Consider the following 144,179-nt stretch of genomic DNA (forward strand, 5'->3'; position numbering starts at 1 on the left):
TGAAGAGAAAATGAAAGTAGAGGGGGATATAAATATAGTGTAAAAAGGTGTATAGAGATTACTAAGGAATAGAGAGGTATGGCCCACAATAGTCCTAAAAAGAATTTGTGTCAACTATTTGTTATCCTTTTATGTTTTTTGATTGTCTCCCACATTCTTTGCTTAATCAATTCTGTTTGGCTGACAAGACAACCCCAACCGCACTTGGCTTCAAATTGAAAACAAACAAAACAAAACCAAAGAGAAAATATATATATACTCATGCCTTTGCAAGAATTGACCAAATAGAATATACTAACTTAGATTCTCTCCCTCTCTTTGTATTGCATTTGTTAAATAAAAATATGAATAATTCATATTTGAAATGTGGATTATATATGCATCATGTATCAATTCTTGTATAAAAAACCAATTTGTAGTGTATTAGAATCGAAGTTTCAGGTTGTGTATTAGAATGACTGGCGGTGTGGAATGATTCGAGAGTTTTAAAAGCCCAAACCTTGATGGAGCCAATTTGGATTTCATTAAGGAATTTTGAGAGGTTATTTTGGCTAATTTTATGAGGTACTTGCATGAGTTCAATTCAAATGGTAGGTTGATTAAAAAAATATTATCCACATAAACACTACTCCATTTTAACGTATTAGATTTTAGACCAATCTCATTCATTGGTAGGACGCGTGTATAAGTATTATCAAAGATGTTTGGAAATAGATATAGTAGTGTTATGAGTATGGTTATTGTAGAAACTCTGACAACTTACATCAAATTTTGTTAAATCTTAGATGATATATGTTGAATTTAAGTGTGTATGGCTAGTGCCACATCAATTATAAATGGGCAAAACTAATGTTGAATGCATAAGATATGTGACTCATATATATCTAATATCTAATGTCTTCCGTTTTTGTATGGAGACGTGGCATCTGCATCTCTTGTGGACCTGAAGTATTGGATCATTGTTATTCCCAACGCTCTTCGGTCTTCCTAATAGTATCTTCATTGAAAATTAGGTGGTGGATGAGGTGAAACACATGAAGAAATATAACTCATTTTGTTTAAGTTGATTTCAAGAAAGCTTATGATTGTTTTGAATAGAATTACCTAGATACAATGATGCTAAAAATTAAGATGATATGTGATGTTTGACAACAGGGTCAATTTTTTTTTTTTTTTATCTTTTTTGTTCTTGTAAACTGTTGAGGGCCTTAACTCATTGTTACAAGCCTCAATTGATTCACGATTTTTCAAAGGTTTTTCAGTCGGAGAAAAGTTGATTTCAGAGTGACTCATTTATAATTTGTAGATGATACGTTGGCGATATTTCCAAAATCATGGTCAAGTATTTATGATATTATATCCAATTTACTTCATTTTGAGGTAACATTAAGGGACACAAGATTAACATTCATAAGAGTTTGCTTGTTAGAGTAAATATGAATGTTTTGTGGTTAGAAGATCTGACAAGGATGCTCAAATACAAATTGGGACAACTTTCTTTATATAGGGTTTTGTTACAAGCCACCCTTTGGTAGTGTCTTTTAACAAGTCACACCTTAAGGTGTGATTTTCACTTTTTAATTATAACTTTGCTAAAAGACACCTTCATAAAAGTAAGTTGGTGTCTTTTCGCAAATGCTCATAGAGTAACTTGATAAAAGACACCTTCATAAAAGGTGTCTTCTATCATAACCCACATATATATATATATATATATATATATATATATATATATATATATATATATATGAGGTTTGCTAACTTACTCCCACCTAAAAACATGAAGGAGTAAGTTAGCAAGCCTACTCCCACTAGTCATTTACTAAATAATCAATTTCTCTCTTTTGAGTTAGTTTTAGATAAAGGATAATTTAGTCAATTTCATTTATTTTGGTTTTTTTTGAAGAATTTCATTTATTTTGTTAAAAGCAAAACATGTCACAAACTTCTTTTTTCCTTCTACCTATATTTCGACTGTACAGGGTGGCTTAATAAAACATTTTTTTTTAGGGAAATAAAACATTTATTTTGTGAAAGCCATTTAATCATTCACTAGAACTACAAAATTCCTTTTTATGCAGGAAAGAAAACCATTCATTTTTCCAACCAAAAAAACCATTCATTCATTTTTTTTTTCTTTTTCAGAAAACATAAAATATAAATTACAACTGAAAAATAAAAATTCACTAGAAACTACACAATTGATATTTTTTTTTTTAAGGAAGGAATTGATATTTTTCATACAGAACTTAAATATAGGACCCGTTTGTTACGGATTAAAATAAAAGTGATTTTGACATAAAATAATTTAGAGCCCGTTTGTTATAGCTTTTTTAAGAAAAAAATCACTTATTTTAAAAAAATAATCACTTTTAAGAGTATTGTATCCGTTTGTTACAGATTTTAAAAAAAATCAGAATCTAAAAATAATCTAAAAACAGCATCAAATGAGAAGCTGTTAGGAGCAGCTTAAAATAAAATAGATTTTTTTTAGAGGAGAGAGAAAATATAATTTAAAAGATTGAACTAATTTTGTAACAAAAAAAATCCTTTTTATATAGTTGTATCCAAACAAACTAGATTATTTGTTTAAAAAAAGTGATTTTTATTACGGTAAACAAACGCAAAATAGATTCTGATTTTTCATATAATCTCTAAAATATAATCTCTAAATTATTTTATATCAAAATCACTTTTATTTTAATCCGTAACAAACGGGCCCTTAGCGATTATATTTTAGAGATTTTGTGAAAAATCAAAATCTATTTTGTGTTTGTTTACCGTAACAAAAATCACTTTTTTAAAACAAATAATCTAGTTTGCTTGGATACAACTATATAAAATGATTTTTTTGTTATAAAATTAGGGCCCGTTTGTTACGGATTAAAATAAAAGTGATTTTGACATAAAATAATTTAGAGATTATATTTTAGAGATTGTGTGAAAAATCATAATCTATTTTGTGTTTGTTTACCGTAACAAAAATCACTTTTTTAAAACAAATAATCTAGTTTGTTTGGATACAACTATATAAAGGGATTTTTTGTTACAAAATTAGTTCAATCTTTTAAATCATATTTTCTCTCTCCTCTAAAAAAAATCTATTTTTTGAGAAGCTGCTCTTAACAGCTTCTCATTTGAAGCTGTTTTTAGATTTTTTTTAGATTCTGATTTTTTTTAAAAATCTGTAACAAACGGATGCAAAACTCTAAAAAATGATTATTTGTTTAAAAAAAAAGTGATTTTTTTCTTAAAAAAGCTATAACAAACGGGCTCTTAGTTCAATCTTTTAAATCATATTTTCTCTCTCCTCTAAAAAAAATCTATTTTTTGAGAAGCTGCTCCTAACAACTTCTCATTTGAAGCTGTTTTTAGATTTTTTTGAAAATCTGTAACAAACGGATGCAAAACTCTTAAAAGTGATTATTTGTTTAATAAAAGTGATTTTTTTCTTAAAAAAGCTATAACAAACGGGCTCTATATCTAGAAACATTATGTAAAAAAACGTTAAATATAAATTTCCCAATTAACTAAAAATACACAATTAAGATTTTTCAAATAAAACAAAATTGCCTTCAATAAAAAAAAACACATTGCTATGCAAACTGGGTGCGGTTATGATGCATAAGGAAATCCTTATGCACCCTGCATAAATCCAGAAATGGTTTTGGAGTACAACATACTATAATTTCATGCAGAGTGCTGGAAACCATTAAGTATATCTAATGGTTTTGTAGTACAACTCACAAAAACCATTTCTGGATTTATGCAGGGTGCATAAGGATTTTCCTTATGCACCATAACCGCAGCCATGCAAACTGGGTTGAAAATTATGGATAAAACAGTTTCAATTGTTTTGTAGATTTGTTGAAACGGCAAACATGTACGCAGTTTCCGAAACAAAACGGAGATGCCCTTTATAAGAAAATACAAATGTACCCTTACGTATAAAAAACATAATGAACTAGTGGAATTGGGTTTTTGGTAAATGGCAAGTGGGAGTAGGCTTGCTAACTTACTCCTTCATGTTTTTAGGTGGGAGTAAGTTAGCAGCCACCTATATATATATATATATATATATATATATATATATATATATATATATATATATATATATATATATATATATATATATAGGGGTTTGCTACAATAGACCCACTCATTTTCATGAAGGTCTATTTTAGCAACCAACACCTTTTCATTTGGACCAAAAGACCCATGTTTTTGTTTTTGGGGAAAATTAAAACTGAAGGGTACAAATGTAATTGTCATTTATTATTTACTTTTTCTTTTCTTTTTACGAGAAGATTAATGGTTCTCCTCGTTCTCTTTCTTCCTTCTCTTCACTGTTTTCTCTTCTTTACTTTTGTATTTGCCGCTCATCGCTTCCATTCACGTGAATACTATATGCTTAATGCTTGTATTGGCATAATGAGCATATTACTTGTATTGGCAGCACAAACATGTGATCTGTAAAAAAACAATGAAAAAACATGTATGATTTTCAAATTAGCTAACTTTATTAGATTAGAGTGTCAATACCAAATTTAATTATTCAATTTCTAAATTAAGATGGGTCCTCTGTTTGCATGGTAGTTTGGTAGATGATTATCTTAATGAGATTGATATATCATGATGAGGGTCAAAGAATAAACTCCACAAATAGGCAAAGCAATTATCTGACCCAAAAATGTTACATGAATAACTGCGAAAAAGATGTTGTGTGGCGGAGCTAAAAATCCCGTGGCGGAGCCGGCAGCGACTGAAGCTAACCTTGACGTGTTTTTGAGGTTAAAGAAAATCAAGTTTTTTAAAAGAAAGTGGTGAGGGAACAGAAATACCAATAGTGAAGAGAAGGAAGAAAGAGAATAAAGAGGACCATTAATGTTCTCGTAAAAAGAAAAGAAAAAGTAAATAATAAATGACAATTACATTTGTACCCTTCAGTTTTAATTTTCCCAAAAAACAAAAACATGGGTCTTTTGGTCCAAATGAAAAGGTGTTGGTTGCTAAAGTAGACCTTCATGAAAATGAGTGGGTCTATTGTAGCAAACCCCATATATATATATATATATATATATATATATATATATATATATATATATATATATATATATATATATATATATATCGGGCTGGTTCATGAACCAAACGAGTCGAACCATACTTAGTTTATGTTCAACTCATTTATTTAACGAGCATAATTTTAAACTCAAGTTCGACTCATTAGGTTCATGAACTAAGTTCAACGAATCAATTATCGAATCGAATCTCGAACTATTTTTGAGTTGGTTCGGTTCATTGTCAGCCTTAGGTGTGACTGATGACATAATGGTGGAAAGTTTATCAACACAAACTAACGTGGTATGAATGGAAGGAAAACAATGGGAGTGTAAACTTTGCTAAAGAATGGATAGAGTGTTGCGATGAAGATTAAGAATTGTGAGACGGAGTCAACGATGTTGGACCATGATGAGAGTCTGATCGATCAATGACATTAAGGTAAGGGCATTATACAAGTGAGTTGGACACCACATCTTAGCGAAAAATCTTAAGACATTCATTTATTATTTATAGACTTTCTCACTTATATGTGGCTCAACCTTCACTTTTTTAAGTAATGTGGAACTTTTAACGCACACTTGCTACACCAAAGAATCTCTCCCTTAAGTATGAGTCCATTCCATGTCCTTGATGTTGCTAATTCGATGAGAAAACACACCAATAACAAACTTGATGTGTGGAGCAAGTGGTAATCAAGCAACCAAAATCAAAGTGTATGGAACAATTATAAACACAAGCCAAAAGTAGAAAACAGCGAGAGGAAAGAAGAGAGAACACAAAAGAATTTGTTGACCCAGTTCGGTCCAAATTGACCTAGTCTGGGGGAGAGAACAACCCTCTGTTTCACTATATGATGAGTAACGTTACAAAAGAGATGTCAATGAGTTACAAGAATAAGTCTCCCGCCTAACTCTACACAAAGTCCCAATCTCTTCCTGTAACCAAGAGACTCAATCCTAATAGTGTTTCCTAAGGTGAATCAACCCTCAAACCCTACTGTTTGTTCCAAAGAGACAAACTCTACACAAACCCTAGTTTTGTTGTTGCCTTTCTAAACCCTTGTTTCACCCCCCTCTATCTCAAGGTTTACACTGATACAATGTCTATATTTATAGTAAAATAATCCTCAATAAAACTGGAACAAATCTAGACCCGAAAATACGTTTCTGTTTTATTTTCTGCTGTCAAAATCGGCCACCGAATGCTCCAAATTGGCCACCGATTTTTGCCGAACCAACAGACAAAAAACTAGAGTTGAAAATCGGCCAACGTGCTCTGAAAATCGGCCACCAATTTTTTGCTTCCAAAATTCCAATTTCTTCAATTTTGAGGCACTTTCACAACACTTGATCTAGCACCAGGAATAACTCACGCTCCCCAGCAAGTTGAACCATGCTCACATGTACCTTCAAACTAGTGTTCTTATGGATGGGAATAATCAAATGATTGTTCTGTTGTGTCAAGTGTTAGTTAAAGTTCAATAATTTATGGAAGAGTTGATGTTGAACAACATATACATGAAACAACTCATATACTTAGCTTTTTAAGGTTTCGGGATAAAGATGTGGTGTCTATCCTCACATTTATCTGAAACGATGTTTAGATAAATGTGTGTCAGAGGAGCAGTCAGCGTTTGTTGAGGGCCGCTCTATATTGGACAACGCGTTAATTGCTACCGAGATAATCCACTCAATGAAGAGGAAGACGAAGGGATGGAGAGGGGAATTGGCTCTCAAGATTGATATTAGCAAGGCTTATGATAGAGTGGATTGGGGGTTTCTTCGTGGTGTGCTTACGCGAATGGGGTTCAGTGAGAAATGGGTCCAATGGATGATGTTGTGTGTTAGTTCTGTTACTTATTCGGTGCTTATGAACTTTGACAGGGTGGGGCCTATTGTACCCGGCCGAGGGTTGCGCCTAGGTGACCCGTTATCACCATATTTATTCATATTGGTGGCTGAGGGCCTCTCGACTCTAATACATAAGGCTATTAATAGAGGTGATATCCATGGGGTACAAGTATGTCGCGGCGCACCAGTGGTGTCCCATCTGTTGTTTGCAGACGATTGTTTCTTGTTTTGCAGGGCCAATGTGGTGGAAGCACAACGTTTACTCACTATTCTTAAAACTTATGAGGTAGCATCTGGACAAGAAATTAACTTATCAAAGTCTGAGGTGTTTTTCAGTCGTAATATGAGTGAGGCTGCGCAGAAGAATTTTTCAAACATTATTGGTGTCCGACATGTGATGGGTACCGGAAAGTATTTGGGGTTACCTTCGATGATTGGTAGAGATAAGAGGTCTGTTTTTTCTTTTATCAAGGATCGTATTTGGAAATGAATAAATGCATGGAGGGGACACGCATTATCGAAGGCGGGAAAGGAAGTTATGATCAAATCTGTGTTACAATCTATTCCTTCATACATAATGAATATTTATCTTTTGCCGAATTCAATTATAGATGATATTGAAAAGATGATCAATGCGTTTTGGTGGGGAGGAAGGAGTAACAACCGAGGAATTAAATGGATGGCATGGGAACGTGTGGCATGCCCCAAAGAATTTGGTGGAATGGGGTTTCGGAATTTCAAAGCTTTTAATCTCGCTATGGTAGCTAAGCAAGGATGGAGCCTTCTGTCTAAACCTGAATCTCTGGTTGCTAGAGTCTTTAAATCGAGGTACTTTCCACGTTCCTCGTTTTTGGGTGCTAAACTCGGACACAACCCGAGCTTTGCTTGGCGGAGTATTTGGATCTCGCGTCACTTACTTTTATATGGATGCAGGTGGACAATTGGAAATGGGCAGCAGGTCAGCGTGATGAATGATCCATGGGTTCGAGGTGGTCATGGTAGCTGGATTCAATCCCCACAAAGTCAGGTTGTGCATAGTTTGCGTGTGTCTGATTTGATAGTTGACGAGGAACGAGTTTGGGATATTGATAAACTTGAATCTCTGTTTCCAGATGATATGGTGCAAGCTATTCTCGACACACCACTTTTTGCAGAAGTTCAGAATGATAAAATAGTGTGGATGATGGAACGTAACGGGAGGTATACTGTTAAGACTGGTTATAAACTTGCTATGATGGAGTTGTTACATACTGATCGGTTCCATGTTGAAGGAGAGTGGAATAGAATTTGGAATGTGAATTCCCCTCACAAAACACGTAATTTGTTATGGAGGATTTGCAGAGGGTGTGTTCCGACGCGTCTCCGACTGCAATCACGGCATGTATAATGTGAGGTGATATGTCCCTGGTGTGATACAGATGTTGAGGATGATTGGCATGCTTTTGTGGGTTGTACGATGGCGCGTGAAAGTTGGTATTGGGCAGGCCTTTCGACTGTGCCGCAACCGCGAGTTGGAACTGTGAGCAGTTTGGCCAATTTTGTTTTTGATATATGTCGTTCCGAAAGCTGAGACATTGCTGGTCGGGTGGCTTCACTTCTTTGGCAAATTTGGGCTGCACGTAATGATGTCATTTGGAATGCCGCTCATCATACTTCAACAAGCATTGGGAGGACGGCACTAGATGCATGGCAGCAATGGCAGGAGGTTCATAAACATCCCCCACAACCGGTTGTGCAACACAGACAGAATAGAGTGCAAGGTAACAGCTCAGTTTGGGAGAAACCACGCGAGACATGGTTGAAGTGCAATGTGGATGCTGCGTTCCATGACCGTAACCATATTACATCTTTTGCGTGTTGTGTTAGAGACTCCCGCGGGCAATTTATTCGGGCTCAAACAAAATGGCAGCGGGCAAATATGACAGTTTTGGAGGGGGAGGCAGTAGCCTTACTCGAGGCTCTTCACTTTGCTGATGCGAACAGATGGGACCGGGTTGTCTTCGAGTCCGACTCATCTTCTCTAGTGCAAGCTCTATCGTCTCCGTGCAAGGGTGATTCGGAATTCAATGCTATTGTTTCTAGTATTATTTATCAGTTATCTTTACATTCCAACTTCGAGGTGAAGTTTGTTAGGAGACAAGAACATGGTTGCTCATAGTTTAGCTAGGGCGGCCTGTTCTTGGGCTAGTCACCGTATTTTTTATTCTTATCCTTCTTGTATTGAACATTAGATGATTAATGATAATAGTTAACTTTGTTTCGGTCAAAAAAACAATTATCTAATTATACAAGCTAAACATAAAATAAATATTCATATTCTAATAAATCAACCAATGACCATAATAAATCTATCTACATCCTTCTAAATATTTACACATGACTGATTATCACAACTATCTTATGAAACTTAAGTTTTATGCTTAACATAACTACTCCAGTAAGGATTGCATGCCGTCAAAGTAAGGATTTGGATTGCATGCCGTCAAAGTCAAAACTGTATGCAATTCTTGGGTTGAGAGATGCATTTTTTTTGTCGCCCAATGGAGATCACATTGTCCAAATTTAAAGCTTATATTTTAGATTAAAAAAAAAACTGCTTTAAATTCAAAATCGTCCAGTTTCAATTGAACAACCATAAATATCTTGATTGCTTTACCGCAAATACAATCCGGATTTCTCCATTGACATGACCTTAGATCCATCTCCAATTTAGTGCCCACACTAGCTAATTATATTAGGATTAGGTAATTGTTATTCTCGTTTGTTTATCAATCTTAAAGAAGATACATACTAGTACAAGGTCATCTACTCATCATATTCATGAGTACACATAGTCATATACTATAGAGAAATGATATTTTGACAACCACTTTTTAACAACTTTTGGACAACTTTCTCTCTCATACTCACATGATGTTGTTATCCTCTCTCTTCCTTTTTCTCTCTCCATTGTTTTTGACCAATAAGAAGTGAGAAAAACAAGGTTGTCAACAAAGTTGTCATCAAATGGATGTCAAAATATCATTACTCTATCATATATACTTGATCTTAATAATGTAGTTTTTGATTTGGAAAAAGAAGAGAGTATAGTGGGCTAGTGGCTACTTGCTAGTCAACATCAATTAGGGGGACCAATGGTTGAGGTTAGACCATCTCCAATGGCCTATTGAATGGCAATTTTAAGCTATTGAAACCATTGGAGTATCCCTGTTGAAGATGAAGTGGAGGAGAGAGTAGATGAAAGCTTTCAACATGTTTAAACTGGTCCCGCAGTGCCACGCGTGAGTGTTTTAATTGCTGAAAACGAGCGAGTGCCTAACACAAGCAGACAGGGCGCGTCAGGCTTCATTGCATGCAGAGAGAGAAAAAAATTGTGGGGGAAGGAGGGACAAGTGGTGCATCAGGATTGGCTATTTCGAATTTTTATCTTCTTAATGCTTTGGACTCAATTATTTCGTTGCAAATAAATTTTTTATTTTTTATTTTTTTTACTAAAATTCGTGATTTTTTTTTCTCTACACATAGAGACTTGGATCATTTGATTTGGACATAGAAACAAAAATCAAGTTTTTCACTCTCTTATTCTTATTATTAGCTTTTCATTCTCTTGGATCATTTGATTTGGACATAGAAACAAAAACCAAGTTTTACAAAATTGTGTTTATCCAAAAAAACTAAAAAATAATTTTTTAATTGTATTATTTAAATTTAATTATAATCGATAATTATAATTTTATGTAATTATAAAAGCAAAAAGTTAAATAAGAATAAGGAATAAATAAAAAGTTGTGGGGTAGGGTGTTGAATGAAAAACCATTGGAGAGGTTAAAAGTTGAATGAGTGTTGAATTAAGAGAGAGAAGATGATGTGGAGTATTAAAAATTGAAAAAGTGGGTGTTGAAGGGTGTTGAAGGTTATAAACCATTGTACATGTTATGTTTAGGCTTTAACAAGGGTGACAGTTGAGAATGCATGGGGTATCCAATCCACCACCACCAGTACCACTCGTGTGTGCCAAAAAATATCCTGTTAGGCTTTCAAAGAATTTTGTTTTTCTTATGTACTATGTTTCAAAGAGATTTTTATATTTCCTTTTGAAAGGAATTTATCACAAATATTATTTACTCAACATCGTACGATAAATGAATATTGAACCAAATTTTAAAAATTAAGAATTCTCAAGTTTAGAATGTTATTAAAAATTCTCCATGCAAAAAGACACATCTTCAAAGCCACCTTCTTATTCCAAATAATCTCACAATACATAGAATCATAAGAATTATGATATGGTACTAATTAAAATCTTGGTCCCCATAAACTTAACTCACTTGGTAGGAGAAGATGAATATTATATGCAGGGGTCGGAGTTCGAACTCCGAACACCCCACTTATTCACCTTTAAACTATCACCGCTAGACTATTTGACCCAAAAAAAAAAATCTTGTATGGGAATCACACTCATTTGTCCGATACATAATACACTGTCACGCACAAAAGAGTTATCGAACAAGGAAATACACACAAAAACTAGCTCGAATTTCCACTTAAAAAAGATTTCCCCTCTAAGACCCCTTCCATTAACTTCACACTATCCCTCAAAAAAAAAAATTTAACCTCGCACTAATTCTTGAATGTATCAACAATAAACATATTTGGGTTAATTATGTTTCTAGTCCCTATAAAATAGCGACCTTGTAAGTTTAGTCCCTACTTAATTTTAATAGCATTTTTAGTCCCTAATTTTGTTTTTCTGCACTGAGTATTAGTCCCTACTCAATTCAAATTTGTTTAATTTATGCTTAAACTTTTAAATTTTTGAACAATTTTTTGCAGACATGTTTAGAACATTACTAAAAGTTCGTCCGCAAAAAATTATCGCAAAATTTGATTTCTACATCTAGATTTTATTACTTTTTATCTTTAACTTTTGTCGTTTTAAAAAATTCATATTTAATTCATTTCATGTCAGAAAATTCTAAATTTTAGTAAACGAACCTTTCATAGTGTTCTAATCTTGTCTCAAAAAAATCGTTCAAAAATTTAAGAGTTTAAGGATAATTAATCAAACTTTGTTTTAGCAGGGACTAAAATTATAAGTAAATTTTTTTTTATAGGGACTAAAAATGCTATTAAAATTAAGTAGGGACTAAACTTACAAGGTCGCTATTTTATAGGGACTAGAAACATAATTAACCCAACATATTTTTATCCATAGCCAAATTAAATAATCTATTGAATCTCTACCCCATCAGCACACCCTAATCCACATCCCCGCGAAAAAGAAGTATCTCTGCCATCTTCAACCGCCACAACAAAATTATCATCACACTAGTTAACTTGACATAACCCTCCACCTTCAAGAACTAATTAATTATCCTTCTACCATGATGAATCTCTAACAATCCCATCCCTCGACTCCTTGAAAATGGAACCATATTTCTTCAACAACACCTTAAATCAAAAAAATCTGATCCAATTTCAACCTCGAACATCGTTTACCTAATAGAGCAATATCAAAGGCGCACAAATCATACAAACCCAACCTACCATTCTCTCTCGTCATAAGATTCATACAAGGATTCAATTTACAAATTCTACATGATGGTGTCTTGAAGGAAAAAAGAAAATCGAGTAATCGACAACCCATATAATCTTATGCAAGTCCTATCAATTGTCAGATTCCAAAACAACAATCTTGTAGGATTACCGACAGTTGGCAAATATATATAATATAGGGGTTTGCTACAATAGACCCACCTCTTTTTGTGAAGGTCCATTTTAGCATCATGCACCTTTTCATTTGGACCAAAAACCCATTTTTTTCTTATTGAAACAATAAAAACTAAAGGATACAATTGTAATTTAGGTCTTGTGATTAATTGTGGGGGTGTCATGTCTTTCTCTCTCCCATTGATTATCTTTTTCTCTCTCCCTTTGATTGCTGCCGTGTTCCTTTCTTCAACAAAATAACTCCAATTCCTCCATTTTTAGTTGACGAAAATCAAGTTTAAATCCACTCTTATGACTTTTGTTCTTGTAATATGCTTAAGTGAGAAGATTGATAGATTAGAGAAGGAAATGCTGGCCGAAGAGTCTTATTGTAATTATGGCAAAGAACAAATTCAAGCACAAATGGATAAACATATGTAAATGGTAGATTTTTTCAATTGATATATAAGAACAAATTGACAGTTTATTATTATTGATTTAAAACTGTTTGTGGGTTAATTTGATTTTTCAATTTTCACTCTAGATTTGGGACAAACATGTGTAAAGGGTACATTTTTTAAGAATGAAGATATTGTTTTAACTTTTAAGTGTTGACCTCGTTGATGTTGCATAAAAGGAGCTTTAGTTACCTGGAATTGTTGATAGAAATTGTTGAAGAAAAGAACATGGAAGAAGAATGGAAAAGGGAACATAGAGAGAGAGAATCAATGAGAAAGAGAGAATACGTAGAAGAAAAAGACACATAAAATAAGAAACATTAATCACAAGACCTAAATTACAATTTTATCATTTTAGTTTTTATTGTTTCAAAAAGCAAAATAATGGGTTTTTGGTCCAAATGAAAAGGTGCATGATGCTAAAATAGACCTTCACAAAAAGAGGTGGGTCTATTGTAGCAAACCCCTATATATATATATGTATATATATATATAAATGTGTGTGTGTGTGTTTTCTCTCAAAAATATATATCTATATGTATGTGTGTTTATATGATATGTAATTTATTACAAGCTGCTTCTAATAATTATGTACTTTTTCATAAGAATTATTAGAAATTTGATGAAAAATTAACGAACATTATAATAATAGAGAGAGGAAAAAAAGAAGCTAATAGCTTATGCAAAGCTTTTAAACAAACATGTGCACTATAATGTAGAAGCTAATAGTCCCACATCGGGGAGTTTTCAAAATATCAGAGAGTGGAGTATATATATATATATATAGACACACACACAAGAGAAGTGCGTCTCAGTTATAATGTAAAAGCTATACATGTAGTACATGGATTGTGCTACAGTAGTAATGTACGCTTCATACAGTAGTAATGTACGCTTCATAGTTTTACTAAAGTTATACTTTGTTTTTTTTTTTAAATATGTCAAAGACATATTTTTGACAATAAAAAGTTTGTGAAATATACAATTCAAGTAAACGAGTTGAACCTAACGAGCCAAACCGAACTGTTCGTGAACTTTAAACGAGCCGAACTCGAGCTAAAAAAAAGGTTCGTTTTGAACTCGAGTCGAGTTTCGAGCTGAACCAATTCTTATCGAGTCGAGTCGAGCTCAGACAGGTTCGACTCGACTCGACTCATTTTCAGCCCTAGTCACACCTCCTTGCCCCACCCATGTCAATATCGAGTTAGGATCCTCTCCATTTAGTACTATATTCATTTCTCTCATTTTGAGAGATACAGAAACAAAGAATTTAAAAAAAACATAAATAATTAATAGTGGTGGGACCCACTTAATGATAGAACTCACTATCAACTTTTTGCACTTACCTCACTAAAAATGACATTCTCCATTTATTTTAAACAAATGGAGAGGATCCTTACTTGGCAATACCACTTTTTGAGATGCTAGGAGGCATCCCGAAAACAAAACAAAACGCAAAAAAAAAAAAAAAAAAAAAACTAGGTTTTGAAATTTGGGTCTAACTCATACTTACAAAATCGGATTGTAATATGAGGAGTGTCTTTTCTTTAAAAGATGGTCTGGACATTTATTAGATGATATCAGAGCCTCCTCTAAGTTCTATTAGGTCATCTGCTATTAAATTTCCGCTATCGAGTCACACATCATTTATATCCACACACCAAGCCCAAAAATGATATGCGTGAGCGAATGAGTTAAAAGTCTCACATCGAATAAAATATAGTCTAAACATGTGTTTATAAGAGGGGTCAATCATCACTTCACAAGCCAATTTTACATGATTACCTTATACCCAACAACGATTTCTAAGACTCTTGTTTGTTACTATTTTTTTTTACCATCTTTGTAAAAGGTGATAATGTGAATGCTTGCACTTATTATAGATTATAGAAAAGGAAAAGTAGCAGCCTGCTGCCAATGCCGGGATTCGTTTTCCTTTTACCTTTTAATAAACACTACGTGCTTTATTTTTGTCAAAAAGATATACGTGCTTTCTTTTTTATTAGTTGTTAATTAAGAGTGATAATCAATGAAACAGTTACTTCTCTAAAAAAATGAAATAGTTACTAGTTAATTGAGCAGAAAAATCTAAGGTCACTTTCAGTAGCTATAGATATATATATTTGATAAGAAGTGTTTGCACTTAGGTTCCCACTACCAAAGTTAGCACAATGTGCGGGTTGTTGGCTTCTGAAATGAACCTCCTTACTTTTAAGAGACATGATGCCTCCCCTAAAATGCAACCATCATCATTCTTAAATTTAAAAGAAAAAAAAGCATACTGTTCTAAACATCTCACACTTTTTGATCCTCTTTCCAAAAAATTAAAAGTATTTTGCTTACTTACCTTTATGACACTGGAATTAAAAAAATATTTTGGATTAAAATTACCATTACCATTTTTAATAATAAAAAAAATATTTTGATAAATTGAATATAGTACTTCTAACACATATTTTGATATTTGGTTCTTTACAATGTGCTGACAACTATCAATGTTTTAAAGTTAGCAAAGCCAAAAATACACCATTTAGGTTAGGTGAGAAGGTTTTAGAATGGACACGGTCACAACATGACGAGGACAAAAATAAGCTAACATGGAGGAAAACAAGAAAAATTTCAAGTTAAGACTTTAAAAATATTTTTAGAGAATCTTTCATGTAGATCAAGAAGCTAGGCATATTTTTAAGACCAATGTGCTGGCAGAAAGAAAAAACACATACCATATAGCAGACTGCATTTACACGTAGTATAGCAAAAAAGGTACAAATTGCTTCATATTTGATGGTGAATAATCAAAACCTTACATTAATGGCACATGTGATAAAAAAATAAGGGCTGATGGTTAAGAGGAATTCATATGGGCGATGTGATCAAAACCTATTCATATATAAACGTACTATATAATGTCTAACTTATTTGCGTATGTATTAGCTCGTATTAAACCGTGCGGAGCACACGTCGATGGTCTAGTTTTAATTAATTGATGTAAGTCTAATATGGGCTTAGATAATTGGTCTTATGACCTAGTTTTAGGGATTTGAGATCCTTCTTTAAATACTATCGTAAGACTTTGTTTTAAAGTCCAGAGTTTAACTTAGTTGATAGAATATTGTATAATATATGTAAAGGATCGGGTCCAAATCATCGGACACCCACTTATTCACCTTAAAAGAGAAATTTCTAATGATTAGGCTATTTAACAAAAAAAAAAATTCTAACCATTAAACCTACTTAAAAAAAACTCTCATTTTACAAGTTGAATGATTAGAATTATCTATGTATGAAAATGGTGAGTGGTAATGTCTCCTCTTGATTCTTGAATTGGAACCCTAATTGAATTTTATTAATAACTTTCTTACCATTGTAGCGATTCTACTTTGACTTATCAATCAGCTATGGTTGTGGTCTCTTTTACATCTTCTCAACCTATTTCATTTATTTATTTTCTTCTCTCCCATTTCTTTCATCACTTTTTGATTCAAGGATCACTTGATGAGATCCTTCGTTATGTATGGAAGCAACTAAATCCATATCACAACACATCAGTTTTGGGAACACCCAGTTATACACATCATCTTAAAAAGAATCATTAACAAACCTCAAACAAACATTTTTTTTTAGTATTATTATTGGTATTTTATCTTTATTCAAAAGAAAATTAGTTGTGTAATATCACCATTAATTTTAAGCATCGTTATTAATTTTTTTGACTCAATTAAGCATCGTTATTGGTATGTTATCATTCTGTCAAAATAATTGCATGTTATCATAATGAATTTTTAAGCATAATTTTTAAGGTGTTCTCGTGATAATGAAATTTTAATCATCGTTAGTACTTTCGCTTAAGTTTTTTAAGCAACAAAACGATTTTTTTTTAGGAGAAAAGCTTGTCGAAGATTGTCATATCATAAATAACATTGACATTTGAATTTAAATTAACCATAGAATCAATGGAAATTGAATACATAAACATGGTTGTGAAGCTCACATCATCTACATTAGGCATATTTTGTTGAGGCTCAATATGTTTAGGTTTATACGAAGAACAACCACAAACTCTATAGATGCAGTTGATTTTTCATTAAATGGAAGAGTCTTTCATTCGCAATATTTGCAAAAGAGCCAAAGATCTCGTAATTCAGTTTCTCTTTGATTGTATCCGATAATAATTGAAGGATAATTTTGAAAAAAGAGTGTAAAGTGTCGACAAATTTAATACAAAAATATTTTTTTTAAATTATTGTATTTAATTTTATCAAAATAGTCTTATGTATAAGAACGAAGCTACAACTCAACAATTCCGTCAAAAAAAAAAAAAAGCTACAACTCAACAAATATAAGGATATGAATTCACTGTGAGATAGTTTATAAATAATTTTATTAACGTTGTATGAACTTTGATGTTTGCTTCAACCACAATATAGTCTCGAAAACTAACTCACTTAAACTTTTTTACATATAAAAATGTACAAGAATTTGCTTTGGGTAGAGATTTTCTCATGAGTTTGCCTAAGTAATTCATGTGCACTCCCTAAAAAAAATTATTTTGAAGGACAAAAATAATAATAATTCATGTGCATACTAATTAAATCCTATAATAAAGACCAAAAACTATGCCCAGGATGTTGTGTTAATTGCATTTTCCACGAGTTTTCCATCTTTTGGGTTGCATAAGTACACTGTGGATGCTGACATCTATATGTTTATTGTGCACGAGAGAATCTTCAAAAGATCCACCCACACACACACACACCACACCAACATCTAGGACGATTCCTCTCCCACTGTTCAAGCTTGTTACCTCTGAATTTTGGTCTCCTCTAGAACACATTTTGCTTTTCAGGAAACAAACACTCACTCTCCTGTTTGTTGCTACGGTTGGTTGACTATTACAGTATTACTAGTACTGTCATTTTGAATTGTATCACCTTTGGACAATTATGAAAAGAAGATAACTTTGTCTATGTTTGTTTCTTGGATCAATATGTAAGAGAAGGAGGAAAACTTTTAGAAAATAAAATGAAGCATGAAGGGAAGATAAGTGAGAATTAGGAAAATTGTAACACCCACGACACGACGTGGCTTTCGATATCCCGCCAGTTGGATACGAAAGGTTTCCGCCAGTTGGAACGGGCACTATCCGTAAGGATGACCCCACGTTAATAAAAGGAACCGAATCACATCAGAATGAGAGGGATCCGGAGGCCGTGTAGGTATGGGACTACATGGTTGAAGGAAGGCTTATAAGAATTGTTAGGTACTACCCATATCAACAAGATGCATCTTCTTTTCGGTAGCCCATTCCATAAGAACTCCACCGTTAAGCGTGCTTGGCTTGGAGTAGTACTAGCATGCGAGTGAGGACAAAGCATGCTGAAAAGACTCGTGTTTGTTTGTGGGGTTAGTCGGCAATCCTGAAAGCAGTCTGGGATGTTACAAAAATGAATATATATTTTTGTTTTTATAGAATTTTTGTTTAATTTTTAAGTTGATATAAGAGATATACAATATGTCACAGATTTGATTCACTATAACCTATTATACTAAAATTAGTGTCACTTAATCCTAGTTCAACTAACTGAAATATTAAAATTGTTAAGTTGAATGTTGTGACTGAAGTTTGAACCTCAACTTATTCACTTATATTATATGTGTACATTCTAGAATCACAATTGTTATTAGGTCCTGATGGTATTGGTTTGGGATGTGGGAGTGTGTTCCTCCTCGAGGTCTCATGTTCGATTCCCTCCAACGACAAGCTTCTTCAAAAAAAAAAGTCTACTAACAAAAAATTAGTAGTCAGGTAGGGCGGGAACAAAAATTAGTGTCAGGTAGGACAGGAATAAGAATCTTGAGTTGTTAGTGTTTTTAAAATGTAATATACATAGGCAACATTAAATGCCAAATAAATGAATCAATTTTTTCTAAAAATAAGAGAGTTAGTCTTAATCATAAGGTAACTTTTAATACTTTTAATTTTTATTCAATTATATTAAGGTGTACAATCTTAATTAATTTACACTACAAGACTTATAACAAATAAAATTTTACATCAAATTTCTTTCATATGGATGTCCTTAAATTCATCACTTACATTCATAAAATTTCTTCCATTCCAGAACCCCGAACGTGAGAATAAAAACATCTCCTTCATTCAAATTTCTTCTTTATTCTTCCCTATTGATCAATTCTTGTTTCTTTTTCATTCTTCTTCCCATTTTGATTGTTTAATTTTGTCGTTCCAAACTGCCGCAGTTTCCAATTATAGTGAGAATTGTCGTTGTTTCTTGAACCGCGTCAGGTATCGTGACTTATTTTTTTATTTAAGTAGCCAACCTAATAAAATCTGCTAACATGCATAGACCTGCCTCACTATCAGCCAAAGCCTTTAAGTCCAAACAAAAGAACAAAAACCTCAAGACATAACCATTTCAGCAGCAACCGAAAAAAATGCTAGCAAACTCCCACAACATCACAATGGTAACACCTGCTAGCAGTCCTCAAAGTACAACAGATGACTTACTCAATTGTTATAATAACTACCTCACAACCAAGAAAAATCAAATCAAAAATAAAAATCAATTCACCATACCTGACGTGGTTCTGGAAATAACGGCAATTTTCACGATATTTGGAATCAAACGAACGACGACGATTCTCACGAAAATTAAAAAATGCGGCAGTTTGGAACGACAAAATTGAACAATCAAAATGGGAAGAAGAAATTTTATGAATGTAACTGATAAATTTAAGGACATTCAGATGAAAGAAATTTGATGTGAAATTTTAATTGTTCTAAGTCAGTCCTGTAGTGTAAATTAATTAAGATTGAACACCTAAATATAATAAAGGACCCCTAAGCCATTAGGGGTCTTTTATCTTATTTATTTGTAACACTTTGGTCCTTTATCTTTATTTTTTTCCGTTTAGGTCCTTTATCTCTCTTAAAAGCACTTATACATCTTTTTTTTCATTTTTATTAAAAAATACATAATTTTATTTTTAAAAATATATTTTTATTAAAAATGAAAAAAAATTCAGAAATATGATGAAGATGTTCATCATCTTCATCTTCTTCCTTTGAATCTTCATCATCTTTTTTAAATAAAAAAAAAATTATACTAAAATATATCTTCAAATATCGTGAATTAATGTTATATTCACCTCAAATCTTCTTTTAAACACAAAAATCAAAACCTTAGTTTCACAAATGTTGCAAGGCGGATGGTGGAGGCTTAGTCACTGACGGAAGAGTTAGGCTTTACGAAAGTTAAGATTGTTCTAGAAACAACAAAATTGATGTGCAAAAGTAGTAGTAGTAGTAGTAGTACTAATAATAATAATAATAATAATAATAATAATAATAATAATAATAATAATAATAATAATAATAATAATAATAATAATAATAATAATAATAATAATAATAATAATATACGGTGTAACAATTTATATAACTAAATCTTTTTTTTTATGAAACTAAATCTCTTTTTCTATAGGGTTTTGATTTTTGTGTTTAAAAGGAGATTTGAGGGAACATAACATTAATTCATGATATTTGGAGATATATTTGTGTAGAATTTTTTTGATTCAATGAAGATGATGAAGATTGAAAGGAAGAAGATGAAGATGATGAACATCTTCATCATATTTCTTAATTTTTTTCATTTTTAATAAAAATATATTTTAAAAAATAAAATTATGTATTTTTTTTAATAAAATTATGTATTTTTTTAATAAAAAATGAGAAAAAGGATATATATGTGCTTTTATGAGAGATAAAAGACCTAAACGGAAAAAATAAAGATAAATGACCAAAGTGTTACAAACAAATAAGATAAAGGACCTCTAATGTAATCTTGTCTATAATTAAATAAAAATTAAAAGTATTAAAAGTTACCTTATGATTAAAATTGATTTTTTTTAGAAAAAATTGACTCATTTATTTGACATTTAGTGTTGCTAATATATATTACATTTTGATTGATTGATATCATGAGGGGGTAAATACCCACTAAACAAGAGAGGGTAATCCAGAAAAAACCGTACATCAAATATTTATATTTGGACCTCATGTGAATAGTATAATTGAGCCAAAGACCGAGATATATTGAGTTAGAACAAATTATGATTTGTTTTCTATGAAAGAACAAAATCAAATTATGATTTGTTTTCTATGAAAGAACAAAATATGATTTTAATCTATTTTAGAATAAATTTAATTGATTAATAATCTTTTTTGTCCAATCTATTTTAATAATTTAAAACAAGAAAGAATGATGAAATTTGAAATTGGAAACAAAAATTGAAGAAAAGAAAGAGAGGTGGACGGACACCAATGACGTTTAATATTAAGGAAATTACTAATATGTGCTTTTAGAGCACATGTTAAGAAATCAAGGTGTCTTAAGAAATTTGTTTTGAAAATGGTATAATCATTTCTTTAAAAGTTTTAAAAAATAAATGTTTTTTGTCAACACAAAATATATTCAATTTTTTTCTCTCAAAATATATTCAGTTATTTCTATTCCTTAACATGTGTTTTTTTGGTAAAGTATAATCTTGAACGTGTGCAATAAGGATACTTGTTTAACACAATCAAGGGCAACTTCTTATATCAATTAATTAATAAATATTTGTTGGGCTTGTAAAAAAAATCAATAAATTATCTATCTGAATTCTTTTTTTAAACAAACCAAAATGAGATATATCACCAGTAGTGATTCATCTCGCACAAGACGTGCAAAAGAGAATCACCAAAAATAAAATACAATGTTAAATCACTGGTGCATCAACAACGAACACCGTAATAATAAAGAAAAAGCGCAAAAACAAGAAGATTACATCCTAACATCCATACAAGACAAATGGTGTAGCCACCGGTCATGATAACTGAAGACAAAAGTGAGCAAATTAGCCTTAAGCCACTGAAAAGATAGCAGTTTAACCTGGTCTGCTATGTTGTTAGGTACTGCAACCTTCTGATGAAAAAGACGGTTATTCTGTTCCTTTCAAATAACCCAGACACAAGCCAGCCATATTATCTAGAGGAATGAGTGTGAAGAAAGAGGTAACCCAGCCAAGTGCCCGAAATGAAGAAAATGGTCACGACTCTCGGCGGAAGCAACAAAAGATAAACCAAGCCCCTGCAAAACCAGGAACTACACACCGCCAAAGGTGTCGCAGCAAAAGAGAAGGTGGTATGCGGTCTCCAAAGACCCACAACCCCCCACACACGTATTATCGTCGATGCGGAGGATCTGTCGACGAATGAGATTGTCTTTGGTTGCAAGTCGATTGCAAAAAAGTCTCCAAGCAAACATAGATTCCTTTAAAATGAACTTAATTAATTAATCTCTTTGAACTCTTTTTTTTTTTTTTATAGCAATCTCTTTGAACTGTGTGTGTTTGGATGGGGGAATGTTTTGAGGGAATGTAATGTTATGAGGGAATTCAAATACTTTGAGGTGAATTCCATTGTTTGGATGAGAGAATGTAATGTAATGTTGAGGAAATGTAATGTTATGAGGGAATTCAAATACTTTGAGGTAAATTGCCTAGAATTTTAAATTCTTTAAAATTTTCAAATTACCTCATCCAAACACATTTTAATAGCTGCATCCAGTCAATTGATACGAATTATTAGTACGTAATAATAATGTTATATGAAAACAATAATATCCACTGACCCGAGTGACCTCAAATCGCATGCATATGTCGTTGGTTAAAGAAGTTTGCATGACACGATGAGAAACATCTATGATTAAGATATTGAAAAAGAGGGGATTCAAAGGAATCAAATCAAATAGTATCAGTTGAATTCGTCCAAGGGGCACTATTTCTCTCCATGCCCAAACATGATGTTATGTTGAAATACTTGATTTTTGATAACATAAAAGCCAACCTTGTGTGGTTTTAATTAACTGTTACATTCATTGCTTAGTTAGCAAAATTAATCAACATGTACCCTTAATTTCGGTCATATTAGTTGCTAATGTTTAGTTATGTTGGGGACTTTTATACGAATGAATCTTATCAACATTTGGCAATATGCAAATGCTTTGTACACTTCAAATTTCTAATTAGGTGTCGATTTTATAGATACGTGTTGAACATTGGATGGCATACCCCCTTGCCTCTTCAAAGCTCTAATTAGGTTTCAACCCAACGACTAATTCCACCCAATTCAATATGTAAGAAAATGGATTTGTTTCACTAAATAAAAATGTGACATAGTGACATGATTTAGAGACCAAAAATGTCAAACAGCCGCTTGTGCATTCTATGGTGCATAAATGAGACAAATCTTACATCATGGTCAATTCTATGGTGCACAAATGAGATAAGTCTTGCATCATGCACAAACTAGTTTTTACTATTGAATCAATTTTATGGTGCATAAATGAGACAAGTCTTGCAATCATTTTGCTTGTATATGTCTGACAAGAGAAACATGTATAACTAAGTTGTTATGTTACATATTTATAGCCAAATAAAAAAATTTAAGACCTTGTTTCAGTCCAAAATTTTGAGGCTTAAAGCGCTACCTTGGATTGCTCGACCCAAGGGCTGGACCTATTACCTATATATGATTCTTCACTTATATCCCTCAAAAAAAAAAAATGATTCTTCACTTATATATTGTTCTATATCCAATTTTTTCATCCAAGGTGGAACAATTCTAACTCACACTCTATATATGAGACTAAAAGTCATAAAGATGCTAATCGTAATTTTATGTTTTGGAATTACGAAGGCTAAGATAAGAGATCAAATTCTAATGCTACATATTTGTATTTTGAATTTTTGAGTTGAGTGTACGAGTCTTAAAAACACATTAATATCACATGACTACCAATCTCAACTTGGATGGTGAGAGACACATAGAGGGAGTTTGTAACCAACAAACTAGAGAAGTTTCCATAATTTGGCAAGATCCCTTCCACTACTGGTCCTATATATGGAGCTTGCTTGGCACGTTTTTGTGATATATTGCTGCAAGATAAAACACCACTATGGATTCTTCATTTATTTTTTGTTTGGAACTTTTGGCACATAAGGGTTCCACCAGCACTAGGATAGACACCACTCCAAACTATCGTGCAAATCACATACAAAAGTTAGGGTTAGCTGTAGCCATGTTTTGTTTTGGTGAATTTACTACCCCATATTCCAAAATTTTAGGGAATATGTTGATTCAATTTTTTTTAGAGCTTAATTAGTATACATTGTTAGTGTAAAGTCATTTTTCAGATATATTCAATGATGTGTGTCCTCTTCACTTATCAAACATGTTAGACAAGTAATATTTAATTAATCTTGTAAGGTTAAATATTACTTGTCTAATAAACTCTTTTAAAACTCCATAATTCTCTCTTATTTAACTTATGTCAACTTTTTGAAAGTTCAAAAAAATTGTTATTACAAATACAAAATTTCTATTTTTTGTTTTCTTAACTAAATCCTTATATCATTTCTTAGCATGACTCTAAAACTTAATATGCGCCGATCGCTAATACTCAAAATTTAGCTTCATTTAGTCGTAATCTAAAGAAGTAAACGACATTAATTAGTGAGTTTTGACTCTAATTGTTTCCTCCAACTATACCTTTTTGACCATACTATATATTCCATTATGATTACCTCTGTAGGAATTTAAGTCATCGTCTAGGATTTCAATCTTTACAAATTAAAACTCCTTTTTCAGAGTCTCCTTCTTTCTCTGTCTGTACTATGTATTGCTTTATTTACCTTTAATAATTAAAAACCCAGAAAGCTATTATCATTGTTCCAACGTTGTACTACTTTGCATCATCATCTATTATTCTATTTTGAATCAGGCTGATATAATTGATATGTATTATTATCTATTATTATTTTTGAAATAATCCCTAAATCCTAGAATGGGAAAATGAGAAACGGTGACAAGTAGAATAAAGAGCAAAAGTAATCTTAATGCTTGAAATCACAGTAAATATGATGAAATCATAGTGAATCGACATGATTTTGTAGAAGATACACCCATTTTATTGTAAAATTTATAATGATGTAACGTGATTATGTCAAACTCATGGGGTAAATTTTAACATTCTTAAAAATTATGGCCGGATCTAAAACAACTCTTAAAAATCGGTGGCTTGATGTGAATATAAAATGTAGGTGATCTAATAACCAAAAACTAATAGAGTAGGTGGCTCAATGGATTTTGGAGGAGATTATGATACTATCGTAAAAATTATGGACTATTAACACAATCCCTCGCGTCCAACACTATTAAACCTAATAAAGAATTTAGTGCATAGATATAAATGGCGGGTGACCGAATAGTGAAAACATAATAAAGAAGATCGTCCAACGGATTTTGGAGGATGCTCTGATTTCATCTTGAACATTGTGGTTGAATCTAACATAATATCGTAAAACCGTTTTATGATGTGAAGATTACCCCACTTATAAATACATGTTCATGTCATCTTTTATAATATGGAAGACTCATAACAAATATGCAATTAGTGGTGGAAGATTACGAGAAGAAGATGATGTATTGGCATCTCCGGAGTGGGGAAAAGTTGAGGCAAAATCTAACAAAGCTAACAAAGAAGATTCTATGTTGTGGATTATTTTGGATCATCAATTACATATTAGAAGACCCATGATGGTGTGAGCATTTGTGCTTCACAAGAGCTATCGCTATCTTTTGACCCCAAAAAATATACCAAGAGCTATTATCACTATCTCATCTACTTACTATATATAAAATATAAGTCCCTAGGATTTTACCATTTTGCCCCTAGGAGGGGCATTTTTGTAATTTCCTATTGATGGGGTGTGGTTAGTGCCACCTCATCATTTTTAGGGTGCATTTCCCATTTTGCCCCTCACCATTTTTTTTAATTATTTTATAATTTTTATATTTTTAATAACTTTTATGATTTTTATATTTTTAATAACTTTTAACTATTTTCCAATTTTTATTTTTTTTAACTATTTTTCAATTTTTTCACCCAAATTCAGTTGCTTCTACATTGCCGTTGTGGGAGATTGAGGTATCGTTTGACCCGACTTTTTTCCAACTTCTCTACCTTTTTAAGGAGAAGTTAGGTCAAACACACTATCAATTATTTTAATTTCAATATTTTTTAATCATCACAACCTCACAAATATTTTTATTCACACTGTCATTTAATGATACCAAATACTTTTATTTCCTTTCTTCAACCTTGCAAATATTTACACACACATTAACGTTTAGAGTAATATTTTATGTCCGTCTGTATGTGTTTTTGTTACCCTGATGCATATAATTTTTTTTACTGTTGCTTGGTTGAGTGCTACCTCACCGATTTTTTTGAACTATTTTCAAATTTTTATATTTTTAAAAACTTTAACTATTTTCCAATTTTTTTATTTTTAACTATTTTTCAATTTTTTCTCCCAAATTCAGTTGCTTCTACACTACCATTGTGGGAGATTAAGATACCGTTTGACCCGTTTTTTTTTATACTTCTCTACATTTTTAAGGAGAAATTAGGTCAAACACAATATCAATTAAGTACTTACTAGAAATGAAACTTTTTTAATGCATAAAATTGAATGGAATGAGCTTTGGCCAAAAGTTGATGAATGCTACTTTAAAAAACTACTTCTCGACAATATATTTACAAGCACTTCTTTTCAACTCACGCTGGGAACCTTTTCTTTTATTTTTTAATATTATATTTCAATATGTTTTCTTTTCATTTAACTTTATTTTATTTTATTTTTTTGAACCGTTCCATTTAATTTTATTATCTTTTTTTCAAAAGAATTTTATTATCTTTTTATCACTTATATATTTAATTACAATATTGCTTAATCATCACAACCTCACAAATATTTGTATTCACGCTGTCATTTAATGATACCAAATATTTTTATTTCCTTTCTTCAACCTCGCGAATATATACACACACACATTAACGTTTAAAGTAATATTTTATGTCTGTCTGTCTGTTTTTTGTTACGCTAATGCATATAATTTTTTTTAGTATTGCTTGGTTGAGTGCTACCTCACCGATTTTTTTTTTAACTATTTTCCAATTTTCATATTTTTAAAAATTTTGAGTATTTTCCAATTTTTTTATTTTTAACTATTTTCTAATTTTTTTCCTCCCAAATTCAGTTGCTTCTACACTGCGGTTGTGAGTATTTTCTAATTTTTAACTATCTTTATATATATATATATATATATATATATATATATATATATATTGCACCTTTATATCGTAACAAACTATGCATATCTTTTTCTTATTCAAAAAAACTAAACATTGCTAAATAGAAAATGTATTATTTTCTATTTTGTCAGCATCAGATGATAGGATTTTGTATAAGTTTGATAATCACCCGAAAGATGTCTTTCCTTATGTAGTGGGAATATAGTTGATGTAACACTATGGGAAAAATACTCCGTAGCTTTATCATTTACCATCTATTTACCTTGAGTTCTTTGCTTCCATTTTGTAGTCAATGGCAACCCAAATATATGTAACAATTGGTCAAGTTCGAGGCTGCTCATCAACCTACATCATCCGGTTGTTGAGAAGTTTAAGACTTAGTAAGTTTGCATTATGATTTCACAATACAGTGTTAGAGTAACTTATTATTTCACAATCCGATTTGATTATTTTTTGACCATGTTTCTTGAATTTTTGTCGTGACCTTAACACTTCTCAAGCTCAGAGTCAAAGCTTCAGTTAAAACTTAAGTCAGAGTTCGACTTCTTCTCAACGTACTTCATACAACGATTTTTCCAAACTGTCTCAGGTTAGGCCAATTGCTGAATTTATAAACTTAGTCAATGTCTGCTTTTTTATGCACAAACATGCTTTGAGTTTTTTTACGCACAAATTAAAAATACATATTGCATTATTCTTTATTTCATGTGCTTAATTTGTGTTAGGAAACATACTGCATCACTATTTGGAAAACAACTAAATTCAATCATAACCAGTTTGGATTGTATTATGAGAGTTGCACCAAATGTTTGAAGACATCAATGTACATATAATTGGATATGCATAGTTTCAACAATGTTAGTTGGTCAACGGGGTACATATAATGTACATGCATACATTTATTTGGACTTTATAGGAAGATAATATGAAGATAAATTAGAAGTCACGCTACATTTTCTTTAGCTTAAAATCAGTTATGCTACCTTTATTTTATAAATTATATGTAACTATATTCACATACATCTTATCCATGTAAATATGCATTAGACTAATATTGCAGTTATTTTCCTGTTTAACATTTTCCAAACGAGGTGTTAAGAACAATTCTGAAAGGAAAGCGCAAAACAATCACTCTCATTGATGACCAGACACAGAGACAGTATAACTGTCACCTCATTATCGCCGATAGAGCAAGCTATAAAAATTACTTGGGTAGGCAGTGGTTCAATTTCTGCGGATAACGAGTGACTGAAGAAGTTGGTAAGCTCATCTTTGATCTCGAAAAGTCACAGAAGAACTTGCAAATTCGAGTTGCTCCAAAGTAGATCTTTGTTGTTGAACTATTTGAACTTCTACTATTTTGACGTATCGCTTTGGACTGTAGTCGTAAACTATCTTGACTTTGGGATGTCATTTGTTCTTTTCATTTTGTCTAGTGTAAATATTGGCAAAAATCCATTTTTGGTTAGTCTGTGAAACTTGCAATCTCTTTTATAAACATAACTATTATGTAACGTTAATATGTACATTGTTGGTTCCTTCATTGGTTCCAATTAGTATCATGTTAATTGTAAAGTTTTTTTCCTAATCTCTTGAACAAAATAAAACATGCTCTTTTCCTACAGTAAATCTTTATATTGCTTTGGTAAATGCTTTAGAAATGTACATATATATAACTTCTAATTAACACTGCAATTTGTTTTATACCTAGCACTTCTCAAATGAGATATCAATGACATTTCTAAATGGAACACGGAAAACAATCACACTCATCGACAAACAAGCTCAAAAAGGTATACGTGTCGCTTGATAACGGCAAAGAGAGCAAGTTACAAAAAATACTTAGGCGGCCAATGGTTCAAATTTTGCCGAGAACATATGTTAGAGGTAGGTGATAAGTTAATTTTTGATCTAGAGAAGCCACCTAAAAATATGCACGTTCAAGTCGTTTCCAAATAAAGATTTGGTGTTCATGATCCGCACTTTCAACAGATCACCTTAACTCTAATCCTTGACTAGATTATCTTCACTCACCGATGCTACTTCTTTGCTTGATTTCATTTGATGTAAATATGAGTATCAATCATTTTTTGGTAACTCTATAACAACAACAATTTTTTTTATAATTTTGGATAATATGTAAATTCACACATCATTGGTTCCTTTATTGGTTCCAATTGTTTTCATCCTAAATATTATGTCAATTCCTAATCTCATAAACTGATTATATGATCTCTTAATCAGCCCATACATATTTTATGATGAATCACAATGTTCTGTCGTTTTAACATCTCTTCTTTCGAAGATTTTTTTTTATCGAATACGTTATTGAACCCGCACGGGTTTGTAACTAGTTTGCATTCAAAAATTCAATTCACGTGTCTTGAAAAACTTACAAAACTAATCCTATGATGCATGCATACAATACATAAACTTATTATTATGTGAAAGTTCTCCACATTTTACCATTTTAGAAATGAGCCTACATGATTTCCTCCAATAATTAAAAGGTATGAGAAATTTGTGACATGGGTTTCGTTTAATTTAAAAAAGAAATGGACGGGACCAATGATAGCATCAACTGTTGGATAGGGGATTCTCTAGTTTAGACTTTGTTTGGTAAAGAGTGATGGACTTATTAGCTAACTAATAGGGAATGATCTTATATTATATCGGATAACAAATAAACTAGTTGATACCGGATAATTAAGGAGTTGAATTTGTAATGTTTGATGAATTTATCAGTAGGATTAAAAGTTAAATATGAAATTATATGAAAATTAGTTTTTAATGTTTTTATCAATTAATAAGGACAAAATTATGAGAAAATAAATTTTCAAACCCTATTAGAAGTTGATTATCGAAAAAGATTATAAGTTAGTAAAAAATGTTATAAATTCTTGGGAGAAAAATTGTTACCAAACAAATGTATTTTAATCACATGAGTTTATAAGATCATTCACTGTAAGCTCAAACATTGCCATTTCCAAACAAAACCTTAAAATATTCAAGAGTGCCACCTAAGAAGAAAAGGAGAGAATAGACAATAATTTCATTTATTATTTCTGTGAGGGAATACATGGCATAGAAGCGCTTATTAAAAAACAAAATTACTCTCGTCTTAAAGCTCTCACTTGAGATAATTTTCCAAGCTGAGAGATGGCTTTCTACTCAGCCCCCACTCATGGTATTTTCTGGTTTTGGGTTACTATTCTGGTCTTCTTGTAATAGAGTAGAAATTTTAATTTTGGAAGATTGAATTGATCAAATATAATTCAACATACTTAGTAGAAATTTTAATTTTGGAAGATGAAATTGATCAAATATAATTTAATGAAAAACTAATAAATAGGTTAGTTATGATAAATGTTGTTTATGAAGGGAATTGAATGTTCCTTTTCGCACCCCTCCTTGGCAATTGCATAGTGGGACTGATGGCCAACCGGCTGGGCTAGTGCATGATATTCTGGATTGGGCAGTTCTTCTGATCCAATGGGCCAGGCACTTCACTCGTAATTTTGATAGTTTCTCGGTAATTGCTCTTCTCCCATCTGATTTTGCTCATTCCCGCAAAATAGTGGAGCCTGAGTTAACTCACGCAGGTGTATTCTCAGCGTGAGTTAATTCATGTAGATGTATTTCTCAGCGTGAGTTAACTCACGTAGGGCGGAAATGAGTAAAAACAGATGGTAGAAGAGCGATTCTTTAGTTTCTCCTCACTTCTGACATTTTTCACGACACTAAGATTTGTTCGGAATCCAACGTGTATAAAAGGTATTTTTTTCCAGACAAGTGTCTATAATTCAGAAAAATAGTGTTCAGAAATATTGAACGATGAAGAAAAATCATCCTTAATTGTTCATTCCATGTCCCAATTGAGCAGTTGCCAATGTCATAGAAGGAATTAATTTCAATAAAACCTCCTTGAAAAAAATCAATCAATCCTTTGAATTAAGATTAAGATATCAGTAGTATGTCAACGTGATGTTTGAACTATGGTAAATTCTTAGGTATGTTATGACGGTATTTTTCGATTATATAGGCTGTGTTTATCATTTTAGTTCACTTCACACGAATTAAAAATTAGGTTAGTTTGTGTTTGGAGCCGTTAACTCATTTATCGAATCTTTAAGAAAAAAACTCATTTATTGAAGAATTTTTCTATCATGTGCAAATTTGCACATGTTATGAATTGTGGAGTTTACTAATTAATCAGTTATATCCTAAAAAAATTAATAAATTCTAAAAATGAAAAAAAAATATTTATTATAAAGTATGATCTAATTTTAACTATTTTAAAATTATATTTAAAAGTATGATTATTTATAGTAAAAAAAACTACTTTTTTTTAAGGAATATTAAAAAAACTATTGTAAAGTTTCAAAATATTATATATTTTTTAAACGATCAACGGCAGGTGAAGAAATTAGATTTTTTTTATTTTTTTATTTTTTTAAAGGGTGAAGAAATTAGATAGTAACAAAAGTTGCTTCTTAGTGTACCAAAAATAAGTTGCTTCTTTTTTTGTGTGGACGGAATATAAGTTGCTTCTTGATGCTTCTTTCCTAAAATTGACCACAACATTTAAAAATGAGCGATAGTGACAACGTGACAACAAAATCAAATAAAAATCAAGGATAGAAATGTACAAACAAATTTGAATAAAGAAGATATTTTTCCTCTCATCTTGATAACTTTATTGTCAGACGCAAAACAAAAAACAAATAATGGAATTTATAAGTTGCAAGAAAACAACAATTATAGCCAATCCACGAGTAACACTTTGCATCGAATTGTGTATTTTTATGCCGATTCAAATTGTGCTTTTTACATTTACATCTGTATAAAATAAATTTATCTAAAAAAAAATCTGTATAAAATAAAATTATATTATACACAAAAAGTTATTTCAAAGGGATTTCACACAAAAAGTTGACACCACTATACATTGAAGTGGTGGTAGAAGTATTAATTGGCTAAACTGGGATAAGATGACTGCTTGTAAAGATCACGGTGGTCTTAACTTTCGCGACTTTGAAGGTTTTAATCTTGCCATGCTAGGTAAGCAAGGATGGAAGCTCCTCACAAACTCTTCCTCTCTCCTCACCAAAGTTCTCAAAGCTAAATATTTCTCTAGAAGCGGGTTTTTGGGCGCCACTATTGGTCATAGTCCAAGTTTTACGTGGAGGAGTATTTGGAGCACTATTCCGATGTTATCTCTTGGTTATAGGTGGAAAATCGGTGATGGTAATGATATTAATGTCTGGAAAGACCCATGGATCCGCACTCGTCGGAATTTGCGGCCTACCACATTATCGACAAGCAATCTCATCAATCTGACTGTCTCTCAACTTTTCAATCCAACAACCAACACTTGGAATCGCGACTTTATTGCTTCTATAATGAACACACAAGACACATCTGATATTTGTAAGTTGCCTTTGCATTCTCGAACTCACTCTGATACCATAATATGGAATGCATCACCTAATGGATCATACACGGTTAAATCTGCGTATAAGATGTGCGTGAGTATTTCAGACCAGCGATCAAATTATCATGTCCCAGGGGATTGGAAGTTGATATGGTCATTGTGTGTCCCGCCAAAAATCAAACATTTTTGCTGGAGATTGCTTCGCGGTTGTTTACCTACAAGGTCTAATTTGCAAAGTCGTGGAGTTCATTGCCAGTCAACTTGTGTGGTCTGCAATCGCGACCTGGAAGATGAAATGCACATGTTTATGCATTGTAAATTTGCTACAGACTGCTGGAAAGCATCGAATCTTTGGGGTAAGATAGCATCGTATATGACGTCAAACGGTAGTTTTTCCTCTATTATGTTTGTCATCCTTAGATCGCTTGAAGTGGAAAATCGTGCTGAATTTATAGCTATATTATGGAGTATTTGGCGTGCGTCTAATGCTTGCTTATTGTAACAGCCCGTTTTTCGCTAGATTTATTTTATTATTTATTTATGTGTGTTCTATGTGCTCTTATGTGATTAATTGTCTCTGTGTGTATTTTTTGGTTGGGATTCGTAGAATTCGGTGTTAGAAGGGTATTTTAGTCATTTTGGGCTTAGGGGCATTTTGGTCATTTTGAGGGCAGTGGCAATTTTGTAATTTTTCAGAAAGTTATTTTTAGTGCTTAGTGAGGATTTTATTTTACTAATTGCTAGAGGGTGTAGTAATTATTTTATTTACCGTTAAGTGACCGTTAGTGTTATATTTTACCGGTAAGTGAGTAGTGACATTTTGAGTGTTAGAATAGAAATGGGTTAGGCCCATTAAGGTTTAAGAAATAAGCCCAATTGAGTAGAGCTAGTATATAAACTCTAGTTGTTGGTAAAACTAGGTTTTACAAACATTTTCATTTCATTTGAGAAGAGAAGAGAAAGAGGCTAGAGGGAAGAACAAGGGTTAGAGCTTGAAGAGGGGATTCATCATCTAGGAGCTCAATTGAAGCTTGGGTTAGAGATTCTTGGTGCTAGAGGTAAGGGGGGTTAGGTTTCAACCATAATTCGTTTTTTGTTTTCTCTTTACCCATTTTTGTTGAATTGATTAATTGAACCTAATTGTTGTCAAATTCGTGCATAATTGTTGTTGTTATGTTTGAGAACATGATTTATGTGATAATTGCATGTTAGTATGTGAATTAACATGTTCAAATGCATAGTTGTTGGTGTTTTGTGTTCTTGAGCAAGTTTGATGAGAATTGATGTTGTGATGTTGAATTATGCATGAATTTGTGTTCATTAGTTGTTGTTATTGATTTGGAACATGTTGTTGTTGAATTGGTACTTTGGGTATCAAGATTGGTGAATTAATGATGAGATTTGATATTGTTGTTGAAAATTGAGAATGAATTGAGAAATTGGTGAATTTGGTTATGTTGATGATTTGATTCCAAAACTTGTATGGGTTTAAGTGTATTGAACCTATTTTGACCAATAAACACTTTCTGGAACTTGTTTTGGTGATTTGGGGGATTGAAAATGGGATTTTGGGATGAATTTGGGTTAGAACCCGTAACTGAGTTCTGGGAATCTGATGTAGGACGCTTTCGCGTGCTTAGGACGCTTAAGCATCCCATCAGCGTCCCAGAAGCGTACCAAAAGCGTGCTGTTCCAAGAGTTCTGGAACTAGGACGCTTAAGCGTGCAGAGGACGCTTTCGCGTCCTAGCCTCAGTTCAGCAAATTTTGATTTTTGTTTTCGAGCACTTGGGGACCAATCCGATACTTCTAAAATGTTTCTTTGGACTTAATTAACCTCTGTTTATGCCTTTAATCCTACTGGAACATGATTTGATTTGGTTTGGACTAGAATTTGTAAAAATCGTCTAACTTTTATAAAAACGGTTCGAACGTTGATTTTTCCGAAAACTCGTTTTTTCTCCGGAATTTGAGGTGGGATTAAAGTTGTATATTGTTTATATGATTTCTAAAAATGGTTGTGATTGGTTCCATCAAGTTTGAACTTGTTTTGCTTCGAAAATGGAAAATTTTGTGAAAAGTGATAAAATGAGACGAACCTTGGGTTTTTCGTGAATTCGTCGCATTTGGCCGATGAAATGCTTATGTACCCTCTACTGCACACATATGTGAATTGTGAGAATACAAGGCATAGGCAATTGAGCTTGTTTACTTGGTTTTGACTCAAATGTTCAATTAATTTAATGTTGTGATTTTGAGAGACGAACTTGACTAAAGATGACTTTTGAGAATCAATTGACTGTGAATCCTTTATGGAAAGTTATTATATGTTATAGGGAGATGATTGGTGTTGTAATTATGTGACAACTATATGTTGTGTGATTTTTGGATGTGGTTGGTGATTGTATATATGATATGTAATGGTGAATTGTTAATGATTGCATATATACAAGTATTGGTGATGGTGAGGTGATTATTGTTTGTGTGAACATATGCATTTGTAGTTGAGTCATATGTTCATGCATACATGACTGATGGTGGTGGATTATATATCCAATGGAGGTGATTACGATGTTTTTGTTGCATCAAAGGTGACGACCTTGAGGTGTTTTGGTACCACATGCATCTAGATGAGTCTAGAGACATTGCATAAACTGTTGGTGGATTGAATTGCATTAAGATGTGTTTGATGGTTGATTATTGCTAATTGTACTTGCGGATTGAATTGTTAATTGTTGATTGACAAGGTGAGGTTGTAATATGTGTAAGATACACTTGTGGATATGAACTTGATATAATGATATTGAATGATCTTGGATTATTACATGTTGTGAATATGGTGGAACTATGCATGAATTGTCATTCTTTATCCTTGATTATATCTTTCATTTTCAAAGTTCTTATTAATCTTATATGGATTATGATGATGTAATGCTAACCCTCAGTGGTTTACCACCTACCTTTCTGTATGGACGGGTAGATGGAGTGCAGGATGCTTAGTGTTGCTTGTTGATGCCGAGGAGTGGAGTCCTCTTTTTCATGCAAGTGTCTAGATTAGGGCTCTGATCTAGGATAGTCTTTGCATGTTGTTATTTGACTTTATGTTTTGAAATTGTTGAGCTATTTTGTTATTTGGAGTTTGGAGAATACATATGTATTTTATTGGAGATCCAGATATGTCTATGAATTATATGTATATGTTCCGCTGCTATGTGATGTGACATGATCGTTATGCATGTATCAATTGTGGTTTATTTGGAGACGTAGCATCTATTTCTAGGATATGATTGTATATTCGCGCGTTTTACCGCTTATTAGAAATAGGGTGTTACACTTATGGGAACAAAAACCAATGAATGCACACGCATCTTGGGTTCTAGCATTGGATACTGTTCGAGATTTCATGTGGTGCAACCGTCCCAATGATACTATGCAGTCAGCTACTCCAAGATGGACTAAACCGCAGGCAGATTGGATAAAGTGTAATGTTGATTGTGCCCTTTTCGAAGCCGAAGGAAAATTTGGTGTTGGTATCTGTTTTCGAGACAACCTTGGACATCTTATCCAAGCTCACTCAATGGTTTTTCCCTCTATTTCAACCGCAGCTGAGGGTGAAGCTACTGCTCCACAACAAGCTCTCCAAATTGCTCTCGATCTTGGTCTCAATCACATTGTTTTTGAAACTGATTGTCAGCTTGTTATGAATGTTGTTCTTAGTAATAGCCCGTATGTTAATGAGCTAGGAAGTTTACTCTCTAACTTTAGGACTTTGCTTTTTTCTAATGCTACTTATGTTTTAGCTTATGTTAGGAGACAAGCTAATAGAGTCGCTCATAATCTTGCTCGAGCGTCTATATTACATGCTAGTCCCAGTATTTTCAATCATCCTCCCTATTGTATTGACTCTATTATTTTAGATGAAATGAAATGAGCTATCTTTCCTTCAAAAAAAACTATATATTGAAGTAATTTATCATTTACGTGTGCACTTAAATAAATTTTTGGTTACACATCTTATCTAAACATGATTTTGCAAACTTAAGTAATTGAGTTCAAGTGATGAATTTGCTTCACCAAAGATGAATTGTATGGAAGAATCCGAATTCAATTATTAGATAGAACAATTCTTAGTTAGATTATCGTTATTTCACGACCGAACTTTAAATTCTTATGACACTTTTCTGTAAAAGCAGAAGGGCTAACAAAAAAATGATTATGCAGTCTCAAAAGCTAAACCAAATACACGATTAATAATTGTGACTGTATAAACATTGTATATTTTTGTCATTCCAAGTATATTATTTTATTATGGTTTATATATGAAGCAATAGACATCATTTGAAAACTTATAAACACAAAAAAGAGATTAGGTTTGTACCTAAATGATCATCGACATTATCCAACTTACTAGTCTTTACATTAACAATTAAACTAATCCTTCCTAACAAACTGTATAAATTAATAGTTTTCTAAAAGATAAATAATTAAAGAGTCTACTTAGTGTTATTTGTCATTATACAATTATTTTATATATTGTCACATAGACTAACAAATATAACTCTTATTTATTAATTGGTGCGACAATAAATCATTTGACAAATGTGTAAAAAACTATATACCATATATATTAATATTTTTTGGATCATGTTAGGCACTGGTTAAGGAGTTAAATATAGTAGTATTTTGCATTGAAAGTTGTGCTGTCATTGCATTAAAAGCTTAAAAAGTGTTCTTTTTAACTTAAAATTTCCACTTTTGGCTTCCTTAACCAGTGCCCCGGGGCACGGGTTAACATTTCCCATATTTTTTTGATGGGGCCATAGAGTATATTAAAGTATACATAATTAATCTGTCAAAAAAAAAGTATACATAATTAAACAATAATATTATTTTTTAATCAATAATAATTATAAGGTGTTAGTATTATATTTCCCATAATTTTGGGCAAGTTAACAAAATTGGATGACAAAATCAAGAGAAATGATATTTTGACAACCTTTTTTTGACAACTTTTGAACAACTTTCTCTCTCATACTCACATGATATTGTTATCCTCTCTCTTCCCTTTTCTCTCTCCATTGTTTTTGACCAATAAGAAGTGAGAAAAATAAAGTTGTCAACAAAGTTGTCATCAAATGGATGTCAAAATATCATTACTCAAAAATCAATGAACATAGTAGGTATTTGGAGAAGTGTGCACTCTCAAGTTGCAGAAACAACCCACCATTCATAAAACAACACGTGTCTCAATCCCAATGGATAAGTTTCCTATAAAATATCATTGAATAGGAGAACTTCAATTCCATTATCTCACTCTAACCAAATCCACTTTCCTTTCTCTCCCAACAACCATGGCCCATCGTTTCCTCATCGCACTCTTCCTCTTCGCCGCTGTTGCAACCGCCGCACAAACCCTCTCCGATGACACCAACTCCGACGATCTTCTCATCCGACAAGTCGTCGACACCGCTGAAGATCACATACTAAACGCAGAGCATCACTTCACAACGTTCAAGTCAAAGTTCAGCAAAAACTACGCAACAAAAGAAGAACATGATTACCGATTTGGCGTGTTCAAATCAAATCTCATCAAAGCGAAGCTTCACCAGAAGCTTGATCCTTCTGCGCAACACGGAATCACTAAATTTTCCGATTTAACGGCGTCTGAGTTCCGTCGTCAGTTTCTTGGACTGAACAAACGTCTCCGTTTACCGGCTCACGCTCAGAAGGCTCCGATTCTTCCTACTAACAATCTCCCAGAGGATTTTGATTGGCGCGAGAAAGGTGCCGTCACTCCCGTCAAGGATCAGGCATGTATCAGTACTAATTTTCTTTTATATTTGGAACGGAGAAATTAATTAAGTAGTTAATAATTAATGATTAAGCATGATTATGGTGATTTAATTGATGATTTGTTTTGATTTGGTGTGATTAGGGTTCATGCGGTTCGTGTTGGGCTTTTAGTACAACTGGAGCTTTGGAAGGAGCAAATTATTTGGCGACTGGGAAGCTAGTGAGTCTTAGTGAGCAACAGCTTGTGGATTGTGATCATGTGGTTAGTTTTCAATCTCTTGATTATTCCTTTTTTGTTTAAATTTTTGTTGCAGGTTCTTTTTATTTTGGTGTGTATGGTTTGTGGTTATTATTTGTTTGGTTTGACCTAATTCATGAATTGAATTGAATCAATAATTGGTTAATTTTTTTTTCTTCTTCAGATGTTCTGTTATTGGTTCATTTTGTTCATATATTTTGTACAAGTTTAGTTTGTTTGTTTATTTATTTAAATGTGGATTACAAACCTGGTGAACTGAATTGAACCAACATCTTGGTTGAGTTGGTTATGGTTTGGGTATGATGAAATAAATTTGTTAATCCAAAGAGATGGAACCATTTGTTTTAGAATGGTTGTCTTAATTTTCTTTGACTTTGTAAATAATGAATTTTCTAAATCAAAATCATTTAAGTGCTGAGAATTTCTGATCATAATGTGTTCCTATATGGAGTAGAGTTGAATCACTTGGCTTGCAATGAGTCCTACCTGTTTGGTTGGATTCTTCTTAAGCTGTTTCAACGGGCAAACACGCTCTGATGTCAACGTAAGGTAGAAGTCAAATATGTGCTTTGTGTCTGATAAGTACTTTCATTTTTAAAGATGGAAGTGAAGTGAAATGACCATGCCTAAAGTGCTCACTCCCTCTTTACAATAATTAGAGTCTGAGAAAGACTTGAGGACTTCCTTAAGATCGGTTCTGGGAAACATAAGTGACCTCTTTTGATTATGATTATTACTCTTTCAGAATACATTTAGTTGACTGAGTTTTTTAAACCTGAGGTCAAAGATGGGTTGGATCCGAGTTTTATCCTCATCCATAATTATTATTATTTATGCTAATCTGTAGAATATTGAATTGAATGTCCCCTTATTTTGATGTTTTTGTTTAATTTTATAGTGATGTAAAGGTGTCTTCTTGTCTTAACTTTATATGTCCATGCTTGTTGTATTCTCATGTGTTGTCCATTTTTTTATGCTAAAAGATAGCAGAATGTTCCACCATCGATGTATATTAATTAATGGCTATAAATCTTGCAGTGTGATCCAGAGGAACGTAATTCTTGTGACTCTGGCTGTAACGGTGGATTGATGAACAACGCGTTCGAATACATACTCCAGTCTGGGGGAGTAGTGTCAGAAAAGGACTATGCTTACACCGGAAGAGATGGATCCTGCAAGTTTGACAAAAGCAAGATTGTAGCTTCCATATCTAACTTCAGTGTCGTTTCTCTAGACGAAGACCAAATTGCTGCAAATCTAGTAAAGAATGGCCCTCTTGCAGGTAGCTAATTGTTCTCTGAAAAATTATTGACTGCGTCACTTGTATTCTCAACACTTTACATAGATATATCTGTTAGATCATCCCTAATTTTTATGATACGAATTGAATGCCTAATTATAGAAATACCGACTTATGCTTTGTTTGGTGCAGTTGCTATCAATGCTGCGTGGATGCAGACATATATGAGTGGTGTCTCATGCCCATACATCTGTGCCAAAGCACGTTTGGATCATGGGGTTCTTCTAGTTGGTTTTGGCAGTGGTGGCTATGCTCCCATTCGATTGAAGGAAAAGCCTTACTGGATCATAAAGAATTCATGGGGCCAGAATTGGGGTGAGGAAGGATATTATAAGATCTGCAGAGGCCGAAATGTATGTGGAGTGGATTCCATGGTCTCCACTGTTGCTGCAGCTCAATCTTGATTCTGGTGGTTCTCATAGCATGTGATAATAAGCTAGTTGAATTTGTGTAAATATATTATCATGAAGTTGCGAATCTATCTTCTGATGCTGGCAAAACTATTTCCGCATAGTATCAGGAAACTGCCACGATTATGTTATTTATGTAGGTAGGAATTATGTATGCTTGTTATTCCTGTGATGTTTATCTATAGCCATTCCAATGTGGCAGTTACATGAATCGGAAAATAATAAGTATAAACTTTATTAGTTTGTGGAGCATATGTGAAATATCAGTTTAGCGTGACTGGGATAGGAGTGGTTCTTCCCACACTCTCAATGTCAGTTTTTATAATCTTGTAATGCCATGATGACTAATAGGATAATACAGCCATTCCAATGTGGCAGTTACATGAATCGGAAAATAATAAGTATAAACTTTATTAGTTTGTGGAGCATATGTGAAATATCAGTTTAGCGTGACTGGGATAGGAGTGGTTCTTCCCACACTCTCAATGTCAGTTTTTATAATCTTGTAATGCCATGATGACTAATAGGATAATACAGCCATTCCAATGTGGCAGTTACATGAATCGGAAAATAATAAGTATAAACTTTATTAGTTTGTGGAGCATATGTGAAATATCAGTTTAGCGTGACTGGGATAGGAGTGGTTCTTCCCACACTCTCAATGTCAGTTTTTATAATCTTGTAATGCCATGATGACTAATAGGATAATACAAGAAAGTTTATCTTCTTTCTGTGTGCGTATTACCTTTGAATTTGTGTATGAATAGTGTTTGTATGGCGCATGCGCAGGAATTCTAATTTCAGAAGACTTAGACTTCAAAATGTACATCTTACTCAGACCTTAATCCTTAGAGTAGTAATACTAATTACTAAACAATGTTTCTCTATTAGCAAAAGCGTAGGTTTATACTACCTTAGTGGCATTCACTTTAGTAAATGCTATCGATCTAGAAAGTAAAGAAAACCTGAAAAGAGATTTTTCCAGGCTTTGAGTTAGTAGGCTATATTTTATCAGATCATGCTAGTAATAGTGCAGTAATCAATCAATCTACAAAGCTTTTTATCTGAAACTATCTATTTGAAAACTAGTTTCAAGCTTCGTATTATAATAACATGATAAAAACGTAGCTTTATAGCTAAGCTTGTAAGTGATATATAGTTCATGTTTTCTGTACAACAGTAAGACCCCGTTTGGTTTGAGCGTATTTTGAGCTTATGAAAAATAACTTACGCAAATAAATAAGCTTTTATTTTAATTTATAAGTTCTCACTAACGAAAATTGTATCTTCATAACCCGTTTTTTCATAAACTACCTTAAAAATTTATAAATAATACATAAAAATGTATTTATTTGCATAAGCTGTTTTACATAAGCTCTAAAATAAGCTAATCCAAACGAGCTCTAAGTCTGACCTCAAACTGTAGTTACTGACTAGATCAGTCAACGGCTGGAAATTATAAGGGTGTGTTTGTTTCAAGTTTATCAAATTTATTTCTAGGAATAACATTCCTTGGAACTTTAAGATGGGAAGTATTTCCAAGGTTTATAGAAAAAAATGTTTGTTTAACATTATAATATTCTCGGGAACCATAAAAATAGGAATTATAATAGGCAATTACATATGAAATTATCCATTTTCTTTGGGAAAATTTTTCTATTCCCCGAAACGTTTTATACCCAAGAATAAAATTTAGTAAACGTGTAACAAACATAGGCATGCATATTTCTATCTTTTATTCCCGGGAATCCACGAATATAACTTGAAACAAACGCACCGTAAGTTCATAACCTTTCCACTTAAACTACAGGCTTTTTACTTTGTGTTCTTTAAGAAAACTACAATTAGAGGGACAAACAAAAAATTAGAGTGACAAATAAGAGGGGGGAGATTATCAGGCTATAGTGTCCAAATGGTCACATATTCAATCTAAAGTTGCATTGTTCGGCTACAAACTACAAACTGGGTGGTAATGTGGTATGTAGGGATAACTTCTCAGCCCCAGTGAAAATACGAATTTTGCTCTCCACCCAGCACATTTTGCTCGCACCCTGCAACCATGTCAAAATTGCCCTTACGCATGTTAACTCACGCAATGTTCAATTTCTTTGTTGTTTCTTCTCTCATTTTCTACTTTCGTTTTCTAGCATCATGTGTTTGTTAACTATGAAGATTAAGTCATTTGGCCATCAATTAACTCACGTATTTCTTCTTTCATTTGAGCATTAAATTCATACAAAGATAAAGCCAAAATAAATTGATAAAAATTATAGAAACAAGCCATCAATTCATACACGTGAAGCCCATTAATTCTACAACAACTAACAAAAGCTAACAAAAGCAGGGGTATTGATTTTTCAATTGCTGACAAAAGTAAAAAGCAATAGCAGATATGATTTTCAATTCCTGATATGAATTTTCGCAGATATGAACCTACGTGAGTTAACTCACGCGGGGTGTAACACCTGCGTGAGTTAACTCACGCAATGATTTACACATGCGTTACTTAAGTAGCGCAACGTTAGTTAACTTGCGCATTAATTTACACTTGCGCAAGTTAACTAGCGCAGGGTCATTTTGGGCATGACTGCAGGGTGCGAGTAAAACGTGCTGGGTGGAGAGCAAAATTCTGAAAATACTCTGGAACTCTCCCTAGTTAAGCCCTTAACATTGTAAGAAAACACTTGGGAGTCCCCCTTACCATCAGCACGTCATAAGGCAACCCGAGTGCTTGTTTTAGATCTGAAAAACATTTTTTTTCCTTTCTAAAGGCTTGTAAGGCTCCAAAGGAAAATATGGCATTTTACTATTAATCAATTCATTCGTTCTTTTAACACATGTTGCTTTTGAAATATTTTTGGTTACAAACGATGAACTAATTTGTTAACAAGGAAAAAAAAAAGATATTTTTTAAGAATGTTGTATGATAAGTGTATATTTTTTTTTGTATTTTTAGTAACCACTTTATAAAAACTTACACCCTCCGGTCACTATTATAAGCAAAATTTCACTTTTTAGGTTCATTCAATAAATGATGTATGTGGTCTATTTAATGGACCACATACATCATTTATTGAATGAACCTAAAAAGTAAATTTTTGCTTATAATAGTGACCGGAGGGTGTAGATAATTAATGAAAGGTGAGAGTATAATTGGAGCTCACTTCGGTGACTTGAAGACGGAAAAATCATTGTGAATTTAGTGTGTTTTATGAAAGATAAAGATGAAAGAGAAATAATAAATGAGAGTGTGTGATATAAAAGAGAGAGAGATATACATAAAGTCACGGTGACTTTTCCATCGAAGCTAGATCCAAAGATAATTAGAGACATACTTTGCAGAAGTGAAGCGGGTGGTGCATAAACAAAAGTCTATTGAAACAAATATTTTTGTTTACCGACTTACAACAAGTGTCGTAACCATTACCAATTTATGTTACTTATCGACTCTTCAATTTTTTCCATTAAGTCTTGGATACATATGTTGCGTTATTTGAAGGCCATGAAAGTTTGACCATGCAAGTTTGGATACATATGTTCATACTACTAATATTAATGTTGAGCTTCGTGATATTTCTTATGGATTGTAACTTACTTGAAATCATAGATCTAGTGACATCATTTACGGGTCAAATTCTCAAACAACTTTGACTTTTATCAAAGAGGGAGTTCCACCTTATCACCATTTTGCTCCTCTTATTTGATAACATTCATTCATTTATGTCAAGGATTGAAATGTTGTGTTTACTCATACTTTGCATGAAGGAAACTCTTGCGCAAATTGACTTGCTAAATTAAATGCGTCACTTTCTCATGAGCTCAAGATCATTTCAACATATTCATCTCCCCTCTTGAGCTACGGTTTAGCTGATGCTAGGGGAATCTTATTCCTCCACCTTTAGTTTTTACTCTCTTTCTTGTTGTTCTAGTTTTTCCCATTGATAAAAAAAGAGAGTAAAGCTCTCTCCTTATGAATTAGGTGTTCCACAATAATCTTATTCTTTTCATCTTCCCGTATCTGTTGAAGAAGAAAAATATTTTTCTAATCTACGGGATTATGTTTGTGAAAATCAACAATATGGACAGGAATGTCCACTTTAGTGTGTGCCTCAGTTTTCTTATGTAACTAAGGAAAATTTTTAGATTTTTCAAAACCTTGATCACTTGCTTCGTAACATCTTTATCAGTTTCATGACGTAATTATGGTAAAATCATATGTTTTTCTTTATTTTAGTAGTTTGGCAGAAAAAAAAATGCTCTTTTAATTAGAGTTCTATCTATTTCTTCCTGGAAAAGTGTTATTATTTCAATCAAAATATCATTAATATCTTCATGTAAAAGAAATTACAAATTAATTACAACTTTTGTTCTTTTTGTAGAAATTTACCCTTGAAAATAAAATTTACTTTCCAATTTATAAATTAAAAACATAGGGAAACTATAATTAAAATAAGTTCATGGAATATACTTAATATAGATATTGTGATATTAAATCAAAACCAACATCATTCAATAAAACATATATACAATAAAGCGCAATTTTGTCCGTCTTTTTCCTACATTATATTGTAGTAGTAGTATTTCTTTTCCAACTGAAATTCATTTTAATACATATGGATAGTTGATACATTTTTAGAAGTACACTTTCAGACACTTTATGTATTCTAAATCACCATTTTAAAAATACGTGAGCTTTTTAAGCTAAGAGGTAAAATGTAGGAACCAACATAAAAGTAAGACCACAAACATTTAGAGATGTATCCACAAAGTCATTGATGGTTGCTTTTTTCTCTCTATTTACTCATTATCTTGATTAACGTTCGAAAGATAATTTATGAACGGTATTTTTTATGTGTTTAAAAGATTAAGAAGATAACTACTGAAGATTGTTTTTCAAAATCCAGAACGAATATAAAAGAACATTGCTTTTCTCCTAACAAAAAACACTCACTTCCAACTGAATTGCCTAAAATACCATTGCATGAGTTAATTCACGCAAGTGTTATACCCAACGTGATTAAATCACGCTGCATAAGTTAACTCACGCAGATGTTATACCCCGAGTGAGTTAACTACGCTCGTTTTAAACATTCCAAAAGCTATGAAATTGTTTTGCAGAACTGGAAGAAGAAGACAAAGAAGAGAAGTAAGTAGCACATGTGTTAACTCACCCATGATGTCAATTACACATTTCATTTCCACTTTAAATACCCCATGTTTGAACATGAAATGAATTGAAATTTGAGGCGGTGGGATCCACCAAGGGTGAAAGAGGTCATTGTTAATTGTTATTATGTTGTTTGTGACATTCCATTGTACACATGGATGAAAACATGGATCATTATCGGTTATAACAATAAGATTAAGTTGGTATCATGGGTTAGTTAACACCTGTGCTACTTACTGCTCTTCTTTGTCTTCTTCTTCCGGTTTTGCAAAACAATTTCATAACTTTTGAAATGTTTAAAACGAGCGTAGTTAACTTACGCAAAAATATTTTAGGTAGTTCGGTTGAGAATGACCCTTTTTTATTAGGAGAAGAGCATTTTTCAAAGACAAACCATCAAAGCCATAAACATATAACTTACAAGGCCCATCACAAACTCTGTAGATGTATAATTGAAGGTCATGTATATTAAACAAACTCTTTGTTACTCAACCAATTTGATGCTTAATTTTTGGTAGCAAATATTTGTAAGACTGAGATAGTAACTCGTCATTGGTAAAATTCATTAACCACTAGCTTGAGCTCAATTGCTTGATTGCACAATATTTTATTTAATTATATAATCTATACTATATATAAAGAAAACTACCAATTTGAGCACGTTTGGGTTGAATTTTTCTTTCCAAAAATATTCTCAATTTTCAATACAAATAATACATGTAACAAATAGATAAGAATAAATTTAAATATTAAAACAAATGTAACAAACACGATATGAATATATATATTTTTTGTTTTTTTTTACCTTTATCATTTAAAAAATGTAACAAACAAGATGAGTATGTTTATACTTACTTTTTCATCATTCCAGTTATACCCTTAAACAACTTTTTCTATAATAAAATTGTTGTTGGTGTCATTAAAAAAAGAATTTAGATTATATATATTTTTATATTGTATTAATGTCGGTGTCGTTGAAATGGATAATCATGGTTACTTTGATTTTTTATAACTTGAAAGCAACAAAATTTATATTTTTATTGGTTTTAAGCAAAATCAAAATTTCATAAAAAAAACACAGTTTATAATTTTCAAATGTTAACGCAATAAAAAGAGCGGAAAGACGGGCACGTGAGTACCCGACTTTTCGTTAGTAATCTATAATGATAAAGGCTAATTATGAGAGTTTGTTTCAATACAATCCATGCTTTGAAAGTTGTGAAAATATTGTTAGGACATAACTCAAATTAAGGATAAAGTGAAACAAAGTCTTTTTCTAAAGAAGAACCAAATAGTAGTATTTCCACAAAGGAAAATGTCTCCCAATTTGTAATTCTACACTGAAATCCAGCATAAAAGGCCACTAATGCTACCTTAAAAAAGTGATTCCACTTACCTCTCTATCTAAATCTCTCTCTTCTTATCTCTTTACATTTTAAAACTATATCGGCGAGTTATGCATATTAAAAGCTGTAAATATAGGTACTAATAATTGTTTATGCAGAAGAAACTAATTATGTCTCTCTCATTTGCACAACTCACATGCAATTTCTACAGCTATAACCCTACAGTAAAGTGTCCTGTGACTGGCTTGTTTATTTTAGGACCACTGTGTGTGTTGTGTTGCTGAGCAGGTAACAAGCAGAAGAGAAAACAGCTTGGTTGGCATACTACGGGCCATCACCTATATTCCTTTCTATTCTTTGCACAAACCCTACCTAGCCTGTGTGTGACCATCATATCAAAGCCCTAGTTTCTCTGAGTTCTCTTGTAGAAATTAAGAATCTGGAAACTTTTAACTATTCAAGTCAAGTGAATTACTCAAACTACGTTTCTTTTGTTAAGTGAATAGTTAAAATTAAAAAACAAAATTGAAGTGAATAGTGAGTAAATCAATATATCATGTTGGTTTTTTTACAGCTCATGTTGGTTTGAAACTTGCGCAATCTTAGGACCTAGTGAATAATAACATTTCCTGTCATTGCCGCATAATTAACTGTCCGATATAAATATTTGCCAGTACATTTATTTTGGCATGATCAAAGTCAATTTCATGTTCACAAATTTGGCAGGACATATGCCAACAAAAATAATTGAATTTGAAGTGTAGGTTTGATTCCAAGTTAATAAAAATTACAAAATTGATTTCAAGTTAATTGATTTTATAAAATTAAAGTAAGAGGAAAGTTAAATGAATTATGCATGAATATATCTATGTAAAGTGAGTTGAACAATAAGTTTGAATGTTAAAATCAATTTTATAATCAAAAGCTTCAATTTTTAGCTTCGAGTTGGATCAATTTTAAAGGCAAAATCAATTATACTCGAAGCAAACATGCCAAAATCAATTATACATATGTAAAAATCATTTTGGCCATCTAAAAGTAAAACCAGACATGTTTAATTTATTTATTGCAACACTATCTTGAATAAAATTATTTCCAATGAAAAATATATGGTTTCAAAACGTTGATGTTAATTAATTCATCAATATGATGTGGTACCCAGGACACTTCGTAGAATATTTAAGTCTCTTACGGAGCCTGTATATAATTGAGTCCTTTTAAAGAGTCCCTCAAAACGTGCATGTTAATTATCAAATCATAATTTATAATGGGTGTGAAAAAATCAACAAAAAAAGTTGATACAATCTTTTTTTTTTTGTCAAGTAGGTTAGTGGCTAGAATTCACCTTTTTCAAGGTGAATAAGTGGGGTGTCCGGGGTTCGAACCCCGGCCCCTGCATATAACAATGCATGTTCCTGCCAACTGAGCTATGCTCACGGGGACATTGATACAATCTTTTTAGGGTTCATTGAGATCATTTTTCTTCGTAATACAAAATCCTCCTCATTTGGGAGAACTTAAAAATTGTATTCCAGGAGAGTTTTAGAGTTTATATATGTTCTTCAAATTTAATTTATGTTGTTATAATATTCTTAAAATTAATAATTTAGTAATCATAAAAATTAATTTATCATTCTCTAAAAAAATGTTTTTTCAAAAATTATGAAAGATTTATCAATTTTCCCTTATATTTTTCACCTTTCATTCCATTCCCTTCCAAACTTCTAAACAAAGCCCAAGTGTCCGTAGCCCAGAAGTTAGGGAGACGGAGGATCATCTCTTGGCAAAATGCATGTTTGCTTGCTCGATATGCATGTACAATTTTTTAATTGGTTTGGTTTATTGATAGTTATACTGAGGGACCTTTTCACGTCGCTAGAAAGTTGTTGCTTTCATCTGAGGCCGGATGCGAGAGTAAGAGGATTGTTGTTGGTTTGGCATACGCCTTTATAGTCAATTTGTAGCATGTATAAGGATTTAACCTTTTTTGCTAAGAAGATTAAATCCTTTTACACCCTACATTATTTGTCTTACGATTGGTATGTAAATCCTTTAGATTGTATGATTAGATAGGTTTTATTTTTACTCTTGGGGGTGTTTTTTTTTTTTTTTTTTGTGTGGATATAATACCACTCAAATTGTCTTTAGGTCTGATACTACTAGGTACCTCTTTTCCGTTATTAAGAATATATTGACCATTTTCCATTCAATTTTTTTTTTAAATAAATACATTCTTGTAAATAAACAAATAAGACATGTGAATTTTTATTTTTATTTTTAAAAAAAGGGCAATAAAATATAAAAAATGTCTTATAATTATAAGGGATGGAAGAAGTACCGTATAAGAAAGAAAATAAAATCATATAAACACACTCTTGTATTATAAGAGTAAAATAGTCCAAGGTAATGAAACTAATAATGATAGTTTTTTTAATAGTCCAAGGTAATGAAACTAATAATGATAGTTTTTTTAAAGGCAAAATTTATTATTTACAAAGAATACTCTTTTTTTGGTGGTGGCCGGGGTTCGAACCCCGGACCTTGCATATTTTATGCATTGTTCATACCAACTGAGCTAAGCTCACGAGGACAAATACAAAGAATACTCTAATAAGCAATGATAAATTAATTAACACTTCCGTTCAAAAATAAATAAATAAATTAACTCTTCAAAAAAACAATTTAATTAAGAAGTTATGATAATCGAGGGTGTTTGAATAAAATAAGATGGTTAGAATCTATTTTAACTCAAGTAAATTGTCTTTGGTTGAAATCTAGCTACGAGAGTGTACTAGCCACTAGCATTAAAACTTTTGAGAAAATTTTGCTGCTCAATGTGATCCAACTTAATTTGAAGATCCAATTTTGCATCCTCCTCCATATGAGATTGCGATTGTGATCTCTCTTGAACAAAAATTTGTGAATGAATGATGAGTGAAGATGAGGAAAAAAAGAGGAAGACATCAAGAAAGAGAAAATAATCAAGAGAGAGAGAGAGAGAGAGAGAGAGAGAGAGAGAGAGAGAGAGAGAGAGAGAGAGAGAGAAATAATGCGGGGGAAAGATGGAGAGAAGTTTTATGGGAGATGATCCAAATCTTGATAAAAGGTATACGTCGAAAAATTTGACAATGGTAAATTATGAATTACTATAATACTTTACTTGAAAATAAAATATAAACAAAAATGTTTGTTTAAAAGTCAAAGTCAATGTTGTTAAAAATTAACTTCTCATACGCTCAATTTTTCAAGTAACATTTTGATTTATATTGTAATCTTGAGTGAGTATTTTATTTTATTTATAAAAAATAAAGTATAATTTGGACAACCCAAATGAAATCTCGAACTGTGCGTACCGATAATTAAGGGAATAAAATGTCGCTGGCATGGAACTATATTTTCGGAACACGGGATTTGATTTGAGCACCGGAAAAAGAAAGGGAATATACATTTTGTATGACTATGGCATTTGATTGGACATAAGTCTTATCTTAGCCCTAAGAGGTTACTATTTATATGCAAAAACCCTAGCTAGTGTGTTAGAAGAATAACTTCTTTTGTATTAATCATCAAAACAATTCCTAAATAAAGTAAGCATTTGATGTGTTATTGTTATATCAGTATTTCATTTTGACAATGATATGTTAGTATTATTATCATCTGATGTGATAATCAACTAGGACGCCATGTCAAGATCATGTTTATTGTGATCAAGTATTCAAAATCAATTAGTACTGAGAAATATTTGTAAAGGGCTTTATGAAGGTCTGAAATTTTAGTTTTTTTGAGAAGATTTTAATGAGGAGGATAGAAATAGATTGATGCAGTTTTTTTGGTGCTATGCCATTGAGAAGGCCGCCGCAACAACAATACTCAAGAGACTGCTATAACAGTGTTAATGTATTTCATTTTTGTTTGTTCAAAAAAAATATCGCAGCCACAATTGTGATGTAGATCGCAATTTGGAACCATATGGTCACTGTGTTTTTATAATGTGTTGTTTTTGGATTTCCAAACTGTTAAATTTGAATTTCCAAATTCTATCATCTACCGAAGTTGTTACTAGGTTGAGTCACGACCAGGTCGCTCTCTTTAAGACGTTTCGTGGCACTACCCAAAGTTGTGCAAGGTAGACTATCAACCACGCCGCCTCCAGGATAAAACAAGCCCAGCTACAACTGTTCGATTAACTACTGCACTGTAGAAAAATCGTTCGAGAATTACACCCTCAAAATATGGCTCAATCGTTTGATCGAAGCCACTCGATACGGTACGTAACCGCTCTATTCGAAACCGTTCAAATTAATATGGTATTATTACCATTCTATTATGGTGCTGAGACCACTCAAATATGGTGTTACCACCATTCTAACTTCTCCAAAACATGAATATGGCACTACGACCACTCAAATATGGTGATACCACCATTTCTCCTTAAAATTATTAAAATAATATATATACTGTTAAGATCATTCTTTAATATGATCTTAATAGCACTCTATATTCCGAAGAATCATATATTATCGAAGGGAATATGAACTTAAGACCAAGGGACTATGGTCTTAAGAACACTCTTAATACCGAAGGGACAGAAAGGAGTAGAAGCAGAAGAAACTTGTTAAAAACAAGTCGGAGGGAGAAGAGAGGAAAAAACACAGGAAGCATCAACTGTGAATTTTCGGTGCAAAGAATCAAATGGGGCGAGCTCTCCTTTTATAGGGAGAGTTTGTAACAAAAAACGAGTGACTTGGGGATTAAGTCTGCTTAATCCTTAAGCAAACGCGTTTTGTTTCTTAATTGGATATATCCGGAAGTTTCTGGATATGCTTTTGGATCGGGTCGGGTCGTAACAAATTTATTTGTTACGCGTAGCGCTTACGGATAATGATTAAATTAATTAATTAATTAATTAATTTAACATTTTCAAGTAACAATATATATATATATATATATATATATATATATATCATTTTTTTAATCCACGACCCATATATAAACACTTACTAGTTGGGGTGACCCTTCAATGTGGGACATTTTTAAGTCACACCCACACACTAGTTTTTTCATAGTGTTTTTCTTTCCAATTTTCTTCACTAGAATTAACTAGTGTTCCAACAATCCCCCACTTGACTTCAAAATGGTTTCGAGAAATAACGTAAAACGTTTCCATAAGATTTGCTAATATACAAAGGTGTCGCCAACAACTTGAACCTTTGCATAGTGGAAGGTATTCTGATTTAACAAGAGTTGCTTACAGCATTGAACTCTATCTCAGACATAGAATCCACACACAAACCTTTTCATAGGTGTATTCTAAAAGCCCGTGCGTTTTAAGGCCCTGCACGTGTATCCCGGTTTTAACGAATGCTCTAGGAATTCTGCCTCGAAATTCCATAGGATCGGCCTAAGTTCCACATTCGTATAGGTGAGTCTATCAAGGGTACTCCTGTAACTGTGTACCCCACTCAACATAGAGTATAGATCTCATTAAGAGTTACTATTACCTCATCCTTCTTTCGCTGCAGGATCATGCTTTCTATATTCTTTCTCTCATAGCATGTTCTACCACTTCATGACTTGTTTTTACCCATTGAACCTATTTCTTGGGATCTCCAGTCATTTAGGTCGGGTTACCATCACTTGTGGGCTATAGGCATTAGTCCCATCCTACTGGATGTTTCTTGGACTTTCTCTCTATTAAGTCCTTTCGTCAAAGGATCAGCTAAGTTTTCATTCGTACGTACAAAATCAACTCTAACCGCTCCATTTAGAGATACACTCTCTAATCGTGCTATGTTTTCGCCTTATCTGTCGTCTCTTACCATTGTAATAACGATTCTTAATCTTTGCAATAGCCGCGGTACTATCACAATGAATTAACACAGCAGGTAACGGTTTTTCCCATAGAGGGATCTCAACTAGCAAGGATCTTAGCCAACTTGCTTCTTCACTAGTTTTATCTAGTGTTCTCATCTCAGATTCATTCCATAGTGGACTGAGTCAATATCATTTGTTTTAACAAACAACTCCTCTAGTGATGCTCAATGTGCAAACACTAGTCGCTAAATATTCATCTGAAAGATGTTCAATTTATATCTTGTACCATTTAAGTACAATATGTTACTCCTAGTGAAGTAATCTTAGAGTCATAGTCTTCTCATGACTCTTTCTATAGCATGGCAATGCTTTCCATCTGTCTACTAGTAAACTTGCACAAGAGTTTCACGACATCGACAATGTCGGATCTAATACATTCAGTGGCATAGCTAAGTGCTGCCAATGATGCTCGTATATTCTTTTTTCTAGCTCCATCTCAAGTGTTCTTACACTTGGATCATAATATGTGATTGCAAGTTTACGGTGAAATAATTACATTTCTTTAAGATCTTCTCAACTTTGTGAGATTTATCAAAAAAGTTATCTTTTCTGATCTAGTAATCTTGAAACCAAGAATTACTTCAATTTTTTTTTGTTTAGGTCTTTCTTATCAATGTTGTTGATAAACAATGATTTCACATAATTCATAACATGAATCTTTAAATCAAATATGAGCAAGTCGTCTTCATAGAGACATATGATCGTGCAAATTTTATTTGTCACTTTCATTCACTTTATACTCATTCGATAACATTAGAATGTCAAATTTTTCATGCCATTCCTCAGGAGTTTATTTTAGACCATTCAAATAATTATCTAACTTACAGACCTTGTTTTCTTGTCCATGAATTGCAAAATTTTTCAGGTTGTTTCATATAGACTTGTTCTTCTAGTTCACCATAAAAAGGCAACTTTCACATCCATTTGGAGTACTATCGAGTTATAAATGGCGGCTAAAGGGACTAGTACTCTTATGGATATGATTTTCGTGACAGGTGAATGAATGTCGAAGAAGTCTATATTTTTCTCTTTGTCTAAAACCTTTGACTACAAGGAAAGCCTTGTATTCATCAACCGTACCATCAGGTTTTAGTTCCTTTTTTTTTTCTTTTCAAAAATCCAAATACAACCGATTGGTTTTGCAACTATGAGACAAGTCAACTAAGTTTCATGTTTTGTTAGACTCTAGAAAATCCATTTCATCGTTTATTGTTTCTTGCCATAATTCAGCATCCATTAAGGATATAGCTTTTTAAGGCTTAATGGATCTTCTTCCATTGTATAAACCAAGTTCATACTCTTTAGCATTTTTAGCTTTCTTACCTCCTTGAGGTTCTATAACATCTTGTATGATGTTTTCATAACTATTTCTAATTACATGAATGTGATTAGATATAGTGCCCCCACTAGTTCTTAATTTTTAAAGGGAAATTTATTTTGCCCCCACTAATGTCGTGCTCCCATTAGAGCCCCCACTAGTGCCCCCACTATTCTTTAGTTAAAGGGGTAAATATTTACATAGAATTCGGCATCTTTTAAATTCTATGATCACTTTAACATTTAGGTCATAAAACCTATATGTTTCGATATTTATCGCATACCTGATGAATACATATTCATAGGCTCTACTAGTGAGTTCAACTCTCTTGGGGTCCAGGATCTAAATATAGTCCAGACAATCCCAAGTTCAAAAAATAAGACAAGTTGGATTGTCTTTTCTTCAAAAATTTCTTAATTAGAATTTTTGTCTTTAGACTTGGGTACTCTATAAATTTCAATTTTCGTTATAAAAATTGAACATTCAAGCACATCAATTTTATTTTCCAAAATTCACAGTCATCAATAAATATGATAAAAATATCATTTTATCATTTCTAATTTATGTGTCATCAAATTAACACATATCATAATTTATTATGTTTAGAGATTCAATTCTCTAAATTCTGATTTATATGAACTTTTGGTTCATATATCTTGACTGCAATAAATAAAATTGTTTAATTATATAACTTTGGAATTAAGTCCAAGTTACTCAAGTTTAAAATTAAACACTTGTTCGTGATCAATTTTGATATGTCAAATATTTAAAATCACACAACTAATAACATAGAAGGAGAATTTAATTTTTAACATACCATCAAAGTGCAATCTTTTTCCACAAGAGTGCATGGTACACAAGTCTCTCTTTAAGTCTGAGTCAACTCAGTCTTATTCAATAGAAATCTGAAATTCAGATTCTTTCTTAAACATAAATAGAATTTCACAATTCCATTTATTTTCCTTATTGCATATTTACAAGTTTGGATTATGTAAAACGATCGATGCATATGTTTATCAATTCTTGTTAAAGATTTGAAAACCAGTACGTGATATCAATGTTTTTTAAAAAAAAAAACAAAACACTTTTAGAATTCAGCATAACAAAATAACAGCCTTGCATTATCTTATTTTCCGCTCCAAACAATTTTTTATGTTTTGTAACAAACTATACTTGTTTGGTTCTGTAACAAATAATTTGTTTTGTAACAAATTATTGTTTTCATCAAATAAATTTTTTAGTAACTAATAATTTGTTTTGTAACAAATTATTGTTTTCATCAAATAAATTCTTAGTGTTGTTGATTGAAACAACAATCACTTCATCGTTTCATTCGAAAGATGTAAATCTATAGCTTGATTTATCCTTGATGTATTTAGGGACAACTTAACCTCAATATGTAACTTCTTCGGTAGACATAGCATATAGAAACGTCTTAAAATTGTTGTTTTTGGATTTCCAAACTGTTAAATTTGAATTTCCAAATTCTATCATCTACCGAAGTTGTTACTAGGTTGAGTCACGACCAGGTCGCTCTCTTTAAGACGTTTCGTGGCACTACCCAAAGTTGTGCAAGGTAGACTATCAACCACGCCGCCTCCAGGATAAAACAAGCCCAGCTACAACTGTTCGATTAACTACTGCACTGTAGAAAAATCGTTCGAGAATTACACCCTCAAAATATGGCTCAATCGTTTGATCGAAGCCACTCGATACGGTACGTAACCGCTCTATTCGAAACCGTTCAAATTAATATGGTATTATTACCATTCTATTATGGTGCTGAGACCACTCAAATATGGTGTTACCACCATTCTAACTTCTCCAAAACATGAATATGGCACTACGACCACTCAAATATGGTGATACCACCATTTCTCCTTAAAATTATTAAAATAATATATATACTGTTAAGATCATTCTTTAATATGATCTTAATAGCACTCTATATTCCGAAGAATCATATATTATCGAAGGGAATATGAACTTAAGACCAAGGGACTATGGTCTTAAGAACACTCTTAATACCGAAGGGACAGAAAGGAGTAGAAGCAGAAGAAACTTGTTAAAAACAAGTCGGAGGGAGAAGAGAGGAAAAAACACAGGAAGCATCAACTGTGAATTTTCGGTGCAAAGAATCAAATGGGGCGAGCTCTCCTTTTATAGGGAGAGTTTGTAACAAAAAACGAGTGACTTGGGGATTAAGTCTGCTTAATCCTTAAGCAAACGCGTTTTGTTTCTTAATTGGATATATCCGGAAGTTTCTGGATATGCTTTTGGATCGGGTCGGGTCGTAACAAATTTATTTGTTACGCGTAGCGCTTACGGATAATGATTAAATTAATTAATTAATTAATTAATTTAACATTTTCAAGTAACAATATATATATATATATATATATATATATATATATATCATTTTTTTAATCCACGACCCATATATAAACACTTACTAGTTGGGGTGACCCTTCAATGTGGGACATTTTTAAGTCACACCCACACACTAGTTTTTTCATAGTGTTTTTCTTTCCAATTTTCTTCACTAGAATTAACTAGTGTTCCAACAATCCCCCACTTGACTTCAAAATGGTTTCGAGAAATAACGTAAAACGTTTCCATAAGATTTGCTAATATACAAAGGTGTCGCCAACAACTTGAACCTTTGCATAGTGGAAGGTATTCTGATTTAACAAGAGTTGCTTACAGCATTGAACTCTATCTCAGACATAGAATCCACACACAAACCTTTTCATAGGTGTATTCTAAAAGCCCGTGCGTTTTAAGGCCCTGCACGTGTATCCCGGTTTTAACGAATGCTCTAGGAATTCTGCCTCGAAATTCCATAGGATCGGCCTAAGTTCCACATTCGTATAGGTGAGTCTATCAAGGGTACTCCTGTAACTGTGTACCCCACTCAACATAGAGTATAGATCTCATTAAGAGTTACTATTACCTCATCCTTCTTTCGCTGCAGGATCATGCTTTCTATATTCTTTCTCTCATAGCATGTTCTACCACTTCATGACTTGTTTTTACCCATTGAACCTATTTCTTGGGATCTCCAGTCATTTAGGTCGGGTTACCATCACTTGTGGGCTATAGGCATTAGTCCCATCCTACTGGATGTTTCTTGGACTTTCTCTCTATTAAGTCCTTTCGTCAAAGGATCAGCTAAGTTTTCATTCGTACGTACAAAATCAACTCTAACCGCTCCATTTAGAGATACACTCTCTAATCGTGCTATGTTTTCGCCTTATCTGTCGTCTCTTACCATTGTAATAACGATTCTTAATCTTTGCAATAGCCGCGGTACTATCACAATGAATTAACACAGCAGGTAACGGTTTTTCCCATAGAGGGATCTCAACTAGCAAGGATCTTAGCCAACTTGCTTCTTCACTAGTTTTATCTAGTGTTCTCATCTCAGATTCATTCCATAGTGGACTGAGTCAATATCATTTGTTTTAACAAACAACTCCTCTAGTGATGCTCAATGTGCAAACACTAGTCGCTAAATATTCATCTGAAAGATGTTCAATTTATATCTTGTACCATTTAAGTACAATATGTTACTCCTAGTGAAGTAATCTTAGAGTCATAGTCTTCTCATGACTCTTTCTATAGCATGGCAATGCTTTCCATCTGTCTACTAGTAAACTTGCACAAGAGTTTCACGACATCGACAATGTCGGATCTAATACATTCAGTGGCATAGCTAAGTGCTGCCAATGATGCTCGTATATTCTTTTTTCTAGCTCCATCTCAAGTGTTCTTACACTTGGATCATAATATGTGATTGCAAGTTTACGGTGAAATAATTACATTTCTTTAAGATCTTCTCAACTTTGTGAGATTTATCAAAAAAGTTATCTTTTCTGATCTAGTAATCTTGAAACCAAGAATTACTTCAATTTTTTTTTGTTTAGGTCTTTCTTATCAATGTTGTTGATAAACAATGATTTCACATAATTCATAACATGAATCTTTAAATCAAATATGAGCAAGTCGTCTTCATAGAGACATATGATCGTGCAAATTTTATTTGTCACTTTCATTCACTTTATACTCATTCGATAACATTAGAATGTCAAATTTTTCATGCCATTCCTCAGGAGTTTATTTTAGACCATTCAAATAATTATCTAACTTACAGACCTTGTTTTCTTGTCCATGAATTGCAAAATTTTTCAGGTTGTTTCATATAGACTTGTTCTTCTAGTTCACCATAAAAAGGCAACTTTCACATCCATTTGGAGTACTATCGAGTTATAAATGGCGGCTAAAGGGACTAGTACTCTTATGGATATGATTTTCGTGACAGGTGAATGAATGTCGAAGAAGTCTATATTTTTCTCTTTGTCTAAAACCTTTGACTACAAGGAAAGCCTTGTATTCATCAACCGTACCATCAGGTTTTAGTTCCTTTTTTTTTTCTTTTCAAAAATCCAAATACAACCGATTGGTTTTGCAACTATGAGACAAGTCAACTAAGTTTCATGTTTTGTTAGACTCTAGAAAATCCATTTCATCGTTTATTGTTTCTTGCCATAATTCAGCATCCATTAAGGATATAGCTTTTTAAGGCTTAATGGATCTTCTTCCATTGTATAAACCAAGTTCATACTCTTTAGCATTTTTAGCTTTCTTACCTCCTTGAGGTTCTATAACATCTTGTATGATGTTTTCATAACTATTTCTAATTACATGAATGTGATTAGATATAGTGCCCCCACTAGTTCTTAATTTTTAAAGGGAAATTTATTTTGCCCCCACTAATGTCGTGCTCCCATTAGAGCCCCCACTAGTGCCCCCACTATTCTTTAGTTAAAGGGGTAAATATTTACATAGAATTCGGCATCTTTTAAATTCTATGATCACTTTAACATTTAGGTCATAAAACCTATATGTTTCGATATTTATCGCATACCTGATGAATACATATTCATAGGCTCTACTAGTGAGTTCAACTCTCTTGGGGTCCAGGATCTAAATATAGTCCAGACAATCCCAAGTTCAAAAAATAAGACAAGTTGGATTGTCTTTTCTTCAAAAATTTCTTAATTAGAATTTTTGTCTTTAGACTTGGGTACTCTATAAATTTCAATTTTCGTTATAAAAATTGAACATTCAAGCACATCAATTTTATTTTCCAAAATTCACAGTCATCAATAAATATGATAAAAATATCATTTTATCATTTCTAATTTATGTGTCATCAAATTAACACATATCATAATTTATTATGTTTAGAGATTCAATTCTCTAAATTCTGATTTATATGAACTTTTGGTTCATATATCTTGACTGCAATAAATAAAATTGTTTAATTATATAACTTTGGAATTAAGTCCAAGTTACTCAAGTTTAAAATTAAACACTTGTTCGTGATCAATTTTGATATGTCAAATATTTAAAATCACACAACTAATAACATAGAAGGAGAATTTAATTTTTAACATACCATCAAAGTGCAATCTTTTTCCACAAGAGTGCATGGTACACAAGTCTCTCTTTAAGTCTGAGTCAACTCAGTCTTATTCAATAGAAATCTGAAATTCAGATTCTTTCTTAAACATAAATAGAATTTCACAATTCCATTTATTTTCCTTATTGCATATTTACAAGTTTGGATTATGTAAAACGATCGATGCATATGTTTATCAATTCTTGTTAAAGATTTGAAAACCAGTACGTGATATCAATGTTTTTTAAAAAAAAAAACAAAACACTTTTAGAATTCAGCATAACAAAATAACAGCCTTGCATTATCTTATTTTCCGCTCCAAACAATTTTTTATGTTTTGTAACAAACTATACTTGTTTGGTTCTGTAACAAATAATTTGTTTTGTAACAAATTATTGTTTTCATCAAATAAATTTTTTAGTAACTAATAATTTGTTTTGTAACAAATTATTGTTTTCATCAAATAAATTCTTAGTGTTGTTGATTGAAACAACAATCACTTCATCGTTTCATTCGAAAGATGTAAATCTATAGCTTGATTTATCCTTGATGTATTTAGGGACAACTTAACCTCAATATGTAACTTCTTCGGTAGACATAGCATATAGAAACGTCTTAAAATTGTTGTTTTTGGATTTCCAAACTGTTAAATTTGAATTTCCAAATTCTATCATCTACCGAAGTTGTTACTAGGTTGAGTCACGACCAGGTCGCTCTCTTTAAGACGTTTCGTGGCACTACCCAAAGTTGTGCAAGGTAGACTATCAACCACGCCGCCTCCAGGATAAAACAAGCCCAGCTACAACTGTTCGATTAACTACTGCACTGTAGAAAAATCGTTCGAGAATTACACCCTCAAAATATGGCTCAATCGTTTGATCGAAGCCACTCGATACGGTACGTAACCGCTCTATTCGAAACCGTTCAAATTAATATGGTATTATTACCATTCTATTATGGTGCTGAGACCACTCAAATATGGTGTTACCACCATTCTAACTTCTCCAAAACATGAATATGGCACTACGACCACTCAAATATGGTGATACCACCATTTCTCCTTAAAATTATTAAAATAATATATATACTGTTAAGATCATTCTTTAATATGATCTTAATAGCACTCTATATTCCGAAGAATCATATATTATCGAAGGGAATATGAACTTAAGACCAAGGGACTATGGTCTTAAGAACACTCTTAATACCGAAGGGACAGAAAGGAGTAGAAGCAGAAGAAACTTGTTAAAAACAAGTCGGAGGGAGAAGAGAGGAAAAAACACAGGAAGCATCAACTGTGAATTTTCGGTGCAAAGAATCAAATGGGGCGAGCTCTCCTTTTATAGGGAGAGTTTGTAACAAAAAACGAGTGACTTGGGGATTAAGTCTGCTTAATCCTTAAGCAAACGCGTTTTGTTTCTTAATTGGATATATCCGGAAGTTTCTGGATATGCTTTTGGATCGGGTCGGGTCGTAACAAATTTATTTGTTACGCGTAGCGCTTACGGATAATGATTAAATTAATTAATTAATTAATTAATTTAACATTTTCAAGTAACAATATATATATATATATTCAAGTAACAATATATATATATATATATATATATATATATATATATATATATCATTTTTTTAATCCACGACCCATATATAAACACTTACTAGTTGGGGTGACCCTTCAATGTGGGACATTTTTAAGTCACACCCACACACTAGTTTTTTCATAGTGTTTTTCTTTCCAATTTTCTTCACTAGAATTAACTAGTGTTCCAACATAATGTATGTTCTTATTTAATTTTTTTTCGGTGTCCCTTATGTAAGTAAAGTATTAACTCCGATCATTTTTACTATGGGGTTTCAAACCATAATATTTTGCTATGCCTATAGTATTGATCTATGTAATACGAGCAGAGATGTTGAATGCTATTGTAAAATAGGTCCGTCTCCACAACAATAACAATTAAGGTTTACCCTATTAAGTTAGGTCGGCTAAAGAATTTCAGCTTCCCCTAACAATTTTAATTTTAATAGATAAATATATTAGAAATTAAAGTTTGAAGAATACAAAGAGTACTCAAGATCCTCCATCAACGTGAAAATAAGAAAACCCAGAAAAACTAACAAGATCCAAACATGGTAAAGAATGTGACACAAGAAAACCAGAAGGACTAAATCATGAATCACATTTGGCATTATGATATGTGAATAACTTTAGATTTCGTTCCTCTTAATATGGTCCACATTTTATATGGAGTAATATCAAAATGAACAAATATTATAGTAACAAATAAAAACAAAACCACCCTTTAAAAAAATAAAACAAAATCAGAAAAAATGATAGAATTTTAGGACTAAAAACAAAATATTATATTGTACATGAACTTTGAAACCAAAAAATAGTATATTCATCAAAGAGGAAAAAAATTTTACTTATCTTATTATGAATAAGAAATAGTAAAATAAATAAGTACTTATAATGAATTGAACCATGTTGAGGAATGATTTTTTAAAAAAAAAATTAAAGAAATGGGTATATTATATTTTCTTTTAAATTACTATCAACATCTAGATTATAAGTCAAAAAAAATGAACAGCTAGATTAAAGATTATTTTTTTTTGGACAAAATATCATGTTCAATTATATATCACCAATAATGATTGTGTACTCCATGCAACTTTATTTATTTTGCTGCCATTTTCAGAGTACTACTCATGCCTCTATAAAATTGAGTCAACCTTAGTCTTAATCAAAATATAATGCAGATTTAATGATCTTAGTTAGCAGAAGATCACAGCATTTAATTTTTCATTTCCTAGATGTACATTATAAGGGAGAATATACATGATAGAGAACTTAGCAACTAACTTTCTGATATATTGCTCTTGTAAAAAAAAAAAAAATTCTGATATTACTTGATAAAACATGTAAAAAGGAATCAAAAAAAGATTACAACATATAATGCAGATTTAATGATCTTAGTTAGCAGAAGATCACAACATTAATTTTTCATTTCACATAGGGAGAATATACATGATAGAGAACATAGCAACTAACTTTCTGATATATTGCCCTTGTAAAAAAAAAAAAAACTTTCTGATATTACTTGATAAAACATGTAAAAAGGAATCAAAAAAAGATTAGAGGAATATGGAAATATGAGATCAAGAAAAAGACATGAGAAAGTGGTTATTGTTATCATAAATATATAAAAAAAAAAAAAAAGATTGATGAAGAAGAGAAGAGAAAGAGACTGCTAGCTATATATGTCTCAATCAAAAGAAGGGTTGAAGCACATGTAATGGGTCAGTTAATTACAAAACAAGGGAAATTTTTGTAAAGTTTGTGAATCTTCCTAATGAACTAAAACCAGAAGTCTATGAAAGTATCATTAACCCTATATCTTATCATATGTACCTCGACCTATATCATATGTGCCAGTAACCCACTTGTATGCAACATAACACAACTCTCACATGCACATATTTTGAGGAAAGAATGCCTTTTCCAACTCTAGCATTTCGAAGTAGACATCCATGGTTCATGGATTGTCTATTATGGTGCCTCATTTTATTATATGTTCAGAGAAGTAGTTGGTGTAAATGCTACTTCTAATTCACCATTTATACGCAATAATGTAATTATACTAGTATGCAGATTTTGATTGAAGGAAAAAAAGAACAAGGGTAATGCAATGCAATGCAATGCATGGGAGACAAAATAAAAGAAAAGAAAAAGAAGCACCAGCTAGTTATAGCTCTCTGCTCCATATCCCCAGAAATCATGCAAAAGATAAGTTGAAAATCAAAAAAAATAAATGATTTTAAAAATTCTATGTTGAACCAAACACGAAACCTATTTCGTTCCATTTTGATGCGGCAAAGGGAACAGATAATCAGGAAAAAGTTGCTTTGAGTTGAGCACCAACTACGAACAAAGTTACATCACTCACTCATTCATCACTACACAATTTTAATTCCTCAAAAAATATAAATACTCATAATGCTATAAATAAATCAAATCAAATCAAAGAAATACTATATGATAAAAATATATTGAAATCGCACACATCCAAATGTTGTCTGCGCCGCGTAATGAAAATGAAAATAACATGAAAATCTGAACTGAGATTTGGACAAAACAAACAAAACAAAACAAATTAAACATTCCTGCACCCTTTAATTTCGTGCACTCTGAATAATAATCATCATCCTCATAATCATTTGTCAACACTTAACTATAGTACCCTAGCTATAGTACCTAAGTACTACTACAATTCAGAGCTGATCCATATAATATAATGTTAATTAAGATTATACATAGAAATTAATTAACATTGATCCATAAAAAATACTTAATGGTTTGTTTCAACTCAAACTCAAATAATTATTCAAATAGATATATAGATAGAGAGAAAGAGACACTCATGTCTTTAGGATCTTGGAGGTGGGAAGAATTGCGTACCAGCCATGAAAGCATTAAGAGGAGCTGGATATAGTGAAGAATACTCAAATGGATTGTTAACATTTGTTGTGGTGGTTGTTATGAGATTTTGTTGATTTCCTTCGCCACCGCTGCCACCACCGGAAGAACCCTCGCCACCACCACCAGCAGCATTTGGACTAGTGTAGCTACCTTCAAGTCCTTGATCATACAAAATTCCCTTGAAAACTCTTCCTCCTATGTTCACAGCAGTTTGATAAGCATAACGTTCATCTTGTGCATCCATTGCACTCACTTTTACACACCTGAACACCGCCGGTGAATTCAGCTCCGGTGGAAAATTTCCCAACTCCAACCCTAATTTCAAATCAAATAAAAAAAATTAAATCCAAATCAAAAAATTCAAAAAGAGAAACCTCAATTGTTTCTATATAGCTATCATTTTCAAATTTAAAAGAAAGAAAGAACCACTTACCTAACAATTTTTTCATCCTTCAGAAGAAAAGAAAGAGAAAAAAGAGAGAGAGAAAAGAAAAAAACTAAGTTGATAGAGTATGAAAGGAATGGATATATAGAATATATAGACTAATTAGGTATCCTATTTATCATAGATTCATAGAAACTATAGTTTCTCCTCGAGATCTCTATCACTAAGCTATATAGTTTGAAAATTCGTCACTGACCTAGCTATATATCAAAAAACTAAACACTATAATTCAAACCCTCGTAATATCTTTTCATTTTATATACTCTCTCTTTCAACGACTCTTCTGTAAAGAAATAAAAACACAAGTCAGTCAAAGAAAGTTGATGTATATCGTTCAAAAGTTTATATTTCTACATATATATACCTGTGGTAGTAATAGGTACTGGAGTACAGGTTAGAGAACCAGAAGCTCCAGAGGGATCATTTTGATTTTCTCTGTGCCTTCTTGATGAGTGAAACTGTTGTTGCTGCTGCTGATTTTGTTGCTGCAACGACGTGAGTTGTTGCTGCCGTTCGCGGCGTTTAGCAGCTGGAACCCAAGTACTTTTCACATGAGTTTGACACTGAAACCCTCGACTCTTGCAACAAGTTCTACATCTAAGATGTGGACAATCTTTCTTAGCTTGGTTACCACAATCTTGACAGTTCATTCCACCACCACCTAAACCACCACTTGAAGACCTCATCACTGTTAAACCAAATCTTGTTGATTCATCGGAAAATGAAACTGAAACGTTGTCGTTGTTGTCGTCGTCGTTTCTTCTCGAACTTCCAACACCAAAAGAGTAAAAATTGTTAATGTTTTGTTGATGTTGTTGTTGATGATGATGAAAAGAAGATTGTTGATGTTGTTGTGGCCATATCTCAAAACCTTTGTTGTAGATCTCTTCGTTTCTGAACAGAAACTGATTATTATTTCCACTGTTGTTGTTATTTTCTTCTTGTTCTCTTGCTTCTTCTTTGCCTCTTCCACTGCTTAGAGAGAAGAAACCAGCCATGTTGTTTTGTAACACAAAAATGAAACGATCTTCCCTAATTCAGTTATAGTTATAGCAATAACATCCATATCAGTAGATAAACAAGAAGCTTCGAGAATCTTAAATTAGTTCTGGAGAGAGAGAGAGAGAAAAAATAGTTTGTTTTGCTTTTTGATCAGAAGACTATAATCGTAATTTTCTTTGGTTTCAAGTGCAAATTAAGTAAGTGGTTTGGTTTAGGTTTTCTTATTAATTTTAACCGACACATTATTTTTTGTTGACTCTCACTCACTTCTATATGAGTTGGGTTTCATCTCGAATAAAGTCAAATTAGACTTTAAAACTTCGGAAAAACTAAGTTTATTTTTATAAATTGTACGCAACTAAAGCTAATGTTTAAGTAAAATCGTGACTTGAATTCAAATTCATTAACTTTAGAGCATATGTCAAAATTCATAAAAACGTTAACAAAAATATTTATAAATTGTCGACAACAAATATTGAAACTAGAAGTTGAATCTACAATCCTGTGACTAATTTGTGTGGGGGCAAGTATATTTCTTTTCAGATTAATTGAGTTTTATCTTTTTCTTTTTTTTGGCCGGAGCTTTTGAGAGTGAAAAGACTTTCTTAATCAATGACAAGAAGTAAAAGAAAAGGAGAGACAAAAATTAACACTAATTAACATGAAAAATATAAATAAAAACTAAAAGAAGAGTGCATGTGTTATGTTTGGTTAATTATGTTCTAGTTTGTGAGTTTGAAAGTCACTCACTCAACCCAATTATGACATGTAATTTATATATAATTTTTTTATTAATCTGCAATGAAAAGATTATTGTTGTGATTCTAATATATTGTATGTTATGTTACATTAGTGAAATGAAACTGTGTCGTTGTGCGTATATGAGAGAGTGTGTGTGCGTGTGAGGGAACGTGAAAATCTGTCACATTACGGTGATCTCTATAAGTTTGAAGAAACTTTGCCCTTCTGATAAGTTAGCGTCTTTGGTGAGTTGCCTATGAATGGATGTGATTGTTCCACGTGATGAGATTGTGGGTTTTGCTTATTGGTCCTTACTTCAAAAAACACGCCGGTACTTTATTTGACCGTTTACATTATTAAGGTGGATTTTCCCCCTTCTTTTTTTTATGAGAACGAGCAAATGACAACGTAGTAATACGAGAGGAGAAAGGTGTACAAGCTTTGTGACTCACGCCACATGCACATGCGTCCCTCATTTTATCTCACATGTCTCCATCATAGATCAAATCTTCTAACTTTTTAAATCCAACGACTCTCACACATCTAATTCAGTTAGGGGACAACTTTTGGATAACTTTATATCATACTGCATTGTGTTCTTACTCTTACTCTTCCTCATCCTCTTTCTCTCTCTGTTGTTCTTGATCAATAAGAAAAGAGAAGAAAAAAGTTATCCTAAATATTATCACGAAATGATTGTACAAATATCATTACTCTTATTTTATATAATTAATTCATATATAGATATATAGATAATTTAGAAAAATGATACGTGTTCACCCATATAGAAAAAGAAGTAGAGATATTGATATTAAAAATGTTAAAACTGAATCATGTGGTAGAAATATATATATATATATATATATATATATATATATATATATATATATATATATATATATATATATATATATATATATATATATATATATATATATATGGGGGCTGTTAACTTGCACCCACCTAAAAACACTAAGGTGCAAGTTAACAAGCTGCACCTACTAGTTATTTACCAAAACACCCATGTTTTTCTATTATAAACAAATATTATTTATGCTATTTTAAAAATGTCCTTTTAATTAAAATAAAGTTTAATAGAGACAAAATGGTGTTTTAGTAAAGTACACGTATGTGCAGCTTGTTAACTTGCACCTTAGTGTTTTTAGGTGGGTGCAAGTTAACAGCCCCCTATATATATATATATATATATATATATATATATATATATATATATATATATATATATATATATATATATATATATATATATATATATATATGTTGAATAAATGTTTAACAGCTACGTAATAGCAACATATATGTGCCAAGCACACGCTCGTGCTTCGTTCGAGCTGCATGTGGAAGTGTATTTGTGTGTAGGTCGTGTTTTGATCACGAACAAATTAACTGTATACAGCATTTTGTCATATGAATAATTGTTATGATAACTTATAATTAATATAACAATAATTACTTATAATTATAAAACAAGAATTCTAAATAATTTTTTATCGACAAACCTTTGTCTCATTCATTTTTTAATATTTATCAATAACAAATATTTGTCCACATAAAAAAATATAGATGTACAATCTTTTTATCTCTATCAATAGCAAATGTTTGTCCTATTTTATATTTATTAATAAAATTTATATGTCTCGTTATTTTATTTATCTGAATTTTTTTTTTCAAGTTATGTATCTGCATTTTTAAGTATATTACCCGTAATAAATAATTTTATATATATCAATGATAAGTATTTGCCTCATGTTTTATTATATTTATATTGATAAAAATATTTTTTTGTGTTTTTTTTATGTATTAATGAAGAATATTTTTTCTATTTTAAATATTCACCAATGAAAGCTATTTTTCTCGTGTTTTTTGTGTGCAACAAAGATATAAATTTGTTTTGTATTTTTTATGTATCAATGATATACATTTGTCATGTATTTGACTTGTTGTTTTTATTGTTATTTAGTACATATAAAAAACTAAATTTGATTCTGTTAAATATGTTTTTGAACTCTATATATATTTGAACTTTTCCTTTTAGTCCTCCTAAAAATTTCTTCAAATTTTAGTCAACCAAAAGTTTTTCATCGCCACTTTTGTTCACTTCTATTAAGTCAACTTATGTGTCTCATTTGAATTTTTTTTTAATAACATCTTGCCAGAATGTTTATAATATTATAAAAAAAACAATTTTGTTTTTAACAAAACATGAATTAAATATGAATTTTTAAACAATAATAACACTCTTAAAACCAATGACGAGAGAACTCTCTACCATTTTTTAGTTTGTTTTCACAAGACTTGTTTTCTCAAATCCTTCATATTTAAAATATAAAATTAAAAAACTTATTTAATTAAATGTCATTTACGATACAAAACAAAACAACAAACAAAAGGCATAATAGGTAATGACAAACTTTTGAGGTATTGAAAAACTTGTTGTCTTCTACGATGTTTGGTGGACAAAATGTTATCTTCATATTTTAGACAACTTCTTCATTAAGTGCAGCAACAACTTCTTCATTCTGTGCAACAACAACTTCTTCATTCTGCAGAGTAACTTCTTCATTAAGTGCAGCAACAACTTCTTCATTCTGTGCAACAACAACAACTTCTTTATTCTGTGCAGCAACAACTTCTTCATTCTGCCCTTCTCCAGCAACAACAACTTGATCCTCAACAAACATTTCACCATCCAGCAACTGAAACTCTACTGGTATAGGACTGCCTATAACGAAATTAGTCAGCACAGGATATTTGCGTTTCATTTGTGGCCATTTCTTCTGAAAAAGGAACAATTAACCACTGAGAAAACCTACTAATTAAAAGAAAATCACAGATTCTGGAAACAAGTCAACACATATTCATCACAGAAAATATGAGGAATTCATCAAATCATCAACAAATTATTGAAAATAACAAAGGTAACGACAAAAGTTAACACAGATTCAAATTTAGAATTTAATCAAGCGTTAAATCACAGAAAATATCAGAAATGCATGATAACTAAAAAACAAATCTGAAATTCATCGTGATTAAAAAAATTGAAAGTGACAACAAAATAGAAGGAAAAAATAAAAAACTGAAGATCTCACTTAGTTTAAACTAAAAAGAGAAAATAAACATTATCAATTCATCATAACTATAATGTGATACTAAATTAAAACCAAAAAAATGAAAAGAAAAATTCATACGCTGATTCCGCCGGTAGTCATCTAGGGGGGAATCCAAATCTCGGCTGGTCCAGTATGTATGTCCAAGAGTGGCCTAGTTCTGCAACTGCAGCCATAATTCTCTTCTCATCAAGTCTGGAATACACGTGAGGAGGCATCCTGAAAATAAACAAGTAAATTAGTAAGTAACAAAGCTAAAATATGATTCAAGTTAAACTAAAAAATTTGTGAAAAACAAACACCAACAACCTTGCAATGAAAAAAAAAATAGAACTCAGAGAACAGAGGAGAGGAAAAAAAGTTTGGGACGAAGACGAAATATGTTATGATTTGATTATAAAAAGTTGTATTGTGGTTTTGTGAGGAACAATATTTTTCGTTTTTGTCCATTTCCTTACCCTACAATTTTTACACTTTCGATAACAATTATAAAATCCAATACAACACAACTTGAATTGTGTTTGTAGTTCTTTTTTCTAGTAGATTAAATGCATTGAATTTTACAATAAATAATTATTATCAAAACTCTACATATTATATACAATATATTCGATTATATTGAATTTTAGAATAAATACGCAATGATAAAAGTTTTACATCTATATATGACATGTAACAAATTTACAATAACAATAACATTGCATTTGTACTAAGAAATTGATTTTAAAAGTAACAGCATTCCTAAGAAATTATTTCTTTTCATCTACCCTTTTATATTCTGTTTTTTTTTTTTTGACGTTCTTTTATATTCTATTAACATTACATGCAACAAATTTACAATATTAATATATAATGTTTCATTTGTACTCGTTCATTTATTATATCATTGATTATACTTATAATAAATAATAATACACACGTATCAAATATGTTTTTCATCATTTTATGTTGAATCACGTAAAATAAAAATAATTGTTTATCCGATAAAATTGGAACGATATAGAAAAATAATTGTTTTCTTTTGAACTTCGTAACACTCAAAAAAATTTCCCACTTTTATGATAAATCTTTTTTTCAGAAGCTTATACATTCAAATTTAGTACGAGTGTCTTTATGAAAATTGAAATGACAATAACTTATTTTAGACTTATATTAATGACTTACAAGGTACCATTATGAAATACATTTGTTATTTCATGACGAGGTTTGAATTCTATGACATAACCTTATGCAATGAATTTTTTCTGACTAGAGTACGAAAAAAGTTTAAAAATAACTCAAACTATAATGATAAACAATAAATTATACAATATATATTTTACATCATGGATCATCTTTTCAATAATACCATCCATTAATACGACTAGGGAAATGCTAACCGGTGCCCCCGGGGCACTGGTTAAGGATATGAAAAAGGAAATTATATAGTAGTTAATGCATTGAAATTGTGTAATTAATTTATAATAAAGTCAAAAACATTTCCTTTTATGGTAATAATTCCCTTTTATGGTATGCTTAACTAGTGCCCCGGGGGCACCGGTTAGCAGGACCCATACGACTATTATTTCAAACCACTAAAAAACAATCAAGTTTACAAAAACAATAGAGTATTTTCTCTCTGTTCTTGATGTTTCCAGAAAGCTTATAGACCAAAAGATAATGCATATTATAGCGCAGCAACATAAACAATCAATAGACAAAAACAAACTCAACTCAAGTCTTGAAGGAAACAAATGCTACTTTAGCCGGGAGTTGAAGGATGATCACAATAACACGCACATTCCTCTCTATTTTGTAACAATGGCTTTAGAAAATACCAACTAGAACTGATGAGAACGAAAACACTGAACAACACAACAACATTGGTGTACTGAAAAATGTATACCCACATGTCGCATCCATGGGATACCCTAGTGACTTTAAGGCTGTGTTTATCTGCTGCAGCACACATAAGGGTTTAAATTCTTATGAAGATGGTTAATCAAAGGTGTACTTGTGAAACAGGTGTAAACCCAAAAGATAGTAAAAGCTACGTATGCTAAAAAGAAGAATAAAAAGAGTAAAAAATATAAGTTTGTTCTACTGAAAAATAATCTTTCACACCATCAGAATTGATGTTGAAAGGTTCTGTGCGAACCAACATGGAAACAGAGGTTTCACGAGGACGGATAGCGAAGAAGAGATCAGTGTATTTATCAGGAGCAAACACAGGAAAGAACGGTTGAAGAGAATTCTGTTGGTGGTTATTTCATTTAAAATATAACCTATGGACCAAAGATTAAATTCAAAACCATATTGCAAGCCTAAAATTGCAGATAAAAATTCAAAAACACATATAATAACAGTAAGCAGTAGAAAAACAATAGTTTGTGATTCAAATAAGTTTGATGATAATTTGTACTCCCTCTCTCCCAAATTATATGTAAATGAAAAAGTATAAATTTACCATCCAATTTCTATTTGTTTATTTTACAATTTTAATTGAACTAGATAAGCAATACTAACAAAACAATACAAAAGTATTTTATCAAATTATTATCAGAAAATCCGTTCATATTAATCTGTTCAAATTACCTAAAGTAAATGTGCAATTAAATTTTATTTGTGCAATTATCTTTACTCCCTCCTTTTGTCCAACTCAAAAAGGTGTATCTTGATAATACACATCTTAATGAAAATGAGTGGGTGTGCATTAATATTATTATTTCATGTTTATAATTGTGTGTTTCAAAACAAAAATATGTTTATAACAATGTTTACAATACAATTGTAACAAAAAAAAAAAAAACAATGTTACAATACAATAACTCTGCATTTACAATAAATTTGTAAATTCTAGATAATGGTCACCCATTCAACACTTTCTACAAAATGTTATCATATGTTGCACAACAACCTTTACTTGCATCTTGTATTTATTTTTACTACGACATCTCATATATCTTGTTTGACAATTTTATCCTCATATATGAATCAATCCTACACTTATATTTGAAATCTAAGTTTGTTGGGCAAAAACCTAAAATGTCCCTATAAGTAAACACTTCTTTGCTTCACAAGAATTGTCGGGGCATATGATTCCCTCTTCCCCACTTATTTTGTAACTTAATGTTGACCATATATTAAACTAAGAGTTACTAAATTTGTTGTTCTAATCTTGATAGGGAAAATGACATTGTTTGTGTGCCTTATCATTTCTAATAAAATTTCTTGGCCTTCATCAACAACAAAAAAACGTGCGAATAATTAACTTTTAACCCATACCCACCATACCCATACATATAAGATTATAAATAAATTAGCTTGTTAAATAGAAACAACTTATAACTTGTTTAAGGGTTAAATATGTTTTTGGTTCCTCTTAATTCTCATTTTTAATCCCTCTAAAAATTTCTTAGATTTTTGGTTCCTCTAAATTTTCAGTTTTCGATTTTAGCCCATGTCTTTTAACAAAAGTTCAAGTCTCGTGTTTCAAATGATTTTTTTATGACATGCCAATGATAAAAATTTAAAATATCAGTAGTTTAACAATTGAACAATTTAATATCTAATCTTTACTAACTTATCTATAACTTAAAATTAAAGATGAATTTGTTAAATTAAATATTAAATAGTCAAGTTATTAAATTAATGATATTTTAAAGTCTTAATAATGTCATGTCATAAAAAATATCGCTTGAAAAATGAGACGGGAACTTTTGTAAAAAAACAAGGTAAAGATTGAAAACAAAAAACTTAGAGGCCCAGGAATTGAAGAATTTTTTTAAATGGATAAAAAATTAAAGTAATATGTTTAGATGGATCAAAACTTATTTAACAATTTAATACTAAACAATGTTTAAATTTCGCACAACTCATTATATTATACTACTTTTTTTTTCTTTCAAAAATTTACATCATTTGACATAAAAACCATCATTCAACTTAAGAAAAGAAAAAGAGAAACAACATAAAAAAAATTACATCATATTTTCTTCTTTTAAATTAGTTGTCTCGTTTGTCGCACAAGAGATATCGTGTAGTTGAGATCCTTAAATTGGTCAATTTGTTGCAAGGGTGAAAGTTGAGATTTTTTAAAGGAACAAATTGATGGGTCTATTTTTATTTTTTTAAAGAAATTTTACAAATATTTTATTTGTCTCTATATATTATTATAAATAAATGGACTTCTATCAAAAAAAAATAAAAATAAATAAATGGACCAACATTTAACCTAGATGAAATAACTAAAGACAGAGGAAGCTCTTTTGAAGAGATTCAAATGCCTAAATTTTGAAAAGAATACATTTTTTTTTTATATTTTATATTTTGAACTCCATAATTTTCCTTCACCACTAATCCATGAGATTACTCAAGAGCTCAAAATAAGCCCCTGAGCTAGGGCTTGATTTGCCACCGAAAACAGTCTCATGTTCAACTAGCTAATGCTAAGATAAAGTGAGAGGCACAAACAAACACGAATTAACTTGGATCAAAACTAGGTCTCAAAACTAATACAAAATTAAATTTAAAAAGAAGGAAGCTATTAGCAAGAAAACATTTACTTTATTTAAGCAATACTACAAAGTAAACAGTTAGTAATCGCTTTCCACGGGACTCAAAATGAAATGACATCATAACAATGAGATGAGATAATAAAAAGTCTATGGTTAATTATTCATGTAGCACGTGAAGCGCCCCAAAAATGTAGTAATTTATTTAAGACCACTAATAATTGGTTCCAATAATAATATAAGGAGACAGACCAAGTAACAGGAGTCAAAAGTGCACGTTCTCTCATCCGTCCACCGTATTACACTGCCCGTACTTTAGTTATACAATCCAATTCTATTCTTTTTTTTAACCTTTTGGTTTTCGGATGAAAGAGTCATGGTAATCCAAAGATCGACAATAAGTATAATTTAAACAAGAATTATGTTATATATACATTGAGTTAAGGTTATTTTAAGCAATTTAGTTTTTGGTAAAGTTCGTTAATTACTCGAATTCGATCACTTGTTATACAATCCAATTCTATGCTTAAGTAATTGCATTATTATTCAATTCTATGCTTAAGTAGTTTTTAATCCAACCATTAACAATAGTACTAATACTGTTTCCTATTATGATTCCAAAAGTATTTGTTATTAGGGGCCCGATAAAACAAATCATCTCTCTTTCACCAACTATAAGACTACTATATTATCCAATCCAATATAAAAAGAAACAACTACACCATGCATTATTATTATTTGACCGCCCCTTATTGTCCACTATGTCACATTCTCTAATCACTCTTAATTAAGTTCTTGAGCTAGTCTTGCATGGTCACATGATCAAATGCATAATGCTTAGAACACAAAAAAAAAATAAACTTAAAAAAAAAGTAGAATCAATTTTTTATTTTTATATTTAGAAAAAGCGTTTTATTATGTTGTGTATGTCTAAGCACTATCATTTTTTTTTTACCAAAATCTAAACACTATCATTTGGTCTTGTGACCAAACAAGATTAACTCATAGTTTTTTTCTTGGTTACGTAAGAGTTTAATTGGGTCGTCTTTGACTAAGGGGACCATCCTCTCACTCTAAATTTGTTTTTTTTTTTTAAAAAAAATAGTTTAATTTTTATGCAATAATGGTATAATTTTTTTCATATAAGATCAATCAAATGATACTATAAGGTTGTTTTACAATTTTTGTTTACAAAATATCTCCACAAATATTTAAATGGTTAGAAAGTTATACTGTCCCAATGCATAACAATTAATCTTTTATAAATATATATTACTCCCTCTTTGCTTAAAAATTTAGAGCTTTTTGGATAAACTAGCAATTTTTCATTGTTTCTCTTTATGTGTGATAAAAAAAAGAGTCTAAATATGTTCATTTTCAAGTATCATTCGATATCTTAATTCCCATATCAGTGGGCTAATATTATCATTTGTTCTTTTTAAATCAACAACATTGAAAAATTACATGCTCTTTTAAAAGTAAATAGAGGGAGATGTTCATTGAATTTTCTTTTAGTAACTTTTGGCCGTTTGTTATTGTCTCTTCTTTATGTGGTTAAAGATGCTGTCCAATAAAAATATGATATGACCAAGTGGCTCAAATGAAAGTGATACTCTCAAATTCAATCTATGATTGTGTGCGTTTTCGCAGCTTCAAATCTGAAGAAAGTCAACATTACCTTTTTGAAGAAACAACAAAAAGATTATGAAGTGTATCCTTTAAACAAACAAATTTGGTTTAGCTGAAGACCTAGGTACAAATGATGATTAGAATAAATTAATCCGCACCAATAGTTGAGATGATTAGAATCATAGGCTGATGGCTATTTGTTATACAGAATCTGATGTAAGATACTCTTATACCACGATGTTAATTATTTTTTATCAAAATTGGATAAAGTCGTTGTATCTTGACAACATATTGACATTTCAACTATGTTGGTATCATATTGCATTGATAGAATCTCTCTCAAGATATTTTTAATATAAAATATAAAACTAAAGGGTGAATCCAAACCAAACTCATCATCAAAATAAGAGTAACAAAAACGATAAGAAGGTAAGTCAACCATATCTCTAAAGAAACATTTTCTAAAACGATTAGGTAATTGATCTAACCAAACTAAACTATTAACAAAAATGTCAGCATCGGTTAGTCTATCTTCACAAGTATTTTTGTTGCATTTGTGTTGGAGAAATTGAGAAGGAACCATTTTGAAGAATTTCCTTCTTGTTTTTTTTCACCTTGGGGTCAAAATTAAGAAGGTGTGATGTTACTTATTTTTTTTTACTAATATAGTGGTACTTTCTCATTGTTGAATGCATATCATGATGATTGAATGGTAGACCAATTCGAAGGTCGGTTTGGGCTGGTCCCTTATTTAAGTGGCCATCATTATCAATTTATTTGTTTCTAACTTTTCAAGGATTGAATAAAATTGTGAATAAGAATCACTAAATCACCCATTACAGCGAGTGACGATTAGAAGTATATACTATCTACTGATGAAATATGATAGGGGACATAGTAGAGTTTTTTTGAAGGAATGTACTAGTAGAGTTGAGAGGATTAAAAATCTTCAGTTTTGAGTCCCACGATGATTTGAATGGAATTACTTTCAATGAAGTTAGAGTGATTAAAAATCTATTCTTAGAGTTGACTCTGCAGATTATTATTTTTTGGTAGATATTAACTTGTGCTCTCAATGACACATGTTAATGAAGTAATTCTATTCTTATTAGCTATTACTCCATCCGTTTCTAATTATAAACAAATTTGACTTTTTAGGTTCATTCAATTAATGATGTATGTGGTTCATGAACCACATACTCCCTCCAGTCACATTTATAAGCAAAAAACTACTTTTTAGGTTGATTGAATACCTAATGTATTTGGTATACATTAGGTGTTGAATGAACCTAAAAAAATAATTTTTTGCTTATAAATGTGACCGACGGGAGTCCATAATGAACCTAAAAAGTCAAATTTACTTATAAGTAATAACGGAGGGTAAGTAGGTTCTATGTATTCGATTTGACTGTATGAATTTTGAATAAACTCTTACATGTTGGAAAATCCATAATAGAAAATCTCTACACAAACAAAAACACATCCAAAATAGAAGCAACTTTTGCAAGAATCTTCACATTGAACTCTGAGTTCAAAATCTAAATCTTCACCCAAAATCTTAAAGATATTATATATACATGTCTTCTATATACTCCTACTTAACATTGAATACTTTTTCATCCAATATACCATTTCTAACTCACCCTTAACACACAACAATAGGGTGGTCAATAACTTTAATCATACTGAGGTTGATGTATCTAATTGTATTTTATTGAAACGAAGGAAATGATTAGTGAAGCAATTTCTCATCACAGCTTCCATTTTAGTCTCGAGCCTTACGCTTACTTTCCTCCGTTCACTATTTTTTTCCTCCGTTAACTCACTCTTTTTCCCAAAACTATGAATATAATGAATGTGTTTTTGGTAACAAGTTCGTTGAATCATTAGGTCACTTACATTTGTTTTCTTTTTAACAAACAAAAATAGAATATAGTTAATACGAACAATGAATCTTATCCAGCATAAAATATGTTAGAGCAGAACACAAAAAGTTAAACAATCCGATACAAATTCGGCATAAATAAATTAAAGCAAAAAAGAAAAGCTACATGTCAAGACCCAAACACAATAAAGGATTAAGCCATTAATTATGATAATCAAGAGTAAAAGTAGCATTTTTTTTGTTTTCAACCACCAAAACGGATTGAGCTTAATTTTCTGTACCAATTGTTGAGGTTGTTCTTCCTTATGATTAAAGATTTTGTTATTCATTTCTTTTGAGATTACCCAAACACATGCAAACCAAATTAATTGTAAAGAAAACTGTACAAATTTTGAGAATCCATCCGTTTGACCAAATTAAGAAAGTCATCCGATAAATGAAGTGGGTCAACCGTTGAGATACCAAATACTCCCTTCGGTCACTATCATAAGTAAAAATCAACTTTTTATGTTCATTCATTAAATCATGTATTTGATCTATATTATTGACCAAATACGTCATTTAATGAATGAACCTAAAAAAACTGATTTTTGCTTATAATAGTGATCGGAGGGAGTAATGTCTAAGTAATTACAACACAAACACATAATGTTGTTTCCTGGTCACTTACCTTTGTTAATGATACCTAAATAATTATATTATTATAAAATAATTAAAAAAGATATTTAGACAAAATTGTACTATAATCTATAGCTATATAAATGCAACCTCTTTTTTCTAAAAAAAAATTGTATTAATTTTTGTTTTTCAATTTTACCATTCATTTAATTTTTTTTAATAATTTTATCATTCTTCTTTATCTAATTAAATGATGCCCCCTCTCCTCATATTTGTGTACGTGTTCGCTACTTAGTCAATAACAATAAGCAGGGGCGTAGCCCTTCATGAACAAGGGGTAGCCTAGGCTACCCCAAAAAATATACTATTCTTCAATTGACTGGTATATAATTATATCCGGCTACCTCAAATAATAAACATTGAGCCACCCCAAACAAATTCAGTTGTCAAAAATTAACATAAGAAAGTAAAAATATTAATACCTGATTGATAGATTTATTTATATTTGTTTGATACTTTCGAACTCAATAGAAGTTATAGAGAAAACTTTTCAACAATAAAAATTATTAAGACAATAGTCATAAACAAATTAAATGTACAATAGTTTCTTACAAATAACCTATTTCCTTACATTGAAAAATACATTATTAATCTATTTAGTAAACGGTCAATTATGGATAAATTTGGCTTCTTGAAATGCATTTTACACAACTTTTCTAAATAACTATTGTCAATTTTTATCCTTTGTTGTTGCTTTAATTTACATTTCATATAAGTAAAAATTATTGTGATTTTTTTCATGTATTGGTTAAATTTCGATTAAATTTGTTTTTAGTCTCTGGAACACTTGCGGTTTTTAAGTTAAGTTCTTAAGATTTTTTTTTTTGTGGTGTTTGGGGTTCGAACCTTGGTCCTTGCATATATTATGCATTTGTCCTTACCAACTAAGCTAAGCTCACGGGGACTCTTAGGATTTTGTTTGATGTTAGTCCTTAATTTTTTGTTATAGATTAAATGCAAGACTAAAAAGACTTTTTTTTTTGTAAAATTTTAAAAAATCGAGACAAAAATTGAATAAATTTTTTATAAGGACTAAAAACATATTTTATCCTTAAAATTAATATATTGGTTTTAAAAATATTTTATTGTTTCTTTATAGTTGGCCCCTGCATAATTCTTTTGCTAGCTTCGCCGCTGACAATAAGAAAAACATATTTTACTAGATCAATTTTTTTTTAAAGGAACCAGATCAAATTTTATTGTTATTTTAAATTTAAATAAAATAAAATTTAATCTGATACGAATTAAATTTTTAAATGAAAATTCTTCTAATCTTTATATCAATAGTAACAAATCTAATCCACATTACTCCTAATTCAATTTTTAATTTTAAATTAGAAATATAGTAATTAAAATAATAATATACCGCAATTCCCTTTTTTTCTTCAAGTGATTACTTCAAGGAAGAAATTTCAATTGCCCTTTAGTAGTATGGGTCTTAACTCCTCCAAAGAGCGTTAAATAAGATTGTTGTTATATGATCTTCATGTCATTCCTCCTTTTTAACCATGCTACTAAAAAGTAAATGTTCCAATTCGTCGAGCTAAAAATATGGAACACAAGTCTCTAAAGCTGAATTTTCATTTGTCTTTGATCGGTTCATATATAGATATAATATAGTTCAATTGATTACTCTATCGAGTATGTCTAGTATTGTATATACCGATTGTAACATCGTAATCCTATTTCATCAAAAGAAATATTAGAGATTTAGTTGTTCTATAGTCGGAAAAGTGTGTATTATTTGTCAAACTACATGAACAAAGTCCGTGCCTTTGTGTCTTGTGATATTCGTTTATTTTATTTTTCTATTATTGGTTGGTGCTCTAATACATTCATACTAAGTGTAACATATATATGTAATCTTTTTTCATAGCTAATCTTTTTTTTTAGATTTGCTTCTCGTTCCAAATTATTGAAACTTTTTTTTCTCTTCTTCTCTTCGATAATATTTTGGTTAGTAGAGATTGCGTTTCGTGGCGACAGAAGTGTCAATCCAGTTGAGATATATTTTTTCATCTTGGATCCTTTGTTACATAAAGAAAATCAATTCAACCTAGTTCAATAAATAACACAATTCTTAAATAAATTTAATAAAAATATCTTAGTTATCATAATTGGTCGATCACTATATACTAGCATGCAATTCACTTTTCATATAGGTGTGGAATGTAAAACGTAGATTTATGTCGACAAGAAATGAAATTTGACATGGTTTGTGATGAGATGGTCCCAATATTATTGATACAGTTATAGTGCTAAGAGAATTGGGTTCTAATGGATGAGCATGTGAGTGAAATGATGGTAGATAAGAATTTAGATTTAATAGAGTTATAGACCAACGAGATTATTAGATTATAGGTTTCTTTTTAAGTGGATAGTTGGCCTCTCAGCCGATAACTTGTCATCATGTCTCAACCAAGGTAGCACATATACTTTACGTACCCAACGTCTTTTCTTACCTTTTCCCTTTCTTTCTTCAATCCAAAGAAAATGACAAAATATATGTGAAGGTTTTAAATTTGTTTAATTGTACCCTCTCTATTTCAACTTGACTTTTATTGATAGAGAATTCTCTTTTTTATATAAATCCATGAAAATTACATATGAATGAAAGGTAAACAAACAATAATTTGTGTCGTTATGTTTTTTTAATGACAAAAACAATATTCGTGGACCTATTAAACATATTATATTGATATGCATAACCCTTTTAATTCTATGTTGAGGTTAATAACCTCTTATGTTAGGAAGTTAAATGTGTCAAATGCAAATTATATAAAAACATGTTGATTTTAGGAACACATTTTTTCATACTTGGTCACTTCGCTTGACGCGACTTTGATGACTTCCTATCCTATTGTAAAAGTCATGATCCCTAATCTCACAAGAGGTGAACCTAGTCAAGTTTACACATGCATGTTTTTCTCTCACCCACCCGTACACCATAACATATGTTGACCTAAGTGTTAATCTTTCATCTAGTGGGTTAGACAAGAAGTTCACATGCGCCTCTTTCTTCACGGATACTCCAGCCACCTGAATATATAAAAAAATACATCTCTAACAAACTCATGACTGTATTTGAAATCAGGAAGCTCTTTACAATGAACCGCATGCTCCCCAAAGGTATCTAGGCACATATCATCAGCAGGGCCGTCTCAACAAATTCGTTGGCCCGGTTTTAATCTATTGAGGGATGTAAAAAAAATTAAATTTTGGGCCCAAAAAAATACACAAGACACTATGAAGAAAAATTATTGAAAAAAACAAAGCTAAAACGCACTTTTTGCCCCCTAAATTTCAAAATGTTGCAATTTTGGCCCCCTATTAAAAAAATAGCATTTTTGGCCCCCTTCGTCCAAAAATTGCTGAGAAGAGGCCACGTGTCCCAAAAAAGGGGCCATAATTGCAACTTTTTCTAAAGATAAGGGGTCAAAAAACATATTTCTCTTATGTTAGAGGGTCAAAAGAGCATATTTCCCTAAACATGGGGGGTCACTTTTGCCATTTTTTTTAATAGGGGGCCAAAATTGCAACATTTTGAAACTTAAGGGGCAAAATGTACAGTTTAGCCAAAAAACAAACCTTAGTGGGAATTGAACAATTGAACCCATGACCATACCCTCAAAACAAGCACCCGCACCACAGAAGCAGTGTGATAAGTTTGATAACATTTCACTTTTAATGTATATAACAATTAATTTGGCGCCTTACAAATAAAAAAAAAGTGTTTTGGGCCCCAAAAAAAATGAGGCCCGGTGACATAGCCCAGCCTCGACGGGCTATGGGCCGGCCCTGCTCATCAGTAGAAAATAATATAATCATGAGGTGATATATGAAGATAGTACGGTACTCTACTGATAACATATGCTCACTTAACCCATTAATAAGGATAGGGAGAAGAAAATATTGAGGTTGTGCTGCTTGTAAACTCCAAAAATATGATTTTTGTCTTGTGATCATTTCAAACTTCACTTCCATATCTTGAACACTTTTATTGAAAAAGACACTCGTCAAAACATGTTATGCTTTAGGAGAGACGATGTCCTTACTAGTATAACTGTTAAAGTTAAAATCTAAAATTGTACCACGAAGACCATTGAAAACATCGTCAAAATTAGAGTCTATACTAGTTATCCCACTTTCTCTCAAAATATGTTATTGTAGCATCCAGGGCAGGTCCTGGAAGCCACAAAAGTATACGAGGAAGCCCATACTTCCTTCCAAGTATATATCCTGAAGGTGAAAAAAACACAAGAAGGGGGGTTGAATTGTGTTTTGAAAAATTCTTCGTTTCTCCTAAAAACTGAACACACTGATCAGAAGCTAAGTGAGACAGCTTCTGAAGTGATAATCAGAATCTAAATGCAGCGGAATAAAACAGAGAGAGAGAAGAAGAACGACACAAAGCAATTATACTGGTTCCTTCCACAATCCGGAAGTAGTCCAGTCCCCCTTGCACTTCCAAGGAGATTTCACTATGAGTAATATCTGATTACAAATGCTTAAGCACACAAGCAAGAGACTTCCTTTGCTCAAGCACACAAGCTAGAGACTTCCTTTGCTCAAGAACACAATCAAGAGACTTCCTGCTCAAGCACAACTGCAAGAGACTTCCTAACTAAACAAAATTACACAGAAAATTGTTTAAGGTTGAACACTTGATATACAATCAGAGGTGATCACAATACAAATCAGATACAGACTCAATGGACTTAAGAATTTCTAAGATATGACTTTAAGACACAGAAATTCTAAGTGAATGCAGAACAATTTCAGCAGAGATTTGGCACTTGTAAAAATGTTATGAGTCTTTCGTTCAGCGTTCATGCATTACCAAATCTTTAGGTCTTCACTCCTTTATATAGAGGTGTGAAAGAGACGTTGTGAAATTGCCAGCACACCAAAGAGTCGTTGTTGAAGCTTGATCTTTCACCAATGATCTTTTGCCTGATTTGGTTGTTGTCCTATGAAGAACCAATTTGAAATCCATTCCTTATCCAAAGGAACATATATGCAGGCGAGACCGTATTCTGGAGCTGTTTTCTTGTCTTGTAGCGTGGACACAAAACAGAGTAGTGGAGAACGTGGTTGTACAATTCGTACAATAGTACAATGTCAACGCTTTCGTCCAAATTGCAAGCACATGCCTTCAAACACCTTTGAAATGACCGTTGCAATGTTCCTCTGATTTTCTGCTGTGTTTTCGAAACCAATAGACAGCTTTTGCAATGTAGATTCTTCAATCTTTGAATGTTTTGCAAATCCAGTTGATCTTCAGCTTCTGGTGAAATGACTTCTGATGAGGCAGCTTCTGATGATGCAGCTTCTGATGAAGCAGCTTCTGCAGCTTCTGATGATGTGGCTTCTGGACCTCTTGTCTTCAGAAGCACTATTCTTCAGGAGCAGCTTTACTTCAGGAGCGCTATTTCTTCAGGAGCAGCTTGACTTCAGGAGCGCTTTGCCTTCAGAATCATCTAAGCTTCATTTCCTTTTGCTCTTTATTTGTTCATTCAGAACCAAACAATGATGTAACTTTTTAACTGTGGTCCTGTACACTTGAACAAATATTAGCTAGTCCAATTTACAATTTTTAATACCTTGTTATCATCAAAACTCTTTAAGGTTCATTGTTAAACACATTTTGTTCCAACAATTTCCCCCTTTTTGATGATGACAAAAAATAGTATTTAAAAATTGATCAATTGTTGTTAATCTAATTAACAAGTTGACTTTGGGGTTCTGAGGTTTGTAAGCTCAGAATCTGAGGTTTGTAAGCTCAAACTCCCCCTGAGTCTGATAGTCTTTAAGGTGAGGTTTGTAAGCTCCCCCTAAGTTCTATCCAGGTTAATTAAATTCATTTTCGCACAATAAAATTATCAGAGCTTTAAAGAATGAATCAATGAAAGAATTAATTAGGAGATAAGAAGAATGATTCAATTAATTTTACTTGAATTTTGATACTCCTTCTTTCGTTCATAGCTTATACCAGTAAGGTAAAAAATGATAGAAGTTTTTCAAAAAATTTCAAATGTCATTAATGGGGCTCAGAGCCTTTAAATACTTGTCACATATACTCCCCCTTTTGTCATTATCAAAAAGATTAAAAAAATAAGCACAAAAGACAAAAAGATTTGAGAAAAATTCAAACATGAAGAGAGTATAATAGAAAAATAACTAAGTCAATCAGAAGTAGCTAAGCAGTCAGAACCATTAAGCATACAGAAACATAGAAAAACAAGATGGTTTCAGAAGCAAGGACTAAGAATTTAAAACAAACAACAAACAAAAGATAACACTAAGGTGTGCAACTAAGGGTTGGTTTGTTGTTGTTTCTTCATCTTCTCCATTTCTTCAATTTTCTTCTGCAACTGGTCTTCAAGAAATTGTTGCCTTTGGAGAAGAGCCTGTTCCCTTTCTCTAGCCTCTTGCTGCTGCTGTGCCATCTGTTTCTTCAGAAGTTTACACAACCTTGCTTCTCTGGTCAAGTAGTCCATTTCTAAGAAGAAAGGCTGGTTTGCCAGGAGCAGTGTAGGATTTCTAACTCTGAGACTCTGATTCAGATTTTCCATAAGCCTTCTGACTGAAGCTTGCTTGACTCTGATGCACTTAGCCTTTATGTTCTCAATTAGCTCAGTTGCCCGGTTCTGAAGTGATGCCCAGGAGTCTTCATATGCGTTGGTGAGATCAATTGTCATCCTTTGATCCACCAGATTATGCATTTGAGAGAGAATAGAGAGTAGCTCAGCATTAATATATCCAGATTCCAGGGTGTTTGTGGGTGGTTGTTCAAGAATTTCAGGATCAGAATCACTAAGTTCAGGGTCTTGAACAGGGCTAGAAATTGGAATGGTGATGTGTTGAGTTGGGGTTGAGGTTGATGGCTGGTCAGAAGCAATGTGTGCGGTAGAGGTTAGGTCTTGGACATTGACTTGAGAGTTGTCAATATCCATGGGAGTTGGTTGGGGTTCAATTTCAGTTGGTGGTTGTTGTGGTGAAGTTGATGTTTGTTGATGGGGGTTTTCTGAAACAACATTTTCAGAAGCAGCTGCTTCTGGAGTTGTTTCAGAGGCTTTTTCTGAGGTAGACTCAACATTTTCTGGAGGAATCATGTTGAGAGGTTGAATGTTAAGGGGTTGAGGGTTAAGGCGAAAGATAGTATCAATGACTCTTTCTCTCTGCTCAGCCATTTCAGCCAACTTCTCATTAATTATGTGACCAACTGGTTCATAAGTAGTTGACTGAGAGGGCTTTTTGTTGGTTTTGGTTGATGTTGACTGGCTTTTTACTGGTTTTTGAAAAAGTTGAGCTAAGGGTATATCATCATCAGAATCATCAGAATCTGATAATGATGAGGATGCGGAATCTGATGATATATTAATTACCTTCTCTGGTTCAGGATCAGAATCCTCTTTAGCAGACTCACTGGTCATCAGCATCAGTTGCTTGGCTTCTGAAACTACAGACTCTTGTAGCTCAGCAGCAATTTCCAAGACTTTTTCAGCTGCTGCCTTCTTCCCTTGTAAGTCCTTTAACTCCAAATCAGAAGCAGCTTGAGCTGTTATGGTGATATGAGGAAAATCCTTGGTCCTCCTCAAAGCTGGCTTCCTCTTCCTCTTTGGTTTAGCTGGTTGTACAGGGGCAATACCAGAACTTAGGACTACACAAGAGTTGTTGTCTTCAGTTACTTCTTCAATTGATGGCATTGCAGAACCACCAATCTTAAGCTTGACAGAAGCAGGTCTTGCCTTCTTAGCAGATTCTTCAACCTTCAGATACTCTTCTTTGGTCATTTTCCTCTTAACACTTCTGCTTTTTGCCAGAGGCACAGTACCACCATACATTTCCTCAGGTACCTCATCCAACCTGATGACCTCTTTGGTTGCCACATAGTGTTCCTTGATGTACCTCATCTGTACTTCAATAGGATCCTGTTTGCAGATGGGTGGAAAATCCCTCATAAGATCAGACACGACATGAGATTCACTTAGATCAGTTCTAAGTTTGGTGACCTTGCTGATCAGCTTCATGTTCTTGAGAGTTTGAGCATTTATGAATGCTCCAGTTTTTGTATCCAGCATCTGATCTGTGTAGCCTTGAGCTCTGCTTAAACTGTCCAAGACACCTCCTTGATAGAATATCTCTGATAAGAGTCTTCCATAAGGAACCCAGGGCCTTGGTTTATCCTGCAGCTAACTCTGTGTCAGACACTCTACCAAGTACTTGAACATGTATTTGGGCACATTCACCTTTTCCTTCTTAATGAGGTGCTGGAGAAAGACCTTTTGAGCCAAATTTGGTTTCTCATTATCACCACATGGAAACAAATCCTCATTCTGAATCTTCAGAAGCATCTTGGTTTCCATGTTTAATTCAGCATATTTCTTCTCCTTTTCAGAATTGTATATAACCAAGTTAGCTCTTTCCTTCCAAATGCGTTGTTCAGCAGCACTTGAAAGATCAATTCCAGAGTAATATCCAGACGCTTCAACCTTAAGAACAGCTTCTATTTGCCATTGAGTAATTCTTACTGGAATACCGCAGATACTTGATCTGATTTCATCCTCAACAAACGGCGCAAGACCCATTTTTTCTCTTGTTTTCCCTTCTAATTCAGGATACATTAACACCATCTGACTTTCCTCAGCTAGGGATGCCTCTCTGTTGTAAAATTTTGCTCTTACCCAGAAGTGTCTAACCAGAGCTTCGTATGTTGGTCCATTCAACATTTTGAAGTAATGCATGAGTCCTTGCTCTTCAAAGTAGCTTCTGATCCAACACTTATGAAAACCCAGAGAATCAAAATCCACTGGATTCTCTATCTGAACTTGTAAATCCCATTCTTCCAATTTCATGCTTCTTCCTCTGTAGTCATATTCCGGGACCAGTCGTGAAGTAGATACTGAATCTTTTGAGCTTGATGATGCCATTTGATGATAGACGAAGATTTGAAGAAGATGAAGATTTTAGGGTTCTAAGGTTGAGAGAATGCGCTTACTTCGCAAAAAGTTTGAGAGCAAATGTGTTTGTTGTGAGTGAGTAGTGTGTGAATTGACAAAGTGTTAAAAGTAAAACGATTGCAATTCAAAAGAGACAAACAAACATAACATTAATGACAAAATTGGGGGCGCGTGAAAAGTACTTTCAAAGCTAAAATCATCATTGCCCTTTTTAGTTATACACCAACACATACAGGCCACGTAAGAAGTTCACAGAGTAACTACCAAGTTAGTGGGCCAGAAGTTACTTTTAAAAAGTAACTCCCAACGTTTCCACTAATTCAACTATTCAGAAGCAATAAATCCAACTTCTGGACTTCAGATGCTGACGTCATCATCAGAAGCGAGTTTTCCTCAGAATCTCAATAAAGAGCTTCTGATGGACTACTGCTTCTGAACTAACTTCAGAACCTAAAATCCTATTCAGGAGCAAGCAAACATCTAATCAGACACGTAGTGCATGTTCAAATTTTTCTATATAAAATCAAATCTTTCAACAGTTAAAGGCTTAGTAAATATATCAGCCCATTGATTTTCAGTATCAATGAATTGTATATCTAAAATTCCTTTTTGAACATAATCTCTGATAAAATGGTGTTTGATTTCAATGTGCTTAGCTCTTGAATGCAAAATTGGATTTTTAGACAAACAAATAGCAGCAGTATTATCACAATAAATGGGAATACTGTTAGCAGTTATCTGATAGTCTTCCAACTGATGTTTCATCCAAAGTAGTTGTGTACAACAACTTGCAGCTGAAATGTATTCTGCTTCTGCTGTAGACATAGCAATAGTTGTTTGTCTTTTGCTAGCCCAGGATATAAGATTATCACCCAGAAATTGACAATTGCCACTGGTTGACTTTCTTTCAATCCTATCACCAGCATAATCAGCATCACAGAATCCAATTAGCTTATAATCTAAGGATTTCCTATAAAGGAGTCCAAGATTAGTTGTTCCTTTCAAATACCTGAAGATTCTCTTGACAGCAGTCATATGAGATTCTCTATGATCTGATTGGAATCTTGCACACAAGCATACACTGAATAAAATATCTGGCCTAGATGCAGTGAGGTATAACAAAGAAATAATCATACCTCTATACAGCTTCTGATCCACTTTAGCTCCTTCATCTTCTTTGCTTAAGGTGCACGTAGGGTGCATTGGAGTGTTCATCACTTTACAATCTTCAAGTTTGAACTTCTTCAGAAGCTCCTTTGTGTACTTTGATTGATGAACATAGACTCCATCTTTGCATTGATTGATTTGAATGCCAAGGAAGAACTTCAGTTCTCCCATCATGCTCATTTCAAATTCATCCTGCATTAACTCAGAAAATTCCTTGCAAAAAGATGCATTAGTAGAACCAAATATTATATCATCAACATATATTTGCACAACAAGAATATCCTTCCCAAGGGTCCTTCTGAAGAGTGTAGTATCAACCTGTCCTCTTTTAAAATCATTCTTGATTAAGAAATTACTTAGTCTATCATACCAAGCTCTGGGAGCTTGTTTCAAGCCATATAGTGATTTCTTCAGTTTAAAAACATGGTCAGGATATTTAATATCCTCAAATCCAGGAGGTTGCTTGACATACACTTCTTCTTCTATGACACCATTTAGAAATGCACTCTTGACATCCATTTGATATAATATTATGCCATGATTAACTGCATAGGAAAGAAGTAACCTGATTGCTTCCAATCTTGCAACTGGAGCAAACGTTTCAGTGTAATCAATGCCTTCTTGTTGACTATACCCTTGTGCAACAAGCCTGACTTTGTTTCTTGTTACTTCACCTTGCTCATTCAGCTTGTTTCTGAATACCCATTTTGTTCCAATAATGTTCTTGTGCTGAGGTTTGGGTACCAGATCCCACACATCATTTCTTTGAAATTGATTCAACTCTTCTTGCATAGCTAGGATCCATCCATCATCTGAAAGTGCTTCATCAACTGTTGTATTTTCAATCATTGAGATTAGTCCAATCATTGACTCTACTTGTCTGAAATGTGATCTAGTTCTTCTTGGACTATCTTTGTTTCCAATGATTAGCTCCTCAGGATGTGAAGACTTGTGTTTGATTGTGTTTCTGGGAGGATCTGGTTGATGTGAGCCATCTTGTGCTTCATCAGAAGCAGTTTCATCTTGCGCTTCTGATGTGGGTTCAGCTTCTGGACTATCTTCAGACTCAGCTATCTGATCAGGTTCTGGAGTAGCTTCAGGAACCTGTATCTCTGCAAAACTTTCACCTTGCTTTGAAGTTTTATCTTCAAGCTCCTTGTCATCAAATTTAACGTGCATAGATTCTTCAACACAGAGTGTTTCTGAATTATACACTCTGTATGCCTTTGACCTTTCAGAGTAACCTAAAAAGATTCCTCTTTGGGCCTTGGCATCAAATTTCTTTAGGTAGAGCTTGTTGTTCAGAATGTAACATGTACATCCAAATTGATGAAAGTAAGAGATATTGGGTTTTCTTCCTTTAAAGAGTTCATATGCTGTTTTCTCCAAAATAGGTCTAATATAGATCCTGTTTTGAACATAGCATGCTGTATTCACTGCTTCTGCCCAAAAATGTTTTGGTAAATTGTTTTCATGAATCATGGTTCTGGCCATTTCTTGTAAAGTTCTATTCTTTCTCTCTACAACCCCATTTTGTTGTGGTGTTCTAGGAGAAGAGAATTCATGGAAAATTCCATGTTTTTCACAAAAAGTTTCAAATGGCTCATTTTCAAATTCTCCACCATGATCACTTCTGACTTTCAAAATTTTTGATTCTTTTTCAGATTGAATTTGAGTGCAGAAGCTACTGAATACATCACACGCAACATCTTTACTCTTTATAAATTTTACCCAAGTCCATCTGTTGTAATCATCAACAATGACTAATCCATATTTACTTCCATATAAGGATGCAGTACTCACTGGTCCAAATAAATCAATATGGAGTAATTCTAAAGGTCTTGAGGTTGAAACGATGTCTTTGGTTTTAAAAGATGATTTCACAATTTTCCCTCTCTGACATGCACCACAGAGTGCATCTGAATGATAGTCAATGTCTGGTAGCCCTTTCACAAGTTGTAACTTACTAAGCTTAGAGATTAACCTCCAGTTAGCATGTCCCAACCTTCTGTGCCACATCCATTTCTTATCATTCACTGATAGTAGGCAAATCACCTTCTGATCAGCCAGTTCAGAAAAATTGATTTTATAGACATTGTCAACTCTCTTTCCCTTGAACACAATGGATTTGTCTTCCTTGTTGATTACTGTACAGTTGGGTTTTTCAAAAAGCACATCATAACCATTATCACAAAATTGACTAATGCTCAAAAGGTTATGTTCAAGACCATCTACCAACCATACATTATTAATTGAGGTAGAGGAATTACCAATAGTTCCTGTACCTATGATCTTGCCTGACTGGTTGCCTCCAAATTTCACATTTCCTCCCTCTTTCATTGTTAGGCTGAGGAACATGGACTTGTCTCCTGTCATGTGTCTTGAGCAACCGCTGTCTAGGTACCATGATCTTTGCTTTGGCACTGCTCTTAGACATACCTCGTTTTCATCTTCTGAGTCTGAATCTGATCCAGCTTCTGAAGTTGCTGTTGCTACCAACCCAACGGCTACCTTTGCATCTTCATCAGCTTCCTCTTTATCAGATCCAGATTCACTACCCAAATCATCCCAGGTTGCCATTAAACTCTGCTTAATCTGCTTCTTGAATTTGCTTGGTTTGAATGTAGACCTCTTTGACTTGTCCTTTGACTTTTCTCTTTGAAGATCAGGGCATTCAGCAATGAAGTGTCCAGGCTTCTTACAGTTGAAGCATCCCTTCTGATCTTCTTTCTTTGAGCTTCTGGAGTTACCTCTTCTGGAGAGAAACTTTCTGTTCTTCTTGGCCAGATATTGAAGTCTGTTTGAGAGCATGGCCATTTCAGCAGCATCTGGTTCAGAATCTGAACTTGACTGTTCTTCCTCTTCAGATTCAACCACTTTGAGAGCTTTTGATGACTTGCCTTTGGATGGAAGAGCTATTGATTTACTCTTCTTAGTAGACTCATGTTCATTAAGACTTAACTCATGAACTTTGAGAGAACTAACAAGATCTTCGACACTTAAAGTGTTTAAATCTTTAGCTTCCTCAATGGCAGTCACCTTTGGTCTCCATCTGGCAGGTAAGCTTCTGAGTATCTTGCTTACATGATCAGAAGCAACATAGCTCTTCTTTAGAATCTGTAGCCCAGAAACTAAGGTTTGAAACCTTGAGTACATCTCCTCAATAGTTTCATCATCCTTCATCTTGAATAACTCATACTGATGTACGAGCAGGAGAGCCTTTGCTTCTTTGACCTTCTTGCTCCCTTCATAATTTGAACAGAGAGAAGCAAACATAGCTTTAGCAGTGGATTTGTCACTCATCTTCATGTATTCTGCTTTGGGTATGGCAGTGACAAGGGCTCCTCTGATAATATGATGCTTCTTGTAAAGTTTCCTCAGTTCTGGAGTATGTTTCTTTCTATCCACAGCAGCTCCTTCTTCATCAAGGACTAAATCACCAACACCATCTTCCAGAATATCCCATAATTCTTCATCCAGGCTCATGATGTAACTGTAAAAGTTGGTCTTCCACCAAGAGAACTCTTCAGCATCTCCATTGAATTTTGGAATCTTTCCAACACTGGATTTCTTACTATCACTATAATCATGTGAGACATGTTTATAGCTAGTATCACCAGAACCAGTAGGAGGAGGAGTAGACATGTTTTTCTCAGATCTTTGACTGTTGCACGCTTAAGTGTTACACAACAGACCAAGGCTCTAGATACCAATTGAAGGTGAGAAAAACACAAGAAGGGGGGTTGAATTGTGTTTTGAAAAATTCTTCGTTTCTCCTAAAAACTGAACACACTGATCAGAAGCTAAGTGAGACAGCTTCTGAAGTGATAATCAGAATCTAAATGCAGCGGAATAAAACAGAGAGAGAGAAGAAGAACGACACAAAGCAATTATACTGGTTCCTTCCACAATCCGGAAGTAGTCCAGTCCCCCTTGCACTTCCAAGGAGATTTCACTATGAGTAATATCTGATTACAAATGCTCAAGCACACAAGCAAGAGACTTCCTTTGCTCAAGCACACAAGCTAGAGACTTCCTTTGCTCAAGAACACAATCAAGAGACTTCCTGCTCAAGCACAACTGCAAGAGACTTCCTAACTAAACAAAATTACACAGAAAATTGTTTAAGGTTGAACACTTGATATACAATCAGAGGTGCTCACAATACAAATCAGATACAGACTCAATGGACTTAAGAATTTCTAAGATATGACTTTAAGACACAGAAATTCTAAGTGAATGCAGAACAATTTCAGCAGAGATTTGGCACTTGTAAAAATGTTATGAGTCTTTCGTTCAGCGTTCATGCATTACCTAATCTTTAGGTCTTCACTCCTTTATATAGAGGTGTGAAAGAGACGTTGTGAAATTGCCAGCACACCAAAGAGTCGTTGTTGAAGCTTGATCTTTCACCAATGATCTTTTGCCTGATTTGGTTGTTGTCCTATGAAGAACCAATTTGAAATCCATTCCTTATCCAAAGGAACATATATGCAGGCGAGACCGTATTCTGGAGCTGTTTTCTTGTCTTGTAGCGTGGACACAAAACAGAGTAGTGGAGAACGTGGTTGTACAATTCGTACAATAGTACAATGTCAACGCTTTCGTCCAAATTGCAAGCACATGCCTTCAAACACCTTTGAAATGACCGTTGCAATGTTCCACTGATTTTCTGCTGTGTTTTCGAAACCAATAGACAGCTTTTGCAATGTAGATTCTTCAATCTTTGAATGTTTTGCAAATCCAGTTGATCTTCAGCTTCTGGTGAAATGACTTCTGATGAGGCAGCTTCTGATGATGCAGCTTCTGATGAAGCAGCTTCTGCAGCTTCTGATGATGTGGCTTCTGGACCTCTTGTCTTCAGAAGCACTATTCTTCAGGAGCAGCTTTACTTCAGGAGCGCTATTTCTTCAGGAGCAGCTTGACTTCAGGAGCGCTTTGCCTTCAGAATCATCTAAGCTTCATTTCCTTTTGCTCTTTATTTGTTCATTCAGAACCAAACAATGATGTAACTTTTTAACTGTGGTCCTGTACACTTGAACAAATATTAGCTAGTCCAATTTACAATTTTTAATACCTTGTTATCATCAAAACTCTTTAAGGTTCATTGTTAAACACATTTTGTTCCAACATATCCAACTCTCCAAACTTAATAAGTAAAGAAGCCAACCTCTATTGAAGGTCTTCGAAAGAAGACCTCCATTAACCGCAATGTATTTAACCTTAATTACTTATTCAATCTTTTATACATATTAAAAATTGTATAAATACAAGAGGAAAAAACAATAGTTTTACTAAATTATTTTTATAAAATATTTGGTTAAATAAGTTTTTCGTTCCTACAAATATAATAAATTTGACTTTAGTCTCTAAAAAATAAAACGACATCACTTCATCCTCACAATTTGTTTTGTTTTGTTTTTGTCCCTATTAAATATAATTTTGACATGTTCTATGTATTCATAGGATGGGATTACACTTATCCTACGCAGGGCCGGCCCATAGCCCGTCGAGGCTGGGCTATGTCACCTGGCCTCAACTTTTTTGGGGTCCAAAATACTTTTTTTTTAATATGTAAGGAACTAAAATAGTTATTATACATAATTAAAGCGAAAATAAATAAAGCATTGTGTGTTGCTCTAGTGGTGCGGGAATGTATAGTTGAGTGCATGGTCTTTTTTGGTTCAAGTCCCACCTGAGCCATTTTTGCAATAATTTTTTTTATAGTACCTTATTTTAATTTTTTTGGGGCCCAAAATTTAATTTTTTTTCTTCAGCCTTTAGAAGACTAAAACCGGACCTAGAAATTATTTAAGACGGCCCTGATCCTACGTGTTCTTTTTCTCTTACATTTTATTGTTCTTCATTTTTTTCCCAAACTATAAAACCTAGAACAACCGTAAGATAAAATCAATAAACTAAGAACAATAATCTCATTCCACAATAGTTTGTTCCTCAAACTAATAAAGTGAAACAGAAGCCATGGATCTCTGGATTGAGGTCATGATTCTGCACTGATTTTACCTCTTGATTATTCGGATGTTTTTAGTTTGAAGAAAAATAAAATGTAAACAAAGTCCACTTAGCATAAGTTTACATATCTAGTTTTTGCCACATCATGGAGATAACAATGTATATTAAATGTTACAAATGTTATGAATAATATTAATAGGGTTAATTATGTAAATGGTCCCTATAAATATTTAGAATTTTGTTTTTAGTCCCTACAAAATAAAATCATACTTTTTAGTCTCTATAAAATTTTCCATCAACATTTTTAGTCCTTATAGAATTTTCCAACAGTATTTTTAGTCCCTATAAAATTTTTCCATCAGCATTTTTAGTCCCTAAAATGCTTAAGGAAAATGTCACAGGGACTAAAAAGTGTGATTTTATTTTGTAGGGACTAAAAACAAAACTGTGAATATTTATAGGGACTAAAAACTTAATTAACCCATATTAATATGATGTGGATGTCCATATTCCATAAGACTTTTTATGTTCCTTAACTCCCAAGAGTGAATGCCTTTATTCATTGTTAATGGCACTTAGTCTTATGGCTTTTCATGTACTTGTAACTTACCACATTTGTGTCCTATAAATAAGACTTATATCTCAATGTATAGAACACACTTGAGAAGCAATACAATACACTTTTATGTTCTATCTTTGTTGTTTTCTCTCTATTCTTATATACTTTATAATATCTTGCAATGCTAAGGATCAATTTTATAACATGTTATCAGCACGATACTCTCACCATTTGAGATTTGATTATTTGAAATATATAGTTTTGTTTGAAAGAAGAACTTATAGGGCATATAATTCGGTAGCACACAGAGCTGTTCTTATGGTAAGCCTTTTTTAACCATTTTTCTTTCTTTAGTTATACAATTATAATATATAACATTCTCATAATCAGGATATACTATTAGATTTGTGACTATTTATTAGTCGAAGGTTTCTCGACAGATTTGTGACTATTATTTCTTTCACTTTCTGTCGAATGAGAGATGGTATCACTACTCATAATCTATTAAACTCATTGCATGAATAATTTTTCTTATTATTTAGAATTTTGCATAAAAAGCTTATTCAGAATTTTGTTTAGCTAATACAACATATCATGTTTGTTAATTCTTTATGAATATTCCGTAAAAATTCAACATTCAAGCATTCTGAATGGATTATACAAAGAATTAATTTCATTATCACCGTTGATAAAAAAAAAATTGAGATATAGTTCCAGAAGAATTATATTTGATATTTATTTGTGAACCATCATCAACGTTGACTTTAACGTTGAAACATCCCAGAAGGATTGTACAAACAATGAAGATTTTATGATATAGTTCTTGAAGAACTATGTTTTGTCTTAATATTAAAGCAACCCGGAAGGATTCTTCAAAGAATGAATATATATTTTTGAGATATAGTTCTAAAAGAACGAATAATTTAATATCAAGCGATTGCAAAATAAAAATATTGTGATTTTCCTTTGTTGTTCTCGATAGAGGTTTGTGGTGAGTTCTTGAAGAACTAGATCTTTGTTAACATATACTGAATTGTATACTTTTAATATTTTTTTTTATTGAATTTTATTTAGTTAACACATTAGCATGTTTGATATTCTCAATAAATTTTTTAATAATTTAATATCGATTATCCCTGAAGGATTGCGCAAAAGAATTGTTCTCGAATTATTAAGATCATGTGTGATATAATTCCTGAAGAGCTTAAAATAAATTAAGATTAAAGCATCCCTGAAGGATTGCAAACAATCAAAATTTTATCATTGTTTATGAAGGCTTAAGATAGTTCTTGAAGAACTAAATATTTAATATCTAGCATCCTCGAAGGATAGCATAAATAATGACCTTGCTTGATGTTGATAGATTTATGATTGAAAATAAGATCTATTTTACCTTTTTTATAACTTTTAAAATGAAAGTGTTGAAGAGTTACACATTGAGAATGTAATGTAGTTATCGAAAAAATTAATTTGTTGTTTTTAAGGATCCCTGAAGGATCGCTCAAATAAAGAATTTTCCTGATCATTGTTTATAAAGATTTGGAATATAGCTCCTGAAGAACTAAAATTTAATATTAAAGCAACCCTAAATGATTGCTCAAAGAATGATTTTTTCCCCCGTTGTTTATGAAGATTTAAGATATAGTTCTAGAAGAACTAATAACTTAATATCAAACATTCGTGAATGATTGCATAATAAAACTATTGTGATTTCCTTTGTCATTGTTGATAGAGGTTTGTGTTTGAGTTTCTAAAGAACAACACATTTAAAACTTGATATTTATAAGATCTATTTGATCTTTAAAAATAAAAGAGAGAAAATATGTGACAATATGTATATTTCTATGTCATTCGAAATGCTCCTGAAGTAGCAAAATAAGTGAGTATCTTCAAGAATATTTTTTAAAGATTAGTCACATTTGTATTTGAACAAAGAGTGGCTCTTGATCAAAATGGTGAAAGGTCACATTGAACGTCATTTCTAGAAGTGAATGGTTCATACTATTAGTTTCATATAACCAACGTTGTGGTTATGGAAATTAGTGTTTGATCAATGATTTTCTTGATACGATCATATTTTTATTATATGGATTGAAACAAGTTTGGTTATGATTTTCTTCTTTCCTATTGCATAAGACTTCTAGAAGGCCTGAATTACAAGGTAAGTAAGCACAAACTCTTTTCTACATAATTCTTGAAAACATCTTATATGACTTACGTTCTCTTATTTACTTCTAAATTCTTCAAGATTATTATATGTTAAATATGTACATTTTCTTTTGAAATAAATTTATTTGACTTTGATCTTACATAAAATATAAACTTTGGAGATGTCAAACTTTAAAAATATATTCTATTGATAGTTTGTGTTGCCTAACTACTCACGGGAGAAATGTGTATGATTTATAAAGTCTTATTTGTTGGAAAAGTTGTGTTTAGTTCTTTTTATATTTGATATATCTATGATAATGCAAAAGATAATTCAAGGCTTTAGAATATTTATTATATAATTTAATTTGAACATAATTATTTTGTTGTTCGTTATTGTTTCAAATGGATTAAAATAAATTAATCATATATTATGGTAAACCAGATGTTTACAAATCATGTTTCAAAATGTCCACTCTGAGTGTATTAAACAACCCCTGAAGGATTGCTTAAATAATGATTCATTTTGATCATTTGTGACATATTTCCCGAAGAACTACAAGATCAATGAAAGTTCTTGAAGAGCTGTAATATTGTTACATGAAGGAACAAAGTTACACATTGAGATTGAATTATATTAATCTAAGTCTCATAAAAATTCATTGAGTTTTAAGATAGCCATCTAAATGGATATCATATTATAAACTCTAGTTTGGTTATGAGACCATGTCTTATATACTCTATTTTGGGAATCAATGATCTTGTATGTTGAGATATTGATTTGCATCAAGCCAACACATTACTATATATAAGTCATCCCCTTAATCTATCATTGGATTTTGGATGTGTTGTGTATATCACAATTGCTTCAATATAATGTACTAAGATAAAAATTGAAAGAATATTGGGAAAATATCTTTGACATGAATCTCCATCTATCATTAATTTTGTTAGCCCAGTAGGCTAATTATCGATTGATGGATTAGTTTTCCCAATATTAGGGGGAGAGATAATAAGCAGCTGAAAATGTGAACCTGAAGTTCAAATAAATTATTTGAAAAGAAATATTATTGTCTCGTCTTGATCCTCAAAATATAACTCATTTGCAAAGGTAAATAAATTAAATATCAGCTGCTAATGCTCCAAATGAAATAGATGTCCTTGTCGGATAATCTAATATGCAAATGAGTCTCCACCGTGCCTGGAGCATGGTAGATCAATCGGTTCCAAATATAAAAAGCCTCGAATAAGAAAAGGAGCTTAAAGGAATGATAACCCAAATGATGATATAGAAACTCTAAAAGAGTTTTCTGACATAATTGATTTATCAGTTCCAGAAGAACTAATCAGGTACCTGAAACTTATGAAATATTGATAAATTATGTCAAGAAGGAAATATCTCAATGGAATGAGATGGAACCGAAATGAAGTCAACGTCGACGTGTTTTTGAATATAATATAGCGCGATAATTAAAAATGAGGATCATGAATTCAAGTCTATTAAAGAATATAGAAAAGGAAAATATCTGCAGATGGAAAAGAGACAGTTCCAGTGAAATCAAACTCTTTGGACCTGTAGTCCGCACACTCGAAGATGTGAAGTTAAATGGATATATATGATTTTTCCCGCGAAAAGATAATTAGAATGACAAAATACATACATATATATATAGTTTTATATGTTCACCTGAAGTGAATTGGTCAATGTCTACCATTTATTTTTAAGAGACGTATATTCTTTAGACACATATTCACCTGAAGTGAATTCAAGAACTTTTCGTACTTGATTAAGTTCAGTAGCACATGAAAGGCTCAAATTATATGAAAGATGTGCTACAACATATTTGTATGGCTCACTTGATAGTGATATATGAAACTCCCTGAAGGATTTCATTTGCATAATACATACTATCGAAATTATTGAAAAGATGACATCATTTGTCCATTTTAAGGATTTGGAAAGGAATTCGTTAAAATCAATTTTATGATAATCGTATAAAATATTATTAGAAATCCTGAAGAGATTCTAAAATTTGTTATTATATAAATGTTGATATGGACAAATCTAATTAATTATGTACTAGAATGATTGTGATGTCACTTGATGTGAGTAAAGATCATGTCCTCAAGAAAATTATGAACAACTTGAATTGATCAAGTGAGGACACTAATGCATTTTGCTTATTATACATATATCGTGGTATTTTAGTTTTGTCAATACAGATATTGCAGCAAAGTCAAGCATACAATTTGTACCTTAGAGAAAGAACAATATCATTCAATCGTTTGAAAATGCTATCACCACATCAAGGAAGTGGAGAATGCTCTTTATTAAAGATTATGATTTTATACATACAAGAAACTTGCGGTTTTCTAATTTTAAAAGGAGGTTCTTTCAACAACTCAATATGAAGATATCTCATGAGCCGCTAATTTGGAGAAGAATATAGAGATAGATCATATCTTTCTACAGAGTCACCGCCAAGTAAAGATTTTGAGTAACCAGTATAAAAGATTATTGAAATTTCTTCGTTGTCTTTATGAGGGGGAGACAAAATTGTGTTCTGCACTCTTTTTCTCTTAACCATGGTTTTATCCCATTGGGTTTTCCTGGTAAGGTTTTTAATGAGGCAGATTATGACACAAAAGGATGTTGTACTCTTTTTCCTTCACTAGAATTTTTTTCCCATTGGGTTTTTCTCTAGTAAGGTTTTAATGAGGCATATCCTTCATGGACATCCAAGGGGGAGTGTTCTGAATAATATTAATATGATGTGGATGTTCCTTAACTCCTAAGAGTGAATGCCTTTATTCATTGTTAATGGCACTTAGTCTTATGGTTTTTCATGTACTTGTAACTTACCACGTTTGTGTCCTATAAATAGGACTTATATCTCAATGTATAGAACACACTTGAGAAGCAATACAATACACTTTTATGTTCTCTCTTTGTTGTTTTCTCTCTATTCTTATATACTTTATAATATCTAGCAATGCTAAGGATCAATTTTATAACAACAAATACTATATTGCCTAATTTCCAGACACATGTGTGTAAGAGAACAAGTCCACATATCTATAATAGGAAAATGTCTCTACACCTTTAAAAGAGATAAAATAAAAGTGAATGATATGATAAATGTGATAAAAATTCGGGTGTGGTTATGGTGCATAAGGAAAATCCTTATGCACCATGCATAAGTCCAGCCCATTAACATGTAGCCCAACAGAATTGCTTCTTACACCCCAAAGAAAAACAGGTTATGGTGCCGTGTTCTATTTTAATTTCCTGTAGCTGCATATTTAAATTGGTGATTGCTTACTAGTCCTGATCTTAATGTACTTTCACGTGTTGTTCCTTCCAATTCATATTATCGTGTGTGCTTTTGTTTGTTGTACCGATTTAATTCCAATTAGCTGCTTCCTGGGTATTGATTCAATATGGAGCCACACCAGGCTCTTAGAATTACCTTTTATTTAAAGTTGTCATCTGATAACAGGGTTCGGTTTCTTTTATTTGCTTTTAATTATGAATTTTACAGAAGTAATTTTAATGTCTAATTTAATTATGTCTGAGTAGTTTAAATTGAGTGCAAAACGAAAGTACCGTCGTATCGACGAACTCATGTAAATTGCACGCTCCTTTTACTTTTATTGTAACGAGAATTCAAATATTTGTTTTGAAAAATTTTGTTTTGCAATTTAAGAAGTTTACTACGAAAGTAGAGACACCGAGGTATTTTTTTTTAATTATAAATTTATTGAATTAAGAAAAGAGAATTTTTAGCCTATAATTATACACTACAAACCCTATAGCTATAACATTATGCGTGTGTAGATCCAGAGGAAGACTAATAATACGATAACCCCAACGATCCATTTGTTGAATAAATTGAGACCTATAATAATTTCGAGAAGAATAAAAGGATGTTTTTCGTAAAACATTGTTTCTTTCATTCATATTCATGTATTTTATTTCGACAAAATCAACTGATTTATTTAAAACCATTACAAAATTATATTGGTTTCACATACAACACTATAAAAACCATTAAACCAAACTTATTGTTTCAGTAATAATTTTATCGTTTAAAACCATTACACAATTATATTGGTTTCACATACAAGACTATCAAAACCATTAAACCATACTTATTGTTTCAGTAATAATTTCATCATTTAAAACCATTACACAATTATATTGGTTTCACATAAACACTATAAAACCATTAAACCAAACTTATTGTTTCAGTAATAATTCCATCATTTAAAACCATTACACAATTATATTGGTTTCACATACAAGAGTATCAAAACCATTAAACAATTATATTGGTTTCACATACAACACTATAAAAACCATTAAACCAAACTTATGGTTTCAGTAATAATTCCATCATTTAAAACCATTACACAATTATATTGGTTTCACATACAAGACTATCAAAACCATTAAACCATACTTATTGTTTCAGTAATAATTTCATCAGTAACTGAACAAAACCGGCGTACACCTCAAGAACAGATCGGAGACGAAATCACATTGCTAATTCCGAATGCCTTAAAAATTCAGTAACACTGAAGGTTATTGTCAACCACACATTGCTAATTCCCAATGCCTTATGCCACTTCAACACTACAAGTTCTTTGTTGTGGATCAATTGGGTCACTGATTGTAAATATTTGAACCATTTCCATAAGGTGGGCAAGATTTTGAAAGCATCAAGAGTTACAGATTCAACGTGTGTGATTATCAAAAGAATATTGCTTATTGTATTATGAGTTACATTGCGATGAAAAAGGGGAGTTGTTGTATCAATCTTCAAACACATTAGACTAGCCATACAGTGAACCAATTGAACAAATTTTCTAGCAATGTGTCGGGGAATATAGAATACCTGTGGACTCCCCTTCATAGTCAAGTGAGACACGTGGCATCCTGCCATTGGGTGCCATTGCAAACCCAGATCAGAAGAAAACGATGCTTCTCTCTCGTTAAACAACACACATGAGAATGAAGCAAGGGAAAATGTTGTTTCTTTCTTCCTCGACGGATCTTCAATGAACAACCATGAATTTTGCAAAGTATAACGCTGCAATCGAATTGAATTGGAAGGAGGAAAAGGCTTGGCGATGAACCTTTGATCCGGCCGTTTCGGTGGTGGAGACGGCGCCGGAGGTAGAACAGAAATTGGACGATCTGATGGTGTCGCCGGTAGCCTCCAAAACGGGTTGGTTGATAGTGGCGACGGAGCTATGAGCGGATCTGGTGGTTGTAGCTTTGACGGCGCCGGAGGTAGAGCTGGAGACGGAGCTATGAGAAGATCTGGCGGTTTCGGCGGCAAGGACGGCGACGGGAGTAGAGCAGAGATCGGCGATTGTGGTTGCTGCGTTATGAACAAATCTGATGCTTTTGGTGGCTCGCACAAGATTATAACGGTAAAGAGCTGAAGCCGCAAGATTATAACATGTGTCCCTGATCTGACGGTTGTGATATGTTTATGCATGGTGCATAAGGAAGGACTTATGCACCATAACTTTTGCCTAAAAATTCTATTAAAGCAAAAAAAAAGTGAGGCATTGAATGGATGTAAAAAATTAATGGGTATACAAATATATTATTTGCATAGAACAAGTTTAATTCTACGTTTTTGTCACATTAGGGTGTATATTTTTGTAGCATAACTTGTAAAAAATGATAAGGATACACATTTTACGGGACTTAAAATCTATTTAAGACCGAAAACTAAACAACTAATTTTATTTTTTTTATGAGAAAGAAAGCTTTCATTAAACTACGTCCGACATCAATCAAAAACCCATACATCAACAATATAAGGTGGTGAATTTTCGATTCACACTCAATCAACATTTTGAGTTGCAAACTTTTCTAAATAGTTGTCAGCTTGGTTTGCTACCTTCATATATGTACCAATTCTAATGAATTAAAGCTAGATAACAACCTATTACAATTTTCAGCAATGAAATATATATATATATATATATATATATATATATATATATATATATATCTGTGCGCGCGCGCAGAATTTATTTGCTTGGTAGTAACACTTGCAATTGCATGCAAAGAATCCACCTAATATTTGATATTGTAAAATAACTTAAGAAACAACACGATGTATTTTAACACGAAAAAACAAAGATTGCATACACGTATCGGTTTGTCCACTTCACTTTTTGCCAAAAAGGAAAAATAGTCTATGCAACTTTTTTTTTAACCAAAGTATATATAACCTTTATTTATTTTTAATTTTTTTTTACAAACTTTATTTATTTATTAACGCAACTTTTATGTGCACGTGACTAGGGACCGTCAGAGGAACCTAAAACCTAAACACCATGGTATTGGTGGTGGTGTCCTTTTCCTCTAAAGGAACTGAAATGGTAGAATCGTACGTAACTCCATAATAATATTTTAATTACTTTTTTTCTCCTGTATTTTAGTTAGAACTTTCAGTCGGTGCTAATATTTATATTTTTTAATGGCTTTAATCTTTATATTTTGTCAAAATAAAAAATGTAATTTTTATGTTGAATTTTCATTCAATTACCCTTCAATACACAACACACATGTAAATTGCCTAAATAAACAAATGTAGAATATACAAATATTCTTTTCTATTCCCTTTAAGTTCTAAAGTCTTTCTTGTCTTTTACCAAAAAAAAAAAGTCTTTCTTGTCTTGACCTGAAATATCATCTCTTCATTCCAATTTTCTTTGTAAAAAAAGTAATTAAAACCTACTCATATTGTTTTTGACATAATATCCTACTCATATTTGGCATCATTTTTTATAGAGTAATTGTTACATGCAAAATTTAAATTATAATACAAACGAAGAAATATCACTTTCGATTCAAGTGGATCCAATTCAAGATGAAGATATTTCGAAAACGAATTAGAAGAACCGTGAGTTACTCAAAGGAAATTCAAAATAATACAACGTCGTGAAAACCATTGTATAAAGAACAAATAGTTGATAAACCAACTAATATCATATTAACTTCTAAAGGATATAATCGATAAGTTATTTGATATAGATAACTTATTGGATTGAATTTGTAGTATATGATTAAATTAACAGCTTGTTTAACTTATAAATTTAATGTGACATAAAAATATTTTTTAATGATAAGAAAACCCCTTCACTTTTAGATTCATTTTCCCATATGTAATTCCGGTTTCTTAACTTTATATATATATTTTTTTTAGGGAGGTTTCTTAACTTATGTGAAGTGGGAAAAGCAATTTTCCAAATGCAATGCATAATGAGCTTTTTGGTATCAGTGTTGGCAACTTTAATCTTGGACACAACTCATATAAACTTTGGTCCATTAACATATTTTTTTTTTAAAAAATATTTTTCGCGTCTGTTTCTTTTCTCACCCTATGAATTTTTCACGCGCCCTACGCAATTTGGATTTTAGAATCCGAACTGTATAAAAACCCGATAAAACCTTCAAAAACACGTTGAAATATTTCAGAGCTTAGAATCTCATAGGGTGAAAAAAGTAATGGTCATTTTTCGCAGGCATATTTTTCGCCACACCTGGACTACTGGTGTCAAGGATCCACTCAACCGAGTAGTTCAACAATCCAAGATAACATTCAAGAACCCATATGCATCTATTAATTCTGAACTATAAAGTTTCCATCCAACTTCAAGGAAAAGAAATGTAATGTTGCACTTGGTAAAGTTAATTTTTTTTTTGCACAAGACTATAAGGAACATATAGCATTTCATTATAGTCTAATGTTGCCATAGGTACTTAGAAGTTAGTTAGGCATTATTTTATAGTATCGTGCCCTTCAACTATAATCCATATCCTATAAAGAGCAAGGAAATTGAGTATACCTAATTTCCATGATGAGTGAGGAGCAAGGAATATATTCCTTCTGTTTTAATCAAGCTTCCAAATTACTTCACTCATTCACACCTTCAAATGCAATGCCCTTTCTTCCATTAGCTTATTATTTAATACCTTTGTTGCATTTCATACAGCAAAACTCAATCTCCAACATAATGAAGCCCCAATCAGATAAAAAAAATCATGACTTTACCACCGTACTATCATGTTTTGAATGACCCCTCAACTCAACTAAAACTCAACTTTTCCATCCTTCTGGGTTCTGGCTATTTCAAATAGCCACAACTAAATTAGTGATTATGCCACTTCCACTTTCTTTTTCATTTATTATTATTATTATTATTATTATTATTATTATTATTATTATTATTATTATTATTATTATTATTATTATTATTATTATTATTATTATTATTATTATTACTACTACTACTCCTGTCTCAAAATAATAGTCGTTTAACGTTTGTGCACGATTGTTAAAATGATTGATTGTGTTGATTTCAATGATAAAATTAGTGACTTCGGGATAAGAGAGAGAGAGAGAGAGAGAGTAGAGAAATGTGGAGATTGTGTTGATTTCAATGGTAAAATTAGTGACTTCGGGATGAGAGAGAGAGAGAGAGAGAGAGAGAGAGAGAGAGAGAGAGAGAGAGTAGAGACATGTGGAGAAATATAGAGGAAAAATATGAGAAAATAAAAGATGAGAGATGAATACAAAGGTAGATGACTTTCTTTGCCTAAAGTAGAGAATCCTAATCCATTAGTTCAAAGCAAAAGCCAAAAACACAACATGAAAACATTAGAATGCTGTAGCAAAATATATAGCACAATAAGCAGAACCAGTAGAATTCCATCCAAAAACAAAGTAGAACCAGTTGAACTTTGTGAAAATTTAACAATTTTGTTCTTTGTTAAAATTGCTAAAGTGAATTGAATTGATGAGGAAATCAAGTGTTATAAATTATCTTTAATTTTGATTTCTAAGCTGTTAAAGTATAGCTGATATATGCAAGATACTAAAGAAGGCAAGGGGCAGTAGTAGTATGGCTCATCGGAGGTAATATTGTAAACTGAATCGTAGTAGTAGTAGTAGTAGTAGCAGTACTATATATATATTGTTTGTAACACTGAAACCCTAATTCATCACAATAATAAAAACTGAATTATAACTGCTCTATAGTGGCAGAGGTAAGCATAATTGGCCGAACTGCGTTAACAAATATGGTATGTTCATTGTCTTTACTTTCGTTCTCTTATTTAATCTTATGTTACCAACTTTTGTTTTAACCTAAGCAATGTAAGTACTTTTGGTGTACCGGAACATGTTTCTTCATAGAAATTTTTTAGAACAAGAAAAAGTTCTATCATAGTTAAATGTTAACTCCAATCAACGAGATGCTGCTTTATTTTTTATTTATTTTTTCATATTAAATTTTGATGGTGTAATATTTATAGAATTTCTTCAGATTGGATTTTGGTTCGTCGGCGTAATCTTCTGAAACTTACTATTTAATGGCAGCACAGTTTAATTGGAGGAATGATTTACCTTGTATTAAAATAACTGTATAATGACACGATAAATTGGCGTCATTTGATTGTTATTGTTTTACCATGCTACCTTTGTCGCTCTTACGTTACCTTCCTCGCCAACGGAAATGGTAATAAAAAAAGATAATGTTATAAATTCATATTTAATTCATCACTTGGTAAAAAAAATTAAACTTTTGCAAGAAAGATTTCTATAATGTACTAAACATGACCACAAAAACATTCCCTCAAAAAAAAATGACCACAAAAACATAATACAAAATTTTGAAAGATACACATAATTTTACTTAAATACATGGACCAAAAGTTGTGAGGAAATTTTTTTAGGGACCAAAAATTGATGAAAACTTTTATAGAGACTAAAACTTGAAATTTGAAAATTTTATAGATACCAAAAACATATTTAACTCTTGAAAGTATAAAACAATGTGTGAAATGTCAAAAAAAAAAAAAAAAAGAGCGCAATTTAAAATGTGCAAGGCTTTATTTTTATAATCATTTTGCTGGTCCTTTATTTTTCTAAATTTAATTTAATTCAAAGTAGATAGTCTTTGACTATATTGTTTTTAAGAAGCCGAAGATTAATATTAAATGAATAAGAAACTCAAATAAGCACAAGATCTGTATAAAAATGACTCGAACCGTGTAAAAAAAAACAATTAAATAAGTACAAATATTAACATCATCAGATGGAAAACTCAATCCAAACATATGGATTACTTCACCATGAATGAAAATAAAAGAATAGTGTGAGGCCCATGAGACTATATTTGTTTCGAGTTAAAAAAAATTAATTATCTTTGACGATAAATTGAATCCACGTTTTACAAACATAAATTTGATTAAAATGAATTTAATGTAATATTTTCTCCAAGCTTTGTTTGAATGAAAAGTTCCTCACTTCCATGTTAGTTTTGCCTCAAATGCAAGTAGATATATTTTTTTTTAGAAACTAGCGAATAAGAAAAAGGAATTGAGCAAGAAAACAAAAAACGAAAGCCAGTAAGAAAATCCCTGTTACAATCGGCCACTGACTAGTAATTTTAAAAATAATGCATAAGGTACAAGTAAATAGTAATAAAGATTAATTGTTAAAAAAATAGTAATAAAGATGTGAATGCCATTATAAATTGGGCAATGTTATATTTCTAGAAAAAAAACATCAAGAATTCTTCAAGAATAAAGAGCAACCAATCACAATGCACTATTTGCCACAATTCAAGGAGGTGTGGCTGAAAAATAGGAAGTAGCCAATTAAATCATGCAATTAAAATTTGCCACATGTGTCTTGAAAAATTCTTGATGCTATTTTTCTAGATAAATAGCATTTTCCTTATAAATTTAATAAAAAATGTTGAATTGCTTAAGGAGAAAATGGTAAAGGAGGAAAGTCAAAGACACATGCAGCCGCTTTAAAGGGAAGGAAAATAGGTCCTTAATAAAATACTCCTCCATTTCTTTTCTTTTGATGTTTTAACTCTTGCACAAAGATATAACAAAATACTTATCAATATTTAAGTCAATGCTGGTAAAATCTAGAAATACTCATCAATGAATTTATACTATAACTGGTAAAATGTAGAAATGAAGGTTTCGGTGCAAAAATCATCCTAATCTTCAGCAGAACAATCATTATGAAAACATACCTACATTGGGGAATCATGAAACGTGTATTGATTTGAATAATGTCGCATGATGTTAACAAAAAAAAAATGAGCACAAGGCAAGACTCCTCTTAAGGGCTATTAATTTCATCTTTACGAAAGGATAACTTACATTCAAAAATTATTTACCTTCAAATCATCATCCTTTGTGAGTGCCTTTAGAACTGAGCACATGGGACATCTTTGATGAACCACTCATACCTGCCCCAAAATTTTTATCATTATTGTTCAAGAATTCTTTCGATGCAAACTTCAAAATGTATAAGATTAATTTGTATTTTTTTTAAATATAGGGACTAATTTGTAAAATTAAATAAGTACTAAGAGGTAAAGTAAAATTGAAATATATATATAAGATCATTTGAATAATTTGAATATATTAGACTCACAAATTTGATATTCACATTTTATAGATTGAAAAATAAATTTAATTAACTTCAACAAAATATTGTATAAAATCTCTTCATTTTAAGATAGTTCTCTAAATTTATTTTTAAAAGTTAACAACCCCTGAGACTGATAACGTGCACATGAAGAAGTGATGTGGTGTTTAGACCGAGTGAAGATCGACGTGCCTAACCCAGTTGGTTGGGTTAAATATTTATTTGAACTAGTGAACAAGGGGGTAGGGGTGTGCATGGTTTAAAAACCAAACCAATTATTAGTTTTATTTTGGTTCCTTGTCAAGGGGGTCCTATTTAAGATCTGGATGGAACTCTGCAAATAGTATTTCTAAGTTTGGTGGAGAGATTAACTCAGAAAGAAGATGAAAAAAGAATGAACAAGCCTCGTTGCATGTGTTGGGGTATGTGTGGTATATCCCACTTTTCTTTTGCGTGCTTTCTGTGGGCTTAGACATCTTGAGGAAAATGCCTACAACCATGAGTACATCGTGGAAACATTGAAGAATAACAAGGTTGAGCTTCAAAAGAAGGTTGACAAAGTGAGTGATGCCATTTAAATCAAGAAGTTGAAGTTTGAGGTGAAAAGATTGAAAAATTTATTGTTGAGAAATTTGTTAGGGATTTGAGGAAACTTTTGAAACTTGAGAACAAGTCTCGTGAAGGAGTTACTGATGTTGGAACTCAGGTTGAGGGATTGAAGCTCCATGTTAGAGAGTGGTAAGGTATGTATAGATAAGAAAATGAAGGCCCTAAAGAATACTAATATTGAACTGGAGAACGTCAGTCATGACTACGTACGAGGTCAAGGGTGTCGTGGACTTTGTTTCTGGTTTTGTGATAGACGTCATCAAGAAAGCCAAGGCGATATGTCTAAGGGTGAACTTTGACGAGGCAAATTATGGTAAGGTTGTTGGAATGAGGAGAACCTTTATTCAGAAGTTGGGTGACATTGCTCATTGTTGGTCAATCATATTATTCTTATCACTAGCTAGTTGTTCTTGAGAAATTAACAATGAGTTGTTTAAACATGCTCGCAGCATACTCGTTTATGCTCACCTAGTTAAGTAAGTTGAGATATGGTCTTGTGGTGTGGGGTCTGAGGTGGACTCCTGTGATAGACAAACTATGAATGACATTGATGATAGTTCAACTGATACCCTTGCTTTTGACTCATAAAATTATCTCATTCAAACACGGTGTAATCATTGTTGTCAAAATTTAGATTGTTTTTTGTTTTTGTTTTTGTAAAAGAGTCAAAACTCTGACTTAAATATCAAAATATAGGATTTTGCGACTTTATTCATCTTCAACAATTCAAATCCATTGCGGGACAAGAGCAAATATATGTGGAGAGCAAGTAGAGAAAATATATGCAAAGAGACTGCTCCCGCAACTGTTGCATCACAACCTTATCATCCTCATTGTAGCCTCATTTTGCTCCAAAAGACGCTCCTTGAAAACTCTCTTTAAGTAGCTATATCATGCATGTCCACCTTTTGTATCATTAATCTCCTTCCATGCGTCCCTCGCATCAACCCCCAAATGCTTCACCATCATTTGAACAACCTCGGGCCTTGTCATACTCTCGTGGGACAAGAGCGTACCATCAATAGAGAGATGCAGCAAACAGGACAATCATCAAGTGTCACTATCATCTCTCCAAACAGAAGATGGAAGCTCGATGTCTCCTCGTGCCATCTCTTCGTAAATGCAGAACACAATTTGTGGTCAATCTAGTTGTAGTTGGTATCCTACATCCTCCGAAGACCGATGGCTCTCAGACCATCATGCCACCACAGTGTTTCCATCATAGTCCTATTTTCGTCATCATGTATAGTCTTTATCTTCTTCTCGTTGTTTACACATTTTAAATTGCTACGCCACTGCAAAAATTAAAAACAAAAATTAACATTAGTTTCACAATAACTAAAAATAATATATGACAAAAATCAACAACAGTTTACAATCATTAAAGTTTCACAATAATAGGTGTAGTGTCTTACCTCCATCAACCGCCATCCTGGCCACATGAACATGGTACTTCGTCAACACAGCCAAGTCATGTGGGCCACCAGGATAGTCATCAAGCTCCTCTGGCTCTGGCACACGCTGCTTCTATTGCTCATCATCACCCACCTCCTGAGCCTCAGTGTCATCCTCCATCTGATGTTCCATCTCCATCTGAGGTTGAGGCTCGTACTGTGGCTCAGGATGGTTCCCTTGAGATTTACCCTTACCATCAGCACCAGCACGACATGCCCTTCCCCTACCACCCCCACGCCTAAGCACTCTACCCTTCTCATGCCTTCTCTCCACAAGCTCTCTCCTAACATAATCATGCATTGTTGACCTCTCACCTTTGGTGCGCTCAATAGGTTGCATACATGTAACATGCATAAAAGGGTAACACACAATCAACATGAAATACACAAATCAGAAGGGAAAAAAAGATTGCTGGTACATTTTGAATTTTAAAATTTGAACTATAACAATCCAGTTTGGATTTTAAAATCCGAACTGGTTCAGTTCTCAAAAAAGAAAAAAAAAACAAACAAATTGTCTTGCTTGCAGAGGGAGTCAGGCCTAACCTTCACTTTGTTGTTTGATGAACCTTCAAATGCGATGATTTTGAGCAAAAAACCTCCAAGATTGAACCAATTTGTGGGTTTGAGATTTTGGGATAGGGGAGAGAGAGAAAGTGAAAAGTAAAACTGTAAAATGGGGGTAGGGGTTGAAGTCGGCTTTATATATCGAAATGGTTCGAATTATATAATCCAAACTGGATTTCAGATTATATAATCTGAAAAGTAGTTTTGGAAATAAAATAGAGCGGATGAGAACCTCATAGGGTAGAAAAAGTAATAGTCATAATAATATAACTTCATGAATTTTGGATTGAAAATTGTTTTTCTGACATTGAAAACTTACCGTTGAGGACCCGGCAGCAGTTAACTACCGCTGGCCCCAACGGTAGTTAACTCCCGCTGAATTCATTTCAATTTATGCCTATACTGCTACTCCTTTTCTCTGTCTTCTTTTCTTCTTCCTTTTCCACTTAGAACTAGAAACAAAACTACTTCAACTCCTCCCTGTTTTCCTAGTTGCAGTCACAAATTCACCTGCCCCTAACAATTCAAACAACTATTCCAGATCAATCCAAAACACTACCTTGATTTAAAAATTTGCATCTACTCCATCACGACATACACAAAAGACATTTGGCAGAAAAGCTATCTAACACAGTTCAATTCATAGTTTTAAAGTTGTATTTGTATTGATACTTGTAACAGACAAGTTGAATTTGAATCATTAAAATTGACAAATGCAGTTCATATGCAAATTTAGATACTCTAAAAAGTCTCAATTTTTAACATAAAGGGAGGATCGTACTTCCATTGGCATTAAAATTACGGGAACCCCATTTGTTGAAAGATGTTATACAAATGAGTAGGCTGTAGTTTTGTTGAAGTAGTTTTGTTTCTAGTTCTAAGTGGAAAAGGAAGAAGAAAATAAGACAGAGAAAAGGAGTAGCAGTATAGGCATAAATTGAAATGAATTCAACGGTAGTTAATTGCTCCCGGGTCCACAACGGTAGTTAATTACCGCTGGGGGCATTTAAGTATTTTACTTGTGTCATTGTGAAGTTTTCAATGTCAGAAAAACAATCTTCTTTTGGATTTTGTAGGAAGACACAGGCCTTTTTATTTGTAATGAGTGTACAACTTTTGACAACACTATTACTATTAACACCCCTAGTTTTCCGTACTACATCTAGATGTTTTAGAAGTTTACTATTTTGTCACTGTGTTTTTGGATGTCAAAATCTGTATAAAAGAAGACACCGTCAAAAAACAAACTTTGTTTCGGCTCATCCCTCCTCTCATGATGCTATGAAACCCCCTCCATCGGGATCCATCTTTTGGTAGTTTTTTTTTTCTTTTACTCTCAAGACCTACCAGAATCCATCTTCCTGTATTTTTTTTTTCCTGAGCAATGTTTATTTCACACAACTATGACCGACAGAAGGATTTTACTCTTGTAGAGTTGGTGCATTTTACAAATTATATAGCAGGGCTGTAATTATTGGTAAAAGTTACTAGTTAAAACTTTAAAAAATCCATAGTTATACCACAAATTAGTTTTTTCTATGAAGTGCACCATTTGCCAAAATATTGAACAGTTAGACTCCATTATACCAATTAAATTACACATCAAATGTGTTATGTTGTTTAGATTTTGATGGATGTTGATTCAATTTTAATAAAACGAGTAAGTTGATCGATACAAGTCAATATTTTTTGTTTGTAGACCGAGTATCTACTACGTCCACTTACATTGAACCGGATAAGTTTGATTACAGAGATGTATCATTTAAATCGGATAAGACCGCAAATGGGATCAAAACTCTCCCTAATATGAACATTATAACTTTATAAGTTTTTGAAGAATGCTAACAACACACACTTTCCAACACAATTGCTTTGATTGGTTAAAATTCACATGGGTCCCATATAAATTTGGTGGGTCTCGTGTGAATTTTAATCAATGAAAGAGAATGGGTTAAAAAGTGTGTGTTAAAATGTTTGTTGCTAGCATTTTTCTAATTTTTTTTTTCCTTTTTGGGACAGAGTAGCTAATATTATAAGATGAAAGTATCTTTTATTTTAATTTATTTTTTGGTCGAAATTACAAGTCGCTTTTAACCACCGTAAAAAATGGAACCAATAACAATTGATTTAAAAATAATAGAAACTTTGAGGCAAGCAAATAACAGAACTAATTGTGACTTGTGTATCCAACACTCGTTCCTTATGAAAACCATGAGGTAACTTCCGATTAAAAGAGTTAAGAAGGTTAGCAAGTGAAAGCCCAACCGTGACAACTTTCATGTTCATTGCAAGACACATTCTTTTTCTTCCAAATGGAATTAACTCAAAACTCTTCCTTTAAAATCCACTGAACTCATAATGAACCTTCCAATTCTTAGGATCCCTTGCTATGGCCCATGCATTAACATACACTAAAGCTTTTAGTTTAATCTCATAACCATCTATGTTACAGTTTTCATTTGCTTCTCTTGGTACTAGTAATCGGTGATGGTGGGAATAATCTCGACCTCTCATTCACCACTGCTTTAAGATAAGGTAGCTTTTCAATATCATCTTCATTTATATAATCTTTGTCTTCATATAAGTTTTTGAACCTTGTTCATCACTCCAGGATTGTCCATCAACGTTGTCATAGCCCAAACCACAATTGCTGAACTTGTGTCTGTTCCTGCTATATAAAAATGTTTTGCATGTGTTTTAATTAACTGCATAAACTTAATTGTTAATCAATATATACATGTTTTAAATGAAGTAAAAATAAAGAAGGATGAATTGAAAATTATCTATCATTGCCCGGTTGATAGCCCTATGGACATTTGATATGTATGAGCCAGAGTTTGAACCTCAAATTCCCTACTTCTCCACACTTATAGTGTGTAAATCTAGTCACTTAACAAAAAAAAAAAAAAAAAAAAACAAATTACCTGTCATTATTCTAACCCCATTTTCCAATTATTTTCTAATTGAATATAACAAACATCCAACACGTATAAAACTGATTTTAGGCACACAATCATAATTGCAATTGTAAAATTGCTTATTAGATCACATCAACATTATAGTTTAATTCTCAAAACATGATTATAATCAACCCCAAATTAAGTATGTCACATTATGACACTACCCACTTTGATTTTGTTCCCTTGTGCTTGAACACCAAGTCGGCTATCCCAAAGCTTTTCTCCACCTCTCAGTGTCGGCCAAACATAATTCATATAATCCTAGGATCATTTTTATCCTTTTTACGACAGTAAACAATTTGTAATGTTACACAAATATTTTTCCCATTGGGCCATAGAATTGATGGACCATTTTGTTGTATCTAGTGATTGAAATACGCCGTTTGTGAGTTTTCCGCGATAAATATATTCATGACATTAAGCATTACTCGTAAATAAATAGATCACGTCATAAAAACGACTAAAAAAATGAGATGAGATAAAAGTTAATACGCCGTTTGTGAGTTTTCCACGATAAATATATTCATGACATTAAGCATTACTCATAAATAGACCAAGTCATAAAAAAGTCTGATATATGAGATGAGATAAAAGTTTAGAAGAAAAATAAAAGAGTTAAATAGAGGACCGAAAATCCGATTTTTAAAAGGGTGACCATTTGTAAAAAAAAAAAAAAAAGAGTGACCAAATATATATATATATATAGGCTTAAATGCGCTTTTGGTCCTTTAACTATTTATTTGGTATCGTTTTGGTCCCTTAACTAAAAAAAAGATTGTTTTGATATTTTATCTTTATCTCTGTTACCTGTTTTGGTCCTTTCCGTTAAATAAATTCAAAAAAAACGTTAGGGTTTGCACTGATCATCTTCTTCCTTCTCAAAACCTTCATCATTCATCAACTAAACCCAGACCTTCATCATTCATCAACTAAACCCAGATTCTGGGACCAAAACGATACCAAATAAAATACTTAAGGGACCAAAAGAACATTTAAGTTTTTTTTTTATCATCTTCTTCATCTTCATCAAAACTCATATTCATCAATTAAATCCAGAAAAAAAAACACAGAAAATAATCCAAAAAAAACTAAAAAATAGCATATCCTTCAATCTTTTCCTCTTATGTGTCCTGTGTTGAATCTCAAACTTAAACCTCCTTCTTTGAGTAATCCTTTGTTGAATCTCAAACTCAAATCTTCTCCTGTTTACAACCTCAATCTCTTCTCGCAAAACTCAAATTTTTGAACCTTAATTTTCGCCCATTTCGAATTCATTCTGCATAATCTTACTCTTTTCCTGTTTCAAATTCATTCTGCAGAACCTTACTCTTCTCCTGTTTCGAATTTTTGAAGGATGGGTTTTTTTAAAGGAGGTTTTTTCAAATTTGAGCATTATGCATAACTCTTCTAAAGTTTTGATTTTGATATGAGTTTAAGCCAAATTTGAGTTTTGATTTGAGCATTATGTGTTTTTTTTTATTTTGATATTAGTTTAAGCCAAATATGAGTTTTGATTTGAGCATTATGCATAACTCTTCCAAATATGAGCATTATGTGTTTTTTTTTCTGGATTTAATTGATGAATATGAGTTTTGATGAAGATGAAGAAGATGATAAAAAAATAACTTAAATGTTCTTTTGGTCCCTTAAGTATTTATTTGGTATTGTTTTGGTCCCAAAATCTGGGTTGGTGTGTTGTTGATGATGAAGATCATGAAGAACATGATGGAAGGAGAAGGAAGAAGATGAATAGTACAAACCCTAACTTTTTTTGAATTTATTTAACGGAAGGGACTAAAACAGGTAACAGAGATAAAGATAAAATACCAAAACAATCTTTTTTTTAGTTAAGGGACCAAAGCGATACCAAATAAATAGTTAAGGGACCAAAAACGTATTTAAGCCTATATATATATATATATATATATATATATATATATATATATATATATATATTAGTTCACATTGAATATTCATATCGGCAAAAGTATATGTAATAAAAGCTGTCACATTTCCTTAAAAAAAATAAAAAAGCTGTCACATTATAAATAAAGACCACATCATAAGAAATTGACTAAAAAATGAGATGAAAAATCAAAACCAGTTTAAAATAATAATGAATCTCTGAAACATATGACATTTTTCCCTCAAAGTCTTATGTCGTGCCATTTCCATTGAATCAGCTTCATCTCTTTCAAGCATTTTATCTTAAAACGTTGTTTTTATTAATTGAAATGTTATTAAGAATTGAAAATGAGGACTAAAAAAGCTACATAATCATAATCTCATAAGATGCTTGTCAAAAGTCAAAACTATGGAGCAGCATTTGTGTTGTACATATAATGTTCTTATTTACAGCTTTGGCTCGAAACCAAAAAAAAAAGGTACTACTATGTCTCAAAAAAGATAACAAAATTATTAAAATTTGTTCAAGAAAAGATTAGGACTCAAGGGAATAATTTAAACTAACTATGTCTGTTTAAAGTTTTTTTTTTTTTTTGGTTGTTAATGTCTGTTTAAAGTTGATTTAATGGATCGGCATCAATTCTGCCGTTTTTTTTTTCAGCAAAAATTGAATTTGGCAAAAATGTTATGGCTTGTTTAAAAAATCGACAGATATATTGTTGGAAAAAGTTGGGGAGATTTTGATTTTGATACATTTACTTAAAAACCGATTATACAAAAAATAAATTTGATCTAACAATTTGACTTTCTTTTGTAGTATGAAATATTATTGCTAAAAATATAAAAGATTTGTTTCAAATATATTTGGTGCTGAAAATATATTTATGGACAATAAATATATTTTTGTACCGTATGAAGGACGATTTGATGCAAATATATTTTGAAAGGGAATATTATATTTTTGATACAAATATTCTTTCACTGAAGGAGAAAAAAAAAAGAAACGTATTTCAGTGTGATATTCGTTCCAAATTTATGAGTTATATTTCTCTATAAATATAGACCTTGTATCAAAGTAAACCTTGAGAGAGATAGATGGAGCTGAAACAAGGGTTTAGAAATCAAACTAGGGTTTGTATATAGTTTGCTCTTGGCAACAAACACTAGGGTTGGGTTGATTCACCTTGAGAAAATTGAATTTCTTGGTCACGGGAAGAGATTGAGTCTCTTGGTAACGGTAAGAGATTGAGTGTCTTGGTATATGCAAAATCCCTCTCTTTCTTAGCTACATATCAGGCAACTAAAGTAAAACTAAAAACCATCCATAAACACTACACTACACACATCAGAAGCCATAGAAGGATCAAAATCAAAACACTCTCCTCAAAAAACATGAAACCTCAAAAAACTATGATCATCATCTTGGCATTTACCACTTTCATTTCACTCATTACTTTCATTTCACTCATTTTTGCATCCTCAAGTGAATCATTTCCATGTGTTGTTGATGACAATCTGTCACCTGGATTTCTCTCATCCAAGACAGTATACTTCAACTTGAGTCTTGATCAAATTCCAGAATCTGTGGATTGGAGAGAAAGAGGAGCTGTCACCTCTGTTAAAGAACAAACCTCTCGGTGTGGTGAGTGGTTAACTTTGAATGCGGAATTTTAGTTTTACTTTGTAGAGTGTAAAATACTTTTCATTTGAATTAGTAGTATGTTTTCTTAGACCCATTTGCATTATTAATTGAAATTTGACCTCAGTTATCATACCTGATTTCTGCAGTAAGATTTCTCAATTATATCATAATCTCAAATTGAAATTGTATTGTCTAAGTCATTTGATTGGGATTAATCTGAATTAGTGAACTGTGATATAAGTTCTTTGTCTTTATTTATTTTGAGCTTTCATCAGTGAACTGTGATAGTAGGTATTTTTCATGTTGCGATCGTAGATTATGTCAATAAAGTCATCTCCATGTGTTGGAGTTATGGTTATAACTTGCAATTTCAACTTAATATTTGGCATGGAGAATTATCTTTGTTTTGTCAAAGGGTCATGTTGGGCATAACTTGTTCATAATTTTTTTTAATCTTGATACTTGGCTTAACTGGATAGGAGAAAATTGTTGGTAGAGACAAAAACGAGTAGCCTTCAAGGTTGCTCCAAATTTTTCTTTTCTCTGCCTCTTTCTCAATAATCCATATTATTACTCCTTAGTTAACATGTTAATTGCCCTGGATCTATATAGTTTACTCTGTCCTCGCTCTCTGCTACCTTAACCTTCCTATCAACCTCACATTCTATTTTCATCATCCACACAATTTAATTATTTCACTTTACCCAACCAACCAAGGTTACCCTTTCTACAAATGTTAATAAAAGCAAAAATATTAAAATAGTCACGAAAATAGACGTTATTAACTAGTAGAATTTAGCCACTTAGAATTATTATCTAATGAGATCTCTTTTGATCTCTTCTTGAACTTGAATACCTAATTCTATGAACTAATGTTCGATACTTTCCAGCTTCAGTCCACAGTGTGCATAGGAATCAATACCTCAGTTCACTCTTACCTTCTGCTAGTAAATGAAGCAGAGTGAATAACTGAAGGTACCTTCCTACACACTTTACTGAAAACTCATTGCTGAAAAATATAACACAATTTAGACATTATCCAACACTTAACCAAAAACAACCCTGAACCCTGTAATGAGAGGGAGGACTACACAATGCAAAAATATAACCTTCCCAGTAACGAAACACGAAGTAGTAAAAATATCGATCCCACGAGGACTGTTTTTAATCTCAATAATTCAACTACGTTGTATTTTAGGATGTATAAAGGTTATTTTGATTTGCCACTAGGCAGTAGATTGGTTTGATTGCATAAAAGTAACTGCTAAAAATAAATTGGTTTTCAAGAATAAGAGAGAGATGAGTTTAGGTCTTTCGAATCATCTATGTTCCCCTAATTGTTATGTTGCACCTATTCGTATGAATGATCTTCTAATCCCACGATAGTTAACAAAATAGTCCTAATCAATCCCTTGAGTTAGGACCCTCTTCTTAAACTACAGCCCCTAATCCCTTAGGTGGTCTAATAATCTTTGAAGGTTTAAAGCACGTTAACCTAATATCACTAATAAACGATTATCCATTCCTAGACTAACCATGTTTATTAGAACAATTCAATAGGTCAAAGTAGAAAGCTATGGTCAGTAGTCATTCATTCTCACAAAATCATATTTATATTTGATCAGGATATAAAAAGCATTAAGAACAATTGAATTGAATAAAGACTAGAATATCATTCACAATAAATAGAGTTTCACAACATAATATCTCAATTAGGGTTACAACGAATCATCTCAGACCTAACCTCTAATGAATTTAGCTACTCATAATAGTGTTTACAAATAACATAATCATTAGAGGTAATAAAACATACACAAAGTGGTTGGAAGATGAAGAAATCGTCCTCCTGGTCTTCCTTGCAGTTGCAAAATCGCACTTGGCTCTCTAGAATTCGTAACCCTTGTTTTTGGAATAGACTTCAGCATAAATAGGCACAGAAAATCGCCCAAATCGTGTCACGTTTTAAGTGAATTGTGACACGTTTTTACCTTCTGGAGCAAGAAACTGAATTAGGGTTTCACCAAATCGTGTCACGTTTTACCAATCGTGACACGTTTTCATAATGTCGAACCAAACCTTTCTGAAGCTCTTAAATCGTGTCACGTTTCTGATAAATCGTGACACGTTTTCTTTCTTTGTATTTTCTTCAGTTTTTCTGCTCTTTTGCTGCATAAGTCTCCTTGTGAACTCCATTTTTGTGCTAAAATACATATAAAATTACGTAATGACAAGATGTCATCACAACCCCAAACTTAAACCATTCCTTGTCCTCAAGGAATTTGGTTGCAAAGCTGACAATCGACAGTGAAATAACAATTACCTGATCAAGCGATAGTACCCAAAAGTTCAACTCCTTACTAGCTAAAGATGAGCTAGTTTGACTTGTTCGCATCCACCAATTCACAACTCCACGCATCAATATGAAATAGGGTTCTACCAGTCGACATGCAGGTCTACATATTACCATATGCTTGAAAAGTTTCTAAATATCAATCAAAGTCAATATCATTACACACTTTTGAGGTCTTTAGGGTTATAACGGGGCTTAGGTGAAAGGTGGGACATATTTGGATAAGTAGGCTACACAAAATTTGAGTTAGGCATTCCTACGAAAGTTAAAGAACAAATTCAATCCTACGATCATTCACCTTGTGGAATAACAATCAATGCAAAGGTACTAGAGAATAATTATAACTTTTAGGGACAATCGAGTTTGAAGTTACTCGCATGTTTCAAAGTTTGGTCCCTTTTTCATCATTCATTTCATATTTTTTTTTTCATACATCAATTTTTGAATGTATTTTTGCATTTTGCATGACAATTCTTTTTCTTTTTGTTCTCTTATTCTCTAGTACCCCCACCCCAAACTTAATTGGTTGCAAATTCCAATAGCAACCCCAAACTTAATTTTAAGCAACATTCTACAATGCCTAACTCAGAAAAACAATAAGGGACAAGTCCTAAAAGTCTCTAAGTTTGTAATGTAGTTTGTCACCGAACAAAAAGTTCTAATCCTACCGGCTCAAAGTGGCTAAGAAAAGGATAAAGTTTAACAATTTTAATCAGGGTAGGCTTCAAAAGGCTCACAGGACCAAGCACTTTTGCCTCAGTGTGTAATTAACAAAGACCAATCAATAATAGAGAAACAATGCAAGTTCTAGAAATGTAGTTGCATGGAAAACTAAGCTAAATATAAGTAAATTGAAAAACAAAATATGGCAATGAACCTTATGGCTGAGATTTCTGGGAGTATGTGACTACCTAGCAACGCCGTACACTTCGCCTTTGAAAACCAAGTCACTCCTCCTTTTGAACTTTTGGAATACCACTTGAACAACTATTTGTTATCAAACTGTAAAAAGTCAACTAAACAAACAAATTCATCAATAATAAACAAGTGCAGGAATAATTACATAAACGGGGAGTAAAACCGAGTTAAACTTAATGAAAGCAAATAAAATTGTTCGAACATAAAATTAAAGTTACATAACCAAAGTGCTGAAACAAAAACAGAAAAAGAATAAAAGGTGGGCCATCAGTAGCCCACTCAATCCTGCATCTGGTCCGTCGGAATCCAAGTGTTGGGGTCCTCCTCTGCATAGGTATCCTCTCCAAAGTGCTGCCTAGACTGAGCTCCACCAGCAGCAAAGTCAGCTCGGATCTCCTGCTCTCTATCCTGAGCTCGACCTCTGGTGACATCAAAGTAGTGGTCCATAGCCTCCTCGGACCCATCAAAGCGCTCGAAAGACCCAGTCATCTTCCTCCTGTTGAGGCAGACCGCCTCAGTGAACTCCTGACCAAACCTCGGACGGTTCCAATACTCCTGATCTGACACCTCATTCATCCAGTTGGCGTGGCCGAACATGTAGTCCAGCATCATCGGATGAATGGGTGCATAGGTACCCTGCTGACTGCTCCCCTCTCCAGCAAAAGTCTGACTCTGAGGTGGTGGCTGTGGCTGTTGTGGTGGTGGCGGCTGTGGCTGTCCTGCTGCTGCTGCCTCGGCACCCATGATAGTCTGCATGCGGTCATGATAATCCTTGACAAAGCCATCCATGTAAGTGTCGGTGATGGGCTTCATCATTGCTGCACTCAAATCATTAGCAAACAAATCGCACTCCTCCTCCTCACAAAGCCAATTGATAAGGCTCAAATGAGGGAGTGCTTTCTTGGTACCTGAAGCAAACATATAGATATTGTCGGCAATTAACTCACCAACATTGATGGGTGCACCATCAAGAATAGCAGACAGCGTCAACAAGCGGGGCAGCGGAATCTCTGAAGTACAAGAGGTGCCCTCAATAGTTTGCACCACAAAAGATGCCCACGCCTTTGCATGGGGCTTGAAGTCAGCCCTCAACAGCATATGTGACCCTCCATGCCACTTAGCACCTTCAACACAAATCTGCAATAGCAACTCCTCCCACCTTTCATCATCCCAATTCTTGCACTCCTCCATCCTCCTCTTCACATCACAAATCTCCGGTGGCACAATCTCCAGCAACTGATTAATCCTCTCCGGGCTATAGTCTATCTCCTTCCCCCTCACATAGGACACATACTTCCTCCCCATATACCTAGCATTGGAATAAAATTCTATCCCAATCGTTTTGTTGGCCTGCTCAAATATCATACTCACAAGAGACTCCCACCCTCTCTCAGTGATCACTTGATGGAATTCGGGGTTGGAGATGAGTTTGGTGAAATCAAAACCTCTCTCCGGGATCACCCTATAGCCTCGGATGTCCTTGAAACGGTCACGGGCAGCAGTATTATAAAACCGGTGGTTGATGGACGGTGGGGGTGCGGTGTTAGGGCTAGGTTTGACAAGTTGTTTGCGTTTGGGGGCTATTTTGGCCTTTTTGGCTGGTTGGGATGTGGCTTGGGACTTGCCTTTGTTGCGGGTCTCAACCATGGTTAGGGTTAGGGTTTGGAGAAAAATGGATATTAGGGTTAGGGTTAAGATGGAGATAATGGGTTTGGTTGTTTGTTGGTGATGATGAAGGTGTATGGTAATGGTTTGGTGATTAGAAGATGAAAAGATGAAGATTTTTGGTAGAAAAGGGTTAGAAAATCGTAGGTTAGGGTTCTGGGAAAATTTTGGCAGAGTTTGGCTACTTTTGGAATTGAATGGAATGAAAATCGTGTTGGATATATTTATAGGCTGGGAAAATCGTGCCACGTTTGGCCAAAAACGTGTCACGATTTTGTTTTGTAACGGTTAAATTTTTGAAACTGCTAAAATCGTGTCACGTTTGGGCTAAACGTGTCACGATTGCTCTTTTTGAAAATTTTTCTTGCCCAGAAATCGTGTCACGTTTTGGCCAACGTGTCACGATTTCCAATTGTCGAATTGCACCAGTTTGAGACTTAGAAAAATTTTTAGGTGCCAAAAATCGTGTCACGATTTCAGTATCGTGCCACGTTTTTGAAAATGTCGAATGGCACCTTTTTTAACTTAGAAAAATTTCTGAGAGGAGCTTCAGAGGGGGGGCAAATCGTGTCACGTTTGGCCCAAAACGTGTCACGATTTGCATAGTATTGGAAAACAAAAATTTTCTTTCCTCTGTCTGTTTCAGCAAAAATCTTTTTGTATTTTTGAATATTTGAAAGCAATAAAAAGGAAATAAGAAATACTACCTGAAATCTAAATGTGGGTTGCCTCCCACCAAGCGCTTTCTTTTACGTCATTGAGCTTGACGCTTCAACCACTGTTAGGGTGGCAAATATGTCAGAAAGAACACATCATCCTTCTTCTTCCTCTTGTTTGGTAGGAATTCCATGAATTTGTAGCAAAGAAGTAGATGCTCCCATGATCTCACCGTTAAACCTTTAGAGTTTAAGCTCTCCCACCGTAGAGAAGGACGTGCATCCATCTGCACACGAGTGATTTCCTCAACCTCCGTTGGTTCAGACTTCGGGAAAATATCAACACTCCTCACTTTGGGTTTTTCTTCCACCTCAACCTTGTGACACTCACTCTTCATCTGAACCAGCTTCCTCTGAGACTCATGTGCTTTCTCAACAAGATCACCACACTGAACATCAAACTTCTCAAATGAAACTTGATTTGACACCAAGAAGTCATCTAAAATATTCTGAAGTTGAGTATTGTAATCGATGTTGATCACCTCTTTCTTCCCTTCACCATCACTACCTGGTTGATTCACCTCATAATGACCACAACTCGAGATTTTGTTGTCCAAAATTTTGATCTTAAAAGATAACATATATTTTTCATACTGCAACTTAGCAATCTCTTCGGTGTCATAGAGGAGTAACCTGTCTATCATAGCTGCAAAACTTGGATAAACTTTTCAGTAGCACAGTACAATGAGAAGAAAACAAAGAGCATAATATTTTTTTTTTTTTTATAAATATATATACAAAAATATAAAAGACAGAAATCCTAAATAATAACGTAATTGCCTTGTTGAAATAATTCAACAGTCCCCGGCAACGGCGCCAAAAACTTGATAGACCTCTGGCAAGTGCACCAAATACTATCGAAGTAGTAAAAATATCGATCCCACGAGGACTGTTTTTAATCTCAATAATTCAACTACGTTGTATTTTAGGATGTATAAAGGTTATTTTGATTTGCCACTAGGCAGTAGATTGGTTTGATTGCATAAAAGTAACTGCTAAAAATAAATTGGTTTTCAAGAATAAGAGAGAGATGAGTTTAGGGCTTTCGAATCATCTATGTTCCCCTAATTGTTATGTTGCACCTATTCGTATGAATGATCTTCTAATCCCACGATAGTTAACAAAATAGTCCTAATCAATCCCTTGAGTTAGGACCCTCTTCTTAAACTACAGTCCCTAATCCCTTAGGTGGTCTAATAATCTTTGAAGGTTTAAAGCACGTTAACCTAATATCACTAATAAACGATTATCCATTCCTAGACTAACCATGTTTATTAGAACAATTCAATAGGTCAAAGTAGAAAGCTATGGTCAGTAGTCATTCATTCTCACAAAATCATATTTATATTTGATCAGGATATAAAAAGCATTAAGAACAATTGAATTGAACAAAGACTAGAATATCATTCACAATAAATAGAGTTTCACAACATAATATCTCAATTAGGGTTACAACGAATCATCTCAGACCTAACCTCTAATGAATTTAGCTACTCATAATAGTGTTTACAAATAACATAATCATTAGAGGTAATAAAACATACACAAAGAGGTTGGAAGATGAAGAAATCGTCCTCCTGGTCTTCCTTGCAGTTGCAAAATCGCACTTGGCTCTCTAGAATTCGTAACCCTTGTTTTTGGAATAGACTTCAGCATAAATAGGCACAGAAAATCGCCCAAATCGTGTCACGTTTTAAGTGAATCGTGACACGTTTTTACCTTCTGGAGCAAGAAACTGAATTAGGGTTTCACCAAATCGTGTCACGTTTTACCAATCGTGACACGTTTTCATAATGTCGAACCAAACCTTTCTGAAGCTCTTAAATCGTGTCACGTTTCTGATAAATCGTGACACGTTTTCTTTCTTTGTATTTTCTTCAGTTTTTCTGCTCTTTTGCTGCATAAGTCTCCTTGTGAACTCCATTTTTGTGCTAAAATACATATAAAATTACGTAATGACAAGATGTCATCAAAGTATGCCCATTCATTGATAAAAGATCTAATTATTCTCCTCTTCTCCCCTTCAAAAAAATAAAATAAAATTTATTCTCCTCTTCTCCAACATAATCATTATCCTCATTTTCAGATAGTAGTGAGGCATGTCCTTCAACTTCTTCAATTGAATCATCGGAATCAATGTCCTCAAACTCTGCTTCTGATTCTACCAAGATAGGTTTTAGCTAGGTACTATATTATTATATTGAGCCTCTGGACATACTACGTTTGTTGTCAAAGTATGTTACAAATATCTATCTAAAAGGTGGATGCCAAGTACAGTACCTTTCTGCTCAACTTCAATTTGGCATGAGCAGTTGAGAGACGTATTATAGTTTCTAAAGTTCTGGCAGTTATTGGAAGTGTTCCTCCAGTCTGCACAAACAAAGCCAGCAAGATATCAATACAAAACCAATATGTAGAGTAGAACTATTGATATGTTTCAGGCTAATTGCATTCATGATGCTAATTGAGTTAAGGGATTGGAACAAGAGCATAAAAATCATCGGACATAAATGATTAAGATATTTACTTAATTTGTAAATATGAAAGTCTAACTCACATGTTTATTTCTTTCTAATTGAGTTAACAGAACCTGCCAGAAGCAAACATAATTTTCTCAACTTCACTTTTATGATTTATATATATATATATATATATATATAATCCCAAAAGTTACCAAGAGAATATAATATAATTACCTGACACACATTCATGGCATCTATCTATCTTGAGACCTTGTTTCTTTGCATCTATCTTCAAAGATAGATCTAATCTAACCACTTCAACTCACCAAACAAAACAATAAACAAGTGATAAAATATTTATTTATTTTATTTATTCGAAAAGAGAAGAGAGTTACCTGAGAAGAAAATATAAAATAAAATAAAATAAAATGGAAGAAGAGCTTGTTTGGTTTTAGATTGTGTGCAGGAATGAATGAATGATGGAATGGTGTTAGAAGCCAACCTCTATTAAAGTATACGAGAAAGCCCATACTTCCACGTACACACATGTCAAAATAAAAAATTTAATTTTTTATGTTGCCCTTCAATACACAACACATATGTAAATTACCTAAAAAAACAAATGTAGAATATACAAATATCCTTTTCTATTCCCTTTAAGTTCTAAAGTCTTTCTTGTCTTGACCTGAAATATCATCTCTTCATTCCAATTTTCTTTGTAAACAAAGTAATTAAAACCTACTCATATTGTTTTTGACATAATATCCTACTCATATTTGACATCATTTTTTATAGAGTAATTGTTACATGAAAAATTTAAATTATATTACAAACGAAAAAATATCACTTTCGAACCAAGTGGATCCAATTCAAGATGAAGATATTTCGAAAAGGAATTAGAAGAACCGTGAGAGTTACTCAAAGGAAATTCAAAATAATACAAAATCGTGAAAACCATCGTATAAAGAACAAATAGTTGATAAACCAACTAATATCATATTAACTTATAAAGGATATAATCAATAAGTTATTTGATATTGTTAGGGATATCAGCGCAATGCGGAAGCACAGGATCGATGCAATTGGGAATTAAAGAGAAGTAAGTAAAATAATAAGAGAAATAACACACAAAATTTACGTGGAAAACTCCTCAATATGAGAAGTAAAAAACCACGGGCGATCACGAGCAAAGTTCCACTATGTAAAAGAAAAGAGTACAACAAGTCCTCTTATAGTGATGAGGACAAAGGACAATATTTTCTCTCAATATCTCCTAAAATACTCTCTAAAATGTGTTTTATCTTGGTTTTTCGGGTGTCAAACATTGATTACGTTTGAACCTTTTAAACCGGTGATATCTTATTTTTTTCTTGGGAAGGGAAAAAGTAAGCAAAACCCTTGAGAATCGAGGTCCGGGAGTTGTTTTCGCTACGGGAAGGTGTTAGGCACCCATAACGACCATAGTAACCTATAGGAACCGTCTTTAATTTCTACGCACGCGCTTTATTTTTAAATGCTATTTGAAAGTGTTTATTAAACCTAAGAATGTTCTAAGTGAAGAATTGGAGGGAGAAGAATGTTTTTGGATTTTTATTTTAGTTGAATTGAAGGAATTTTGTTCCTTGCCTACGTACCCGTTTAAGGGATCAAATCCACCGTAGTTCTCTCTCAAAAAATGTTTTTGTTTTTGTTGGTTGATTTTAAGTTTGAAAATGGATTTTGAAGAATAGAAAGAGGCCTCAAGGGCATGAGATTTAGAAAAGGTGGGGTGGAATTAGTTATTTACAAAATATAGTCTAAGTATGATTAAAGTTCATTGAAATTTGATTAAGAAAATAAAAGGGAAAATTACAATGGGATTTTGATCCCAAGGTTTATTTAGAAAATGATTTGAGTGATGTTGTTCACATTTTTTTGGAAAATTGGTTTTTTCTAAGTATAAGTCCTAGGCATTCATCTAAACATACAATCCTAAACATACATCTAAACATGCATATTCTAGCTACTTAGTGATGTGTGTGCATGTGTCGGTGCTTGTGTCGGTGTACATTTTTAGAGTCCATTGTCCTTTACATCATACCCTAGATACATTCTATGGCCTCTTTGCCAAGAAAATAAAAGCATGAAAGAATATTACAAAATTTCCTAAGTGTTTACATTCTAACTTTTGGTACAAATTAAGTTGCAAGAAAGAAAATAGAGATGAAAATGGGATGCAATGATGATGCTTATGGTGGATATGAAATATGAAAGGAAAAGGTTAGTAGCATAAGGCAATATCAAAGAAGTGAAGTAAGGGAAATATTAGAATGTAAAAAGGTAGAAAATAAGTGCAAACATGGCCAAAATTTGTTCATAAAATGCAAGAACCAAGTGACCTATAATCCTCACATTCCAATTACATTTTTAAAGTTTAGAAACAAGCTTGGAATGGGAATTAAGGCTACTTGATCTACTTGACATTTTAAAACAAGTTTTGAAACATATTTACATTATTTAACTACTTAATGACTTGTAAGCTAAGTAACCTACCAAAATTCACAATTATGCAACAAAATTAAACACAAACAGTAGCTAAAAATCCTATTAACTCAAGTAGCTAAAACACCAACATTTATCAAGCAATTTGGATTAAAATCAAGCAAAGATCCACTTATTTTTAGCACAAAATATAACAAAAATAGCAAGAAAATTGACACCTAATTTTTTAACCAATTTTGACATGTAAAAATTACCACAAAATGCTACAAAATTATCAAGAAACCTATATGAATTTTTTAGGAAATTTTTTAAAGGTTTTTTGGACTAAAAAAATGCAAGAAAATTATTAATTCTAACAAAAATAAGAAAAAAAGATTCAATTATTTTTCAGAGGCTTTAGCACAAAAAAAATATCACAAAAATGTTAAAGAAAATATCAAGAACACATTAGAAGAAATATTAGAAATTTTTGTGAAGAAATTTGGACTGGTGAGGGTGTGAAAACACAAGACTGTGCGACAAATAGCAAGAAAACAAGCAAAACACAGAAAAACCCAAAGAAACGACCCAGGCCCAAACACAGGTTGGATCTGGATCATCCAAGGGCCTTGGAGGCGTTGGATCGATCCAGAACCTCTAAAACCCTAGATCCAACGGCTTCAAAGCAAGGGGAACATGGACCTGCAGTGCACGCGCGCGCGTGGAATCACAGAGCTAGTATATAAGCAAAATACAAAGGAATCCCTCACAATCCTCACTTCTTTCTCTCTCTACAAAGTTCTTAGAGAGAGAGAGTCTGCAGACTCTCTCTTCTCCGACCTAAGGCCGGTCATCTTCAACCTTCCTCCGACGCGGTGGCCGGCGGTGGCGCCGCCGCGTCGGAGCCCTAAACCGCCCAGAACTCAGACTTAAACACATGTTTCTATAGCTCCTGACCTCCTCTCTTCGATTTCGAGGCTCATTTTTTCAAAGGACTTGCAAATCGACGTAGATCGGGGAAAAATTAAACACGACGTTGATGTTCTTTTGCTTTTAGCTCTTTTCAAACGATGTTTTTGAAGAAAGATTTTCTGTGACACTCCTTTCTACGTCGATTTGCGAAGAAAAAGCACGTATATGAAACAAGTTGCTATGATTGATAACGAAAGAGCGAAAACAGGATGGGAAGAAAGATTTGGTACCTGAACGAGAGAGAGGACGAACTCTTCGGAGGTTTTTCTTCTTTTGACTTCTGTGAACTTTTCGATCTGCTTCTCTTCTTTGCGCTCTTGCGTTGATGCTTCAGTTCTTGTGTTGAAACCCTAGGGTTTCAGATTTTGTTGTGCTTCTGTGCTGGCTTCTGCGATCCTCTTCTTCTCTTCCTCGATCTCTTTCTCTCGTGATCGCAGATATGCTTGAATTGCGAGAGAACGGTTCGATGATGATGATTCTTGGAAAAGAATCACTGAGAACCTTCAATACTTGTTGAATTAGGGCTGATTTGGTGAAATGTTTGCTGAATTCGTTTTGCTTGTGGCTGAATCGATGGAAATTGGTGCGAATTTGAAAGGATTTGTGTGTATTGTGATTCTGGAAAAGTGGTTAGGGTTTGAAGATGATGAACTTGTTCATCATGTTCTTGAGTTTTTTGAGAGTTTGTTACGGTTTTGATCTGTTCTGAGCAGAGAGAGAAATTGTGAAGTGTTTGTGATGAGGTGTTGGAATCTGAATGGCACTGCAATGATTGGGGCCTTTTATAGGCTGCCAAGTGTAGCTTCTGGACCGATAGAATATTGCCACCTGTACTGGACCTTGTAACAAACTTTTGGACAGATGGACAAATGAGCAACTGACACGTGTACAGACCTGATGACTTGGACAAAAGGACTAAAAGACAATTTTTAGGAATTTTAGGACTAAAAATAAAAAATAAAATGAATTAAAATTGGTAATTGGAAAATAACGTAAAGTGGAACGAATAAAATTGACAAAACGGACTAAAACGAACCAATGGCCTAAATGAGGTACTTTAAAGTAACCTCTCTCTGTCGAAATTTCGTGTGAAATGACCAAAATGCCCCTAGGGCTAAAAACGACTAAAAATGACTCAGATGCAAATTAAAATGGATTTTTAACAAGGAAAATGAAACAAAGACTTATACAAGCAAGATTAAAAGACTCAGAGACAACTTCTAGGATTTAAACAGTGACTTGACATTTGAAAAGACTAAAATGCCCTTTAGGGGCAAAATTGACTCAAAGATGACTTCAGATGCAAATTTTGAAATGGATTTTGACATAGAATGAAACAAAGACTTATTCACACTACTTGAAAGGACTTCAAACAAAATTTTGAAAGACTGAGAGACACTTGACATAGGAAATGACCAAAATACCCTTACATGTGAATTTTGCAAATAACAATTGAAATAAAATGCAGAGAAAGATGCAACTGATCAGAGATAGTTCAAATAGCTTGTAATGCAAGAAAAGAAAAATTGAGTTAGTATTTTTAGGTCCAAAATTAGGGTATAACAGCTGCCCCTATTTAAGTTTCTTTGTCCGGAGAGTCAAGAGACGAAGTCTTAGAGTTGACGGGACGAAGATACTTAAATATTAACATTTGCACTGTTTTTGGACGTAAAAATACGCTTTCAGATTTTCAAAGTTATGAATGCTATGCAATATTTGATTATGAATGCAAGACGAACGACTGGAGTCTATGGAACCTGTCATGTCACTTGGGGATTCGGGTAGACATTGGCAGGGTAGACAAACCAGGGATAGAAAGTAAGGTACAAGCTGTTCTTTGGGTCGAACTAGCCACTTGACCGAGGAATACAAAACAAGAGATAGGTGCAAGCTGTTCTTGGGATTGAACTTGGCACTTGACCGGAAACATAGACAAGAGATAGATACAAGCGGTTCTTTGGATCGAACTTGACACTCGGTTGAAGATACAAACAGATAGGCAGACACAAACTGTTCTTTTGGATTGAACTGGCTGTTTGGCTGGAGTCATAGACAAAAGGGTTGATACAAGCTGTTTCTTTGGATCGAACGTGCTTGTTGGATTATCACCACATCATGTGGGAGAGTGCAGACTGTTCTCTTAGATCGAACTTGTCGTTTGACCGATAACAAAGCATAAGCTGGGTACAAACTGTTCTTCAGATTGAACTTGCCGTCTAACTGGTAACAAAGCATAAGCTGGGTACAAACTGTTCTTATCGAACTTGCCGTTTGACCGATAACAAAGCATAAGCTGGGTACAAACTGTTCTTATCGAACTTGCCGTTTGTCCGGAAGCATAGGTATATAAGCAGGTACAAGTGGTTCTTTTTTGGATTGAACCTGGCACTTGACCAGCAATGAGATACCAATTGAAAGTCTGGCTTAACAAGATACCAATTGAGGGTAAATTGTTATTGACTTGATTTGAAAATAGACATGACCATTTTTGTTGGCCCAAGAGTAAATTGAGAGTAAATTGACATTGATTTGAGTTGAAAAATTGACATGACCATTTTTGTTGGCCCAAGAGTAAATTAACATTGATTTGAATTGAAAATTGACATTGGCAGAGACATAGACATAGACATTGGATTGGAGAGTTGCAATTGACATTGAAATTGGATTGAAATTGAATTGAAAATTGACATTGACATTGACATTGAAATTGGAATTGAAATTGGAAATTGACATTGGAATTGGATTGAAATTGGAATTTGACATTGAAATTGTCATTGGAGTTGGAAATTGGCATAGGAATTGGAATTGGAGATTGACATTGACATTGTCATTGGATGTCAACATTGGAATTGGAGATTGACATTGACATTGTCATTGGATGTCAACATTGGAATTGGAGATTGACATTGACATTGTCATTGGATGTCAACATTGGAATTGGAGATTGACATTGACATTGTCATTGGATGTCAACACTGGAATATGAGATTGACATTGACATTGTCATTGGATGTCAACATTGGAATTGGAGATTGACATTGACATTGTCATTGGATGTCAACATTGGAATTGGAGATTGACATTGACATTGTCATTGGATGTCAACATTGGAATTGGAGATTGACATTGACATTGTCATTGGATGTCAACACTGGAATATGAGATTGACATTGACATTGTCATTGGATGTCAACATTGGAATTGAAAGATTGACATTGACATTGTCATTGGATGTCAACATTGGAATTGAAAGATTGACATTGACATTGTCATTGGATGTCAATATTAGAATTGTCATGGACGTTGAGATTGCTTCGGACTTTGACATTTGAAATTGAAATTGGGATTGGAAAGTTGAGATTGCATTGAATTTGACAATTGAGATTGAGTTGAATTTGACAGTTTGACATTGAAATTGAGATTGGAATTGACATTGGAGATTGGAAATTGCTTCGAATTTGACAGTTGACATGATTGGAATTGAAGTTGGAGAGTTGAAACTTGCATTGAATTTGGCAGTTGAAAGTTGGATGTGCAACATGTATGTATGGTATAGCAAGATCATTGGATGCATGAGCACATAAAATGCATGATTATGCATGTATGGATGCTTGAAATGCATGATTGATTGGCAGTTTGACAGAGAATTTTCACAAAGGCAGATGAAACATTGGAAGATTGGGCACGTAGTGGCTCGTGCTGCAACATATTCACAGGGGAAAAACCTCTTTTGGAGAGACCGTCGTTGGGAGACGTATCGAAACCATGGCTGAGGGCAATAAAACTTGTAAAGGAGGACCCTTGGAAGGTTCTTGGACACAGTTCGCCGTTGCTAGGCGTGTCAGTGCTGGGTAAACATTGGATGTTCGCATCTGTGGTCAATGCTTTTTCATTCTTTTCATTTTTTCATTTTTCATTTTCAAACCCCATTTTTGCCTGAACCGCCCTTTCGGGTTTTCGATTCACCGGGGAATAAAAATTCTTTTCATTGCCCCATTTTTGCCTGAATTGCCTTCATAGGTTGTCAATCAGCGGGGTGCTCATTTTTGCCTAAGCCGCCCTTTCGGGTTTTCAACTTAGCGAGCTTTTCATTTGCATTTTTTCATTTTTCATTTTCATTCTGTTTTTTCATTCTTGCCATTGACCACAGATCATCTTGGGGGGGTAACCTGCTTGTAACATGTATTGAAATAGACATTGACACTCATTTATTCATGCATGTTTCATTGAAATGTACCCTGTTGCTCATGTTTGTTTTCAAAATAGACAGAAAAAGATTTTCAATTTTCAAAGATGTTTGTTTCAGACATTGACATTATCAAAATAGAAAGAAAATGTTTTGTATATAGCATTGAAAGTGGAAAGAACATAGAATTCCAAACAGTAGAAAGGCTCAAATTGATGTAGAAGAGTGAAAGTCAGCCAAAGGCATGACTTCACGGATTTACAAAGCTTGGAAAATGGTAATTTTATTGGTTGGTGATACATTGAACACGATGACCGCTACATTTCATAGAAATTTTGAATTCACAAGTACAGAAGCCCCTGATGAAGACGCCTATTGACAGTTGCAGATGCCCCAAGGGGTGATGGTGACTTGCCAGATATAGTTACTTGTCTTTTATTGTCAACCTCATTCTTGCATGAACCGCCCTTTCGGGTTTTCGGCTCATCGAGGCGCTCATTCTTGCCTGAGTTGCGTACAATCTCAGCGAGCTCTTTCATATTTATTTTTTTTGTCCCTAACTTTTGCCTGGATCGCCCTTTCGGGTTTTCGATCCACCGGGAAGCGCATTTTTGCCTAGGCCGCCCTTTCGGGTTTTCGACCTACCACGCTGTTCTTTTCTTTTTAGACAAAGTATTTCTTGACTATATCGGCATTAACAGGATTTGGGAGTTCAACACCATCCATGTGTGTAAGAATCAAAGCACCACCAGAGAAAGCCTTCTTGACGACATAAGGACCTTCATAGTTAGGTGTCCACTTGCCCCTTGGGTCGGGTTGCTGACTTATTCTTCTTTTCAATACAAGTTCTCCTTCCTTGAATTCTCGAGGTCGGACCTTCTTGTCAAAAGCATTCTTCATTCGCACTTGATACAACTGTCCATGAGTCATAGCATCCATACGTTTTTCTTCAATCAGATTCAATTGATCATACCGACTTTGACACCATTCAGCCTCAGTTAACTTTGCTTCCATGATTACTCGAAGAGATGGAATCTCCACTTCCAGAGGGAGAACTGCTTCCATACCATATACAAGAGAGAAGGGAGTTGCCCCGGTTGAACTGCGCACTGTAGTACGGTAACCATGCAAGGCAAAAGGTAGCATTTCATGCCAGTCTTTGTAAGTAGTGACCATCTTCTGAACAATCTTCTTGATGTTCTTGTTAGCGGCCTCAACTGCACCATTCATCTGAGGTCTGTAAGGAGAAGAGTTGTGATGTTCAATCTTGAATTCTTCACATAAAGCTTGCATCATATTATTGTTCAGATTGGAACCATTGTCAGTGATGATCTTGTTGGGAACACCATATCGACAGATGATGTTATTCTTGATAAACTTGACAACCACTTGCTTGGTCACGTTGGCATAGGAGGCAGCTTCAACCCACTTGGTGAAATAGTCAATCGCCACTAGAATGAAACGATGTCCATTGGAAGCCTTCGGTTCAATCCTTCCGATCATGTCAATGCCCCACATAGAGAAAGGCCATGGGGAAGATATAACATTGAGAGCATGCGGAGGCACATGAATCTTGTCAGCATAAATTTGACATTTGTGGCATCTTTTAGCATGTTTGTTGCAGTCACGCTCCATAGTTATCCAGTAATAGCCGGCTCTTAACAGCTTCTTTGACATGGTGTGACCCGAAGCGTGGGTCCCAAAGGTACCATCATGTACGTCATGCATCAATTTCTCAGCTTCTTGTTTGTCAACACATCTCAACAGGACCATATCATAGTTCCTCTTGTATAGGATTTCTCCGTCCAGAAGGAATTTGCTAGCCCATCGTCTCAGAGTCTTTTTATCCCTGTTGGAAGCACCAGGTGGATATTCACGGTTCTGCAAGAATCGCTTGATGTTGTAATACCAAGGCTTTTTATCATTCACATCTCTATCCACTTGATCTGGCATATTTTCAATGGTAAACACATGAGCGGGTCTATCAAGACGTTGCACTTTGATTACGGGCACATCATTCCAGTGATTGACACGAAACATGGAAGACAGAGTAGCAAGAGCGTCAGCCATTTGATTTTCATCCCGAGGGATGTGGTGCAGCTCAACCTTGGTAAAGTATGTCAACAGACGTCTTGCATAGTCACGGTAAGGGATCAGCTTCTCATGATGAGTTTCCCATTCACCCTTTATCTGATTAATGACAAGCGCAGAATCTCCGTAGATGTCAAGGTGTTTGATTCTCAGGTCTAGGGCTTCTTCGATGCCCAAAATGCATGCTTCATATTCAGCTATGTTGTTCGTGCATTCAAAAGTTATTCGAGCGGTGAAAGGAATGTGGTGCCCCTGTGGAGTTACAATGATGGCCCCAATCTGCCAACGTGCGATCTTTCCAGTAACAGCAGGCTTTTCAAAGATGTACTTGATTGGATCCATTCGGGATATCAACCAAGTTGTATGATTCACCATATAATGACGCAGGCGTTTGGCAGCCCAAGCTAAAGCACAACAAGTTTTTTCAAGCATCGTATACCGAGTCTCGCAGTCGGTGAACTTCTTGCTCAGATAGTAGATAGCATGCTCTTTCTTACCAGTCTCATCTTGCTGACCGAGAACACAGCCCACTGAATCATTTAACACTGACAGATACATAATCAAAGGCCTTCCTTCCACTGGCGGGACAAGGATAGGTGGCTCCAACAGGTATTCTTTAATGCTATCAAAAGCTGCTTGGCATTCATCATTCCATACAACAGGCTGATTCTTTCTGAGCAATTTGAAAATTGGACCACAAGTAGTAGTCATGTGAGATATGAATCTTGAAATATAATTCAGACGTCCGAGGAAACTTCTGACTTGCTTCTCAGTTTGAGGGGCCGGCATCTCTCTGATGGCTCGGACTTTATCAGGATCAACTTCAATGCCTTTTTGACTGACAATGAAGCCTAGCAACTTTCCCGATCTTACACCAAACGTGCACTTATTAGGATTCAACCGCAGCTTGTACTTTCTCAGTCTTTCAAACATCTTTTTCAAATACACGACATGCTGCTCTTCATCACTTGACTTCACAATCATATCATCAACATACACTTCAATCTCTTTGTGAATCATATCATGAAACAGAGTTGTCATACCTCTTTGATAGGTAGCACCGACATTTATCAAGCCAAACGGCATCACTTTATAACAGAATGTTCCCCATGGAGTGATGAAGGACGTCTTTTCTCTATCTTCAGGAGACATTTGTATCTGATTATAACCAGAGAAACCATCCATAAAGGAGAAGACTTTGGATTGAGCAGTACTGTCAACAAGTACATCAATATGAGGCAATGGGAAGTTATCTTTTGGACTAGCTTTATTCAAATCTCTGTAATCAACACACATTCGAACTTTCCCATCTTTCTTTGGTACTAGTACGATGTTGGCAATCCACTCAGGATATTCAGCTGTCATGAGGAAACCCGCATCAATTTGCTTTTGTACCTCAGCCTTGATCTTAAGAGCCATGTCTGGACGAGACCTTCTCAATTTCTGTTTGACAGGAGGACATTCAGGCCTTGTCGGTATCCGATGTTCCACAATCTTGGGATCTAGACCCGGCATATCTTCATAGGACCATGCAAAGACATCTGGATAATCATGGAGAAGCTGAATGATCTTCTTTTTCACTTCTGGCTCAAGTGCAGCACCAATCTTGATCTCTCGCTTGTTTTCTTCAGTACCCAGGTTGATAAGCTCAATTTCTTCCTGGTGAGGCTGAATGGCTCTTCTTTCTTGCTCAAGTAGCCGAGCGATCTCATACGGTATCTCTTCATAATCATCATCCTCATCTTCAGCTTCATATACAGGGAATTCAAAATTTGGAGGAACCATAGGGTCACTGTGTTCAACGGGTTTATTATGGTTCAATCTGCATAATATGATTGGGATGATTTTAGAAAAAGTTTTTCATGCAGATTTTTAAAATTAATAAGAAAATAACAGATGTTTTGGTTTTTTCTGGCATTACCATTATTTCCAAGAAAAAGGCACTAAAAAAAGTAAAAAACAAAGAGTCGCGAGAAAGACGACAACTTTTTATTGATTAACGGCAATGCCGAAACAAACACGCCCTTACAAAGATATCACTTTCGCCTTGGGCAGAGCGAAAGGATTGTTATTTTGAAAACAAAAGACATGAGCAACAAAACACATTACATGGAAGCATGCATGACTAAAGGAACATCAATGGCTTCCCAATTTCTCACAGTGCCTCCTGGTATAACAAATGTAGGCACATGGCTTCTTTCAGCAGCATCTTCAGCAATAGCATTGATGAACCCAGCACTGTAGAAGGTTCCCTTTGAAACAGCAGATGTCGGGGAGAATCCAAGGCCCTCTTTACGCTTGTTTTCCAGAATCTGAATTACCTTGCCCCAGCCAGCAGCTTGTCCTGCTTGAACAGCCTTCTGAGCATCTTTCAGTGAGGCCATGCTAGCACCAGCCCTCCGGGGCTCTGCACCCTCAACAGTCAATCCTTGAAACGACGTTCCTTCTGCGGACCCTGCTTCAACACAAGAGAATGATGATATTTGGCTAACCAGAAATGCCTCCTCACCATATACGGTGACAACCTTACCGTTTCTCATGAACTTGAGCTTCTGATGCAAAGTGGATGTGACTGCTCCAGCGTCGTGGATCCATGGTCTTCCGAGGAGACAGCTGTAAGAGGCATTGATATCCATGACTTGGAAGGTTATTTGGAATGTCTCGGGTCCAACAGTAATTGGCAAGTCCACTTCCCCGAGAACATCCTTGCGGGATCCATCAAAAGCTTTAACCAAATAGTTGCTTCCCCTCAGAGAAATTCCATGATGACTCAACTGCCTTAGTGTGGACTCAGGCATTACATTCAACGATGATCCAGCGTCCACCAACACGTTGGATATCATATCAGACCCACAGTGCACCGAGATATGTAGAGCCAAGTTGTGATGTTTCCCTGCTTCGGGGCGTTCATTGTCACTAAACCCCAAGTTGTTGCAGGCAGTAATATTACTCACTATCCCATCAAACTGATCCACAGAGACTTCGTGGTCAACATAAGCTTGCTCCAGTATCTTCATTAACACTTTCCTATGAGCCTCTGAGCTCATGAGCAGAGACAGGATAGATATCTTTGACGGGGTTTGCAGCAGCTGGTCAACAATCTTATAATCGCTCTTCTTGATGAGCCTCAAAATCTCGTCCAGATTAGACTCTTCAACGGGCTGGCCCGAGGGGCTGGCATTCTCTTCCTCAAGGTTAACCATGTTTCTTCTCTTGTACAATCTTGTCTGATAAACTCTATCTGGTTGGTAGACTTTGCGAACACGAGCCACTTTTCAGACTGCGGCGGACAAAACCAGGTAGACAATGAGCACGGGAAGCCATTTGTGACCGATGAATGATGCATATGATGCATGATATGCAAATGCGAAAAGACTCTTTTTTGTTTTGTCAGAAGACTTGTCAATGTGGTTGTGAACATCACGGAGAAACACAGTTTTATTTGAAAATCTTTAGCAAAACTAAAAGTTTAGTTGAGATGGTATCACTTGGTGTTCACGTCCGTGATGTTCAAAAGATGACTTGTCTAAGTCCTCCGATAAATGCATGGGAAAAAGTTTATGCATGTATGCATGTATGCATGATTATGTTCAAGTTCGGAGAAAACATGGTGGGTTTGAGGTTCAAAGTCGAGGAGTCACGGGTGGACACGGTGTCCGGTGAAACTAGGGCTTTAGGATAATAGTAACCGGGTTCTAAAAAGGTTCCCAAGTTGCAACCTCTCCGACGTATCTCATGGTGTCACGAGACAACCCTCGCTCCATGATTATACGTGGAAGGTCTAACTTGAGTGTAGTATCGCGTGACGACTAAAACTCGAGACGACACCCGGTTTAGCCTCCGCACTACATCCTAGAAGATGGCCATGGATGGGTTTGGTTATCTACGGTTCATAGCGTCATAGAACAATTAGAAGCAAAGTGCCTAAACGCGACAACTCGCGCCGACAACATCACCCCCAAAATGCCTCAGCTATGTGGGATTGATCGCATAATCCAAAACACGAGGCAACCCCCGGAATGAATTGTCGATTATATCCCCCCTAAATCCTAAGTTCACTCAGCCCGGGTGCAGGACTTTTGATATTCTCACCCCACACGTTTGCAAGAATTTAAACATTTATTCACATAGGAAAGCAAGTAAAGGAAGCAAGTAAAAATACAAGCGCAAGCGTGGAAATAAAGACTAGGCGTAACTCTCGAATTCCCCAGTGAAGTCGCCAGCTGTTTTATCTTGGTTTTTCGGGTGTCAAACATTGATTACGTTTGAACCTTTTAAACCGGTGATATCTTATTTTTTTCTTGGGAAGGGAAAAAGTAAGCAAAACCCTTGAGAATCGAGGTCCGGGAGTTGTTTTCGCTACGGGAAGGTGTTAGGCACCCATAACGACCATAGTAACCTATAGGAACCGTCTTTAATTTCTACGCACGCGCTTTATTTTTAAATGCTATTTGAAAGTGTTTATTAAACCTAAGAATGTTCTAAGTGAAGAATTGGAGGGAGAAGAATGTTTTTGGATTTTTATTTTAGTTGAATTGAAGGAATTTTGTTCCTTGCCTACGTACCCGTTTAAGGGATCAAATCCACCGTAGTTCTCTCTCAAAAAATGTTTTTGTTTTTGTTGGTTGATTTTAAGTTTGAAAATGGATTTTGAAGAATAGAAAGAGGCCTCAAGGGCATGAGATTTAGAAAAGGTGGGGTGGAATTAGTTATTTACAAAATATAGTCTAAGTATGATTAAAGTTCATTGAAATTTGATTAAGAAAATAAAAGGGAAAATTACAATGGGATTTTGATCCCAAGGTTTATTTAGAAAATGATTTGAGTGATGTTGTTCACATTTTTTTGGAAAATTGGTTTTTTCTAAGTATAAGTCCTAGGCATTCATCTAAACATACAATCCTAAACATACATCTAAACATGCATATTCTAGCTACTTAGTGATGTGTGTGCATGTGTCGGTGCTTGTGTCGGTGTACATTTTTAGAGTCCATTGTCCTTTACATCATACCCTAGATACATTCTATGGCCTCTTTGCCAAGAAAATAAAAGCATGAAAGAATATTACAAAATTTCCTAAGTGTTTACATTCTAACTTTTGGTACAAATTAAGTTGCAAGAAAGAAAATAGAGATGAAAATGGGATGCAATGATGATGCTTATGGTGGATATGAAATATGAAAGGAAAAGGTTAGTAGCATAAGGCAATATCAAAGAAGTGAAGTAAGGGAAATATTAGAATGTAAAAAGGTAGAAAATAAGTGCAAACATGGCCAAAATTTGTTCATAAAATGCAAGAACCAAGTGACCTATAATCCTCACATTCCAATTACATTTTTAAAGTTTAGAAACAAGCTTGGAATGGGAATTAAGGCTACTTGATCTACTTGACATTTTAAAACAAGTTTTGAAACATATTTACATTATTTAACTACTTAATGACTTGTAAGCTAAGTAACCTACCAAAATTCACAATTATGCAACAAAATTAAACACAAACAGTAGCTAAAAATCCTATTAACTCAAGTAGCTAAAACACCAACATTTATCAAGCAATTTGGATTAAAATCAAGCAAAGATCCACTTATTTTTAGCACAAAATATAACAAAAATAGCAAGAAAATTGACACCTAATTTTTTAACCAATTTTGACATGTAAAAATTACCACAAAATGCTACAAAATTATCAAGAAACCTATATGAATTTTTTAGGAAATTTTTTAAAGGTTTTTTGGACTAAAAAAATGCAAGAAAATTATTAATTCTAACAAAAATAAGAAAAAAAGATTCAATTATTTTTCAGAGGCTTTAGCACAAAAAAAATATCACAAAAATGTTAAAGAAAATATCAAGAACACATTAGAAGAAATATTAGAAATTTTTGTGAAGAAATTTGGACTGGTGAGGGTGTGAAAACACAAGACTGTGCGACAAATAGCAAGAAAACAAGCAAAACACAGAAAAACCCAAAGAAACGACCCAGGCCCAAACACAGGTTGGATCTGGATCATCCAAGGGCCTTGGAGGCGTTGGATCGATCCAGAACCTCTAAAACCCTAGATCCAACGGCTTCAAAGCAAGGGGAACATGGACCTGCAGTGCACGCGCGCGCGTGGAATCACAGAGCTAGTATATAAGCAAAATACAAAGGAATCCCTCACAATCCTCACTTCTTTCTCTCTCTACAAAGTTCTTAGAGAGAGAGAGTCTGCAGACTCTCTCTTCTCCGACCTAAGGCCGGTCATCGTCAACCTTCCTCCGACGCGGTGGCCGGCGGTGGCGCCGCCGCGTCGGAGCCCTAAACCGCCCAGAACTCAGACTTAAACACATGTTTCTATAGCTCCTGACCTCCTCTCTTCGATTTCGAGGCTCATTTTTTCAAAGGACTTGCAAATCGACGTAGATCGGGGAAAAATTAAACACGACGTTGATGTTCTTTTGCTTTTAGCTCTTTTCAAACGATGTTTTTGAAGAAAGATTTTCTGTGACACTCCTTTCTACGTCGATTTGCGAAGAAAAAGCACGTATATGAAACAAGTTGCTATGATTGATAACGAAAGAGCGAAAACAGGATGGGAAGAAAGATTTGGTACCTGAACGAGAGAGAGGACGAACTCTTCGGAGGTTTTTCTTCTTTTGACTTCTGTGAACTTTTCGATCTGCTTCTCTTCTTTGCGCTCTTGCGTTGATGCTTCAGTTCTTGTGTTGAAACCCTAGGGTTTCAGATTTTGTTGTGCTTCTGTGCTGGCTTCTGCGATCCTCTTCTTCTCTTCCTCGATCTCTTTCTCTCGTGATCGCAGATATGCTTGAATTGCGAGAGAACGGTTCGATGATGATGATTCTTGGAAAAGAATCACTGAGAACCTTCAATACTTGTTGAATTAGGGCTGATTTGGTGAAATGTTTGCTGAATTCGTTTTGCTTGTGGCTGAATCGATGGAAATTGGTGCGAATTTGAAAGGATTTGTGTGTATTGTGATTCTGGAAAAGTGGTTAGGGTTTGAAGATGATGAACTTGTTCATCATGTTCTTGAGTTTTTTGAGAGTTTGTTACGGTTTTGATCTGTTCTGAGCAGAGAGAGAAATTGTGAAGTGTTTGTGATGAGGTGTTGGAATCTGAATGGCACTGCAATGATTGGGGCCTTTTATAGGCTGCCAAGTGTAGCTTCTGGACCGATAGAATATTGCCACCTGTACTGGACCTTGTAACAAACTTTTGGACAGATGGACAAATGAGCAACTGACACGTGTACAGACCTGATGACTTGGACAAAAGGACTAAAAGACAATTTTTAGGAATTTTAGGACTAAAAATAAAAAATAAAATGAATTAAAATTGGTAATTGGAAAATAACGTAAAGTGGAACGAATAAAATTGACAAAACGGACTAAAACGAACCAATGGCCTAAATGAGGTACTTTAAAGTAACCTCTCTCTGTCGAAATTTCGTGTGAAATGACCAAAATGCCCCTAGGGCTAAAAACGACTAAAAATGACTCAGATGCAAATTAAAATGGATTTTTAACAAGGAAAATGAAACAAAGACTTATACAAGCAAGATTAAAAGACTCAGAGACAACTTCTAGGATTTAAACAGTGACTTGACATTTGAAAAGACTAAAATGCCCTTTAGGGGCAAAATTGACTCAAAGATGACTTCAGATGCAAATTTTGAAATGGATTTTGACATAGAATGAAACAAAGACTTATTCACACTACTTGAAAGGACTTCAAACAAAATTTTGAAAGACTGAGAGACACTTGACATAGGAAATGACCAAAATACCCTTACATGTGAATTTTGCAAATAACAATTGAAATAAAATGCAGAGAAAGATGCAACTGATCAGAGATAGTTCAAATAGCTTGTAATGCAAGAAAAGAAAAATTGAGTTAGTATTTTTAGGTCCAAAATTAGGGTATAACAAAATGGAACAAGAATTCTCACCAAAAATACACTCAAGTGTATGTTACAAAGTGTGTTAATTGTTATGTGATAACTCACTATCTCAAGCCTTTTGTGTTGCTTACATATATATAGACCTTAATCTCATACTTAAGAGTGAAGGAATCAAAGTTGGAACATCCAACCTAGAGTAAGAATCAAAGTTGGAACATCCAACCTAGAGTAAGAGCTTGGAAGAAAATTATGATTTCTCTTGGTCAAGATTGTAGGCACATGTTGGAAGCAAATTAGGATTTCTCTTGGTCAAGATTGTAGGCACATTAAATCCAAGAGTTACTTACCTCACAAGTAAGTCATACATAATGGCTTGTAAAAGTCAAACATAATGGCTTGAAAAAATCAAACATAATGGCTTGAAAAAATGGAGAATTAGAGCCACATAATCTAACAGATATAGATAACTTATTGGATTGAATTTGTAGTATATGATTAAATTAACAACTCGTTTAACTTATAAATTTGATGTGACGTAAAAAGATTTTTTAATAATAAGAAAACCCCTTCACTTTTAGATTCATTTTCCCATATGTAATTCTGGTTTAGATCAAGTGCAAGAAAATTGCTTTTCCTACTTTAAACAAAACTAAGAAGCACCATAAAATTACGGCAGTTAACTGTCGTTGGGGCTAAACTTATCATTTCATAGTATTTCTTAACTTTATGTGAAGTGGGAAAAGCAATTTTCCAAATGCAATGCATAATGAGCTTTTTGGTATCAGTGTTGGCCACTTTAATCTTGGACCTTATATGTAACAACTCATATAAACTTTGGTCCATTAACATATTTTTTTTAAAAATATTTTTCGCGTCTG

The 144,179-nt window shown here is 33.2% G+C and overlaps 5 protein-coding genes and 2 long non-coding RNA genes across 8 annotated transcripts in view; 4 read left to right on the plus strand and 3 right to left on the minus strand.

The window, feature by feature from the left end:
* Window position 1, minus strand: part of LOC146951804 (protein WALLS ARE THIN 1-like) — a 2,947-nt gene extending 2,946 nt beyond the window's left edge. Inside the window, exon 1 of the mRNA XM_085755956.1 lies at window position 1. This exon is cut by the window's left edge and continues 350 nt beyond it. The gene's annotated coding sequence lies outside the window, so the exon portion shown is untranslated.
* A 6,755-nt stretch (window positions 2–6,756) lies between these two features.
* Window positions 6,757–30,919, plus strand: LOC146951805 (uncharacterized). The gene is made up of 7 exons (XM_085739820.1): window positions 6,757–7,390; window positions 7,526–7,742; window positions 7,848–8,230; window positions 8,333–8,383; window positions 8,486–8,995; window positions 9,353–9,410; window positions 30,682–30,919. Exons 1-7 carry the CDS (start codon window positions 6,757–6,759, stop codon window positions 30,917–30,919), a joined length of 2,091 nt encoding a protein of 696 aa, XP_085595946.1.
* Window positions 30,920–33,661: 2,742 nt separating this feature from the next.
* Window positions 33,662–35,994, plus strand: LOC146951806 (uncharacterized). The gene is made up of 2 exons (XR_015032538.1): window positions 33,662–33,792; window positions 35,713–35,994. It is a non-coding gene; the product is annotated as an uncharacterized LOC146951806 (long non-coding RNA).
* Window positions 35,995–36,084: 90 nt separating this feature from the next.
* LOC146951807 (uncharacterized) lies at window positions 36,085–36,663 on the plus strand. The gene has a single exon (XM_085741476.1). The coding sequence runs from the start codon at window positions 36,085–36,087 to the stop codon at window positions 36,661–36,663; it is 579 nt and encodes a 192-aa protein (XP_085597602.1).
* A 1,376-nt stretch (window positions 36,664–38,039) lies between these two features.
* On the plus strand, window positions 38,040–41,221 carry LOC146951808 (cysteine proteinase 15A). Its single transcript, XM_085755974.1, has 4 exons — window positions 38,040–38,542; window positions 38,668–38,787; window positions 39,823–40,066; window positions 40,217–41,221. Exons 1-4 carry the CDS (start codon window positions 38,084–38,086, stop codon window positions 40,486–40,488), a joined length of 1,095 nt encoding a protein of 364 aa, XP_085612100.1. The 5' UTR covers window positions 38,040–38,083; the 3' UTR covers window positions 40,489–41,221.
* A 22,602-nt stretch (window positions 41,222–63,823) lies between these two features.
* Window positions 63,824–65,836, minus strand: LOC146951809 (protein EXPRESSION OF TERPENOIDS 1-like). The gene is made up of 2 exons (XM_085755982.1): window positions 64,959–65,836; window positions 63,824–64,464 (listed from the first exon to the last, which is right to left on the minus strand). The coding sequence occupies exons 1-2, from the start codon at window positions 65,590–65,592 to the stop codon at window positions 64,097–64,099; spliced, it is 1,002 nt and encodes a 333-aa protein (XP_085612108.1). The 5' UTR covers window positions 65,593–65,836; the 3' UTR covers window positions 63,824–64,096.
* A 58,799-nt stretch (window positions 65,837–124,635) lies between these two features.
* LOC146951810 (uncharacterized) lies at window positions 124,636–126,978 on the minus strand. 2 transcript variants are annotated; one of them, XR_015032306.1, is made up of 3 exons: window positions 125,926–126,978; window positions 125,787–125,819; window positions 124,636–125,599 (listed from the first exon to the last, which is right to left on the minus strand). It is a non-coding gene; the product is annotated as an uncharacterized LOC146951810 (long non-coding RNA). The 2 variants fall into 2 exon arrangements; XR_015032307.1 differs by lacking the exon at window positions 125,787–125,819.
* Window positions 126,979–144,179: the final 17,201 nt, after the last annotated feature.

The sequence above is a fragment of the Medicago sativa genome, chromosome 1, assembly GCF_051527215.1.
Source record: "Medicago sativa cultivar Bolivia chromosome 1, Bolivia_mono, whole genome shotgun sequence".
NCBI classification, from domain to species: domain Eukaryota; kingdom Viridiplantae; phylum Streptophyta; class Magnoliopsida; order Fabales; family Fabaceae; genus Medicago; species Medicago sativa.

Excerpts from the sequence above, each read along its gene's own strand:
- LOC146951805 (XM_085739820.1), top strand. The coding sequence starts at position 6,757 with ATGAAGAGGAAGACGAAGGGATGGAGAGGGGAATTGGCTCTCAAGATT. Across the intron at positions 7,391-7,525 it reads TTTTTCTTTTATCAAGGATC|ATGATATTGAAAAGATGATC; the intron begins GTATTTGGAAAT and ends ATTCAATTATAG. Across the intron at positions 7,743-7,847 it reads GCTAGAGTCTTTAAATCGAG|GTGGACAATTGGAAATGGGC; the intron begins GTACTTTCCACG and ends ATATGGATGCAG.
- LOC146951807 (XM_085741476.1), top strand. The coding sequence starts at position 36,085 with ATGAATGCACACGCATCTTGGGTTCTAGCATTGGATACTGTTCGAGAT.
- LOC146951808 (XM_085755974.1), top strand. The coding sequence starts at position 38,084 with ATGGCCCATCGTTTCCTCATCGCACTCTTCCTCTTCGCCGCTGTTGCA. Across the intron at positions 38,543-38,667 it reads TCACTCCCGTCAAGGATCAG|GGTTCATGCGGTTCGTGTTG; the intron begins GCATGTATCAGT and ends TGGTGTGATTAG. Across the intron at positions 38,788-39,822 it reads TTGTGGATTGTGATCATGTG|TGTGATCCAGAGGAACGTAA; the intron begins GTTAGTTTTCAA and ends TAAATCTTGCAG.
- LOC146951809 (XM_085755982.1), bottom strand. The coding sequence starts at position 65,592 with ATGGCTGGTTTCTTCTCTCTAAGCAGTGGAAGAGGCAAAGAAGAAGCA. Across the intron at positions 64,465-64,958 it reads AGTACCTATTACTACCACAG|GGTTGGAGTTGGGAAATTTT; the intron begins GTATATATATGT and ends ATTTGAAATTAG.